This window comes from Phycodurus eques, chromosome 7, assembly GCF_024500275.1.
Source record: "Phycodurus eques isolate BA_2022a chromosome 7, UOR_Pequ_1.1, whole genome shotgun sequence".
NCBI classification, from domain to species: Eukaryota; Metazoa; Chordata; class Actinopteri; order Syngnathiformes; family Syngnathidae; genus Phycodurus; species Phycodurus eques.
The window spans coordinates 6949325-7069895 of record NC_084531.1 but is presented as its reverse complement, the minus strand read 5'-3'; the positions used below and the strand labels follow the sequence as shown (position 1 = coordinate 7069895).

Genomic DNA, 120571 nt, shown 5'->3' with positions numbered 1-120571 from the left:
AAGTTTTAAATGTATTCATCTGTAAAATATGTGTTGGAAGGAGGAGTTACCGTAAATAGAAGAAACTAAGAAAAAAAAGAAGGGATCACTGCAGCAGACAGTGTGTCTAGAACTATGCGAGAACATGGTGACTGTATGGAAAAAAAAGACTACAGAAGGAGAAATGACCAGGAGCTAAAAAGAAAGACCATGTTTGCGCTATAAAAGAGTAAAGAAGAAATACGAAAACAAAAGTCTACCAAACAGTACAATATTATACAATGTGTAATTTCCTGTTTCTCATTGTTAATAGTTGTGAAGTGTACCAAAATAACTGATCTGTACCATATTGCTTTTTAACACATTGACTTTGGCACTGTTTGAGTATCCTACTTTTTTGTTGAATTGATTTGTGAGTTACATTGTGTCACACGGCTATGATGTTTCACTATTTATGTAGATGGTGCATCATCATCCTGCCCACACACTCTGCAGTGGTTTACCATACCAACTGTAAGATAGAGAACTGGACTGAACTGTACTACATGAGTGGAATACAGGTTTAGACTGTTATCTTGTATTTTGATGAAAATCCCGCAGTAAGTATTCCATTTTGGAGCTTCCAGTTCTGAGAACCTTTAAGAATAGAACAAAATGTGATGGTGAATTATTGTGATGACCACGAATAAACAACTGAGGTGAAGACCTTTGAGCAGACTGGGTCATGCATTACCAGAGAGGAAAACAGAGAAGCGAGACAAGGGGAGCAGTGTCTTGGCATGTTGCTAGAAAACACAGACACACAACTCAACCAGAGTCACTTTTGACAAACACAAAAAGGGAGGGGGGTGAAGAGGAGGCTTGAAGTCACTTTCTATCATACAATTGGCTCACTCTAACCTCATCATACTTCTTAGTGAATCCTCACAGCACAAAAGAAGATGTCACAAGCAAAGTCAAACTCCGTCACTAGCATTGTTTCCCAAGTTTAGTGTGGCAAAACAAAAAAGAGTTCATTTTGCACACTAAATTAGTGTGCGCGCATATGTGCAGTCACTAGAGGTTACAGACACGCACCACAGATGGTCAGCGCGTCTCATCTTTTCACTGCCACCACCATCGTGAAGAATGGCCAGCGTTGGGCCCTCCTCCTCCTCTTTCCCCTCTCTCTTTTATCAGCACGTGTGTCTGTCAAATAGGAACGCGTGTCTGGGACAATGGCCGCCAGACAAAGAACCCGCCTACCCCCCACCAGGAGGCTGAATAGGGGGGCACGTGGGCCTTGTCAACGATGGAACAATAGCACTGGAAGAGAGAGGGAGTGAGGAAGGGTGCTGCCCACCAGCACCTGGTTGGTGGCCCCAAGTTTTTTAACTTGTAAGTTCACTTTTTGACTCCAACCATCAAAAGCTTGCAAGCAACTGGAAAAAGGGTCTCAGAAGTGCAAGATTCTGAAAATGACGTCATCACTACCAAAACTACATTGGTGCACCACCAGCATTGCTTTGTGTTTGTACTTCTCCTTCATACATTCTATACACTTCTTCTGTAAAGTGTACATTTATGCCCAAAGGGGATGCATTACATGTATCAAATCTGCTATACTGTGAGGCAAAAAAGTATTTAGTCAGCCACCAATTGTCCAAGTTCTCCCACTTAAAAAGATGAGAGAGGCCTGTAATACCTCACCCATGAGAGACAAAATGAGAATAAGAAAAAAATCCAGAAAATCACATTGATTTTTAATGAATTAATTGGTAAATTCCTTGGTAAAATAAGTATTTGGTCACCTACAAACAAGCAAGATTTCTGGCTCTCACAGACTTGTAACTTCTTTAAGAGCTGTCCTCCACTTGTTACTTTTATTAATGGCCCCTGTTTGAACTCGTTATCAGTATAAAAGACACAACGTCAAACAGTCACACTCCAAACTCCCCTATGGCCAAGACCAAAGTGCTGTAAAAGGGCACCGAAAACAAAATTGTAGACCTGCACCAGGCTGGGAAGACTGAATCTGCAACAGGTAAGCAGCTTGGAAGAAGAAATCAACTGTGGGAGCAATTATTAGAAAATGGAAGACATACAAGACCACTCAAAATCTCCCTCGATCTGGGGCTCCACGCAAGATCTCACACTGTGGGGTCAAAATGATCACAAGAACGGTGAACAAAAATCACAGAACCACAAGGAGGGACCAAGTGAATGACCTGTAGAGAGCTGGGACCAAAGTAACAAAAGCTACCATCAGTACAAACTACGCCGCCAGGGACTCAAATCCTGCAGTGCCAGACAAGTCCCCCTGCTTAAGACAGTACATGTCCAGGCCCGTCTGAAGTTTGCAAGAGAGCATTTGGATGATCCAGAAGAGGATTGGGAGAAAGTCAGATGGTCAGATGAAACCAAAATAGAACTTTTGGTAAAAACCTAACTTGTCGTGTTTGGAGGAGAAAGAATGCAGAGTTGCATCCAAAGAACACCATACCTACTGTGAAGTATAGGGGTGGAAACATCATGCTTTCGGGCCGTTTTTCTGCAAAGCAACCAGGACAATTGATTCGTGTAAAGGAAAGAAATAATGGGGCCATGTGTCGTGAGATTTTCAGTGAAAACCTCCTTCCACCAGCAATGGCTTTGTAAGAAGCATTTCAAGGTCCTGGAGTTGCCTAGCTATTCTCCAGATCTCAACCCCAAAGAAAATCTTTGGAGGGAGTTGAAAGTCTGTGTTGCCCAGCGACAGCCCCAAAACATCACTGCTCTAGAGGAGATCTCCATGGAGGAATGGGCCAAAATACCAGCAACAGTGTGTGAAAGCCTTCTAAAGACTTACAGAAAATGTTTGACCTCTGTCATTGCCAACAAAGGATATATAACAAAGTATTGAGATGAACTTTTGTTAGACCAAATACTTATTTTCCACCATAATTTGCTAATAAATTATTTAAAAATCAGACAATGTGATTTTCTGGGGTTTATTTTTCTCATTTTGTCAATTACAGCCCTCTCTCATCTTTTTAAGTGGGAGAACTTGCACAATTGGTGGCTGACTAAATACCTTTTTCCCCACTATATGCAGAACATGAAGTGACCAATGCAGAACACAGGATAGCTGACTCCCTGCGCATACTATGCAAAGGAACATACTGTATTTTTACTGACCATAAGGCGCACTTAAAAGTTTTAAATTTTCGACAAAATGGACAGGGCGCCTTATAATGCGGCGCGCCTTATGCGTGACTTTGATGAGCACTCCGCTTGACTGACTGGGAGCATTTCTTGCTGACACTCTCCTTATATAGAGGAAAGGCGGACGTGACTGAGTAGAGCATGCATACAGAAAATGGCACCTACAACAAGACACGCTTACGAAGCACAGTTTGAACTGCAAGCTATCAGTTACGCGGAGGAACATGTGAATCGAGCAGCCGTGAGAGAATTCAAGATCAACGAATCGATGGTTCGCAATTGGAGGAAGCAGGAAAACGAGTTTTCCTGCTTCCAAGTCAAGAAGACGAAGCTGAGTTTCCGCGGAAACAAGGCGAGATGGCCCGAGTTGGAAGACCAACTCGAGCAATGGATTAATGAGCAAAGAACAGCCGGGAGAAGCGTCTCCACAGTCACCATTCAACTGAGGGCAATAACGCTTGCAGAAGAAATGAAAATCGAACATTTTCAAGGAGGTCCGTCTTGGTGCTTTCGTTTTATGAAACAGCGCCATCTATCCATCCAGGCAAGGACTACCGTGGCGCAGTAATTTCCGACAGATTACAAGGAAAAACTGGCCATCTTCTGCTCCTTCTGCAGTAAAAAGATTGCCGACAAATAAATCCAGCCAAACCACATCACCAACATGGACGAGGTGCCGCTAACTTTCGCTCACTATCGACATCCCGGTGAACCAAACTGTAGAGAAGAAGGGGACCACCATGGTAGCGATACGCACAACGGGGCACGAGAAGTCGGCTTTTACTGTTGTGCTTGGTTGTCATGGTAATGGACAGAAACTGCCACCTATGGTGATTTTGACGCTGCCTAAAGAAAAGTTTCCATCCAATGTCATCGTTAAGGGGAATCAAAAAAGCTGGCTAGATGAGGAGAAAATGAAAGAGTGCCTGAGTGAGGTGTACGTAAAGAGACCGGATGTTTTTTTTCACAAGTCCCCGTCCCTGTTAATCTGTGACTCCATGCGTGCCCATCTCACAGCCGCTGTGAAAAACCAAGTGCATCTAAGACTGGGAGGCAACGCCAAGCGAGTTACGCCACCATATGTGAATGGATTGTGGATGCTTGGGTTAAGGTATCTGCTTTGACTGAATCTGAGTGTGAATGGTTGTTTGTTTGTATGTGCCCTGCGATTGGCTGGCAACCAGTTCAGGGTGTACCCCGCCTCCTGCCCGATGATGGCTGGGATAGGCTCCAGCACGCCCGCGATCCTAGTGAGGAGAAGCGGCTCGGAAAATGGATGGATTGATGACATGAGTTTTTTTTTTAAGATGAACTTGATAAAAAAAAAATTTCTTTATGGCTGGTGTCTTCGGACAAAAGATAAGTACCGTAATTTCTCGTGTATAATGCACTTCCATGTCTAATAGTCACCCCCAAATTTTAATTCTGGAAAACCCTTCAACCTATGTATAATACATTTTTACAATGCATGATTTTGCTTCTACCCATATGATCAAAACATGAAGAATTATCTGTAGTTTGTTAGTTTTTTCAAATAATTCTGATGTTAAGCACTTTATTTGAAGACATAATACTTTATTTTTCTTTACTTGCTCTTATTTTGAAATTCACAGCCCTACTTTTATTTATCCATCAATCCATCTTCTACCGCCGAAACTCATTTCGGCCGCTTGTATCCGGGATCTCGTTCTTTCAGTCACGACCCACAGCTCGTGACCATAGGTGCGTGTAGGAACGTAGATCGAGCCGGTAAATCGAGAGCTTCGCCTTTCGGCTTAGCTCCTTCTTTACCACAACGGATCGATACAAAGTCCGCATCACTGCAGACGCTGCACCGATCCGCCTGTCGATCTCCCGTTCCATTCTTCCCTCACTTGTGAACAAGACCCCAAGATACTTGAACTCCTCCAGTTGGGGCAGGATTTCATCCCCGACCTGGAGAGGGCACGCCACCCTTTTCCGACTGAGGACCATGGTCTCAAATTTGGAGGTGCTGATTCTCATGCCAGCCGCTTCACACTTGGCTGCAAACTGCTCCAATGAGAGTTGGAGGTCATGGCTTGATGAAGCCAACAGAACCACATCATCTGCAAAAAGCAGAGATGCAATACTGAGGCCACCAAACCGGACCCCCTCTATGCCTCGGCTGTGCTTAGAAATTCTGTCCATAAAAGTTATAAACAGAATCGGTGGCAAAGGGCAGCCTTGGCGGAGTCCAACCCTCACCGGAAACGAGTCCGACTTACCGCCGGATATGCGGACCAAACTCTGACTCCGGTCGTACAGGGACCGAACAGCCCGTATCAGGGGGTTCAGTATCCCATACTCCCGAAGCACCCCCCCCCCCCCGACTGGACCACCCGAGGGACACGGTCGAACGCCTCCTCCAAGTCCACAAAACACATGTAGACTGGTTGGGCGAAAACCCATGAACACTCGAGGACCCTGCCAAGGGTGTAGAGCTGGTCCACTGTTCCAGGGCCAGGACGAAAACCACACTGCTCCTCCTGAATCTGGGATTCAACTTCCCGACGGACCCTCCTCTCCAGCACCCCTAAATAGACCTTACCAGGGAGGCTGAGGAGTGTGATCCTACTTTTATTTAGTAAATGAGAAAACACACTGTTGTGCTCATGTTTGATTACCCAGGCAGAATTTGTAAGATTGTAAGTTACATGAAGGACCAGGCGAAACACATTTTATTTTATTTTAACGGGATTCAAATTAAACTGTCAAGCATTTCAGAAAAGCATCATTATTAATCAAAACATTACCATAAATAAATTAATGATGGTTGTTGTTTAGTCATCAGTCGTATTAAAAAAAAAACAATATTTCACAAATTCTGCCCGTGTATGTAAACTTATGAGCACAATTGTACATATATGCAGTCATATGTGCCCCTGTAATATTGGAATTAAAGTATAGGCTACACCTTTTTATAACCACTAGGTGGCGGTGGTATATTAGAATGAAAGTGTACAGCTTTTTCATAACCTCTAGATGGTGGCATACATTTATAAAATGGGAAAATCCTTTTCATTTTCCCCTATACCTATGTATAATGTGCACTATTGACTTTTGACAATATTTGGGGGAAGAAAATGCGCATTATACACGAGAAATTACGGTACATGTACATCCTTTATTAACACAAATTTGTTATGCTACGGCGGACTGTGTTATGCTACGGCGGACTGCGTGGAGTTTGCATGTTCTCCCTGTGCCTGCGTGGGTTTTCTCCGGGTAGTCCGGTTTCCACCCACATCCCAAAAACATGCATGGTAGGTCAATTTAAGACTCTAAATTGTCCGTAGGTGTGAATGTGAGTGCGAATGGTTGTTTGTTTATATGTGCCGTGCGATTGGCTGGTGACCAGTTCAGGGTGTACCCCGCCTCTCGCCCGAAGATAGCTTGGATAGGCTCCAGCACGCCCGTGATCCTAGTGAGGATAAGCGGTATAGAAGATGGATGGATGGATGGATGTCATGATACATGTAAACACGAACAAAGCCTAAACACCGCCTTTTGTCAGCTTTGGTGGCTCTTGTGTTTCGGGAAAAAAAACATTGTCGACATTTAAAGTTTCTACGGCTGCTTTGAAACGGTCCCTTTCCCCTGAGCAAGGAGGAAGTGTTTTTACCCGTTTTGCCGAATGTGTAAGTAGGTTGCGCATATTCCGGATTCTAAACCCATACACCATGTACGCTGATAAAGGGTATTGAAAAAGACACCTTTGGACGTGCCAGAAGGCAGAGCACATAGTGTTTTGCTCATGCAGACATTGCCAAATGCTGGCGTGGCATGAATATTACAGCTTTTTAGTTGTTTTTGCAGGGTCTGCAAGTACGTATGTGGATTGTTTTGACAATTCGTCATTTATGCATAAAACTTTTCAATAAAACCAAAGGCCAAAACCCTCCCCTTTTTTTTCAATCATTATGGCAATGAATGTTAACAGATGTAATAGGTGTATGGTAATAACTTTGTGTAAAGTTCTTTCAAACGAATATACAAAATCTTTGGCAAGTGACACGTTTCCAGTCACTGTCTAAAGTTGGGGACCATTGACAATGGATGATTTTTACAGAATGAATAAAATTCTTCCTGATAGAACATGCCAACTGCATTTTGAAGCCTAAAAATTATAACATTGGCCAGGAAATCTCAGATGAAAGCCCTCTTCTTTTTTATGAATTTATTTTTTATAAATGGCTGTGTCCAACTACAGTTTTCAGTTGTTTTTTGCTGATCCATGTGAATGGAGATTATTTTTACAGCTGACAAAAAAATTATAATCTTTGTTTAATTTGTTGCTGCATGAATGCAGAGTACTGAACTGACTGGTGTGGTACTTGAATAGAATGTAGTTTGATCATTTTGGTCATCCATATGTATAAATACCATTTTCTTTACCGCTTCTCCTCACTAGGGTCGCGGGCTTGCTGGATCCTATCCCAGCTATCTTTGGGCGGGAGACGGGGTGCACCCTGAACCGGTCGCCAGCCAATCGCAGGGCACTTAGAAAAAAAACAACCAATAGCACTCACATTACATAGCACAAAATCGAAAATACATCCACATTATTTTATTTATTTATTTATTTATTTTTTTTTAAACCTGTCCTGTTCAGCTGCATGGCCTCCCAGAATGGTGGATCTGAATGCCTTTGTGCTGGAACGGTTTTGCTGTGCAACAGGGGAATTTGAAATACTCCCTCTGCTTATTTTTTAAAAATGTTATGATTCTGATGTTTCTTGAAAATGCAGCAGGGCAGAAAAGGGTTTTATGGGACAGACAGAGGGATAGAGCGGACAAAGAGACGAGGGGTGAGAACCACAGCAGAACAATCGTGAGACAGTATTGATATCTGAACACAAGTAACACACGCATGTCCTCACCAGGGGACACCAGGTGAGGACAGGCAATAACTAACCAAGAGAACAAGAGAGGACAGAAAAGGGCAGGACAGGATTTGGGAAAACGAGCAAGGCAGTGCTACTGACGAGTGGTGCACTGGGATTCTTCTTTAGTGTCTAAACGCCTGTAAGAACCTGTGAGTTGATACAGTGGGTACGGACAGTATTCAGACCCTCTTAAAGTTTTCACTCTTTGTTATATTGCAGCCATTTCCTAAAATCCATCCCATCCATCCATTTTCAACACCGCTCATCCTGCTTAGGGTCGCGGGGCACTCGAGCCTATCCCAGCGGACTTTGGGCGAAAGGCGGACTACACCCTGAACTGGTCGCCAGTCAGTAACAGGGCACATATAGACACGGACAACCATTCGCACAACCACACCGTCATTGAGTGGGAACTGAACCCACGCTGCCCGCACCAAAGTCAGGCGAGTGTACCACTACACCATCAGTGACGGTTTGCTAAAATCATTTAAGTTAATTTTTTTCCTTCATTAATGTACACACAGCACCCCATATTGACCGAAAAAAACGGAATTGTTGAAATTTTTGCAGATTTATTAAAAAAGAAAACCTGAAATATCACACAGCCACAAGTATTCAGAGACGGGAAAGGAAGGCGGGGTACAAAGGGGAGGGTAGTGGTGGGGGTGTGGCGGCCCAACAACCGGAGGGGGCTGGGGGCAGACCTCAGGAGTCAAGGCAAGAGAAATGTGAAAACCCACCACCCACCTGATTACTATGGTTACCAGGTCCCCAACTGGCAACCATTATCCCTGTACAGTGATTGTGTGTGGTGGGGTTTAGTGCATTAAAATTGGAGAAACTGGTGGAGGTGAGGCGAAACAGTCACAGGGCAATACTGACCCGCAACCATCACCCACCCAGGTCAACCAACACCCCAAAGGATGTGCGAATGTATGTAGTGCATTAAGAATTTGCGGGAGAAAGGTATGGCGTGCCAGAGAGCAGGCCGGAGTGCCGAGACACCTGGCCGAGTGTCCTCCCCAACCCGACCCTGCCCTCCTCCCACAGACGGGTGTATGATGCGTTAAAACAGGAGGACCGGCAGAGCAGGGAAAGGGGAAGAGGGCGACCAGACCGGAACTCAGCACAGATGTTCCAGCACCCAGCCCGGCGCCCCCACCACCATACCTGGTGCCAGTCCCCTAGGTGACCCTGAATGAGATATGAGTGTGCCCACTGTGCGGAGTATGTACAGTGTGAGTACTAAAAATGTGCAGTGTGTGTGAAGTAGGAGGCTAGACTCCTGCAGCCGGCCGGGCGACCACAGAGAATAGGGGGGAAGCCCCTCCCCACCCTACAGCTAATTCCGACCCTCCCCACCAACAATAGCCCAGTGACCAGAGTAGGCCCAGAAGGCGGCCCCGACCGAGGCGGGAGGCGCTGACACCCACCATGAGCCCCAAGTTAGCCATATAAATCCACATTATTAATAAAAAACGTAAGAATTAGCAAGCATATCTCAAAGTAATGCAGGATCGATTCCATTACAATGTCTGCAAGGAAAACAACTAAAAGCTCTGTCAAACCTGTGACTAGTCGAACAGGCACCCAACAGACAAGACCACCTCCTGAGACGCTCTTGATTTGACCAATTGGGTTTCTGCCAACAAGGAAGCCAAGAAAGCTATGATTTTTTCCCCTCTCTTTTACTGTTGAGGTCAAGGTGCATAGTAGCAGATATTTTGGAACAGCTGGGCTGAGTCTGGAGGGTAACAGAGGGGGAACAGGGGAGCAGAAAGGAGGACATAGAGAAAGAGAAGACATGTAAACCCAGGCCGCCAAGCAGGCTGCTGACAGACTCTTTTGAGGCAGCAGCTGGTTGGAGAGAGGATCTCACCAGCTGTGCCTCCGCTGACCTCTACCCACACCTCTCTTCCCCCTTTCACCCACTCCCCACAAACTCCCATCCCCCAATTCTTTAACCAAATGTGGGCAAACACGCGCCACACTCGACCATCTGTCAATAGGAGCAGAACTGTGCTTCACAATCGTGCCATAATGTGTAAAAAAAAAAAAAAAAACATAATCCTGCACCGTGTCCCAACCAAAATCCCTGGAGACAGAATTATTCTTACACTGACTTTTCTGATACCTCAAGCCTGAAGACGTGTTCCCTGGATAGATCACTGTTCAAATCTTATGACGAATCTATATTTGTAAGGCAAAACAAAGCAAAGGTATATTCAGCAGAAGTAAGAAAGGGGCACAAACAGACAGTGCAGTCTCCCCCGCCACATAGGTAAGACTGTGAGAGTGAATAGTTTTCTTTGTCTATATGTGCCCTGTGATTGGCTGGTAACCAGTCCAAGTTTTGCCCAAAATTAGCTGGGAGTGGCACCATTTCCTCCACAATGCTAATGAGGACGAGCAGTATAGAAACTTGATGCAAAGGGCGGCAGCAGTTCCTCAATAATGACTTGGGATTTGGAACAAAAGAAACTGTAGACTGTTAGCTAGTCTGCATCATGACTACTGTCGAAGGGCCCTTGAGATCATGGGCAGAAGAGTAGGACTGTTGCAATGATGTCTTGGTATTGTCTCAAATTTCTTACGAAGCATCCCACAAGATTGCTCTGTCATCCCTACATTGCTGACAAATATCCACTCTATCTGGGGATTGTTACAGTACATTATACTGTGATGTTTTAACAATGGTTATAGCACTCAATGCATTTCTTTAGCATTTCAGTTTAGCGGCAATCTCTAATTTACATGACATTTTCAATTAGCAACTCTTTGATGACTTTAGGATGATCATCAGTTCCTGCAGGTTATGTTTCAGGTGGCTCATGTTATTAAAGTTTTTCACTAAAGAGCCGAGTCGCTAGCCTATAGATGTCAAACTCAAGGCCCGGGGGCCAGATCCGGCCCGCCACATCATTTTATGTGGCCCTCAAAAGCGAATCACAAATGCCAACTCCCAGTTTTTTTTTTAAACTGTACCAAAATTTCAAATTGTCATATCTAATAAATACGCTGAGATATTTTAAGCATTTCTTGTTTCCAAAACCCTTTTTGCAATAACTTCAGCAATAGTTGAACAAACTATTATCCTTGACTTCTGATGTGAAACCCATCAATTTGTTGTGTATTGTAAATATAATGATTTGATGAGGTGATTATACAATTATGTGGTTTCACATTCATAACGGCCCACTGGGGGAAACCATAACTATAATGTGGCCTGTGACAAAAATGAGTTTGACACCCCTGCTCTTGACCCTGACAAAAATTATGAATCGATATTAGTTTGTTGGATATTTGCACAGTGTAAAAGTGACTGATTTACTTAACCAGACCTGTAGTAAATATTTCCTAATTTCTGTTCAGTTCAAAACTGGTTTAAGGTACAGTAATTCATACAGTGTACTGTTGTCAAGTTTAATAGTGTGTGTGTGTGTTTGTGTGTGTGTGTGTGTGTGCGTGTATTAAAGCACAATGTGAAGTTTACATAGAGTGCCAATCAATTGTCTAAATCTGTGTTGTATAAATTTCCCTTTGACAAACGTCCAGCAAGCAATGATGATCATATGCCCTCTTTTCAATCCTACAACTCTGCTACTCCAAGTCCTCCTTTCCTCCAATTCTTTACCCCCAAGGGTTAGCCATGTGAATATTAAATAAGGACAGATTGTATGGCACGGCACAAGACCTACATACACAAACATACAAAGGCAAAAGACTGATGAAGGGTGAAATTAGGCTCTAACGCTATTTATTTGGCACAAAATCTTAAGGCCATTGCTATTTTCAGATTAATATAGGATCAACTGATTATTTTTGAGGTTGGTTTTTTTTGTGTTGTTGTTGCCTTTTAACAGTCACTCATATAACCTTGCTATTTTGATATGGACCATTTCTGCTTTTGTGTTGTAGGTTGAGGTTTCTTCGTACTCATTAATGTAAATGCAGTACGGCTCTTTTGTCTGTCCAGGCTTAGCAGAAGCACACATTTCATAAAGACCTACCTATTACCCACCTTTGCAAAATAAATTATCATCCACAACAAGGCCATTTACCAGCCACAATACTGTATTAGAAAAAACTGTGCACCAAGGATATGAAAGAAAGAAATAATATATTTTTTTAATTGTGCTGTGCGTCTTTATTATTATTCTCTCTTTTAAAAAAATATAGCTGGACAGAGGATCAGTAAGTGAGCATACATTATGTATATCCTCCAGAAGCATCATAAGCCTGTGTCTGAATTATGTATTTATGGAAGTTGGCTGTCGGGATGTAAATATGATGTTAGGAAAGAGGACATGGAAATGTGTTACGTGCGGATGTAAGAGGGGAAAATCGACAAAGCTGCCGAGTGTGCGGCTGAGACAGTGGGTCAAAAGGGGTTAAAATTTTCAAGGGTCTTGAGAATGTAGAGCAAGAACAAGTTCCCTATGTGGCGCATACTGAGCGACATAGGAGGCAAAATACACACACACACACACACACACACACACACACAATCAAGAGTCTTCCAATATTCTGCACATGCACATTGAGTCAGAAGCCAGCCGGTGATCAAGAAGCATCACCACCCTCTGCATTCTTGAGCCCACCACACCCACTTGACCTCCCTCTGTTAACCTCACACAAGTGAAGACAGGAGCCAAGGGGTGACAAGACGGAGGCATGCTACTCACCCACTGAGAATGACATGTGCTAGAGGGATGAAGGGAGACAGGCAACACTAATCAGGCCATGGGGTTCGAATTAAATCACACAACCTCCTTGCTGTGTCACACTGCCATCTCCACTATCCTGCTATGATTCTAGGAGCAGGGAGTCAGTCTGCACACTTCGTTTTGATTACTCTCTTAAGGCTTTCTGGGACACACGGCAATTAAAACGAATGAATTTAAATCACTCTAGATTCCATTATGGGAAGTAGAGTCGTTTTAGCACAGCTCAGTCAAAACTGGGAAAATGATATCAGAAATATCATGTTGTGAATAATGATGTCAAGTACTTTCCGCCTTGAAACATAATAGAAAGTCAATGTTACTGGAGTTTTCAGGTCTGTCAAAGCTGTGGCTGTGATGGCGCTAATAAGAACTAATCTAAAAGGAGGATCCCATCGTTTCACAGTGATGGGAGTGGCAACCAGCTAACAATAAATCCGTGCAATTTAGCTGTCTGTAATAGTTTTTTTAATCACCACTGGATCACTTGATTAATCTGCAATATCTCTGATGGTTTTAATCACATTGTGTGTAGGAAATTACATTGGGCATAGTGAAGTTATATAGTCACTGCAGGTCTTGATGCCTCTTTTACTGTAATAAAAAAAAAAAGCAGAATAGAGTACCTGTTATACTGTTAGCAGACTAAAGTTGAGATTGGTTGTTGGAAGGATTCCAGCTTGCTTCCTGAGCATTACCACGGTGTTCTTGTTCTTGCACACATGGCTTTAGCCACATTTGCACAATCCCTTCCACTTTGATGTAATGCTGTGTGTGAGACTTTGATGATGTGTGTCCATAGGTTGGAATCTGTCATATGTGATTTCAGCATGTAACGTCCCATTTGGAGTAGCAATGGGGGGAGTTTTTTCTTTGAGTGAGCAAACCTTCTAATGACATGACAATGACATTTGATCACACACACACACCGAAACATTTCATGGCAAAAGGTGTAAAAGTCTCATAGGAAAACTACTTAAACCGTATACAGTCGAGCAGCACTCCATCAATGCTGCATTTCTGCTATCTTATAATGATGTGGGCCAAAATGTGATCGTCATTAGAAGATGATGACATTTGTGACGCTTAGTCTGGTAGTTTTGATTATATTATGTTGATAGTTGGACGGTCAGATAAACACGTAAACAGAGGTAATAGATTTACATTTTGAAAAAGGTAGTAAAGTAAGGTGTCTTAAAAATCAACAGAGTCATGCAGTCTGTCTCGTGAAATCAATTCATATTATACGGGTAAAAGTACTGGAACACCTGGCCATTATTATATCTAAAGGAAAATGAAGATCGAAGAAAATATGGAATTTGTCCAGACTTTCCAGCTATAAACGCTTCCATTATTCTGGGACCGGGAGTGCGTGTGTGAGAAAGCGTTGTGAAAGGGCCTACTCCAAACAGCTCCCACAAGTTGGAAGCAAAGTATTGTCCAAGATGTATTGAAAAGATAATCAATTGAAATCCAAGGGAACTCATCTTTTATTTTTATTTGTTTTACTCTGGGCGGCACGGTGGCCGACTGGTTAGAGCGTCAGCCTCACAGTTCTGAGGACCCGGGTTCAATCCCTGGCCCCGCCTGTGTGGAGTTTGCATGTTCTCCCCGTGCCTGCGTGGGTTTTCTCCGGGCTCTCCGGTTTCCTCCCACATCCCAAAAACATGCATGAATTGGAGACTCTAAATTGCCCGTAGGCATGACTGTGAGTGCAAATGGTTGTTTGTTCCTATGTGCCCTGCGATTGGCTGGCAACCAGTTCAGGGTGTACCCCGCCTCCTGCCCGATGACAGCTGGGATAGGCTCCAGCACCCCCGCGACCCTAGTGAGGAGAAGCGGTTCAGAAAATGGATGGATGGATGTTTTACTCTGCTGTCTGTGGCCAAGGTTGGTATTGCAAATGAGGATCTGTTCTCAATTCCCTTACCTAGGTTAAAAAAAAAAAAAATGAAATAAATAAATAATGTGTCTAGCCTAACTCCTGGCTGGCCAACGAAGAGGTGTTTTCATCATGTACTAGTCTAAATTCCCAATGTTCTGGCTTCCCATTCAGAGCACAAGATGGTTTGAGTGGCTGGCTAATTTACAACCTTTCTGAGTGGCTGCCTCAGCACTGACAAACTCCAAATCTTTCTGCAAGGATTGCTTGTTGGACAGACTACTCATCTTCCAGTGGAGACAAACAATGGGAGGTTTGTTCCACTGGGAGCCTGCAGGCAGTGAAAGCTACTTCCCTTCTCTGAGAGAGAAAAAAAGCAGACAGAAGAGAGCGCAAGGGGCCAAAGAGAGACAGTTGAAGAAACCGATGACTTGAGAGGAAAGGGAGGCAAGTTTAAAAAAAAAAAAAAAAAAAAAAGCGGGGAGGGAAGACAGAGGGGGAAAAAGACAAAAAGGAGATGGCTTACAGCAGTGGTTTTCAAACTGCTACATCAAGTACAATCTCAGATAATACTTAGGTCTCCAAATGCCACCATCATGACCAACATTAAAATGAAGAAGTGCAATAGGCCCAATTATTTATCAAAAACAAGCCAGAGGTTTCATTCCTAAAATGTATATTTGTTATTATTGTATGCCGCTATAAAATTATGCACATTTTGAACCTTAACGCTGCACTTAAATATGTTTCACCTGACATCATGCATGATGGTGGCGGTGCTTCTGTGAAATAAGTGTCACAGTAACCCTCCAAAAACTAAAGCAAAAAGGCACCAAGAACACAACAACAATGAATCCTGATTTTGTACGACTTAAGCGGCATTTGACTTTAAAGCTACCACTGTATGTGATTTCAAATTACAGTTGAAACAAATATTTAGATAAAAAAACACAATTAAAAGTTATACAAATACCATTACTTTGCCAACTTCTACTTGTAAATCAATTGTTGGTTTTAGTATCTAGTATTTAGTGATATAGGTAGTCTTAGGGCCAATCCCAATTGTACCCCTTAGACCTTCCCCTTTGCCTTGAAGTGTAGTCGCTTTATGTAAATAACTTACAAACAACACTGACAAGATTATTTTTTTGACTATATGTTTGTGTATGATCAGCGTATTTAAAAGATTTGTGACTAGGGTTGGGCATCGAGAATCGAGAACCGACTGGAACCGCGACTAACGTCCCGGAATCATTAATATTGAGCTAAAACTTCACCGGAGCAACTTTACATCACTATGAATTGGGACAAAATCCACATAAATGTTACTTTTTGTGCCAAAATGCTGAGTTCCGGTGCATACCCTTCAGAATAAAAGGCTACTAGCTTAAAACAGGAAGTCAAATTCAAACTTGCACATGTAAACCATTTGATGTGATTAAAACAGTCCCAAATAACTATTTCAACAATGCTATATTTAACCTTTAGCTGAAACAATTAAAAAATTAATGAATATTAAGTCAATTGGGTTAGTTCCACACACATTGCGTTTTAGTTCATAGATTTGATATTGATACTGGTAATAAAGAACCCCCGTCAAATGTTCATTTTAGTCTATGCTGCAGGCTGCTAAGAAAATGGATGTTCATAATTTGGACACCCTTTATTGAAACCATGCAAACCTTTTTTGACACAGCCCTCTAAAAGAATCAGAATCCAGAATCGTTTGGAACCGGAATCATAATAAGGAACCGGAATCGTTCAAATTAAAACAATGCCCAACCCTATTTGTGACAGAAGCAAAAATTGTCATTGTGTCAAACACTACTGTATACTCTACTAACACTGATAGTTATGCCAACTCTCAACCCACCTCTAAAATTTGGAAATCCATAGAACAACATAACAGCATGTGTTGTAACCCATATGGACTAGTTTGTGGTGTGCTATTCTTGTAAAAACGCAAAGTGATGTCACAGCTAATCTTCCAGTCAGCCTTTTGGTTCAGAAAACATTCCCTCTGTTTACCGATGCTATGACTCATTGTTGCTATGGTGAGGAGCTCTGACAGCATAGCTGCTGATGAGGAGTAACTGACTCCACATGACTCTTCTGCCTCCTCTCTCTGTCTCCATCAGTCGACCTGCCTCTTCCAACAGAATCTCTTTTTATTCTGTCCTCGCTCTCGTCCTTGTATCATAGACAGCGGCATTTCTTTTCGACTGCTTCCTTTCTGTTACCATCCTTTGCTTAGGAGCCTTTACTAAACTTTAATGCTGCTCATGTATCACACAAGCATTTTTACCTCTGCATTCTTCCTGAGCCCTTATACTCTTAAATTTAGTCTTGCACATAATACAGAGGAACATTTTGCAGGAAAAACTGTGTCAAAGTTAGAAGGATGTAGTTCTATTCAGAGTAGTGACAAGGTTTGTTGTCCTTATGGAAATCAGGAGCTTCTGAGGTGAAATAATAGTTAAATGGTTAACTTGGCAATCTCAAACATCCATTTCCTTCTTAATAAAAACGTAGAAGCAATAAAATACTTAGAATAAATAAAAGATCAAAGCTCCACGCTTCCATTTTTATTCTTTGCAGCTGGGTACCAGATGTGGCTGTTTGTACCATAATTACAAAAACAGAAATGAGTTAAGTGATCCCTCACCAAGCACACAGCAACAAAATAACTTCCATGCATACAGACTTACGTGTGAGACGGTAATCTAAGCAGAATCGTGTACGATTCTGCTGTATATATATATATATATATATATATATATATATATACATATACATTTTCTTGCCTCATGCGAGTATAAACACAATAGTATTTATAGAAATACCTGTAATTATCTTCATTATCAGACATTTCCATTCCTTTTCCACAACATTAAGGAAAACAAACGTAGATAGACTATCTATTCAAGTTGTAGTTTGTAGTGGTGTAGGACTGCACAGCATCATACCGAGAGGTGGTTGTAATATTTTGGAAACCATTTACTGATAGATGATCATAATTACGTTGGTAAAGGAACCATTTTTGGGCAACGCTTGTGCTCACATCATTGGATTGAATAGGTATACCTAATGTCGTGGATGCTGAGTAATGAGCCAAACACTTGATTTGGTTTGGAATAAATACCATTACCTCTCCTTGAGCCCTTTATGAACACATTGTTTTTCAGAGACGTCAATTAAACCCCATTTTACTAGCAAATAACCCCCAGTCATCCTACCCCTCACCACCCTTGAGTCGAGTTGGTCTGTCACTCTCCTCAATCACATATCCACGTCAGCAAAAATATGACGACTTTCAACTGCACAGTACCCACTTGGCTGGGCACTGATCAACGTTTACACTGCCAACACCAAGTACTACAAGGTACTATTTCTAGTACATGGGCATCCGACTTTGCCATATGGACGATGTAAACCACTGGTGGCTCCCCCATTGGTCGAATGGATTTGTAATTGCCACAACGGTGTAAATGTCGAGAATACATGGCAAAAAAATGATTTTCAAAAACTTTGTACTGTTGTCTGTGCCTTCAATTCTATACTATATAATAAAACACTACACTACACTATTTAGTGGTTGTTTTTATTGTACATTTTTCAAATGATCCAGTTTTTTTTGCAGATTCCCACACTACTATCCTGATGTGACAATCCGACAGCCCAAAACCGTGGCAAGTAGAGCTGAGAGCTGAGCCAAGTTTTGACGGTACTATGCATTATAGGGCAATGAAACATTTGAGGATACATTGAATTGATATGATAAAAAATACATTTTTAAAATGCTATGATTTGTCCTCATTTTTCCTCACTTTATTTCAAAAGTGAGATTAAGCAGACCTCTCAAAAATGAGAATTTGCATCCAGTTGTGCTGCAATTAGTAACTGAGTATCCTACTGACATTTCTATCAAATAATCAAGTCCCCTGTATTTGGATAAAATGTATTTTTGCTTAATACACATGAATACAGAACTGAGACATTTCACTTAATGAACGACCAATTGGTTTCCTCTTTTAGATAATCAACAGTGTTTTTCTTAAATTCACATTGTGCATATAGCAGGAAAGTGCATTGTCATGTCTCCAAACATTTCTAGTGAGGCAATTTCAAACACAGATAAAAATAAATAAACACAAACATAAATAGATTTTAGATTCAACTTGGCATTTATTGTGCGTATCAAAAACATATGGCATCCATTAAAAACAGAGCAACATATGTTTATTATCTTGTTATGAAGGCACAATTTTATCCAACTACAGTGGTGAACTCTGCGATGGTAAAAACGAGGATAACGTTAGACAACCCACCCGCGTGCGTATTTACGGCTATGCTTTTCATACATTGACTGAAGTGCCTACCTGTAAAGTGACAGAAATATTGGCACTCAAACACTCCCCGTCCAACCTGGTAAATTGAATTCATTTGTATTAATCCAGAAGTGAAAACGTTATCATGAGATTGTTTAGGTATATGGTAAATGTGATAGCCAGGCTAATGTGGGCTAGCTAACGACACCCATTAGCCAACACGCGGATCTCTTAACTATACCCCTGATGTAGATTAAATAGTTTTTAAAAAAAATAAAAAAAACTTGGGAATAAATAGAAACATAGTATAACTCTAACCACTCACTTTTAAAAAATACTTTTCCTTCCAATACTGAAGTAAATGTATGTGAAAAAATAACTTTTGATACTTAAGTACATGCAAGATACTTTTCTCAAGTCATATCCTATAACGATCTTTTCTGGAGTGACTCATTCTTTCTTCAGCCAGGTGTAAGCTCACTCTGTACCTTCCTCCAACAGTTAGGTGATGCCACATATGTGCATGCTACACTGAACAGAAGGAATATCGCGTGCATGCACCCCATCGCCTTGCTGTTGAGTTGTCACTGCCGCCTCACTTTACTATCACAACTCTTCTCCCTTGAATAGTCTCTGTGCCCCGATAGCCTTTGGTTCTGTCTACTCTGTTGTTAACAATCGCTTTGTCTACATCAGTTCAAGCAGCGGAGACATTTATTCAATGCTACTGTATATTCGGTAGTCTGTTCCCCCCACTCTTGGAAAGCTTAACTCTACACGGCTGACATCACATCAAGAGAGTAGGAGAAAGCCTTTGGAATTTTAAAATAACTCAATCTTATAAAACATTACATTACAGTCTGAATTTTGGGAGAAACTGGATAAAAAGCAAAGCAGCAGCTGAGAGAGCGCTCATCGAAACAGGGAGAAATGGGTCACAACAAAAATAAATAAGACAACAGTAGAACAAGTGTGCTTTAAAGTGACCGTTATTCGTTGCAATGATTCGAATTCTGTTTGGTGAGAGAAGAGAAAGATCAATTTGCACCTTTCTTGTTATTTAGAGAGGAAAAACGGCCAACTAAAGCGAGGGAATAAACTGCTAATGGAAAAGAAAACAGGCGTGCACATGCACTTACACGCAAGTCATCAGCATTTTAGTGCAACCAATTTGTGTCTGCACCCATGACTGTTCACTAGACAGGCAGTCGAAATCATTGCCCCAATCATTTACTGTATAAATCCGTAGGAATACAATGCATGAGTGCTTGAGTCCAGCATGTGCTCAAAGATGTCTACGTCTTTTTACTGTAAGCATATTATTGTTTGTGTGTGCGTGCGTGCGTGTAGGAATTTAACTATGGGGAAGCAGAAATTAGATCACTTGAATGCATATACTGGAGGGAGACCCTGAAAGCAGTGATCCAAACGTGTGTTAAAATGTGTCAAATTAAGATGAGTGGTGATGTAAGTATACAGTATGTTAGCGAGAAGTACATCCTGTATGTCGTTGGTATGATTACATGGTATGAGGAGAGGAGATACTGCCACGAAACGACACAAGTGGTCTACTCCGTCTACTACGTCTTTTGTTTTAAAAGGGTCTCTTATCTGTTCTTCAAAATCCATTATTGCACTCTGGCTATTATGCCATATCCCATATTCATATTGTTGTCAGATAACCTCCCATGGCTAACATTTGCCCATCCCCTCTTGAACAAAATTCAAGTACCCATCATCCCATTATCGAATTGTGTTGCTTTTTGATTCATCCCACCAGCAGAAATGTAATTCTCTGTTCAGTTGAACAGTTGTTAATTACATGCGTTCATTCATCGACTTAATGAATAAATGCAGACACAAATCTCAGTATAGTTGCTAGAGCATACTGCTTCATGCTCAAATTGCCTACAATGTTTCTCAGCGATTCAAACCTGTCAATTCCAAGCGTACAGGCTATAGGAACCAATACAGCGTTCAGATTTGGAGGAAGTGCAATGTGGCCACCGGCAGTAGCAGGACCGGGGATGGAAGTGGAGCTGCTTGTTTAGCGGACCCGCCCTGACCGGCACAAAGGGGGGGCGACACCCTCTCCCGCTACCAGTCAACGCAGACAGCACTATGATTGGCCAGCTGGATGACCTTCGACCCCAGTCGTATTGTGCTCTCAGCTGAGCCAAACCTTGCCCCCTTGTAATGTGGGTGCATGCGGTTGAACAACAAAAGACAACCAAGTGTGAAAGTAGCAATAAGAGCTATATGACGGGAAATGTTCTCAGCGGATGTGGAACGTGTGCGTACGTGGAATGCATGCACGTGGTGGATTAGCGGTTGGGTATATTCATGACAGTGTTCCATCATTTAGCTTCTTCAGACCAAATTGTCCTAGAAAGTGCGCACAAGCCTTCACGTTTTCAAACTTTAAACCCTCACCTCAATTCCAGACAAAACCCAGTTGTAATCTAGCCCAAAATTTAAACAAAGCCAAAAGCGATGATTCCAGAACTTAATCTTGGACCAATCTTAGTTATGTTTCTACAAACACAACAATTATTATTTTTTAATACTCTGGTCAAAGAGACTTACAAATATGCTGTAATATGTATGCCAGGCCAGTACTTGGCAGTGACACTAAAAAAAACATTTTGCACTTGTAACACGTAGCGCACAGTAAATTGTGCACCTTGCTGGAGAAGCGTCATAAGCACAAATTCTACGACAGCGCTGTCTGTCACTATTACTGTTTTGACTCTAACTGTATGGCCAGACTCAACACCTACTAGATCCGCACCTCCTTCATTTTCAAATGTTTGGAGCGATCACGTGATCGTTTTCAAAAACCTCTGCTTTGAGACATGTTTTAAAAAGTACTTTTCAGTATACAAAACGCCGTTGCTATATGAACAAGCATCCACAACGAGAGTTTTTAGTTTTCTGAAAACATTTGCCTTTACCTTGCTGAAAATACTGACGAGGACGATCCTAAAGCGAGCCTCGCTTCTAGACCAAATTTGGTCTATGCACCAAAGAGTATCTGGCCATCATTACACCCAATAATGACCAACACTAAATCAACGTCACACCTTCTTTCATTTTATGCCCGGCTCCTGTCAGATCCAGAAGCCGCCTTCACAGGTGGTCTACGATTTGTGTGGGCTAGGGTGGCCTGAATCCTGCACCTACTCTCTTAATGCACAACATGTGATTCTCTCTTGTCCTCTGAGGCAATGGGTCAGACCCCCCCGCCGCCCCCCATAACAGCAGTACTCGCTACAGAATGTCATGTCATGGAACAGATGGAGGTCTACAGACAATGGAACCGCACATGGACGCACACTGACTTACCACCATCCTTTGCCTCAATAATACTACTACTACTAATAATAAGGATAATAATAATAAGGATAAGAGGTTCAGAAAATGGATGGATGGATAATTAAAAGAATAATAATCCTTGAGATCGTGTTGCATCACAATTTGATAAAGCAAGCTTTTCTTCAAAGACAAACTCCATGAAATTCGAGATGACTGAAAAACACGAGTTGGTGAGAGGATGCACTTATGGTCCTTAGAAAAGGAGGCTACACACCTCACCAATAAAACAACACTCATAACCACATCATTAATTTGATTCTGTCGAAACTCATAGAAAGAAAAGATATGATAGAAGTGTAAAGAACTATGGGCTTTCATTTACCATACATGAACTGTTTGTCATATTAGCATGGATTTAAGCGCAGACCAAAGTTCCACTAGGAGATAGTTCTTGTGGTTTTTTTTTTTTTATTTTTTTTTATGTTGGGTTATGGACGTGATCTGTTATCAAATTCAGGGTCACGTGTCATTCATTTCACTTACCTGATAGCAAAATGGGAAAGATGCTACTCGACCATCCAATTACAATCTCTCCTCTCCTCCGCCACAATCTCTTAAGTGCATCGTGCTATTGTTACATATACCTGCAAGCCCATTCATCGTCAGGCAATAACCGTGCAAAGTACACCACAAAGGGATGCCCCATCGGACTGTATTCAGCCAACTCACCCAGAAGAACGACGGATGATCGGCACCACTCTGTAAGTCCAGCGCGAGAATGTATCAAAAAGGGGAATTCTGTGGTATTTCCGAGGATGCCGATGATCTGCTCTATGACGGCAATGTCTGGTGTCGGCAGGCGGCACTCAAGCGGGGCACTCACACACGCACACGCACACGCACACGCACACGCACACACACACACACACGGCGTTACAACAACACGACGACCTTACTCGTGCATCGAAGAGAAAAGGCCGAAAAAGTCAGCGTTTGTCTGCGCGGCTCTTCTTAGCACAGCTCGGATGCTTTGCTTGCCTGTTCACTGTGCACTTACTTACTGGGCTGCGCCCACCCGCTAAGACGGCCTTCCCGGTGCGCCCATTGGCACACACGGCCGGACATGCAAATCCACACTTCCCATTGATGTTTTCCAGAAAGGACAGGGAGAAGAGTGGAAAAGCATGAAAAGGGGCAGGCGTGTTTCCATCGCTCCACTGCGCCACTGTGCGGTAAGACACCCGCCGTGGCTTGTCTCCACTTGACGTCACCTCCTCCATGGAAAGTGGGAAAAGATCACATCAAATTAAAGCTTTACAGGCAACAGCAGAAATAAGAACAGTGACACTGTGCGCACACCTCCTGCATTGTCATACCGGTCTGCTTTTGTAGGAGGTATTAACTGGGATAAGGTTTGGCCTCTTGCCACATCCATTTTTTATCACCAACAAAATTAAAGAGTTTTCCAACAAAACGATACAAGAATTTAGCCCACCAATTTCTACCTGCAAAGATTTAAGAACCGTAAGAGAAACTGTGGTCCATTTATTATGGACATGGCCACACACTAAGCAGCTTGTGGTAACTTGTCACGATTCATTATAGACCATACTAGTCCCCGCTTCTCCTTACTTTGAAGTATGTGTTACTTGGTATTATTGAATAGGAAAAGACTGCCTGCTCACAATTTGATTTAATCAACCTGCTTATTATTCGAGCACATTTCTATATCCATACATCTAAATGTATCCACAAGAAACCAAACTCAATGCAGCTTTTTGTATATATATATATATATATATATATATATATATTTCTCCTCCATATCTAACTGTACGAACCAAAAGCTGTAAAATCCTATAATTATTGTAAACTCTACAACATATTTGTTTAGTTATATATGATCTTTCATTCTATTTAATATTTGTTTCATTTGTCTCTTTTTTTATCTTCTGTAACCTCCCTGGCATGTTTTGATAGAAAGTTGTTGATTTGCAGAAGTTTTATACTATTTTCAAAAAATCTAAATGCCCCATACCCTGGGGTTTAAAGATGAGATCGTAGCCGCACTCGCTGCCGACAACTCCTCTACAGCTTAGCTATTTGTTTAATTTATTTTACAACGCCCGCTGTGCTTTATCTGTTGATTAGACTTAATGTTGAACGTGTGTGTGCATGTTTGTGTGTGTGTATTATTGGTTGTTAACAGAAAACTAAAATGATCAAACATTGATTGAACACCCCGCACTGACCTAATGCCCCCTTAGTAAGATGTTGTTTGATGCAAACTCTAGAGGTGAAGAGGAGTTTCAATCAAGTCTGCCATGGCCACAACCTGCTCTAAAGCTCCTGGGTGTCCAGGTTTTATAAGTAGAAAGCCTTGATAGAATGTGAAAAACGTGTCAGATCTTGATCAGAGCGTGAAAAACTCCCAGGAGGCAATGTACTGGAATTCGTGGTAGACCATGAGCCGAACCATGGTGCGCCCTTGAGCCTCCGGGACTCAGCAACAGCAGCAGCAGCAGCAGCAGCAGCACCCCCCACACACACACACCCACACAGCCCGTCACAGGTACCGTGACAGAGTGTGAGAAAATGTATTAAGACTTGAATACAGAGAAGAAAATGGCCCAGATTCCACGACACACTACGTCCCAGACAAATGGGAATGCCATGGCCGTCGGGAACACATCTTTTGAAAATGGTTTGTTTCCACAACTGTGCATGCAAGTGAAATATACTGTACTGCATAAACTGTACAAATGGTTCTATTAAAGAGACAGCTGGGGGGCCTACATGCAAATTGGCGAATTCAAGCAGGGCAATTTTTGTGGGATATACAAATCATCCATCCATTTTCAGTACCACTTATCCTCACAAGGGTCACGGGCATGCTGGAGCCTATCCCAGCTATCTTTGGGTGAGAGGCGGGGTACACCCTGAACTGGTCGCCAGCCAATCACAGGGAACATGTAAACAAACAACCACTCACACTCACATTCACATTCACACCTATGGGCAATTTAGAGTCTTCAATCAACTTGCCATGCATGTTTTTGGAATGTGGGAGGAAACCAGACTGCCCGGAGAAAACCCACACAGGGACGAGGAGAACATGCAAACTCCACACATGCGGGGCCAGGATTTGAACCCCGGTCCTCAGAACTGTGAGGCAGATATACAAATCAATCATTCAAAGTATTTCCAAAAAACATGCAGATTGCTTATATTCCTATCTCAGTTTAAATTACCAAGATTATCCATCCATCCAGTTTCTACCATTTATTCCATTCAGGATTACAGGAGCCTATCCCATCCAAATACGGGCAAGAGTAGCGGTACACCCTAGACTGGTTGGCTATTCACACTCATGTTCACAACTACAACAGCAAAAAGGATGAAATCGCCACTCCTGGAGGATGATTATTAAAAAGTAAATTAATAAAAATAAAAATTTAATTTTAAAAAAAGGCAAGACACTGATGTTATTCAAAATATCACCCTTCTGGCTTTAAGAAACACTTTATTACAAAATAATAATAATAATAATAATTATTGAAGTCAATCACAATTTTTTTTAGAGCATGATTTAAATGATTATGGTCCGGGAGCGGTGAGTACATAATTTTTGCCAGGAGTTGTATTTAATTTCGAGTCCTTCATTAATTTACCATACGGTAAATGTTTTTGCAGTGTTGGAGGAAAACAGAAACCCCACACAAGCACCAGGAGAATGTAAACTCCACACAAAGCGATCACAGATTTGAACCTTTGACTGTGAGACAAATATGCTAACCACAGGTTTTTCTGGGCAGCCACACCAACATTATTTTTTTACTATTTCATGTCCATGCAATTGTTGACAATATGATGGCATATACATACAGTCATGAGAGCTTAGTGGAACCTTGAGAAGTCATGGAGTGACATTAATACTATACTACCATACAAAGAGCAGTTAGCAGCCAAACTGAGACAAAAAGAGAAATTGAATACAGTACTCATAAGAGAACAACAGCAGAGTCAGAGAGATTGTAATCCATCACATCATCCAAGCGTTCTGGACTGGAAATCTCCTGGGAGTTGTCTAAGCAATGGCCTGGGCTGCCTGCTCAGCCTGCCTCCTCTGGTTGTAGGCGTTGTACACATCCAGAAACATGTCCTTGCACGGTATTCGTGCTTTCAGTTTGGAGCAGATGAGGAAGGAGCCGGCCATCTTGCGGTGGAGGGAGTAGGTCTCCTCTGGTGGAGGAGTGAGGCGGTGGCGCAGCATGACGGGGACAAGGCTCTGGATGCGTTGGGTAGTGCTCTGGGTGCCAAATTCGAATGGCTCAGAGGATGCAAAAGCTTCACCGAGAATCATCACAGCCTCCACATGAGCTTCTTTGAAGGCCTGGGGGAAAACATGGGGACAGAATGAACTCTGCGTGCATCCTAAAATGCACCACCACTCCAAACTCAAACAAATATATGATGCGCAATAAAACCCTTGGGCCCCCGGAAAGAAAATATGGACTTGAACATCCACTCCTCTGAGAAGATTTTTATTTTTTTTTTGCATACTGAATGTCTAATGGAAATTGTTGTCCAGTCATCCATTTGGACATTTGTGTGGTCAGGCGTTGACATTGGCTGAGGGATCTGGTTCACATGACACATACAGTGCACACACCTCACCATCAAGCTCTCCAAGATGACATGGGCAAATAAATCTGTAACATTGATCTTTCGCAAAAAATGTGCACAACAGATATGGGATTGTGTTGGAGAATATGAGATCCACATCAAGCAGAGGAAGGGTCCTATATGTCGTAAAAATAGAGACAGTTGGAGCCTAAGCCTTATGAAAAATAAATGAGCAGAACTGCTGAGAAACTATTTTATCTTACCTTGGTCTCGAAACCTGTCAGAAACTTCAAGTCTTTGGATTTGGAGAGAACAGTGGCTTGATCACCTACAGAAGCTGCATGCACTACCTGTATACAATTGCGGTCACACAAAGACACACCAAATTTTAAACCTACAGTTAAGTCAACTGAAACCCAATTATACAGTGGGTCCAGAAAGTATTCAGACTCCCTTAAATTGTTCACGCTTTGTTATATTGCAGCCATTTGCTAAAATCATTTCAGTTCATTTTTTCCTCATTAATGTACACTCAGCATCCCATATTGACAGAAAAAAAACTGATATATCAGACAGCCATAATTATTCAGACCCTTTGTTGTGGCACTCATATTTAACTCAGGTGCTGCCCATTTCTTCTGATCATACTTAAAATGGTTCTACACCTTAATCTGAGTCCAGCTGTGTTTGATTATACTGACTGAACTTGATTAGGAAAGCCACACCTCTGTCTATCTAAGACATTACAACTCACAGTGCATGTCAGCGCAAATGAGACTCATGAGGTCAAAGGAACTGCCTGAAGAGCTCAGAGACAGAATTGTGGCAAGGCACAGATCTGGCCATGGTTACAAAATCATTTCTGCTGCACTTAAGGTTCCTAAGAGCACAGTGGCCTCCATAATCCTTAAATGGAAGACGTTTGGGACAACCAGAACCCTTCCTAGAGCTAGCCCTCTGACCAAACAGCAATCGGGGGAGAGGAGCCTTGCTGAGAGAGGTAAAGAAGAACCCAAATATCACTGTGGCTGAGCTCCAGAGATGCAGTCGGGAGATGGGAGAAAGTTCCAGAAAGTCAACCATCACTGCAGCCCTCCACCAGTAGGGGCTTTATGGCAGAGTGGCCCGACGGAAGCCTATCGTCAGTGCAAGACACACGAAAGCCCGCATGGAGTTTGCTTAAAAAACACCTGAAGGAATCAAAGATGGTGAGAAATTAGATTCTCTGGTCTGATAAGACCAAGATAGAACTTTTTGGCCTTATTTCTAAGCGGTATGTGTGGAGAAAACCAGGCACTACTCATAACCTGTCCAATACAGTCCCAACAGTGAAGCATGGTGGTGGCAGCATCATGCTGTGGGGGTGTTTTTCAGCTGCAGGGACAGGACGACAGGTTGCAATCGAAGGAAAGATGAATGCGGCCAAGTACAGGGATATCCTGGAAGAAAACATTCTCCAGAGTGCTCAGGACCTCAGACTGGGCCGAAGGTTCACCTTCCAACAAGACAATGATCCTAAACACACAGCTAAAATAATGAAGCAGTGGCTTCAGAACAACTCCATGACTGTTTTTGACTGGCCCAGCCAGATCCCTGACTTAAACCCAATTGAGCATCTCTGGAGAGACCTGAAAATGGCTGTCCACCAATGTTGACCATCCAACCTGACAGAACTGGAGAGGATCTGTGAGGAGGAATGGCAGAGGAGCCACAATTCCAGGTGTGAAAAAGTTGTTGCATCATTCCCAAAAAGACTCATGGCTGTATTAGCTCAAAAGGGTGCTTCTACTATATACTGAGCAAAGGGTCTGAATACTTATGGCTGTGTGATATTGCAGTTTTTGCTTTTTAATAAATCTGCAAAAATGTCAACAATTCTGTTTTTTTCTGTCAATATGGGGTGCTGTGAGTACATTAATGAGGAAAACAATTCACTTAAATGATTTTAGCAAATGGCTGTAATATAACAAAGAGTGAAAATTCCAAGTTGGTTTGAATACTTTCCGTACCCACTGTATATTTGGATCCAGCTTACCTCTATATAGTCATTTGTAAATGATTCCGGGTAACTTCTGCATGCTCCAAAATCCAACAGAACCACCTGGAGACATTATTATTATTTTTTGTCTGCATATGTTGAGTGCTTTTCATACGAGTCAGCCTTTAGTATGTGTGTGACGTATCAGGCTTTCTTACCTTGTTTGTTTCAGAGTTGTAAAAGAAGTTGGCCCAGTTTGGGTCTGTCTGCATGAACCTGAACTCAAAAAGCTCCCTGAGACACAACTGGAGGATGTTGAAGCAGATCTGGAAATTTGGGAAAGAGATGCGTGTTTGATAATTAATACCACAAGAGTGATGTCTTTTTCTTGTCTGATGGGTCTCGCTAATACTACACAAATCTAAAATGACAGTGTTTTTAACATGAGAAGTCCCTTTTGTGAGATCAGCCCATCTGCCTTTTATCTAAAACGGGTTGCATTGAGTCACACCTGGTTCCTGGTCTCCTGGTCCAAGTCCACACAGCAGTCTAGCGGAACCCCCTGCACCAGTTCCATCGCCAACACTCTGCGGGTTGACATTTCATCGATCACCTCAGGAACCTGGAAAAATGAGTCTCCCTCTAGCAGTGATCTGGAGGACATAGATACAAATATAAATACAATAACTCTCAGTAAAGTGCAATTCTAAACTGACTCCTGACTCTGGTGTGTGAAATATCATGGCAGTAATGTGCATTGCCAAGTGGTTGCCGACTGACACACCTAACAATTTTTTTTGGGGGGAATAATCTGATGCATAACAGCCCCACATGGTCAAACGGAAAATTTATTCCATAGTATGCACCTTTGTTGGGATTTGCACCAAATTTAAATGAGTTCTTCTGAGATCAGTGATGCTGCATCTCCTGTGTCCTCCCAAATGGAGGTTCAGTATCTTGCTCAAGGACACATCGAGATGATCACAACGGCTCAGGATTGAACCCACAACAGTCAGGTTGCGAGACGTATGTTTTTCTTGTTCATAAGTACTCATGTTGTTATATCGGGCAGTAAATAAGTGACACCTTGAACAAATTACATGCCCATTTTAATAGATTTTGGCTTTGACTCAACATCCTGACAAATTAGAAACTCAGAATGGACTTCAGTGGAAACCAATGTACCTGAATTTCTTGGCACACTCAGCTTCCCTCTCATAGTCGCACTCCCATGCAAGTTCTCTCTGAAGAACCTCCAAGCTGCTGTCTGCAAAGAGGCCTGGAAGAGAAGAAATATGTGCAAAACTAAGGATTGGAACGCAAAGAAAAGTTGTCATGATTGTCTTCAAATGCAACCATGTAGTTTCTGTAACTAAACAAACAACGAAACACTCTGAAAGAATGATTGTGAATGTTAAGAATAAGCAAACTGGGGCCGATTCAACAAAAGTATCCGCATTCCTGTTTTTAATAATGAGTATCTGTCCAACAATTACTTCTTAAGAATGTAACAATAATGTGCAAGCATTGGAGTTGCAACCATAGCACCACCCCGTGGAGTAAACTAAAAATGCTCAGAAACTTGTTTGCCTATACCCTAGATTTGTACTGATTCAGTCAGAAATCGGCCAATCATGTAATTTTCAGATGATCGGTATTGAGTGAAAAAGAGCTGACTTTTTTCGTTTCCCCAATTTTTAAAGGAAATAAAGCGACAAAATAATTCCGAGGTACAAATGAAGAAGAAGAATCACCTTTATTGTCATGAACATGCACGCATGCACACAAAATTTGCTCTCTGCATTTTACCCATCGCCAAATGGAGCAGCAATAGCTTAGTCTTAGCTTACATAATGAAACTTTTCGGGTTTATGTGATGGTGTGAAAAAGACAAAAGCCACAAAGACTGTGTCCACACAAGTGCAACCTTTTAAGACTTGTTGTACAGCACCTATTTTGTTTGTACATGAACCAAAAGAGGAAGACCACGTATTACTGATCATTCCAGGGTAAGTTAATTGACAAAAAAAAAAAAAAAAAGAGGAGCTACAGTATATAAAATGCATCCATCTACTAGAAGGTGTGCTCATCAAGTGCCACCTGATACAAAGGCACTGCCAGATGACACACATTTAGGAAGCTACATTACCCTAGTAACGACTGTTACAACTCTGTTGATGTTCATTGCTTGAAGTGGAGTTAAGCACTCAGTTTTACCTCTAAAATATTGCAATGTATGAAATGTATTTATTTATAATTCCTACTTACTGCACTGTGTGGAATTTCTGGTATTTTATTTTTTAGAATAGTGTTTGTTTGTTTATTTAAGATGGGGTATTTAAATGCAATTTGTTTGAACCATTATTTTGTGCAGCGCGACTGATATGCATAAAAAAGATTTTGTTTACTTGGTTCGAACGACTGCTGCACTAGATTATAGCCATATAAAAAGGTACCATTTTGGGGTACATTTATTCAAATAACTAAAAATTAAAATTGGATTTGCTCTCTTTTTTCTTAATGCATTGCTGAGGTATCACATTGGGACTCAATATAGTCAGATACTAAAAATCAAGTGACTCAGATGCAGACTCTGGGTGCAAAAAACTGTGATCGGGACATCATTACTATAGACCAAAACCGTATGCAGTCCACTCACAGTTTAATAAATAAAACAAATCTGGTATACTGTAGTTTACAACAAATATTGAGGCACTGAGCCTGTAAAAAAAAATAAAAAAAAATAATCCAATTTACATTTAAAACTGGGAAAAAAAAAAGGTGTTACCTTCGGGTAGTACCACACTCAATTTCAGTACTGACATGAGGTTGTTTATGTCACTATGGATACTTTCTGCCACTCCAGGGTACTGGGGGAAAAAAAACAAAAAGATCATCAGCATTGATTAAGACGAGAAAGTCAGAGGCTAAGTCATAACACTTCAAACCTACCTGGATCTTCATTGCGATTTCTCTGCCATCTTTTAAAACCCCGTGATGCACCTGGCCAATGGAAGCTGCGGCAAAGGGTTTGTCCTCAAAGGATGACAGCTTCTCTCTCCAACCTGGACCCAGCTCTTTCTCTAAAGCATTCTAAAAGTATGGTGAACAAGGAAATAAAAAAAATAAAAATAAAAAATGACATGTACAGCACATAAGTATTAATGACCTTTGCCATGAAGTTCAAAACTAAGTTCGGCTGCACGCTGTTTCACCCTTATGGACCTAGGTTTTTCAATTATGCAATTCACTTTGCATTGACGCTCTGCATGTGTGCCTGTTGCGCATTTACCCACTCACAGTTGTGACTTCAAAGTGCAGCTCACGAACGCGTTAAAACTAAAACCAATGGCACGAGCGGAGTATTTGAGAGACGAAAATTAGAAGACCACCATCTTTATTCAAATCTCCGGTGTGGATTAATTTCAGTTTTAACATTGAACCCGATGACGAGGGATTAAAAACCGTTGACAGACACAAGCAACGTGACCAAGGTTCTCCTATTATGTTCTTAACCTGATATAACGCTTTCTGGACACACAACAGTCGAGCGACTTGAAATGGTTAACACCAGCAAAAAGACGTGTCAATTGAGAATGCTTTTGAACACACCTGCCATTCTACTGAAGGTAAACACGAGAAATTAACCTGTGCCGTGGGACCATTTATTGTTAAAGATTTGCCGCCATTTTCTGACACTGAAGATGTGCGGTTCGGTTGAATGACCCACAATATGTTGTGCCCATGTACAATTCAATGACGTTTTAATTCCCAACCTAAGCGTAACAGTTGGATTAAGCACTGGCAGAGTGAGGTGGAGGCATGACTAATTGACCGACACAGGCCTGTACGGTAGAGCTGCCAGAGGGAAGCCACTCCTTAGTAAAAGGCACATGGCAGTCCGCCTGGAGTTTGGTGAAAGGCAACTGAAGGACTCAAGTCATTTTGAAATAAGGCTACAACAACAAAATGTGTGGAAAAAGTGAAGCGCTGTGTTACAGATACACTGTGTGCCTGTGCAACAAAGATGTTGACAGTTGAAAATTTTGCATCATTCTTGCTTACATTCATTTGCCAGGTTGGCATGAAGTCTGCACTCTGTCGGACCCTTTCAAAGATCTTTTGAAGCTGGGGGTTGATGAATGAGTTGTCTGGGGAGTAAAAAATATGCAAAGCCTGTTGGATAAATATTTGAACACTCACTTTTATTAAAGTATCAAGTACCACTATCCAGTAATTACACAAGTGTGGTATGTACCTTGTATGCTTAGCATCTGTCCTATCTTAAGCGCAGCTCCACGTACTTTACAGAGTGTGTTGACAATTCTCTCCACATTGGCTTCTGACAGGAGGGGGGAGTCTAGCAAGGCATTCATATCTACAAAAAGAGAGTGAACAACGTGTGTGTATGAAAAGTAGGACAATGAAACATTAAACACACTTTAAAAGGTTTGATTTAATGTAAAGGTTAAACCTGTCTCCAAGCAACTTATCGGTACCTTTCTGCTGGCCTAAAACCCATTTTCATTGAATGTTAGCACAGAAGGAAATTACCTTTTCTTTTGCCTCCCAGTGACTGCTTTGCTAATTCTGCAATGGCACCAATCCCCAGACCCACTGCCAGTCCTGTGGCGGAGATGTGTTTGATGATGTGTGTATTGCCAAATTTCACAAGTACAAACACACAATGTATTCTTTTTACCTCCAAAATTGGCCAGCCTGCTGATTCTTGTTGCAGGCACCTTCCTCTCTCTGGCACGGTCATTAAGCTAAAGAAAGACAAACCCCAACATAGTGTAAACATGAAATTACCTGTTATATGCACATCATACAGAATGTTAATTATAGTGCCTCTACTGAAAACATATTTAGAATCATGACCACAAATACAACAACAGTAAACCGAATTATATGCTATAACAGTGTTTACAAATAAGGAAACAATACAAGCATTGGCAGCACTTAAAAAGCCCAAAGATAACAGTGAACTATAACCGTAGTCATGGAATTTACTCACCTATGTATTTCTTGTGGAGGGTCAGTGGGACAATAACCCATTAAATTAAAAAACATGACTTGACAATAACCTTAAAATTTACAGTGTAGTGAGTAACTTGACCCACCCTCTGTCGAGCAGGTTTAACCAAACCCTGCTTGGCCTCCCTGGCCTTCTTGATATCTTCTGGTGTGAGTCTGGTCACCACTGTATCATGGACACATCTGGTCTGGTGATAGAATCTGTGCGAGGCAAGAGTTGTGTGGAGGAAGCGGGTGTTCTGGCCTGACCAACCTGGACCCCCCGAAGCCTCTCCTGGGCCAGGATGCATACCTATGATAGAGGATAGCTGGATTAATCACAGGCAGGGTGAGGTGCAGGGATGACATACATCTACCGTCTAAATCAATTGAGTCAACTATAATACCTTTAGTTCAACCAAACAGACAATACCTGGAGCACTGTCATCAGTATGTGGTTTGTCATTAACATCAGGAGGGAACTCTGAGCCCGTAGCCCATTTGGTAGCTTCATCAGGGTCCACATTTTCCCAGCCCTCCATGTCAGGAAAGACATCCTCCTTGACTGACTGTTGCTGAGGAGGACATGGTTGGAAAAGTAATTAAGCTACAAAACTACATCTACAATTTATCCATATAATTTGATTCATCAGTAGTTGTTTTCAGACATTTTTATGAATGGAGCTCATTACAAAATTCACAAATCCCAAGTGATGGATGCATTGTAAATAATATGCAGAAAACTATAGTAGAAGGTAAATTGATTTCTTAAAGGAGACATTCATTTTTTTCATAATTTAAAACAATTTTCAGGTGTCTTAATAACACGTGACTGTGAGACACGTTCATCAAATTACCCCAATGCCCTAGCAGTAAACTTTACACACCATTTTTTTTTTTTTTTTAATCTATTTGAAATCAGCCCGGGGCGGCACGGTGACCGACTGGTTAGCATGTCTGCTTCACAGTTCTGAGGACCCGGGTTTAAATATGGCCTCTCCTGTGTAAAGTTAGCATGTTCTCCCCGTGCCTGTGTGGATTTTCTCTGGGTACTCCGGTTTCCTCCTACATCCCAAAAACGTGTGGTAGATTGACTGAAAATTCTAAATTGCCCATAGGTCTGAATGAGAGTGCGAATGGTTGTTTGTCTATATGTGCCCTGTGATTGGCTGGCGACCAGTTCAGGGTCTACCCCGCCTCTCGCCCAGAGTTACCCGAGATAGGCTCCAGCACCCCCGCAATCCTTGTGAGGATAAGCAGTACGGAAAATGGATGGCTGGATGAAATTAGCTTGTTTTGAGGTACATCTGCGCCCAGGCTAGCTGTTCATATCATGGGTGGAGAAACTCTGTGTGGGACAACTATTAAGTACATTAGTAAGTATAACAGTTTTAAATGATTTATGCCCCACTGTTACAGCTCTCTCACAGACATTTTCAGAAATAGGTTGTTTAAAGGGATCCATATTTTACCAGATGAACTTTTTCTAGTATTTGGGACGTAATATTGACTCTATGGTGCCTCAGTAAACATTTTGAAATATGAATTAAAAGTATCCATGCATTCCTGAGTTCCAGACGTTTTTCTGCCGAGAGGCCTTAAATATAATCATTAAAATTTCTCTAGCTTATCTACGTCACTAGATAAGAGCTCCGCCTACGTCGCCGCTCCTGAGCCAGCGTGGCCAACATAACAAACACGTCACACGCGTCTCACATGTGGGTCTTCTCCACGGAGGCAACAAATCAGAGGAAAGCGTGGGGTCTTAGCCAAATATGGACAAAGCGGATACAAAACTGGGTCAAACAGAAGTAGCTGTTAGAGGGGCCTTTTCTGGACACTCATATGACAAAACGTGGGTGTTTTCCCATCCATTTTCCAAGCCGCTTATCCTCACAAGGGTCGCAGGAGTGCTGGAGCGATCTTCGGGCAGGAGGCGGGGTACACCCTGAACTGGTCGCCAGCCAATTGCAGGGCACACATAAACAAACAACCATTCGAACTCACATTCACACCTTGGGGCAATTTAGAGACTTCAATTAACCTACCATGCATGTTTTTGAGATGTGGGAGGAAACCGGAGTACCCAGAGAAAATCCACGCAGGCACGGGGAGAACATGCAAACTCCACACAGGCGGGGCCGGGGATTGAACCCCGGTCCTCAGAACTGTGACGCTCTAACCAGTCGGCCACCGTGCCGCCAACGTAGGTGTTTTTAAGATAAAATTGACACTTTTATACTAAGTCCATGTTAGAGAGTCACTAAGTCGCCAAAATATGGGACCGTTAATTTCACACTTATTGGGTGGGCAGGCACTCCAGAGATCTATCTTGAAGCAATTAAAAAGTCAATTCTTCATAAAATGTCCCTTTAAAACAATTACAATTGTTTTTAAAATACACATACTTTTCTCATATAGTATAGTACTTAAAATACTGACAATTGTACAAGGAAAATACAGTATAAAGAATTCTTACTGGGTTGCTGCCACCCATGAAGGTGCCCACCAGGCCTTCCGTCACATCCTGAGCAACTTTAACCAAAGCTCCCAGTGAGGAGTTACAGGCCATTAATCTGAGGTGTTCCCCCTGGGTGGTGATCAGGGCACATCCCACTTTATTTGCCCCGCGTAGTACCTGTAGGACTTCTGACATCATCACTGTGGACAGAGAGGTGGATAAGTTATACAATGAGAATGACAAAACACACACACACACACACACACAGACAGACAGACAGACAGACAGAGAGAGACAGACAGACAGACAGACAGACAGAGAGAGAGAGAGAGAGAGAGAGAGAGAGAGAGAGAGAGAGAGAGAGAGAGAGAAACATTAAGAACCAGGATTTCGTTTTATGGAAAAAAGCACACCCTAACATTGTTTACTTTATCAACGTTTTTCACGTTGATAAAGTAAACAATATTATCCTGTGCTTTGTTTCTTAGTCTCCTGGATGGTTTAACCTGTCTTCTTAATGTTTTAATGGTTATAATGTCACGTGTCCGCACCCCCGGCCTAATGTAGCAAGCATTCGAGTACTGTGTACAGTACCTGCATAGGCACAAGTGACAACACTAAACTAAAACCTCGGCTACTATAGCTAGCTCAAACAATGACCGCCTTTTCATGCCAAGCATGTTGTCTAACGCGAAGGTAACAGGATGGACACGAGCGAAATTGACACAAGTACAACTATTCCTCCAAGCGTATTAACGAATAAACTAATAACAAATGTATATACCTACTTTTTCAGAAGGGGGCAGTTCACCTTATATATTGCAATCGACCCTTGAGGTCGTGGTCTTTCTGTACCGCAGGTAAACTGTATGCTTTTCAACGTTACGGAAACCCGGAAGTGAAAGTTTGACTAACATCATAACGAGCCAATCACATCTCCCAAGAATAATCATTGCAAGCCCGAAGAGAAGGGTCGTAATTATTGGACCAATTAAAAAAAATAAATGTGAACGTAGGGTGGCTATCCCAGACGGTCTGTCCAATAGTATATATAGAAGGCGGGGCTACAATATAACACGAACCAATAGAAATTAAGGGGATGTTGCAGTTGGACGCCAACCTTGCACGTGCTCGGGGCACGTCGATCAAGATGAGAGGTCGCTGTTGAGGTCTTTTGGATAATTTACCGAAATGATATTCTTTTCACTTATGTTACATGAAGTAAACATTGTTTAGTATACAAACATCTAAATCATCCATAGATCTAGCTAGATAGATAGATAGATAGATAGATAGATAGATAGATAGATAGATAGATAGATAAAGATAGATAGATTGTTAATCCTGTGAGGGAAATGAAAGGTTTATCTGTTATTAATTATGCTCTTGTTAATTATTTACATGACACCTAATCAGATTATACGACAAAACTTAGTTTGTGTACATTGTGTGAGCTTCAACGCGTTATTTTAAGTACACGTTTAATTTTGCTCCCCAAATGTTGTAGTTTTCTTTGCAACTCAATTCAACCCATTGCTGCAAACTTTGCATTTTTGATTTGTGTGAGAGTTAGGGTTAGTATATGGAGTGTGTGAGTGACAACACTCCATATTAGGAGTGTTGTCACACAACACTCCTGGCGCTACAAATCTATCACATCAATTATAAATATAATATCAAATAACAATTTACTGTACATTAGCCTTCCTGTGCAGGGAATTTTATTCATGAAATATACCATAAGTATTGTAATGAGAGCTAATATTATTAGTATTATTGCTCAGCAATAAACGCGGGCAAGTGCATATTAATAGGACATTGTGTGTGTGTTAATAACATTTGATGCAACTGTCATTAGAAAGTCAGGGTGATGTTGTTCGTGAGCTGTTCAGCTGTGTGTATACGTGTAACCTTGTTCTGTTAAGACTGGACAGTGTTGTCCAGTGAGTGAGGGGGGGAGAGAAGGGAGGAGGGCAATGGGGGGGGCAGACGCCATATATGGGCACACCATCGACTCTAGTTTGCTATTGGCTGGCCGCCTTATGCAGCTGCTTGTCAACAAGATGGCCTTCCTCCCTTCTGTCGTTTTGACACTGATTATTTTGGTATCCCAACGCACATACCGTAAAAGCTTGTGTCACTTCTAAATAGATAGAAGGAGAGGGGCTGTCGAGAGTCCTAACAAGGTAAACAGTCAGCTCGGCTGTGTTCAGAGAACTGACAAGCCTCGATAGAAGACGCGGCCGCTTAAGAAGGTTGATAATAGAAAGTAGCTGCTGTCGATGTTAGCCTGAGCGTGTGCTAGCTTAGCTACGTGGACGCGGATCGTGAAGTCGTGTCACCTGCAATTCTCCACACAAACTGGTTTGGCCAGAAGAAATACTATGATACTATGAGGAAAGTAGTTCCATCGACAGTGTAAGAGCCAAGATTGTTGCTTGTGAACTTTGAAGACCAGCGTTGTTGAGGTAAGACGCTATGTTTAATTTTTGTAAAAAAAAAATTAAAACCTTGTTAGCTTGCTAGCCACTTTGTAGGTATATCAAGTTGGCAATAATGTAGTGAGTCGTCAATTTACTTATTACTTACTAACCTCCCGTATGCTAACTTGCTTAAGTAGACATCTATCGTAGTATCATACTTCGTCCTTAAATCCGATTTCTAGCACACACGGAACTGAAAACACAGTTTGTCGTGTGCAATTAACAAAATAAATTCGTGGTCCTGTGACGCTACATAAGATTTTTAGACTTTTTAAATTGGGTTGAAATGCTACTGTTTGTTTTTTAGGGCTCTTAAACTAGTACGATTATAAAAACCATCCAATTAACAATCTGTTATTGTTATAATGTTGGGTTGACGTTGTTGTATATCTGTGACCCGTATATTGCGTGGTTTAAAACACACTATAGATGGATCACACGGCCTTCGACTATGGACAACGAGATATTCACTGTCATCTATTACGGAATACAATAGTAGTTCGTATCATAACATTAAAACCAGCACCTGGAAAATGCCGAGGATTTAAAACTATTCTTGAAAATCTATGAGCCTTACAAAAGAGAGATGAGTTTCTGCAATGCTATATTGAATGGTCAACTAGTAGGGCATATTGTTTGGGAAGGCTGATTGGATTTAAACAGATAAGTGTATGATTTGCTGTCCGCCTTTTAAGTAATCGAGTGTGGTTTGGTACAGTGATTGACAAATCAAAGTCTAACTTGTAATTGTGTCACTGAGGCGTATAACCTTTCCAAGACACGGAGGAACTGCCCTGCAGACCTTTCAACTTGTCTGTTGTCTATGTTGGCTGGGCTGATGACTACTCTGAACAATGCACTCAGCTATATATCCTGGTTGACACCTTGCAACAGTGGCACGATTGACTACAGTGGAATCTCGAGAGAACGGACTAATAGGGGCAGGGGGGGTCGACCGATATAGCCGATCGTCCGTTACAGTGAAGCACCTAAAACGCCCAGTACAGTACAAAGTTATTGTAAATAAATATAAAAAGATGAGAAAATGTTTGAAAGTTTCATCTTTTATCCAAACTTACCATGTCAGTCTGCTTGGTCATGGTGACCAATTATATAATTGTTGATGTACAGTACTCATCATAGGCAAGTCACTTTCATGAATCACGAGGAATTGGTGTCCTTCCTAGTTCTAAATCTGTTGCCAAAGGTGAATGGCATGACAAAAAAAACTGTTACTCTACCAAAAATAGCATGGTCCAGACTCCAGAGGTGTGTGTGTGTGTGTTCTTCAGCGTTAACACTGCCTCCATGCCGCTTTCTCTCGCTGCGAGTCTATGTACAGTAGGCAGGTCTTTTGGTCTTTGCTCTTTTTTGTATATCTGTGACCCGGAAATACCCCTTCTCCCATTCTCTGCCTGCATTGCGCGCCAGTAAACAACAGCGGCCAATTCTGGAACTAACAGACTTTGTCAATGGCAGATAAAGTGACAAACTATTTTTGGACACATTCTTCAATCTCGACGGTCCATTTTATCCTATATCTTTTTTTATAGGGGTCAGTTATATCAAGGTTGTACATGAACATATGTAGACCTTAGTGCAGCTTTACATTGAGGTATACTCATCATTAAACATTTTCTGTCTTCATATTCATATATTCACAATATAAAATAATATGGAGGAGCAAGAGGCAAACCTGGTGTGGCAAGCGCTGCAACTAAACTACGATAATGATCTATTGCCCTGGTGAAAGCAAAGCACTGCTATTTGTTGGTATGCAAAGATATTTTTTTAAATGCACATTTTTCAAAACAGAAGGGAGTCAGAATTTGCACACAGTTCATTACTGTGTATTGGGTTGTATTCATAAAACTGTGTGCATTAAATGTCCATGTTTGGTAACGAACAATTCAAAGCTGCTTCAGGAGGATGTTCTTGTAAACAATATTCTACACGTCCTTAAATTTAAGCCCACGTTTTACATTTGTGTATTTCAGGTCACCAAACTATTTTCCAGATAGTACATGTACAGTTTTAATGTCCCCAAGCTCCCAGTTCTGAAGTGTTGCTGGCTGCTTCTGAGCTTGGCCAGGATTTGGAGGATTAGTTCGATGCAGAAAGCTTAAACCCAAACCTTCTTTTTCAGGAAGTGTTTCAAATGAAGCAATGAAGTTTAATGTAGCTTGGTACTCAGGCTGCTGTGGTTAATCAGTTTATGGTGTGCTGAACATTGATGGCAATAGTGAATAGACCATGCGATTTATCTCCACTTTATGATGATACTGACTTTTTAACATCATGAGATTGTTTGTTGTCTCGTGTTCTGTTAAAGTTGTGTAGTTAAACGGCAAATAAAAAAACATTTTACGAAGCTATGTTTCTTTATCGATCTATTCATTTTATATACGGCTTATCCACATTACGGTCACGGGTGAGCTGAAGCCTTTCCCAGCTGATTTGGGGCAAGAGGCGGGGTACACCTTAAACTGGTCTCCAGCCAGTTGCAGATCACATAGACAAACAACCATTTACACTCATATTTCATACATGCAAATCTGTCTGTCGCCTTTTGGCGAAATTCGGCGTTTTGAAATCAAAATAGGCCATTTATGTGAATCGTATAGATCCGATTGAGTTTTTTTTTCCTTTCGACGTTGCTGTCGTCATAGGCCGTTTCGTACTCCTTGAACGCTGGTATCTAGATCCAGTCCACACATTCACCAGCCAGACACGGATGTAATTTCTGAATATTAGTCCGTGGCGGCCTGAGGTTCCGCCTGTGCGTTCGGTCGGGACCTGCATTGGATAAGTCACAGGAGTTGACGAGACCAGAAAAAAAACACTTCAGCCACTTCCGCTGTTAAGAAGTAAGGGTACTTTTACGCCGTTACAATGATCTAAATGTTGCTCGCTACTTTTATTTATCAATTATTGCTTATCAACTTTTTCATGCGCGAGACTGTGACTTCAACTTACTCATTGGGTGCGGTTTGCTCCAATCCAATTTAAGCACTAGTGACGTAGAAGTCTAATTCACCAATCAAATGACACAAGAAAGTCACATGACAGCACACGTCGCCTTCTATTGGGCTTCCCGGGCATAGGTATTAGCACTAGATACGGCAGCCCGGCTGATCGTCGTGACCGTGTGGCCACCATGTTGGGAAAGTCGTCATTACCATGAAGGCAACTGGTTTTAAAATTTAGACGAACAAAAACAACAGCTTTCATGTATTGTCGTGTATGTCTGGTAGTGTCTGCCCAAACGTAGATATTTCAGCCCACGTATAACTTGAGAAAACACATTGCAGTAAATTTCAGATGTAGTTTTGGCTGTGCACACGGGCACGCACACACAGCAGTATCAGAATTTGCACATTCAGATTTTATTTTTTTATTTTATTGATGTTCATGCTGTGGTTAAAAAGAAATCAAAGATACTATTTTCTCAGTATTTGAGTAATTGTTTCACAGTGTACCTTTTATCTTAAGTAATTTTTTGGAGGACTATTTTTTACTTTTACTTGAGTCACATTATTTTCTAGTAACGGTACTCTTACTTGAGTACAATATTTGGCTACTCTACCCACCTCTGGAGCGGACATCCTCTATTGCTACTCTTACATTTAAGCAACATTTATGCTCATCAGATCAGCCAATGTCGTATATGTGGCACTGTTTTTTTTGTATTTTCGCTTTGAGGTGCTGCGGGTCGTGGTCCTGGTTGTGGTCCCAGCGGAAGCACAAAATACATTGGCGACAAGAGTTGATCTGCTAGTACATCTTGTATTAATTAGGAAACGCACCTACAATTATGTAATAAGTTTACGAATGTTAATGTTAAATGTCTTAAGCGACGGAGCGATGTTAGCGATTATGTCACAACACAGATTGAACTAACTTCAAATTCAGAAATGGCCAATAAAAACAGAAAAATACTGTACGTAATATTTTCCTGGAGAATACATTTGGGATTAGCGTTTGAAGTTGGTAATAGTGAAAAATTGAGTGAAACAGACATATTTTAGTCAATTCAGGTGGAGATGGGCCTGGCTCAAGTTGGATTACAAAATAAAAAAGCTAAGAAATGAGGCAAATTAAAAAAAAATTTATTTGTACATCAACATGTACTTGAGCAGTGTAACTAAATGTTTTTCTGTATGAAGAAAAAAAAAAAAAAAAACTGAAATCTTCAGGGGTAAAAAAATAATAACATGGCTGCATAAATATGCACACACTCAAACTAATACTTTTGTTGCGGCACCTTTGGCTTTTATTACAGCACTGTCTTTTTGTGTAGGAGTCTATCAGTGTGGCACATCTTCATGTGGCAATATTTGCGCACGCTTCTTTGCTAAAACACTCCGAATATGTCAGTGCGAATAAATCTCCTGGACACAGACTGTTTTCTATCAATGCGCCCACCTAGCGGATTGAGGGACGGGCCTCCCCACAAGTGTGAATATTCTCAACTTGTCTGTGTGAATATCTTGAAAACTGCGTTATGTTGGTCTCAAACATAAATGTGGGTGCCTGCTGATCCAGAAACTCACCAACAATTCGCAAGCAGAACTGACTATTTACAAATAAGTCATGATGAATGCACACACATTAATAACACGTGTGTAAATCATGGATATGGTTGTGGATCTGAATAACTAAGTAAATCGTGGATGTATTTAGATCTGAACGTGTAAATCACGAATGTATTTGTGTATCTTAAAAACACGTAAATCGTGTGTAAATAATAATAATTTTGAGACAAATCTCTCCCCATAGTTCTAAAGCATCTTCATTTCGCCACTGACTGTATTCTGCTCCTTTATCTGCGGTTTTCTTTTGTCACATGTCTGTTTTGTCAAACAATTGACGTTTGTTGCCGAAGGATGACATAGGTCGGAGCGTCCATGTTGCACTCATGTCGGATATACAGTGGGTATGGAAAGCCCTCTAGGGAGGGTTCTGGTCATCCCAAACGTCTTCCATTTAAGGATTATGGAGGCTACTGTGCTCTTAGGAACCTTAAATGCAGCAGAATATTTTTTGTAACCTTGGCCAGATCTGTGCCTTGCTACAATTCTGTCTCTGAGCTCTTCAGGCAGTTCCTTTGACGTCATGATTCTCATTTGCTCTGACATGCACTGTGAGCTGTAAGGTCTTATATAGACAGGTGTGTGGCTTTCCTAATCAAGTCTAATCAGTATAATCAAACACAGCTGGACTCCAATGAAGGTGTAGAACCATCTCAAAGATGATTGGAAGAAATGGACAGCACCCCGAGTTAAATATAGGAGTGTCACAGCAAAGGGTCTGAATACTTATGCCGGTGTGATATTTCAGTTTTTCTTTTTTATCTTTTACTTATAAATCTGCAAAAAATTCAACAATTCCGTTTTTTTCTGTCAATATGGGGTTCTCTGTGTACATTGAGGAAAAAAATTACTTAAATGATTTTAATAAATGGCTGCATTATCACAGTAAAAAATTTAAGGGGGTCTGAATACTTTCCGTACCCACTGTACTGAGGGGGTGATAGCTTATCTGATGTAAAATCACGTTAGGAGGTTCAACTTCAAAATTGAATGGTTATTGTGGACTATAATTAGAAAAAAATAAGCACACAAATCAACTTACCCTCGTTGTTGGTGGCATAATGTCACAGCCGAACACGGCACCTGACGACAGCGGGATGGTAGGAGGAAGCCCAGGTTGTTAGACAGTAGGCACTGTCCCTTTCACTCATATCAAGTCACCCACAAAGCCATGTCTCTGGTGAAAGTTTACAAAAATATCCATCGTAAAATGGGCACTGGTGTTGGGGTTGATGTTCAGCTCAATATCTGCGTGTCTTCAAGAAGTCAGTCCATCGCTTTTATATTTCCTCATTTTTTGGGAGCTTAAATAACATCACCGAGCTGTTCTGTAAATTGAGGTGTCCAGGGAAGACACTTTTTCGGGGTGTAGCCATCGTTAGCTTGCTAACTGCACGCTGGAGTGGTAAATGGGCCTTGTTATGGAAGCTTACTCAACTGAGCAGCATAGCCAAACGAAACAACATCACTTTTTCCTTATAGTGGGGGATGGGAATTTGCGCTAGAAAGTATAGGCCCCAGCACCGTGACGACACGTGGATGTGTTTTAGCCCCACCTACAAAGTCAGGAAAATTCAAATGGTGAAAAAGATGCTTACCTATATGCTATATCTCAACAATTCATCTTGTTGTCTGCATATGTTTTCAGCACTTCAAACATATTTAATGTATTTAGAAACACAACACTGGTTTCTGGTTAGTGCCACTTCAATACTGTGATAAAACCGAAGCTTGAGATATAGATATTGTTCCATCGCTAGTGCACAGATCACATGCAACCCTGCCGGGCCCTGCTTCTTGTACATGCATGTACAGAGACACTACAATACATAGTAATTTCAATATTTTATGCTTGCAATTTGTTTGTCAAATATGTTTACAATGTTTTGATAAGTTTAAATGTGTTAAAAGCATGTGGGAGGCGTAAAACCTGAAGAAAAAAACTTGTGGGTTTGGAACATATCCCCTGCGATAAAGGGAAGTTTAGTGTATATTCAGTTGATGATTTGTACTGATATAATGGACCTTTTGAGATTTATAGTACAACAAAGGTGTTTGACTGACTGACAGAGTCAGGTTTTTGCGAGCGCTACGACTTGACAGCTCACACCATGCATTAGGGTCATCACTGTTCCACTAAAGTGCTGGAGATGTTGGTAGCTTGTGTTTCAAACTGTTGCTGACTGAAATGAATCAGGATGAAGACTCTTCTGCCATGTGGGGACTCGTATCAGCAAAGCAAACAACAAAGCAGTATATATCTCTTAACTATGTTCAGTACATTCATCTGTGCCGATAACTGAAAGAGACAGAAGAACACATGCAGCAACAATCTTCATAACACGGGTTTAGTCAAACTGTACATGCGCAGCTTTAGAGAATGTGAAAATACATTTTGAATACAGTATATTTGTGAATTTCAGGAGCTCTAGAACAATCATTGATTCCAATTTCAGGGATGGGCACTTCGGTTTCAGGGATGGGCACTTCGGTTAATGCTAAACATTAATACTTACACTGCAATTTTAAATGCAGACTTGAACATTGAAATAAATTTTAAGAGGACAAGCTTATGAAAGGAACACAATCGGTCTTTTATGACATTCTCACTGAAGTCGTTACATGTTTGGACCTGCACACGTGTAGAACACTGTACAGACAAAAGTTAAATTGGTATAAAAAAAATTTCACCCAGTTCTCAACCTCCTTAGTCTTCTTTTAAATGCCACTAAGCATCTTTGACTCACACGTCTGTCCGCTCAATTTCAAGGGTTAAGTCAGTGTTCTAGTAGAGTTGTTTATTTTTTCATCAAGTGTAGCTGTGGTTGTTGCATGATCTGTACAGTAAATGTGGCTTTAAGCTGTTTTTTTTAGCAGCAGAGAGTCTTTTGCAGTGAGCCAAACTCATTGCCATAAGTCTCCTGTGTTCTTTTAAGTGTGCGTGAGCATGCTTGACCGCCCCAAAAACTGCCATTGCTGTGGAAGGAAAGCATTTTGGGTGCACTTGGCCAGGAGCATTGTTAGAATCAAGGGGATAGGATAAAGAGACTGTAGCAGTTTCACTACTGTCCTACCCCCATTGAATCTTTTCTAAAAATAGGTCTAGCATATGCCTGCATGATCCCAGTGTTGCAGTCTATTAAGCAAGTCCTATTTGAACCACAGAGATTCAGGAAAGGAGAGTCCATTTTGTTTCTCTTGGTTGCATCTCATCTGCTGGATGCAGACACCAAACCTGAAGTGGAATCCCTTTTGATTTGATTAAGAGGGCTAGATACTGGGATGGAATGTGATTGCTAATTGAGTTTCACTGAACATGAAAAATGCCCTGTCTGAATTGTTTTTTTATATGAATGAGCTTTCTATCTGTTGAAATATTGATCTTTATGGCTTTAATCATTATGCTCTTATTCTCTTTCCTCTCAACCTCATTCTCCCTGCTTGTACTATTCCCTTTGAACCTCTGACTGTCCTTTTAATGCAGGTTGCATGCCTGATCATAGGGTAGCTCTGCGGCTACGGTGCCCTATAGGTCGGCACTGGGATAGGAATCTGACCATGAGTGCACTGGTTGTGGGTGCCTGCAGGCCGGCATAGCTGCTGGAATGTTCCAGAGGTACGCATCCTGATGGACCGAGACACGTTCTCCCACATCCGTTTGTGGTGCCCACGCCCCTTTGGCACCTACTCACAGAACAAAGCTAGGAGTCCTGGCTTAGGGGGCAATGTTATAGCCGTAGGCGGGGCAGGGTCTTCCTCCCTCTGCAAGGGTGAGCCCCCTCCTGGTACCAGGAGGGCGGGAGATGGAGCAGAAGATGGAGGGGTTCTAGTGGGTGTGCAGGAGGACAATGTAAAGGTGGAGGATGTGGGCTCTGAGAACACACCACCTGAACCTGAACTTAACTCTAGTTCCCTGATGCAAAGCCAGCCCACTGTGCCCACATCATCCACTTCACCCCTCCCGTCATCTGGGACCCAAATGGAAGATGGTCGAGTGCTGTTGGATACCTGGTATGTCATTAAACCAGGAAACACGAAAGAGAAGATTGCCTTTTTTGTGGCACACCAGTTTAGTGGGGCAGGCCAATCCAGACCAAGCGCCATGAAGGTAAGCTGTAAAACTAAATTTTGCGTGCTTTTATTTCAAGATATTTTGTAGTTTTCTCAGAAGTATGTTTTTTTCTCATTACAGGTTAAAGGTAATTGGGCAACTGACTGTAGTAAAGCAAAGAGGCGAAGAAGATGCTCATCCTATGACCCACCGAACCGTGTGCATGCCTCGGAAACGCACCTCAGCCATGGTTCCTCTGAAGCACCTAATGCACCTCCTAGCCTTGGTCATCCAGCAGTCGATGGGGCGAATGAGACCGACCTGCTGTCAGTGGCTCAGATGGTCGCCTTGGTTGAGCAGAGGACAGCAATGGCCCTCCGGAATATTGTGGCTGTTCATGGAAACCAGTACCAGCCCTCTGATACCAGTCATGAGCAGGTCCTTACGCCTCACCAGCACACACTACTTCCGGGAACAGAATCAGACCCCGCTCATGTGGCCTTTGTGTCTGACAGTTCGAAAGGCCAACCTTCCAAAGAAGTCAAGGAATTACCATCTCCCATTCACACGGACCAGGAGCTGGAGGAGCAGCAAGAGTCATGCCGAGTTGCACAGGCCATCGCACACTTTGAGTCTCAGAATCTGGAGAATCGCCTCCATGTGGGCGCTGGTTCATCTATAGGATTTTCTAACCGAGACAGAGATCTGCGAAGAGGAGCAGAATCCACTCACGTAGCACCTTCACCACCACCCAACCACAGCCACGGTGAGGTGAGAATAGCTTTCAGAGTATCAAATCTGGACCCATGTTCTCAGCTGGAGCCAGCAGGCCGGTCACGCTGTATGTTTATGAGTTGTGGAGGTGGGAGTAGTCAAGCGGCAGCCAGATCTAAAGAAAAAATTACCTGTGACCTCTACCAGCTTGTCAGCCCCTCTTCGAGAGACCCCAGTAGCCTGCTGCTTGCTGCCACGACTGCTGCCCCCAAACCAGACGGAGACCTTCATCACTCTGACAGGCAGACCTGTGGCAGCCCAGAAACAACCCAGGAGCCTTCTTCTGGGGAGAAAATATCTGTGGGTGTGGGTAGGGAGCGAGTGACGGGATTTCATGTGGAGGTTGTGGTGACAGGTGCTGTGGACCAATGTGTGTTTTATGGCAAGGACAGTACAGAGAATGTTCAGGAGGAGACTGTGTGTTTTGCCATGCCTGGTGGGGGAGGAAGTGTTGGGGGTGTACCCAGCTCTACTGACCACTCATCAGAGGATCCTCCTCCAGGACAGCTCTTTTTCTTTCCACCCCCACGAGTGGCAGAGGAGGAATCAAACCCAACAAGTACTGGCAGAGGATCAGGATTATGCTCTCTGGACTGTGCCAACAGCAGCAGCCCAGGAGCAGGGGTTATGTGCTCAGGAGAGCATGCACCTCGACCAGACTCTCCCCTAGCCAATGTTGGGGAAGACTGTTCAGACCCATCGCTGTGTCGCCTCTACCGCCACGTTTCCCATGATTTTCTAGAAATCCGCTTTCAGATTCAGCGCTTGCTTGAACCTCGCCAGTACATGCTGCTGCTCCCCGACCACATAATGGTCAATATCTTTAGTTACCTGCCTACACGCTCCTTGGCAGCCCTCAAGTGCACCTGCCACTACTTTAAGGTGCTGATCGAGACCTACGGAGTGCGAGCTGTCGACTCTCGTTGGAATCAAGACCCTCTTTATCGAGATGACCCCTGTAAGCAGTGTAAACGCCAGTATGAGCGTGGGGATGTTTCGTTGTGCCGATGGCACCCTAAACCTTACCACCATGACCTGCCTTATGGACGTTCCTACTGGATGTGTTGCCGACGTACAGACAAGGACACACCGGGATGCCGTGTTGGGCTTCATGATAATAACTGGGTCCAGCAGCCTGCTGATGGGTCTCAGACCATCCGATCCAAGAGGGAGATCCGACGGGAAGAGGCCAGGTAGAAGAGGAAAAATATTGCCTCTCATCTCTTCTACTTGTCTTGCATCATTTCTACTCAAAGGATGAGCATGGAAAAGGATGAAAAAAATAAATCACTCCATGACATTCTTTATTCCACCTCGTCGAGTAGTTGCTCTCAACGTTAAGTTGAGCAGTAAAGGAGGAAAGAGGTGTCACTTCATGCCTTTTTTTTTGTCAAGTCCTACAGAATTTTTCTCCTTCCACTGTACTCCAGAGAGGCACTTTTTCAAGTGTGCCTACCAGCGCTGGGGTCTCGTCTCGCTGCTGTCTGTTTGCCCTGTTCTCATGCCTCTTGCGTGTCTGGATACTAGTCAACTCCATACATCGGAGGTTGTCAGACATTTCCTGTGACAACTTTGCAGTGTATTTGATTGAGATTAGCATTAAGTGACAAATAGAAATGTAATGCCCTAGAGCCTGGTTATATTCTCAAGACTTGGTCTACGTTCTGTGTTACACCACAAACTTCCATACGCTCATTGGGCTCAGTGCAGTTGATTCAATAAGTGAACTGTACTGAATCCAACATGCCAAACTATTCAGTGTGGAATGTTCAGTTTCGATCGAGATGTGATTGTATGAGGCAAACTTGATATTCCAAACTTTAAGATCTGTCCTGTACCATGCATTTCTGTTTCTCTGAATGTGCTGTATTTATTATGTCGGTCCCCTGATAATGCTGCTGAAACCATTGGCTGTGTCACTGACGTTATTTCTGAAATAGCCATACCATTGGTTGATACAGTCTCGCATACTTTGGTCGTCCCCCCCACTCCTCCTCTCCATATTGGACCCTACTTTAGTTGACCTTAAACAGGTGAAACAAATTACTACTTCTGGGAGATATCATGTATAGATTAAGATCAATGGGATAAAAAAAGAGAAATATTTTTGATTTGACTGACTTGCTTGTTTGCCTTTTTTATGGGGGATGGCTTGTTGGGGTGTCTAAGAATGTTTGGTGTTCTATTGTATTAAACTGTGCTCCCCTTTATAAACTGGTCCCACTTCCTACGTCACAAAGAATGCTTTCGTGTTTTACCTAATCATTGTTTAACTTGCCCATTTTTTACATTTTGTTTTTCCTCCTCCGTCCTCCAACTCAGTAGATGGTAGTGTTGGCCAACGCCACCAATGCTCTGATTGTTAAAGCAACTATCACAGACCGCAGAAACTCTACACCAGCCTCCAGCCTTAAATTCCCCCTACCTCTATTCCCCTGCAGGAAATTGAGGCATGAGATACCTCACAGACGGTCAAGAGTATTGGGTGTTGCACCGTACACTTTTTTTAAGAGGCCTGATAGACTCTTCAAATGAAAATAGTACTCTGCTCTTCCTTCAGCTTCTCCCCCCCCCTGCTTTTTGACCACCCCATCCCAACAAGCTGACTGACTGGACATTATAGTGATGCTGAAACTGCATGAAGGTGGGACAATGGTTGGGTAGACATGGGAGAGACCTGTCGTTTCCAGATATGTACAACTCTACTGGGAAATATTGGCTTAAATATAAAAGAAGTGATGATTAAAACTGGAAATCAAACATTTACCTGGGTTCTGTTGTATTTAATGTATACACAGACGTGGAACTAATGACTACAGACATACAATTGGATAAAATTTGTTGCAATGTCAGAACTGTAATGTACTATGAAGTAAATAGCTGACAAAGAATGTCACTGAATCAATGTAATGCAGTGCTGTACTGTAAATGGAATAATATATAAATACCTTTTATATATGTTACTGCTTGGTTGGTGTGGCCTCGAGAACTGGCTTAATGCTTCGTGCAACTATTTAACAAGTTACTTGAATTGTATTTCAGATTTAGTTAGGACATGGTTTTAAAGATTATATTGGAGTATGACGCTCCAATCATCAGAACATCAGAATCATCTTTATTTGCCAAGTATGTCCAAAAAACGCAAAGAATTTGTCTCCGGTAGTTGGAGCCGCTCTTGTATGACAACAGACTTGTCAATTGACAGAACACTTTTGAGATTGTTTTTGTCAACACATTGACAAAAACAGTCACTGAGCAATAAAGGGTTGCTAGTTATCTGGTAATGCTGGAACAATTTAGAATTTTTTTTTTTTTTTTTTTTTTTTTTTAAACACAATTGTGCAAAAAGATGCAGAGTCCTCTAGCACTTAGAGCAGTTTGAATGACTAATATAGCAATAGTCCGGTCCAATGACCATTGTGCAAAGGGCGCTGAGACTTCAAGGAATGTATGCAGTTTAAAGTGACTAGTGTGATAATCTGGGACAATGTTGATTGTGCAAATGTTGCAGATACTCCTCAGTCAGTGTGCAAGTGGTGCAGATGCTATGGCATTAGTGGCCAGTATTGGTCAACAACAGATAGGCAAATAGTGCAGCGTAGTGGCAAAGGATGATTCCTGAACTCCACGATCACTTCTCTACAGTCTTTAGCGTGTTCAGCTCCAGGTTGTGTCGGCCGCACCACAGCTCCAGCCGCTCCACTTCCTGCCGATATGCAGACTCGTCACCGCCCTCGATGAGGCCGATGACAGTGGCGTCATCTGCAAATTTCAGGAGTTTGACAGCCGGGTGCGTTGAGGTGCAGTCGTTCGTGTAGAGAGAAGAGCAGCGGAGAGAGGACACAACCTTGGGGCGCCCCAGTGCTGATGCTGCGTGGAGATGAGGTGGTCTCCCCCAGCCTCACCTGCTGTGTCCTGCCTGTCAGGAAGCTGTAAATCCACTTGCAGATGGCAGGTGAGACGCTGAGCTGGAGAAGCTTGGAGGAAAGGAGTTCAGGGATGATGGTGTGAAACGCTGAGCTGAAGTCCACGAACACGATCCTTGCGTAGGTCCCTGCACTGTCGAGGTGTTCTCGGATGAAGTGCAGTCCCATGTTGACTGCGTCATCCACAGACCTGTTCACTCGGTAGGCAAACTATAGGGGGTCCAGCAGGGGACCTGTGACGCTCTTGAGGTGGTCCAGCATGAGATGTTCAACAGTTCTAGATCTGTCAGAGGACACTGGAGATTTTAGTAGAGTTTACGTAATTATATTGGAGACCCATTTGAGACAATCGAAAATACATTTTGTGCATTTTCTTATAAAATGTACGCTGCTTTAAAAATAAATAAATAAATAAGCCTACTGTTATCAGTTAGTTTGGTGACAGTTTTTTTGTTGGCTTCATACACCACTATAATGGACTTAAACTAAAACAAGCATGATTAATGTAAAGTGAAGCTGAAATTAGGGCATTATTTAGGTCTTGCAGCTAGGACAGAGGTAGGTAGAGGCTGATCAGTTTTTACGGTGGGATAATTGTGCGGCAATAACAAGCTTCCTTACCATTCAGCATGAATGTGTGAACCAGACAGAAACACAGTTTCGAACCCCAAACCTCTGAACTGTGAGACAGTAAGAATGTCACTAGGGGATGTTTTTGTAACAAGAAGACAAAGACCTGGCTAATAGGATAGCAGTAATTGGTATAAAGGAAGTATTGTTGAAGCGATACAGCGCAACTGAGCTACAGCTAACATATTTGCATGTCAGGGAGAAGCTACGTTTAGCTGGGGTGTTGGTTGAGGTTACGGTGAGTCTTTGCTGCATGTGCATGTAGGCCTACTCATACCACTGTATTTGTTTGAAATGAATAAAATCTGTTAGCCATGTCTTTTAGGCTACTGCTGTAAAATGAGTTTGAAATGATAAACTGTTTTGGGATCATAGGTTGGGGTTTATTTATAACTTAACATTTTATATATATATATATGTATATATATATATATATATATATATATATATATATATATATATATATGTATATGTATATATATATATATACATATATGTGTATATATATATATATATATATATATATATATATATATATATATGTATATGTATATATATATATATACATATATGTGTATATATATATATATATATGTATATATATATATATACATATATGTGTATATATATATATACATATATATATGTATATATATGTATATGTATATATATATATATATATATATATATATATATATATATATATATATATGTATATGTATATATATATATATATATATATGTATGTATATGTGTGTGTATATATATATATATATGTATGTATGTATATGTATATATATGTATGTATGTATATGTATGTATGTATATATATATGTATGTATATGTATGTATATATATGTATATGTATGTATATATATATATATGTATGTTTATGTATATATATATATATATATATATATATGTATGTGTATGTATATATATATGTATGTGTATATATATGTGTATGTATATATATATGTATGTGTATGTATATATATGTATATGTATATATATATATACATGTGCATATATATGTGTGTGTGTGTATATATATATATATATATGTATATATATACGAAATCCCTCAGGAGGCTGAAGGAATCCTGCCTGCGGTTGTAACATTTCCGTGAGATGTAGCAATTGGGGTCTGAGGGGATGGGTTTCCCCAGGTGGCAGAGCTCAGATTTGACTGTTTTCATTCCATCCATATCAGTAATTACACTAGACACAACCCTGGTGAGTATAATCACACACTGTGTTTTGTCTCAATACTTAATCAATAATGCACTTCATCCTCACTCGGGTTGCGGGTGTGCTGGAGCCTATCCCAGCTATCTTCGGGCAAGCGGTGGGGTACACCCACACTGAACTGGTCGCCAGTCAATCGCAGTGCAATTAACAATCAATTCAAAACATACCAGCAACAAAGTCATATAATTTGTATTGCACTTTACAAAACTTATTGATGGTAGAAAAATAATAAAAAATCTACTTTACGGATACAGGGTGCAATTGCAGTGCAAAGGGCTTGTGTTTAGCAGATTTACACCTCAGCACAGAAACCCCCTCATTTTCACACACAGCAACAGCACACTGAAACAGACAATTTCAATTCAAAAACCTCAGTGTGCTGTTTCAAAGATTTGTTTAAACAAGCCTATCCTCTTTAATTTTGTTGAAAGAGGGTCACTGCAACTCAGAAAATACAGTACAAGCCAAAATCTCCCCAGAAGTTGAGTACATTTAAGAGCATAAATCCAAATCTCTGCTCAAACAAGTGCACTCGTTTCAATAACTAACTTGTTCGAGAGACTTCCTTTGGCACGCCTCTATCAGAGTAAACAGTGGCCACTATATTACGTACTGGCACAATGCACGACAAGCTCGATCCCCCAAAAATCTGTCCATAAAAAACATGATGCTGTTTGAAGAGACATCAGAGAAGTATTACAATTTTTATTTGTTGAATGGTTATCTTCTGGCTAGGACACAGTGACAGATGACTGTAGTTACATATATTTATTTTTCCATTTTCAATGTATATTTTTTTAGATTTTAAAATACATTTTGAGCAAATTTAATATTTTGCACCATTCGGTCACCCCTGGTAACTTCGAACATTCTAATGGTCTTTCTAGAGTCCTATCCAGCTAAGAGAACCTTTCAACAAATCACTCAAAATCCTGCCAATGTATGTATAATTTTGTGCTTAACTGATATTCACATTTAATAACTGCAATTTGCAAATAGTCTGTGTAACCTTATTCAGATTTACTGTATGACGGCTTCAAAGAAAACCAACAAAGAAAACCTCTAAATAAGGTTTATTGCCGCATACATTTGAACAGGTTATATGTAACCTTTTATTTACATTCAAAAGTCCAGTTCCTTCAGCCGTGAAATCAAACAAACACATACAATTATATGCCTTTAGTTGTTCTTAAGTGGTACCCAACTGTGATTGCCAAATAAATCAGAACATCTACATAAACCGAGAGTGTAACATGGGTTCACACATAAATAAAAAAAGCCATTTGTGGAAATTGATGTTGATATTTTGGGTTTTCTTCATATTGTTAATCAGGCTCTATTTAGGTGATGCGAAAGCTTAACTGGCGGTAATCAAGTCAGGTAATGTGATTAGTCTATTTGAACGAAATGACCACATCTTTAGCCAATTTGTTGTACCTGACCAGTTGCTGTTAAATTCACTATTCATGGCATATAAAGGAAATACTTCACATGATTCACATAATCATCACAGTTATTGCCATCCTATGGAGTGACTGGTTGTACCATGAACAGGAAGAATTTCGCACTGTGGAGGACAGAAATTGTTTAATAAATATATCTATAAACAATTGTGTACACATCATTTGCTTGTGGAGCCCTTTACGTGCAGGACTTGCTTAGCTCAGATGAACCACAAAAATGTGGTTAAAACAAAACACTAATTTATATTTGTGTCAAAAGTAAATATTGAGCAGATAAAAGTAGCAACAGCAGCAGCTACAATGGCTTGAAAAAGTATCCATACCCCTTGAACATTTTGTGACCTTACAATTCCAAACTTGAATGTAGACTATCAAAAGGTAGCACATAATTGTTAAGTGGAACTTAAATGATGTATGGTTTTCACAATTTTAAGCGACCAATCTGAAAAGTGTGGTGTGCATTTGTACTCAGGCCCCTCTATAATCCAGCTCAATGAATTGCCTTCAGATGTCACCCGATTAGGAGAGTCCATCTGTGTGTAATTTACTCTCAGTATAAATGCACTTGTTCTGTGAAGGCCTCAGTCAACAGCATCATGAAGACAAAGGAAGGCCCCAGACGGGTTAGGGATGAAGTTGTGGAGACGTTTAAAGCAGGGTTGGTTATAAATAGATGTTGATCTTTTGAACATCTCAGGGAGCACTGTTCAATCCATCTTCCAAAAAGTGAAAAAGTATGGCACAACTGCAAATCTACCAAGACATGGCCATCACCTAAACCACCGGTCTCAAACTCAAGGCCTGGGGACCAGATCCGGCCCGCCACATTTTATTCGGCCCACGAAAGAAAAGCATGATTTTATTTTTGTTTTGCTAAAAATACCAAAATTGCAAATTGTCTTCGCTTATAATAATGTTGAGATATTGCAGGCATTTTTGTTCCCAAGGCCCCTTTTAAAATAAATTGAACAATTGAACAAGTTTTTATTGGCTTCTGATTTCAAAACTGGTTATTTGTTGTGTACATGTAATAAAGAGATGACCATACGTGTATATGGGTTCAGTCATCACGCCCTCCTGAGGGAAACCATAACTACGATGTGGCCGGTGACAAAAATAAGTTTGCACCAGTGACCTAACCTGACAGAGTGTGCGAGAGCACTAGTCAGAGAAGCAGCCAAGAGGCCAATGATCACTCTGGAGGGGCTGCAGAAATCCACAGCTCAGGTGGGAGAATTCCTTCACAGGAATGCATGCCAGAAATCTGTGCTTCATGGAAGAGTGGCAAGAAAGTCATTGTTCAACGGAAGGCCGAAGAAGCGCCGTTTGCAGTTTGCCACAAGCCATGTAGGGAACACAAGCAAACGTGGAAGGTGCTTTGGTAAAATGAGGCCAAAGTTGAATTTTCTTGGCCTAAATGCAAACTGCTATGTGTGATGGAAAACTAACACTGCTCATCACCCTAAACAAACCATTCTCACTGTGAAACATGATGGTGGCAACAACATGCTGTGTGGATGCTCTTCGGGAAGCTGGTCTGAGTTGATGGGAACAGTGGCGGTTTCTGATGCGCAATTGACCATCGGTGCACATGGCACCTACAATTGTAAAGTGGTCTTTAAAATAAACAGCAAATGCGTGAAAAACTTTGCCAGCACCCTCGTTGACGATCGCTGTTCCAAGAGGCACGGTCGTCCAGGGGAGCGCACGCAACGGGCGTCGCATAGGACGCCTCAACTATGACATTTCTGGAAGTGTCCGCCACCAGTGGAATAGCTTGGATCAAAGAACATTCATGTGTTAGAATAGCGCTGTCAAAGTAAAGACCTTAATCCCATTAAAGATCTATGGCAAGACTTTAAAATTGTTGTCCATATACTCTCCATAAAATCTGGCTGGGCTTGAGCTATTTTGCAAATAATAGGCAAACATTTCAGTCTAGATGTGCAAAGCTGGTAGAAACATTCACCAAAAGACTACAAAGTATTAATGCAGGGGTGCTGAATACAAATGCACAACACATTTTTCAGATTTTTATTTAAAATTTTCCGTTCTGTTCCAATTTACAATAACGGGCTACTTTGTGTTGGTCAATCACATAAAATCTCAATTTAAAAAAATTAAGGTTGTGGTTGTAAAGTGGTAAAAGGAAAAGGGGTATGAATAAAAATGATAGAAACCATCTGTTCAGGTTTCTTAAAAATGGCTTAGAAGTACAGAACACAGTTCAAGTAATTTTAACTTAAATGAAAAACTTTCTTAATGTCAAACCTAGATACAGTTAAATAAAACCTCTTTGAAACATTTCAGTGTGAGATGATGAAAGTACATTCAGGTGCATTTAAACCTAATTTAGTCCTGCCATTTGTTTCTAGGATCTATGGTGTGGTTGCAATCTAGACTCTTGTGAAAGTGCAACCAAGTTGAAGCTCCCCCATCCTGGAGCTCACCTGTAGTTGTACTGCTTTAGCTTCATTTCGACAGGGTCCTGTCAAGCTACTCATGCACGACGCAGTTTTCTTTGGCTCGTCTCAGTCTGGAGAGAATGTGTTTCTTGGGGAACTTTAGAGTGGTGCAACCAAACTGACTGACGCCTCCCGTGTCTCCAGGGAGTTTCTCACGTCGCTGGACCCAGCTGCGCCAGCCAGGCTTCCAACAGTAGACACTGTCATAGAACCGGGAACCGTTTTCTCCGCCCAAAACATAAATCCTCCGTTTCCACCTGGCCACACCCCCGGCTGCAATCCGCCGTGGCAGACCGGGAAAAACTACAGGGCTTGGTGCTCTGTCGCTGCCCCCTCCTGCGGCCACGCGTTGCCCTGCAGAGACACCTCCTCCGGTCACCTCTCGCTCTACACCAAATGCCCTGCGCTCCCTGAAAAACAGTACACGGCCGGTGGCGTCTAAAGTCTCCAGATTGGTGTAGTTTCCATCTAGAAACTTGGTGGTATCCCTGATGTATCCGCCAATGGCACAGACTCCTCCTCGCACTGCTACACCACCAGCAAGGCAGGTGGCACCAGAGTCCAGAGCCACTCGAGTCCAGCAGTCTGTCAGAGTGTGATAAATAAGTACTCCTGAGTGGATGACGGCCCGGTTCTGTTCAAGTGTTGTTCCACCTAAAAGGTAGAGTCGTCCCCGCAGCGCTGCACAGGCGAAGGCACGCAGGGGGAGGGGTAACTGAGGACCCGGTGCCCACTTCAATGTAGCTAGTTCCAGGGTCTCACTTGAGTCCAGCAGTGCCGAGCGATTGCTTCCCCCCAAGGCATACAGCGACTCACCACAGCCAAGAAGGCCCAGCATACATCGAGGTAGACCCATTGAAGAGCGTTCTGTCCAGCGGTCCAGAACAGAGTCATATTCGTGCACAGCTGAAGACACTGAGCCAGTGCCCAGAATCCCTCCTGCAACAAACAGCCTTTCGCCCACAGCCGTGCAGCCGGGACTCACCAGTGAGCCCAACGCCGCCAGCTTCTCCCACTTACCCGTCCGTGGGTCAAAGCAGTCCACGGTGTAGTCTCGTGCAGCTAAATTCTCATCTTCCCTCGGTGTCAGGTCCACACACACAATTTTCTTCTCAAACATTCCCTCCCTTGGTCGAAGGGGCCCTCCAAGGCCTTCACCAGCTGCAGCAGGCCCTAACTCCTGGCTCAGTCTTCGACTCTCCTCCTGGGACAACAGTCCTGGCCGCAGGTGGTGAAGCAGGGCTGGCATGTGGGCGTAGCGATCCAACGGTTGGTGCTCGGCCCAGCGCCTCGCGGCATCATACACCTCTGCCTCAGAGTCTACTCCCAAGCGGTCTGAACTCAAGAGGCTACCTAGGGTGCCGTGATCTAGAAGGAGGAAGTCTTTATGGCGGGACACGCGCGGAAAATGCTGGGCCACCAGCCGGAGGGAGGCACGGAGCAACAGCTGGTCATGGTGAGATCGAGCTAGGGAGTACATCCCCAGACAGTTGTCCAGCGACAGGTGCTCAAACAGAAATCTGCAGAGGATAAATTGAGCACAGAAAAATAACATTTAAATGCAACTAAAAAGAACGAGAACATTAAACCGCAAGCATGACTTCACCTGGAGCACAGGTCCTGAAGAGGCATGACCTGAAGGCGGTTGGCAGCCACAAATAGATCCTCAGCGGTTTCCAGAGAGAGACCCGCCTCTCCAGTGTACACAAACTGGATGACCGTCTCCATGACAGATGGTGTCACTTCCTCCAGTCGGATCTCGGTGAGGCGTGACTCCACCAGAGGACTGGTGAACATGGCCCTGAAGTACGGGCTCACGGCTGCTAGGAGCACCCTGAACAGTCGAGAGTGAAGTTTTGCGTACATATGACAAGGTTTTTAAAACACTCGGCATTCACATGGAGCTCCAAAAACATCTGAAGCCATTGAAATTTGCATACCATACCATTTCCTCCCACATCCCAAAAACATGTGTGGTAGGTTGTTGAAGACTCTAATTGCCTGTAGGTGTGAATGTGAGTGCGAATGGTTGTTTGCTTATGTGTGCCCTGCGATTGGCTGGTGACCAGTTCAGGGTGTACCCTGCCTCTCGCCCGAAGATAGCTGGGATAGGCTCCAGCACGCCTGCGACCCGAGTGCGGATAAGCGGTATCGAAAATGGAGGGATGGATGGAAGAAAACTTGGAACAATTCTAAATGTCAACACTTAGCCTTCCATTCCTTGACCACACTTGTAACTCAAAATACTAATCTCAAATCATCTTTCTCCATTGAAATGAATAGAAACGCCCTTAATCCGGTTTAGCCCCCCTAAAAAAAAAAAAAAAAGATGTTTCTAATGTGTTTTAATGAGAAAAATAGCATTACGCATGCTAATATTATACTTTATAAAAACACAGTTATGAAAATTAAATACAATTGAAAATAATTAAACCATTTTTGTCACACTTTCTCCTTCAGTGCACATTGTGCTGCTCATACTGGTGTACACCCCTTAGCCACCTGGCAGAAGTGCAGTATAAGACAGAAATAAATAAGAACACAGTTCAAGTTTAAATACACAAATTCAATTTTCTTTGTTTTAAATTTAGTTTGACAATAAATTTAAGATGAGCGTGGCAATAAACATTATGAGGCCTCTTATTTGAAGAATGTTTTCTAATTATATGTGCCAAACTGCCGCTTGTTGTGATGTGGTTTGTAAAGGCGTTCTAGTTATTAAGAATTGTTTTTAACATATTTGTCCTCTGACCTTTAAAAAGCTCATGGGCGCTTAAGTTGCCCCTGCTCCAGTGTGTTCACTGTGATGGGTAAAATGCAGAGAACAAATTTCGTGTGCATGCATGCATGCATTCGTGTTCATGACAATAAAGATGATTCTTCGTCTTCTTCACGTGTATCCCAAGACACCACTGTATGAGACAACTATGGACTTAATTGCCAAATGACATAAAATACTGCCGGTTGTTGTGAAGTGAGTTGAGTTACCTGCCACCATACAGCACTCTTATCTCAAGGTTGAGCTCGCAAGTCAAAGCAAAAAAAAAAAAAAAAAAATCAGCCGATCGACAGCTCATGTTTTAAAAAACTCATAAGTTGATTCACGTGTATCCCAAGACACCACTGTGTGAGGCAACTATGGGATTAATTGCCAAATGACATAAAATATTAAGTGTTGCCTTCAATCAAATAAGAGTTGTCCCCATTTTAGGTAGAACGTATGCTGTGATATCGTTCCTCCATAAATTATACACAATTTACCCTCAATATAGTCCCGGAACCTATCCCAGTTGACTATGGGCGAGAATCGTGGTACACCCTCGATTGGTCACCAGCCAATTACAGAGCTTTATTTATATATATATATATATATATATATATATATGTATTTTACATATAAAAGCCTAACTTGGGACTGGAGTTCACATTGGTCTTGGAACTACATTATTCAGAATAGCATTGTTATTTTAGCGTACATATCAGTAAATAACATCTAATGAGTCGTGGGTGAGTTGTAGAATGTGCTAGGTGTACCTGTGACACAGGAACTTTCTCCCCTCAACAAGCAGGGTCACATCACACAGTTGCTGAGCATCCAGGAGCTGCTTCAGTCCTAAGAATGCATGAAGAGAAAGGACATAGGGACGTAAGAGCCACACTGAGCCGTCGAGAAGGTCATGGGAGGAAAGGAAAGGAAATCAACTGACTCGTCTGCAAGTCATGTCCTTGAAGGGGACCCCCTCATTATTTGAGGCTGCCTCACCGAGAGTGACGTAGTCTCCCAGCGGAGTGGTGCTGTCATCGGGGAAGTCCTCCTCTTCTGAGTCACTGTCTGACAGAGGCTCTCCTCCTCCTCCATCCCCGTCCTGCCATGGCTGAGGGCGCCATGTGACTGTGCCCCCACGCACAGCATTCATCTGAAGAGCAGTACACACACGCACAGCATGTATTATTGGAGTAGTGCAGCTTAATGTTAACGTTGTGGGTTTAGGGGTTGTTGTTGGTTGGGGTTGTCAAATAACACCAACACTGTATTCATTCATAAAATACTTTACATGGCAAGCTGTTTTCATGTCAACACTACCTTTGCTCTTCTTCTCGTTTCCACCGTGAAGGCGGTTGTGTCTCACTCTTAACAGAAATGTGTGAGGAAGGTCGTTTGCGCCCGAACCCCCGCTTTTATTCACAGACAGTAGTACTGTGCTGCTCCGGGCACAGCCGATAGGTTTTGTCTGGCCTGCGGTGAAGACGAGTCAGGCTACACGCTGTCCATCCAGCCACACGCACAAAACCAACGTACACACAGAAAATTAGCGCACACGGGAACGATTCCCCTCCTGTTCATGACGCGTCCCGCGGTGACCAGGTATATACTCCACTGTGGCAATGAGCCCCATGAATGCGGCTGAATAACGAGGACGTGTAGAGGTTGTTTTGGGAATACGGAGAAAGAAATATAAAGTGAGTTGAGCTCCAGCCGGCCGCACTTGTCACGTCAGACTGGATCACCGCAGCGCTTAGTTTCCGCTCACCTGATTGGCTGACCTTTGGCTCGTGACAATAGCTCTGCTTTTCGTCCACACTTGTTATAATGTTAATATTCCTACCCCCAGTCTTTAAGTATGCAAAACAACAACACCGGACAGCTGTACACGCTGTAAATACATAGCTTTCGTACAAATAAATTGCCAAGGAACCGTTGATGTTCTTTTTCTGCTTCCGGAGTCGTGCTGCCTTTTCGTACAGCTTCGGTGTAGTTGCAAAGAGTGCTTTTGGCTTTTCATAAGAGCGGGGATTACCTACGGATTACTTTTATATTATTACAACGAATTATTATGTCATAACCTTTATTACGTATGATTTCAAATGGGCAGTTTCAATCCAATGTATATTGCACGGTAAAGCGTGGTCATCAGCGCTCATCGCGTGTGTATAAATAAATTCCTATAGTTATGAATGCAACAGCCATCATATGTCCAACATGGCGACATACGTGGTCGCCTGTTCATCTACAAGAAGCCTTACTAAGTTTGTTTTGACGCCGGTGGTGCGAAATTACTCAAAGCAGAATGTGTGTTTAATAGGTCTCCGTCGCTTTTCTCATCGGAGCAGCTTGTATGAGCATGTTCGTGAAGGATATAGTGACAAGCCGCAGCTGGACATGAGAGCAGTGTGCGACGAGACCGACAAAGTCATCGCCGATGTAGAGAGCAGGAAGGGCGAGCTGTGCGGCGAAGATGTCAGGGAAATTGTAAGTGGAGCTAGCAAAAAGTTATATTTTGTTGTCGTTCTCTCCAATTCAGTTTTCTAGAATTGTTGGCATGCGTGTGTGTTGCTTTCAGGTGTGTGTGTGGCAGCAGCTCCAGGCAGTACGAACGGAAATCTCGGAGCTGGAGCAGCAGAAGCAGTACATAAGCGGAACCGTCAGAGCCTTAGTGGTCAGTAAAGAATAAAGGTCATTGAAGTGTTCCATTTTTTTTAATTTTTTTTTGTTCTTGCTTTTATTTATTTATTTTTTTAAATCCATTGTTCTGTCTTCTTACATGGATTGGAAATGTGCATTTGATTGATCAATTCATAGATATGTAAGAAGTATATTTTTGGAGGCAAAAATACATTCTTGATCAATATCTTTATTTGCACAAATACAGTGGGTCCTTAGTTTTCAACCAAATTCCATTCCTACGGCTTTAACCGGACTTTGTACGCAAGTCGGAATGCTAATGTAGTAAAGTCGGAATTAGAGTAAATATTTATATGAAGAACACTTAAAGGGTATAATTAATAAATACTGGAATAATAATAATAATAAAAAAGATTGGGCAAATAAAACAAAATTACAGAGTAGACTGGCCATAAACACTTGAGCGTCATAGTCTCTCATTACCCCAAAATGGGACCAGTTTGTTGAATAAAAACAAGCACAAGGCTCCCACTAATTACAGCAGAATAATGGTGAGTTGCATTTAAAAAAAATAAAAAATAAAAAATGTATGGTTTCTGTGCCGGTTTATTTAAATTGCTCTTTGTGAAACCTGTCCATGGTGTAAAAAAGGTTGACATTATACCTCAAATTAGTTTAAACTGAATCAACAGTAACCTCAGCTGGTTGTGGACAAGTAGTACAGTTCAATTTGCCCTAATGTTTTCAATAATCACACAAACTAATTATTTTTTATTCTCAATTAAGTGACAAATCTCTATGCTCACCCCTGACTTGGATACAAGAATAGTTCTGCATTCTTAACTTGTATATTTGTGCGTGCATCTGTGTAATGAATTTGGCAAAAATCATCTCTTCTCAGGCAAAACACAGAAAGAAAGCTCTCGCCAATGTAAGTCAAAAATTGGCAATTGCTAATCATTTTGTAAATATTGACTGGATCAATACATCAGACTTTTGGTCTTGATATACATGCATCTGTTGACGACACAGCTTCCAGAGTACAACCAGGCACTGCTGAAAGGTCGAGAGGTCCGTAAAAGACTCAACAATCTCTATCCCAGAGAGACTCAGTTGGATCAGGAACACTATAGCCGAGCACTTCGTCTGCCCAACTCCACACACCCAGATGTTGTGAGAATTCACTTAAAGTCATATGTGACAGGCTTTTTTTTTAATCTTTATGTAAAGTATGATATTGTTGACATTTCAAAACTGTTCTTCTCAGCCCATTGGAGATGAGAGCCAAGCGAGGGTAGTGGAGCTGGTTGGTCAGAAACCTGGTGAGTGTTGTGAGCTGCAGTGAGGCTTGAATTCACTCTATACTTACATGTATATTGAAAGCAAGGTTTTTCTTTGTTGAAGAATTTGACTTTAAGCCCAGAGGCCATGTCGAACTGGGGGAGCAGTTGGGTGGTCTCATCAGACAGAGGTGATGTTGTGCTGCTTATCGATCAGATTTCTTCTTGTTGATTCGACATATGAGCTGGCAGCAATGACATTGAAATTTGGAATGAATATGGTTGTACCTTTTCAAATGCCTCCCCAAGTATATACATTCTTATATATATGTATCTTTGCGTTCCTTCAGGCATCTTGCTCATGTCTCAGGTCATAGATCTTACTATCTGAGAGGAGCAGGGGCCAGACTTCAGACTGCGCTCCAAAACTATGCACTTGACACACTGCAACGCCATGTAAGCAGCTGAAAGATTAGATATTGATAAAGAAAATTTGTAGGGTATAAACCTTTTTATAAATGGTAATGTGTTTTTTTTGCTCCAACAGAGCTTCATTCCCATGGTTGTACCTGACATGCTCAAGGGTGTTGTGTTTGTAAGTAGCATATTTTCTTTTTGGGTCTGTGATATTTGGACTGCATGATCAAGTTAATTATCTTTAAAAAAAAAAAAAAAAAAATGCTCACAATTGAGGCAAATGTAGAACATGAGGCAAAAACAATTCCATGATAATAATTAGCAGGAAGCTGCCTCTGTTAAACCAAAATTGAATGGAGCCCAAGTTAATGGCATTCATGATATGTACCTTTTTCTGCGAGTTACGGATTGGCAATGTCAAGCTAACTTCTGTTAAAAGGGTCTCTCATTCGTTGTCTTATCGTCAGGAGGGATGTGGCATGCAGCCTAATGCCCATCGCTCTCAGGTCTACTCACTGGACCCAGCTCGTTTCCCGGACCTAAACCTGGCTGGGACTGGAGAAGTTGGAGTGGCAGGTCAACCCTACTGTTTTTATTTTTTCCTCCTATAAATAACTGACCGTTTTGATTGTTTGTCAGTGCCACTGCATAGATGCTTATTCCAGTTTTTTATTTGTTTATGATACTTTCGTATACAGAGGTTCCTTGGTCCTCAGTGAGTGACATATGGCATTTCAAGGTTAGAAGTGTCACGCAGTGAACTAGTTTGCGCAGTGGTGTGAGAATACATAGTCACGTGGCGCAAAAGACGCGCTCAGTTACTGCTTGTACTTACTGGTTTTAATTTGACTCTTTAATATTTATGGTCAAGAACTGTTTGTTTTTTTTCATACAAATGGTTACTGTAATTTTGACTTTACTACTGCGTTAGTGATAGACTATGCCCATTCTGACTGCCATTGGAAATAAGAGGCCATATAAAGTTAAAATCAGGTGATCCAAGTTTCAAGGTTTTTTTTTTTTTTTTTTTTTTTTTTTTTGGAAGACTAGACTTTTCATGTTGACTTAAAATGTCCATTTGAGATAGAAACAACTTTTTCACATTCAGTATGATACCTCTCCTCCCCAGGTTATTTCATGGATCATGCAGTTAATTTTAAGGATCTACCTGTCAGGTATGAAGTCCCCACTCACTCCCAGTGACATTTTGTGTGAAATAGTTTTAGCTGACATGTTTTGCCGCCTCCTGCTGTAGGACAGTGTGCAGCAGTACATGTTACAGAGCAGAGACAGACACGGGGAGAGAGACCTGGGGCCTCTATAGAGTTCATCACTTTAATAAGGTTAGTATAGACTCAGTTGACAACTAAAGTAGTAGTGAGTTACTTTACATCCAATGCCGAAGCTGTAGCAAAAATCACACCATTACTAAAGTAAATTCAGTTTTGATCAACACTGTTGGTTTTGAAAGCCTATAGACAAGCATTACCACAAAGCTTTTACCAGATTTAATAGCAGCACGATTGCTCAACAGATTATAATTCAAACACATTCCATTTGATCTCTCTGATGTCAGGCCTGTGCTGCTGACTTGCTTAGATGAGATGGGTCGATGCAGTAGATAAACACTTAATCCTGCAAGTGATTTTTGTCTGTGGGAGCATAGAACTAAAGTATAATGAAGTACAGCCTTTGCTTTGTAATTGTTCAAATAAGCTTGAAATAGTGCTGTTGGTGTGTCTAGGTAGAGATGTTTGGAGTGACGGCAAACGAGACAGGGGAGGAGAGCGCGCAGCTCTTAGAGGAGTTTGTTTCCATGCAAAAAGAAATATTTTCTGCACTCGAGCTACACTACCGGTCAGAAAAGGCACACAATACAATCTTGCTTGCATCATATCGCTGAGCTCTGATTGCATTTTGTAATTTGGGTATTTTTTTCCCCTAGTGTGTTGGACATGCCAACACAGGAGTTGGGTCCTCCAGCATATAGAAAGTATGACATTGAAGCATGGATGCCTGGGAGGAACAGTTATGGCGAGGTCAGCAGCATTATGTTATTAATGTCATTATTATTATACATATATTATTACTGTTCTGCTTGTTTCTACAAGAAGACGATCACCTGATTTGAAATTAGGCAATGTACCATGTCCACTTTCCCCCCATTTAATAGACTTCATAGTGTTGCAAGCAAACTGATGTGCCAGATGCATTCCTAATTTCCTCCTGTCTTTCAGATTTCTAGTGGGTCAAACTGTACTGACTACCAGAGCAGACGCCTCAACATCCTGTACGAGAGAGCGGATGGCAGCCTGCAGTACGCCCACACAGTATGACTGCGGAGGAGACTGTTTTGTTTTCCCCCCCCCCTGCTGTTTCAGCATACAGCAAACCTACTTGTTTTGTTTTTAGGTGAATGCTACAGCATGCGCCATACCCAGAACAATCATTGCCATCCTGGAGACTCACCAAACCAAAGTAAGATTCCAGTGTGAAGAAAGGCTTTATTTTTTGGGGCCTCCTGAAATCTCTGCATGTCGAATGTCCTTTCTATGCAAAGTAAAATCTAATTACATGTAAGTCAGAAAGTTATTTACAAAATCCAGCCCAAACTGAAAGTCACTAAATGCCATAGAATACTCTAATATAGTGCATTCAAATGACTTCCCATTGTCTCTTTTTCAAGCAAGATACAGTATATTACAAATTGCGTTCCAAATGACAGTCTTATGTTGTCTGTCCTTGCTGATAAGAATTACATATACAGAGTCCAATTTATAACTGATTTTTATTTTTTATTTTTTTTGGGAGAGGGGCATTCATGAGACTTTTAAACATATTCATTAATCCTGTAAAGACATCACAAGATGGCACACTCAGGTCAATATGAATCCATATCATCTTCAACTTGTTAACAATCAGATGAATCTGTAGCCCTAATAATATGTGGATAAACAGTTTAGATATGTTACCACATTATTTTCTACATTTCTGTACCCGCAGGAAGGATCAGTGCGTGTCCCCAGAGCCTTGCAACCATATTTGGGTCTCGAAGTGATTGAGAAGCCAAAGTGCACTCCTCTGAAATACATTGGTCCCAACCAACCGAGTCGCCCACCCAGGCCTACTCCCACAATTAAGTGACATCAGCGTTGAGAAAACCAAGAAACGGTGTTACAAAAACGAGGAATGTATAATATCCAACACTGAATGACTCTAAGAGCTGGTTCACATTTATGATAAATGCTTTGGATTTACTGTATGCAGTGGTAGGCCCTTAGTGGAGTTTTACCCAACTAAAGCCACCATTTAATACCACCGCTATCATGTCGAAACAAACCATCAATAGGATACAAAAATGCAATATAACAGCATGCAACTGCCTTTGCATCGTCTGGAGCAGTTCAAAGTCAATATTTTAGCTAAGCTTTTAAAAAAAATATTTCAATAAAACATAATCATTAGAGATGTAGATTTATTTATTTTTTTGGGTATGTATTGTGGGCCGAAGGCTGCAGATGTGATTTGGTGTTTAAAGTTGGCTGGAACATGTTTTGCTCTGACCAGACAATCCGGACAGAAAAATGCTGATGGCATCGTCGACCTCGGCTGGCCCTGCGAGGATGAATTTGAGACACCCATGGAAAAATATGAGAATAGAGGTTGTAAATGTAAGTCAGTGATATACCACTGACTACGTCTTGGATTGAGTATGGAATACGTCAACATTAATCACTGCCATTGACGAATGTTGACTTCAAAATATCCATGTTAACATGGAGGACTGGCAGCGAATGAGTTTCAAGCGCTGTACTGCATCACGTTTTAGTCGAGCATCGCTGTGTGCCTCTAGGAGGCACTAGCGCTCAACACAGCACGCAACTGGCTTTGTAAATACTATATTTACGTCCACTTAATCCAATCAACCCCCAAAAAATGAACAAAATATATGCAGGAGAACTATTTTAATGCAAGTCTGATTATTATTTGTATTTGATTATTTTAACGATTAATGGTGAAGATTCAATGAGCGTGCATTCGAATTTGAATGGAGGGACGCTCGCCATCTTCCATTTTATTGCTTTACAGAGTACAGGTGACATAGTTGAGGTTTCGGCTCGAGCTGGGCTACGTCACCTGACCCAACAAATGCTCGCGCACGCGTACGCAACTACACGGCTCAATGCGGGTGTGCGTGCGTGTGCGTGTATGATGACTGGCATCCACATCCAACCCGCGGTGGTTTGAAGAATATCCTGGACGAAACCTTTGTTTTTTAATCTTATGGGAGTCCTGACAGCCGCAGTTTGTCTGTTGGCAGCCGTGGGAGGTCAGTGATGGTCATTTCACTTCTTGCCTGCGTCGGTCACAACGTAAATTAATGGGAAAATGTCTCAATATCGAAGAAACCTTTTGTGTCATTTGTTAAACGTCTTTTAGCCGCTCACTGTAAGTGTTCTGTATTTTGAGACGGAATCCCATATTTTGATCAAATAAAACTGCTTACATGCGCAGTTGGGCATTAAGCAGGTGACAAGAGCGACCCCACGTGCGGCCGATTGTGAATTCGTCCAAGTGTTTGCGGCCTTTATTTGGGGGTATATTGCAAGCCGTTTGAGCATTTATCCGATATCCCTGATAGGCAGTGAATAAGGTCCAAGCAGTGGCGGTCCGAGCTTGGATGGCACCGCGTGCGAGGCCCCCCCCCCCCCCCCCCCAATAAACGCAGACATACACACACCTTAACCACCATCTCACAAACACGCCAATGAAAAACAGGTGAGGACCTTATATTGGAAATTTGAAACAAGTGCAGCAACAGCAAATAAATAATTACAACTCAGGAAACTGAATTTAAAAAAATTTAGGGAACCAAAACATGCTCCGTTTCATAAATTTGGCTTTGTTTCTCAGCATGCTCGCTGTCTTTTATTTTTAGCATTAGATTGTTTTGATTTCCAAAGAGTCGCCCTTCGCCTTCCTCGATACAGAATCGTCCAGGATGTATTTTTAGGATAATGTATCTGCTCCCCAGCTGTGTGGTTGATGCCTATGATGCCTCGGCCAGTTAAAGTCCCTCTAAAGTAATATATAAATAAATAAAATGAGGCTTCAAAATGGTGAAAAATTAAGCTATTGTCTCCACTGTCAAATGTTGTGGGCATGTCTGCTGAATGTGTGAAAATCAACTGTCAAAAAAATAGCACTACCAAGATCCTACTAAACATGAATGCTACTTCATTTAGCTACTTTCTTATACCTATACATTCCTACATGTGAAAATATATCTGCCGGTGGCTGTACTATATCCTACCGGATTGTCGCGGGGCCTTTCCACAATGCAATAAGTAGGCCATGCCAGCGCAAAGGCACGGTCAACACGCTGGCTGTCACGGCTGGACTTTTTTTTTTCTTTTTGACCGACAAGGTGCTCCGAAGTGGCCATGCCAGCGGACTACTCGAAGGGAAGATCAATTTTCTGGGTGTAGGTATCGCTAGCTAACTAACTAGCTAACTGCAAATTGCAATTGCGCTGGATAACCACTGATGCAAACAAAAGCGCTGAAGTTCTTATAAAGTGAGGGAGGCACAACTCAGTGTGTCAGGGCCCTGGCCAAAAATGTTGATGCTATATCTCCACAATTCAGTACTACATAGACATGTTTACAGCAATTATCTTCAAACATGTACAACCCCAATTCCAATGAAGTTGGGGTTAGCAAATAATCATTAACTTAGAATTTTATGGCTGCAACACGTTCCAAAAAAGCTGGGACAGGGTCATGTTTACCACTGTGTTACATCACCTTTTCTTTTAACAACATTCAATACACATTTGGGAACTGAGGACACTAATTGTTGAAGCTTTGTAGGTGGAATTATTTCCCATTCTTGCTTGATGTACAGCTTCAGCTGTTCAACAGTCCGGGGTCTCCGTTGTCGTATTTTACGCTTCCCTAGTGGGGATAAGCGGCTCAGAAAATGGATGGATGGATGGATAATGCGCCACACACTTTCAATGGGAGACTGGTCTGGATTTCAGGCAGGCCAGTCTAGTACCCGCACTCTTTTACTACGAAGCCACGCTGTTGTTACGTGCAGGATGTGGTTTGGCATTGTCTTGCTGAAATAAGCATGGGCGTTCGTGAAAAATACGTTGCTTGGATGGCAGCATATGTTTCTCCAAAACCTGTATGTACCTTTCAGCATTAATGGTGCCTTCACAGATGTGTAAGTTACCCATGCCATTGGCACTAACACAGCCCCATACCATCACAGACGCTGGCTTTTGAACTTTGTGTCCATAACAGTCTGGATGGTTCTTTTCCTCTTTGGCCCGGAGGACACGACGTCCACAATTGCTAAAAACAATTTGAAATGTGGACTCGTCAGACCACAGAACACTTTTCCACTTTGCAGCAGTCCATCTTAGATGAGCTCGGGCCCAGAGAAGCCGGCGGCGTTTCTGGGTGTTGTTGATAAATAGCTTTTGCTTTGCATAGTAGAGTTTCAAGTTGCACTTATGGATGTAGCGCCGAACTGTATTTACTGACAATGGTTTTCTGAAGTGTTCCTGAGCCCATGTGGTGATATCCTTTACACATTAATGTCGGTTTTTGATGCAGTGCCGCCTGAGGGATCAAAGGTCACGGGCATTCAATGTTGGTTTTCGGCCTTGCCGCTTCCATGCAATGATTTCTCCAGATTCTCTGAACCTTTTGATGATATTATGGACCGTAGATGATGAAATCCCTAAATTCCTTGCAATTGTACGTTGAGGAGCATTGTCCTTAAACTACTTTTTCAGACACTTGTTCACAAAGAGGTGAACCTCAACTTTCTCAGTCTTTTTTTGCCACCTGTCCCAGCTGTTCTGGAACATGTTGCAGCCATAAAATTCTAAGTTAATGATTATTTGCTAAAAACAATCAAGTTTATTGGTTTGAAGATTAAATATCTTATCTTTATAGTGTAGTCAATTAAATATAGGTTGAACATGATTTTCAAATCATTGTATTCTGTTTTTATTTATGTTTAACACAACGTCCCAACTTAATTGGAATTGGGGTTGTATAATGTATTCAAAAACAATCTTTGACTTCACTATACAGGGTCGACCTCAAGTGGGTTTTTATTAACACTAACAGAAAGCGTGAAAGCAATTCTGAAAATGCCAATGATTGACATTGTAATGTACTGTATTGTGGATTTGTCTTTTGTTTCCATAGCCCCTTTTGCAGGGCTGTCCCGCCTCGCTTGCCTTACTGTGAGTGGACGAGGGTCGGCATAATAACAACATTGCAGTCTACCGCAGTGTACTCGTTCGACTTGTTATTTTCCTTCACCAATGCATATTTTAACAGACACGACATGCTGTTTCACAAAAGAAAACCATTTCATGTAGTATTTTTTTTTTAAAGTCGCACCAGTTTTTCATTTGACTGATGAGTGAAGTATATTGTCCACTCGATTAAACATGTTATATGGAGTCGAGAATGAGTGAACGATTCCGAACTCAACCTAAATTGTCCACAAGTGTGAATGTGAGTGTGATGGCTTGTTTGTCAATATGTTCCCTGTGACTGACTAGTGACCAGTCCAGAGTGTACCTGCCTCTCACCCAAATTCAGCTGAGATTCGCTTTGTGATCCAATTGCAAAGTTAATGTGTACTATATAGAGCAGTTCGTATAGTGCTGTTTTTGTTATACACAGCATCAGACTTCCTGTTGTTTTCACCAAACTCTAGTTTACGATTCAGACGGCCTAGTGAGTGTGACTGTTATTCCTGTTACACCCCTATTCATGACAGTGTGAACATCAATACATATAAATATACTTATAGTGTTAAGGGCTCATTTTCAATTTCAAATATCAACCAAAACTAAGTAGGTATGTGAATCTAATATAATACACCATATGTATTGTTCAAAAAGCATATCTACACAAAAATATGTTTGGAAACATTTGAATTCTCACCCCTGGAACATAATCAGATTTTAAGTAGACTATTTGTATGTGGTAAATTATGAGTGAAAAGTGTGTTTTTCATAAATAATATTAGTTTTCATATTAAAGATACATTTCTTGCACTATATTGATGAGTCAGTGTATCATGATATTATCATTAACGTTGGTGTAATATTGTGATAATATTATGAGTATCTCTGTCATTCCCCCTCTGCATGGCCTTTCCACGGGTTTAATACATACAGAAATTATTAATTTCTGCCATATAGTGTTGTGGTTTGATGTTTCTACAGCTTTGGGCCATAGAATTAATGCTGTCTGCAACCGCTACTTATTGAACCTGTAACAAACCAAATAAATGCCATTGTTCACATCGTATTCATTGACATCAGACTCTCTTTTTTCTTATTTACAAATTGATGAATAGTTTTGCTTAGTTTTTTTCTTTTTTAATTTGTCTGTATAGATAGAAACACAATGTTCAACCGCCTATAGACTGACAGCAGGGTAGTGCTGCACTGCTTAGGTTTCCTTTAATGATATAGTATAATGGCAGTAAGGGATTTGAGACAGATTTAGCCCTGGATGGAAACTACAGTGCCTGCAGCCTTATGCCCCTGGGAATCGTGTGTGTGTGCATGTGAGTGTGTGAGAGATGTAAGCTTCTTTGCGCTGTCACTTCAAGGGAACTGTGCTTACCTGATAACTAGTCCTCCCTCTCTGACGCAGCATAAAACACTGCTTGTTTTTGTTTTTCTTTTATTAGTTTGCGAATTGGCAGAAATTTAAAATATGATTACACTAATTCTCCTTTTATTTGCTCCAGTGGGATGTCGGCCAGTAATTTCACCCCTCAATGATGCAAAGGTCAGGATTGAGTCTGTTATTGCATTCTTTTTCTTCGCTGTGATATGTACAGTATATTCCAAATTTTCATCAGCAATTACTTTTGTGTTTTGTCTGAAGGTTGAATGTATTGTTCAAGAAACGCTGAATGGAGATGGGTCACAACATGAGTGCAACCCTCAGCTAGCAGGTAATATTTCCAGATATTCACACAGCATATGATCACAAATATTTGTGTACTATATCATATTCAGTCCCTGATGGTGTAGTGGTACACTTGCCTGACTTTGGTGCGGGCAGCGTGGGATTCGGTTCCCACTCAGTGACGGTGCAAATGTGAGTGCGAATGGTTGTCCGTGTCTGTATGTGCCCTGCGACTGACTGGCGACCAGTTCAGGGTGTAGTCTGCCTTTCGCACGAAGTCAGCTGGGATAGGCTCTAGCGCCCCGTGACCCTAACCAGGATAAGCGGTGTTGAAAATGGATGGATGGAAATGGATATCATATTCATACTACGATGTTATTATTTTATAATTGTCAAAAACTGTTCTACAGGCATTAAGCAACATGTGACATCCTTAACAGCCACAGAAGTATAAAATAATATATTAATATTACAGTCATTAATATATTACGGCAATACATTAATGCATACTTTCAATGACAAATGACGAAGGTGATGTAATAATCTGTCACACATACACCTGATGTTTCTTACTTAACAGTAAGTGTCATCAACTCTCCTTCCCATTTTTTTCCCTCTATTCAGGGTGGCAGTAAAAAAATAAAAATCAAATCATATCAAAATTTTAACTCTGAAAGACAAAAAACACTCTTCCATAACTCTCAACTTTAGAAGCTAACATTAGCAGTGGACTCACTGCTCATTCAACTCCTGGCTCTATGTCACACAATGTCTGGCTGACAAAGCATGGAAACATTTGTTAACACTGCACATTCCTTTGGAACATGTATTATATGATATGTATTATAGGAACATACGACGGCCATATATTCCTGAACATTTTGGTCTGCTTATTAATTGTATGAATCTTAGAGGTTCCAACGGCGGCGATATAACCCAAATTTGTACCTATAGTGCCGTGAAAAAGTATTGGCCCCCTTCTTTAATTATTATATTATTGCAGAGTTTCTCCCCTTTTAATGTTCAAGATCATCAAACAAGTGTAAATATCAGACAAATATAACCCAAGTAAACTTAAAATGCTGCTTTTAAATGGTGATTTAATTTATTAAGGAAAACAAACTAATCAATGTTACCTGGCCCTGTGTGAAAAAGTAATTAGCCCCTTTGTTAAATCATGAATTAATTGTGGCTAATCACAATTTTTGGTTAATTTTCACTGATCACACCCAAGCCTGATTACCTCCAGACCTGTTCAATCAACAAATCACTGAAACAGAATCTGTCCCGACAAAAGGAAGTCGGACAAAAGATCTAAACAACTGTAAAAAAAAAGACACAATCCAAAGAGAATCCAAAACAGTGGATAACTAAAGTAATTGACATCTATCAGTCTGGAAAGGGTTTACAAAAGACATTTCTAAAGCTTTAGGATTCGAGCAAACCATATGGAGAGCCATTATCCTCACGTGGTGATAACATAGAACGGTGCTGAAGCTTTCCAGAAGTGGCCGGCCTAAGATTACTCCAAGAGAACAGCAATGACTCATCCAGGAGGCCACAAAGCAACTCATGACAACTTCCAAAAAACTGCAGTCCCTCCCTTGCCTCATTTAAGGTCAGTACACAACAATAAGGAAGAGACTGGGCAAAAATGGCATCCATGACAGAGTTCCAAGGCGAAAAGCACTGCTGACCAAAAAGAACATAAAAGTTTGTCTTAGTTTTGCAAAAAAAAAATTCTGAATAATTCCCAAGACTTTTGGAAGAATATTCTATAGACTGACTGACAAGATTGTTGAGAAAAAATTGAGCTTTTTGGAAGATATGTGTCTCGTTACATCTGTGGTAAATGTAGCACAGCATTTCAGAAAAGGAACATCATACAAACATGATGACGATAGTGTCTTGGGCTGCTTTTCCCCTTCAGGACCTGGACAACTTGCTGTTAATGAAGGAACCATGAATTCTGCTCCGTAACGGAAAATCCTGAAGGAGAATGTTCAGCCATCGGTTTGTGACCTCAAGGTGAACCGCACTTGGGTTCTACAACAGGATAATGATCCAAAACAAACCAGCATGTCAACTTCTGAATGGCTTAAAAAAACAAAATGAAGGTCACTCCAAAACCTTCATTTTGTTTTTTAGTCAAAGTCCAGACTTGAATCCGTTTGAAATGCAGTGGCATGACCTTAAAAAAGTCCGTTCATGCTCGAAAACCCTCCTTTTGCTGAATTCAAACAATTCTGTAAGGAAGAGTGGGCCAAAATATCACCACACAGATGTGAAAGACGCATTGGCAGTTATAGAAAACGCTTGATTTCAGTTGTTGCTCCTGAGGATGGCACAACCAGTTTAGGGGGCCATTACATTTTCACACAAGGCCAGATAACTTAAAAAAAAAATTCTCTTCATAAATGAAATCACCATTAAAAAAACAGCATTTCAAGTTCACTTGGATTATATTTGTCTGATATCTACATTTATTTGATAATCTTAACCATTAAAGTGGGGAAACTATGCAAAACTATGCATTTTGAAGGGAGCCTATACTTTTTCACGGCACTATAAGTAGGAAAACATCGTAGTCTTAAAACTAAATCGAGTTTGTAGGTAACTCAGTGTAGTCTATCACTAACCTACGCTAACACAGTAGTAAACTCATAATAACTACATTTTTGTATAAAAAACACTTTAAGGCCATAAATATACTGTAAAACAATAAAATCAAAAACATTATTAGTATAGTATGGCAGTACCTGAGCTTCTTGTGCTGCGTGACAATATATTTTTACACCTCTTCACAAACTAGTTCATTGTTCGACGTTCGTAACCTCGAATCCTCTTATGTCGAGACCATCATAAACAGAGCACCCCCTGCATTTACATTTGTAGGCTGCAGTGAAGTGAATTACATGCAGCTACTTAGTTTGGTGTAAGGCTGTAGTGTTGATTATGTGGAGTGCATGTCAAGTTTCTAATTTTCTGCAGCGGAACTTGATGAAGTACAAAGACACCAGAGTCTGCTCGGGGAGCTGCAGAGGCTGGCTGATGATGGTAGGCACTCACTCACTCATTCCTCGTGTGATATGATATACAGTGAACACCCATATTTTGGGAGAATATGTTCCATACCGCGGCATGATGAACGACTGGTTAGCACATCCGCCTCACAGTTTTGAGGACCTGGGTTCAAATCCGGCCTCGCCTCTGTGGAGTTTGCATGTTCTCCTCGTGCCGACATGGGTTTTCTCCAAGTACTCCGGTTTCCTCCCACACCCCAAAAACATTAATGGTAGGTTGATTGAAGACTCTAAATTGTCTGTAGGTGTGAATGTGAGTGCGAATGGTTGTTTGTTGATATGTGCCCTGCGATTGGCTGGTGACCAGTTCTGGGTATATCCCGCCTCTTGCCTAAAGATAGCTGGGATAGACTCTAGCACGCCCACGACCCATGTTTGGATAAGCGGAAAATTAATGAATGTTCCATACCCATCTGCGATAGAACAAGACCATATAAAAAATATAGTTGTCATAGTTTTACCTCTTCCACACTCTATATACACATTTGAACTTATTAAAATTTTTCTTCTTTCCCTTTCGGCTTGTCCCTGTTTGGGTCGCCACAGCGCGTCATCCTTTTCCATGTAAACCAATCTCCTGCTTCCTCCTCTCTAACACCAACTGCCCTCATGTCTTCCCTCACGACATCCATCAACCTTCTCTTTGGTCTTCCTCTGGTTCTCTTGCCTGGCAGCTCCATGCTGATCACCCTTTATCAATATACTGACTCTCTCTCCTCTGGACGTGTCCAAACCATCAAAGTCTGCTCTCTCTAACTTTGTCTCCAACACATCTAACCTTTGCCGTCCCTCTGATGAACTCATTTCTGATTTTATCCAACCTGGTCACTCCTAGTGAGAACCTCAACATCTTCATTTCCGCCACCTCCAGCTCTGCTTCCTGTTGTTGCTTCAGTGCCACTGTCTCTAATCCGTACATCATGGCTGGTATTACCACTGTCTTATAAACTTTGCCCTTCATCCTAGCAGAGACTCCTCTGCAACACAACACACCTGACACCTTCCTCCACCCGTTCCAACCTGCTTGGACCCCTATCTTTTATGCACCTATATTCTGTTTTACTTGGGCTAATCCTCATTCCTCTGCTTTCCACTGCATGCCTCCATCTTTCTAACCTTTCCTCCACCTGCTCCCTGCTTTCACTGCAGATCACAATGTCATCTGCAAACATAATGGTCCACAGGGATTCCAGTCTAACTTCATCTGTCAGCCTATCCATCCCCACTGCAAACAGGAAGGGGCTCAGGGCTGATCCCTGATGCAGTCCCACCTCCACCTTAAACTCCTCTGTCACACCTACAGCACACCTCACCACTGTTCTCCTGCCCTCGTACATGTCCTGTAATATTCGAACATACTTCTCTGCCACTCCAGATTTCCGCATGCAGTACCACAGTTCCTCTCTGGGTACTCTGTCATAGGCTTTCTCTAGATCTACAAAGACATAAAGTAGCTCGTTTTGACCTTCTCTGTACTTTTCCATCAACATCCTCAAGGCAAATAATGCGTCTGCGGAACTCTTTCCAGGCATGAAACCATAGTGTTGCTCGCAAATACTCACTTCTGTCCTGAGTCTAGCCTCCACTACTCTTTGGGGTTTAGATCCGGAGACTGGCTAGGACACTCCAGGACCTTGAAATTCTTCTTACGAAGCCACTCCTTTGTTGCCCGGGCGGTGTGTTTGGGATCATTGTCATGCTGAAAGACCCAGCCACATTTGATCTTCAATGCCCTTGCTGATGAAAGGAGGTTTTCACTCAAAATCTCAACGATACATGGCCCCATTCATTCTTTCCTTAACACAGATCAGTCGAGTCCCTGGCGGAGTAGTATGTTACTGATGGTAGCCTTTGTTACTTTGGCCCCAGCTCTTTGCAGGTCATTCGCTCGGTCCCCCCGTGTGGTTCTAGGATTTTTGCTTACCGTTCTTGTGATCATTTTGACCCCACGGGGTGAGATCTTGGGTGGAGTCCCATCTCGAGGGAGACTATCAGTGGTCTTGTATGTCTTCCATTTTATAATAATTGCTCTCACAGTTGATTTCTTCACACCAAGCTGCTTACCAATTGCAGATTCAGTCTTCCCATCTTGGTGCAGGTCTACTATTTTGTTTCTGATGTCCTTTGACAGGTCTTTGGTGTTGGCCGTAGTGGAGTTTGGAGTGTGACTGTTTGAGATTGTGGACAGGTGTCTTTTATACTGATAATGAGTTCAAACAGGTGCCATTAATACAGATATCGACTAGAAGACAGAGGAGCCTCCTAAAGAATAAATTACAGTTCTGTGAGAGCCAGAAATCTTGCTTGTTTGCAGATGACCAAATACTTATTTTCCACCATAATTTGCTCATAAATTCTTTAAAAATCGGTGATTTTCTGGATTTGTTTTCTCATTTTGTCTTTCCTTGGTGAGTTATACCTATGATGAAAATTACAGGCCTCTCTCATCTTTTTAAGTGGGAGAACCTGCACAATTGGTGGCAGACTAAATACTTTTTTGCCCCACTGTACCTGTATACTGTCAAAAATAGAAATATTCGCCACCATTTTGACTGACTGCACATGCACATATGCGCAGTTGTAGCTATTGGAGCCTGTAGCCGTTCAAATGAATCACAGGGCACACCAGAGACGATAATCTCTGCGGAACTAAGCATCCTATGGCCGTGCCTGGGGTGCTGCACTGATGCTCGTGGCAGACCACGGCACAGGAATTGGATAAAGTTGTGTAAGATTCACTAAAGAAGCAGATGTACTCAGCCAGTATTGAACGGCACCAGGACCGGCTCGAACGTGACCATGACCACGATACTGCAAGAAATCCTGGTTAAAGTAAACAATTTTAAATGAAAAATAAGTGTTTTGGCAAGATCTTATTCCTGAGGGAAAACTGGTTGCTGTAGCGTGTCAGTGAAAATGTGTCTTTTCTGGTGTTATGACAAAATCTCTGACCAAAAAAAAAAAAAGATGTGTCCAGGGCACTAGCTAGTTTTCAAATAATCAAATTGGATTTTTCATTTTTTGGAGAATTCTTTTCCTGAATATTACAAGGACTAATGATTCGGTTGTGATTCGCTAGTCATTCGTTACCGTCAATAGTGATTGATTTCCACGGCGAGTCCTAGCTGTCGTAAAAACCTATACAAACGATTGGTTAAAAGTATGAAAGATGAACAGCGATATAGCTGGGGTTCACTGTTATATTTGTTCAGCTATTGTGCGCAAATTGAAATGAGTTATGATGTTGCTGACCATTGCAGAGAGAGAGCGGTATGAATACAATCTAGCTGATGAAGAGAGCGATTTGGAGCCGAAGGATGAGGGGAGCGATGCGGCCAAAACAACAGTGGAAGGTGAGCCCAAGAAGAGGGAGATGGATGAGCCAAGGATTGACGATACAGGGATCCATGATGAAGAGGAGAAAGCTAAGGAGCTTGAGGAGCTGCTAGCTGAGGAGATCAGCAAGAAGGAAAAGGAGGAGAGAAATGATGAGGAGCTCAAAGAGCTGCTGAGAGAGTTGAAAAAAAAGCGTTACGAGATGAAGGAAAGAGGAAGTCAAAATAGCCCCGAAAAAGGTCAGGAAGAAGATGACACAAAGCCAAAGATGGCAAGAGACAAAAAGGAAGTTCAGCAGCAGAGTGTTGCCGATCAGAGGAAGGATGAGGTCGAGCTGAGTGTGGAGAAGGAGAAGGTGGAGAAGGAGCTGATGGAGTTGAAGAACAAGAATAAGCCAGAGGAGGAGCGGACGAGGAAGGAGAAGCAGGAGGAGCTGGATGAGCTGGTCAAGAAGATGCAACGAGTGCAGGAAGAGACGCAAACAGAGAAGAAAGACGACGACGTGGACCACAGTAAGCATGAGGAAGAGGACGAGGATGACAAAAGAAAAGATGACAATGGTGGAGGAAAGGGAGGCCAAAAGGAAGTGAGGAGCAAAGAAGGAGCAGTGGAGGTGAAGGAGCCACAGCAGAAGAGAGTGATGGAGAAAGCCAGCGACGAGGCCACTCGCCAGTTTGAGAGGGAGAGGTTTAAGGATGATGAAGAGGACGATCAAAATGGGGAGGATGAGGAAGATGAGAACGAGTACATCAGAGAGGATGAAGACGATGAGGAAGGCGGCTTGGAAGAGGACGATGGGGAGGTATGTCAAAGAAACAATATGTTGTCACGTTATCGTAAAAAGAGTTTTCTCATAATTTATGTTTGGCACCTTGACAAGTCGCCGTGATGAGCTTATGAATTTATGAATTGTTCAAGTTATGAGCCATTGATTGGTAGAATTTATTTATTTATTTATTTGCTTTGTGTTGTGAGCTTCAGATACGCCATCGCTCGAGCAAACTGAAAAATAAAGAAGGACCACAATCGCAGATGCACTTTCAGCCATTTGCTGAACAGGACAAACAGGCAAAACATTTGACTGTTTTACAATACTTTGTCCTTTTGTACTGTATTTGTTTAACTTTCACCGATTTCTTGTTTGTTTGTTTGATTGTCATTATCTTTGTCTTTTGTTGCAATGTGTTGAAATGTAACAAAAAAAATCTGCTGATATTTGCCTATTTGAAAACGGCTAATATCGACCGATTAATCGGTCATGCCCAAGCAGTTATACTTTATAAAAACATTTTTTATTTACCTTTTCTTTTATTAGGAAAGTAGAACTATATCGTATCAGTGCTAGTTTTCTTTGTTAAAAATACGTAACTAAAACAACGTGGCGGTGGTTTTTGGGGGCTGGAACAGATTATTGGCATTTCACTTCATTATATATATATATATATATATATATACTGTAATATATATATATACTGTACTACAAAATAAGTAAGCTTGGTCACTGAACGAATGAAAGTCAGAAGTTAGGGTATTGCCTCTCTGCCCCCGTCAGACCCTAAATACTAAGTTAATTATTCACGGACAAAGCGCGAAATTGATCATCCTTCCACGAGAGCAAAACAACAAAATTGATCAACTAATTTCAGCATATTTTGGCAGTTTGGGCGACTGCCCTCAACTAAGATGCTATACAAGTAAAAAATAATAGTATCAAACACAAAGAGCCTTGTCTGGCCCCCATATTACAGTCGTACAGTATATTCTCATCATTTAGTTGTCAAGTATGTTATTATCTAAAACTGTGTGCAAAATGTTTCCACTGTGTGTCATGTGAAAAGGTACACTGTTGTCTGCATAAAATAGGTCACGTTTTCTCTCCTTTACGTCTGCAGGAGCTGCTGGAGATTGAAGCACAGTTACGTGAAGTTGCCGCAGAGCTGAGAGAGCTGCGGAGAGGATGAACACCCTCGCGCACAGTAGCGCTCGGTTTCATTCTCGTTCACACATCCAGCTGCCCCTGTTCCTATTAGCAGCCTCTGTATCCCTTTTTTTGATGCAAAATGAGTTTATTGCGAATGGTTCCCGCTGTTTTTTTTTCTCCATCTGTGTCAATGCTATGCTCATTTTAGTTTAGGAGTCCTATCGACTCTCTGAATTCATGCTTTTTGCATAGTTGACGTGAACTCAGCATTCAGTACTTTTATTTAAATGCCTTTTCTAACGAGAAACTTGGCACAGCATCTTTGAGTGCTGAGTCATGAAAATGGGCACGCAGTGCTTCTTGTCTCAGATGTTGCAACAGATTCTCAATAAGCAATTTCTGTGTATTAATATCCGTTTTGTGCAATAATCGATAGCTATATGTTAAGTGTTATGACTGTTACGTATAACCGATATTTCTACCCAAGGGTGAGTCATTTATTCTTTGAAGAAATAAGGGTGGTTTCATTAGGCTCGTGTACTGTTAAAATCAGACTGTTTGTGATGAACACGGGTGACACTAACAAAACACGAATGGATTTGGTACGCTGATCCGTATGTCAGGTGTTGAGTTACACAGTGTGAGTAGATGGGACGTGATGTACTTAAAGCTTACAAGGTCTCAACGTGTCACTTGAGGTTCAGACAGATTTGCACTCTTAACAAGCCAAGGACGAGGCAGGGATGAGGAAGACACTCAAGCCATTTTCTTGTCTTTTGGTAACACAAAACAAAATAACCGTTATAATCGCTCAGTGGTGTTACATCACATTTGCAGTGGTTGCCGTCTTGACTTCTTTGTGCTCGTGTAAATATCATTGCGCCAAGGTCATAGGGAATAAAAGGCAAAAGCGCCCCCAAGAGGACACTGCGTCAAATTGCACAAGTTACAGAATTAACAGGGTTACCAAGAGGCTCACTTAACTGCAATAACGCATTGTACACTGCAGCACACATGAATGCAATAACGAATATTAAATAAGTAAGCCAATATAGCAGGTATTTTAATACTTCATTAAAGTGCAAATATAGAACTCTATATTCTCTTTTCTATACTGCCAAGCATTGCAATCTTGTGTGAAGTTTGAACACACACACTAACACAAATAATAGTTAGCACGAATAATCTTAGTACCATCCATTCCAAAGATGAGATGTTTATTTATTTCACAATTAAAGAACTTGTTTTTGTACATATGTGTAAGTTGCATCAACCAGCAAGGTAGATGAAAGATACGTGTGAAGATGTTTAAAAAAACAAAAAAACTTGGAAGAATTGAAACAAAATATTTGTAATATTACTGGCCAATAGAGTGCTGTATTTTGTGCCTGTTGTCTTCTCTGCTACCCATTAATCAATAAAAGAGTATGAAACACATTTTCTGCCAATTGTTTATCTTGTGACGAAGAATCACTTCACAACACAATTAAAAAAAACAGTTTGAGTCATTTCAGCTGTTAGGTTAAGCTTTTAAAAAATGACTGATGCTTTACATGGTCTTTTCCGACCCAGAGGTGTCTCAGAGCCCACTTGCCACAGTGGAAGTCGCCCCTTTGTGATTAGTTGTCTCCGGAGAGCCAACAGAAGAAGCTTGTGCGTCCAACACTGACTCAATGTGGCTGAGCAGAGAAGAGAAAAACTGGGGCACACCTTCGTAACCTGACAAGAGAAAAGAACACTTCCGACTATCTGTCTGTGTCTTGTGTGAGAAGGTCATCGTGTTCGCTTCACCTGGAAAGATGTTGATGTCAATGACGGTGAGCGTGTACAGTGTGAGCATTGATGATGACATCCACACCAAACAGGGCCATGCCGAGCTGAAGGCGCAGCTCTCGGACCAAGGCGGCCACAGCCTCCGTGCTGGGAGGAGGCCGGCAGGGCATTTGCTCATCCAGCTTGGGCAAGAGAGACACATTTCCAAATGGATTTCAGACAGCTGCTTGATTTTCCCAAATATTGTGTAATGTTGGAAATACACACGCATCGATACAATGCCTAGAAAATCCTTGACACTTATGTATCGATACTGTACACAGAAAATCATATAATACATTGCGATATCAATATTTTTTAATACGCTAGTCCAGACAGTGATTATCAATGAGTTTCAAAGCTGAGAATCAGCTTTCCTAATTGAGGAGTACCCGGCATTTCATGTGAACTAACAGAGTGAAAACACATGGATAGGTCATCACCCCAAAAATCATTGCACACACGCATGATGGCAGCCCCGCTTTTGAAAGCAACTGGAAATCTTCTAACATCCATTCATTTGCAACGAAGCTCATCCTGTTCAGAATCACAGCAGGGCCTGGAGCCTACCTCGCCGGACTTACAGTAGGGCGGAAGGCCTGGTTGCCGTTCAATCACAGGGAGATCGTGAATAGCCCATGGAGCAGGAATTGACACTACACCAGTTGTATGAAAGTCAGTAATTGCCACCTCACCAATGGCGCCCTCTAGATTATCAGTTAGCAATACTGGAGGAGACTTTTAAATCATAGCTTTTAATTTAAAAAAATAGGCTACCATACAATACCCACAGCAGTAAGATCAGAGGTTGACTCCAGTTTGGACACTTGCTGACTGTTGAAGAAGATGGTCTTTCTGTCTGCAGGCAGAGAGAAAGAAACCACAGCTGGAGTGTACACAGGGAACAAACCGAAGAAGAAAACGTGAGATAGCATAAGCAGATCAGGAGAACAGGATCTGGAGGGAAAACCAAGGGTTGGATGAGACTGAGGATAGAAACATGAAAGACTGGCAGGGGCATATTGCATATTCTGACTGACCACATGGCCCAGTGGGGAAGTTCTTGAGTGAGGGCCTCTCCACACAGAAGTGTCTTTCTCCGACCACAAACACCTTGTGCAGAACGGCTCCGTGGTTGACAAAACTCTGGAGGACACACGGAGGTCGGATCTCCACCAGATTTGCCGCACTGAAGATCAGCGACATCTACACACACGGCCCATGAAACAAGCGCAATAAGAAAAACCACAGGATCTATAAATAAAACCATTACGCTTACCTCATGGGAAAGAGAACCATGTGCCACTCTTGTTTTACAAACTGTCCAACAGAGAGAACGATGTGTTAGGTGTTGTTGCACAGCAAAACAGAAAGTAGCATCACTTGTCTCAACTGAGTTATGAGTATAACTCCCTGAGCTACATAATGCTTTTTTTCTTTCCATTATGCATATTTTAAACGTTATTAGAGGGACACTATTTCAAAATCTATGCATATAAACTTGTCCCATATCATTGTAGTACTATATTTTATTCGATCTTTCTTTTTCTGTCCGTGTTTTGTGGTTCTGCCGATTTCTCCCTGTCCTTTTCTTGTTGTGTAGGGCAGCTTATCCCTCAGTTTCAAGTTGCGAAGGAACTTTTCAGGGCGAGTTAGCAAACTAACTGAGAGGGAAGCTCAGGTTCTGAGTCATCACTTTCTGCTGAATGGAAGGCATGTCACTGGCACTGTGGACCTCAAGGTATGGAGGACTGCAAATGTGCCACTCTGTCAAACATAAGAGATGAAAAGAACACTAGTCTTCATATCGACAACATGGCAGTTTTACTGTATTATTGCAGTATGATTATGATTCAACATGAGACCTCGGAGTGATTTGTGCAGGTTGCTCATGATCCGGTAAGAAGCAAAGCGGTCTAGAATTTGGGTCATGGCAGGCAGGGGATCCAGAAGAACTGTACTGCTGTGAGCTGACACATAACTCTGGAACACAATAACAGAGCAGGACATTTCACTTTCATGACCAATAGACTAAGTACAAGGGCTAAATTGCTGATTGTGTGCCACCATAATCAATGCTGTACTTTAGAAAGTTATACAAATTGTTAACCGTGTGACTGTATTGTACAAATTGACAATTGTTTTTTTTCCCCCGAGTGCATAAACATTCAAATCAAAAGTATTACACAATTATCTAAACCTTTCACTCAAGGAGTAAAACATCAGCCCAGATTTGCACCACGACAAGCACAATGTCAGGCTATCACATTTTTCAAAACAGCACACGCAGTGATTTGCAAAAGACTAAACACACTTGCATAGCCTACATACATTAGACACAGAAGCACAGTATAACATGATGTCACTTCTTTGCAATTCCAAAGCACTGAGTGTCAAAATAGCACACTGATGAGCCATTTGGTTAAACACAGCCAGCAGGTGCACAAACACGTCATTGCTTAATTGTAGACACACCAGTAAGGTTTAAACACTATAGAAATGCAGCAGGTAAACTCGCCTGTCTTTAACTAAAATGGAAGGCGTCTAATTATGGACTGTATTTTAAAAAGAAAATCCTGATTTTTTTTCTTTTGACTTTAATTGTAACCTGTGCTGCATACAGTATTTTATATTTGTTTGACACAGCTTATTTTTACAATTCCTTAAACACCAATTTGAAAACAAGGCACATTTTGTCAATACTCTACACGCAATTCACACAACCACACACACAAGTAGCAGAACACCTCAGATCTCTCTCTTGTAAAAACGATACCGGTACACGCATTTATGTACAACCCCAATGCCGATGAAGTTGGGAAGTTGTGTTAAACATAAATAAAAACAGAATACAATGATTTACAAATCATGTTCAACCTATATTTAATTGAATACACTATAAAGACAGGGTATTTAATGTTCAAACTGATCAACTGTATTGTTTTTAGCAAATAATCATGAACTTAGAATTTTATGGCTGCAACACATTCCAAAAAAGCTGTGACAGGTGGCAAAAAAGACTGAGAAAGTTGAGGAATGCTCATCAAACACCTGTTCGGAAGATCCCACAGGTGAACAGGCTAATTGGGAACAGGTGGGTGCCATGATTGGGTAGAAAAGGAGCTTCCCTGTATTGTGCAGGAAAATAGTCGAACAGTTTAAGGACATGACCCTGTCCCAGCTTTTTTGGAACGTGTTGCAGCCATAAAATTCTAAGTTAATGATTATTTGCTAAAAACAATAAAGTTTATCAGTTTGAACATTAAATATCTTGTCTTTGTAGTGTATTCAATTAAATATAGGTTGAACATGATTTGCAAATCATTGTATTCTGTTTTTATTTATGTTTAACAAAACGTCCCAACTTCATTGGAATTGGGATTGTATATATATATATATATATATATATATATATGTTTTTGTTACCATATGAGACACTTTTCATATGACTTCATTTTGTTTGAATCATTTACACACCGCTGTTGCTAAAGCACTTTTAGCAATTCCACTTACCAGTGATTAGAGTACTGTAGAGAGAAAGTGCAAATACTGTATACAAGTCATAAATTCACCAAACACTAGACAAGGCCAACGCTCCAGACTGATGAAAATATACTTTATTTCTCCATATATCCCACATCAGTCAACATGGAGAATCACACCAAACCAGATCCCAGTTTACATGCTGCTACAGTAGTATGCATAAAACACTGTAAGCTCCGAAAATATCAGACAAACATAAAATCGTGTCCAGCACAGGTTACAATTACAGTAGAAAGAAAAAAAAATAGAAATAGAAAATACTAGACATTATCTCTTCGCGTAACTCGATCTTGCCACAGAATTCCAATGTTTATCGTATTTATGATTTCTGTCTCTTGTTCTTGCGTGAATATGGGCCCCCTACCGCCTTGTTGTTCACAAAGCTCAATCCTATGTAGAAAAAAATACATGCAACCCACTGTAAAATGTCATGAGAAGGGGTATCAAAAGTGCTGATATGGTGCATGCAATACTGTAAGCAGCTGATTCCTGTAACTGTCGGCAGATTTATTTTTAAATGTTGATTTTTTTTTTCTACCTGTTTTCTTGGGGAAGTGTCCTAATGACAGATCTCACTGTAAATCTGCTAAGATTTGTCTGAACTCCTACTCCAGCATCCCTCAGCTTTAGTCTTTGGTTCACGACATGGTCAACAAGTGTTGTGCGAATTTCATTTGATAAATTTGGTCCTCTTCTTTGTTCTCCTTCTGTGTCAGGTCTTCCTCTTCCTCCTTCTCCTCTGTGGATTCCCCCTCTCACCCTCACTCTTCTTCTGACTCCGTTTTGTTTGAAGACAAGAAAACTCACCTGCTGCATGTTTGTGGTACTTAAACCTGATTTGTGTGTCTACAATTGCAGTTTTTTTTGGGGATTGCTTAACCACGATTTTGAAAATGGCTCCTTTTGTCAAAACACTACGCTAATCGGGTGCTATGCCCCTGTGCATAACACAGCAAGCTAAACCTTATCTCTTCTTCTATTTTAATTGAGGACAAATTAACTCACCTGCTGCCTTTTTATATTGCTTAAGTCTTATTGGTGTGTCTACAACTAAGCAATCATGTGTTTGCGCACCTGATCGCTGTCAATTGGCTGATGGGTGTGCGAATTTGACAGTCAGTGCTTTGGAATTGCAAGGAAGTGACATCATGATAAACTTGTGTCTAATGCGCACAAGTGTACACAAGGCTTTTTCATATCACTGTGTGTATTGTTTTGCAAAAAGTATGAGGCTGATATTGTGTTTATAGTAGTGTAAATCTGTGCTGATGTTTTTCTCCTTGAGTGTAAGGTTCTGATAACAGGTTAATACTTTTGATTTTAGTGTTATTGCAATCATCAAATAAATAAATAAAAAACGTAAGACTGTCCTTAATATTTAAGTGTACAACCGATGACGCTGTATTGCAGATTTCCTATTTGTTTCACATTGAAAACAACAATGTTGTGTGATGTGGTTTTTCAAGCTCCACCTGGAAGTTGACCAGGAGCTGCCTTGATCGGCTGTCATGCTCTGCCTCGACGATGACATCAGACAGCTTGTGTACAATAACATCGAAGGGTCCTTGGGGCCCAAGTGGCTGAGTAAGATCAAGCTGCACAAGAAAAACAAAACATCTGATGGTCTATCCATCGTTTGCCTTGAATCTGACGTCGTACCAGGTTATCATTGGTCACAGGACATTGTATTTATTACACACAAAAAAACATCAATCCATCCATTTTCCGTATCTTTTAAGCTCACTAGGGTCGCGGGTGTGCTGGCGCCTATCGCAGCTGACTTCAGGTGAGAAGTGGGGTACACCCTGAACTGGTCGCCAGCCAATCTCAGGCCTCAGGACATCAGACAAACGATCCTTTGCACTCACATTCACACCTACGGGCAATGTAGACTCTTCAATTAAAGCTTGTTTTTGGGATGTAGGAGGAAACCGGATGGAGAACATGCAAACTCCACACAGGCTGGGATTGAACCCCAGACCTCAGAACTGTGAGGCAGTTGTCCACCGTGACGCCCACATAAAACATTAAATGAAATTAGAAAACACCATTGACTCTCATAATGCCTACACTAACTGTTTTGTACCTCAGTTAAAGAGCCTTTTTTCATGACACCTAATCTAGGAAAATGGACAGAAAGAAGGTGGCTGCAGGTGGCCGTGACATGGATTGCTAAAGTTGCGGACATGTGTATATGACACCTGTGGCCATGGGTGCACTGGAGTAAACTCAACCTAATGCAATGCCAGCTTGTGTTGCTTAGGAAATCATGTGATGAAAGACAAACCTACCCATCTACACACACACACACACACACACACAGACACACACACACACACACACACACACACGCACGCAATAACTAGGAAAACAAATGCAGACAATTCACAAATCCTACATGATCACAAATCCTCAAGGTGAGAAATTGTGCCCCCACCATTCTATGTACATAAGACAAAAACATTTACCTCCACCACCTCCACTCCATGATCCCTGGATGAACAAAACGAATTGGTTCACATTCTATTTGAGAGTAGCTTTATTGTTACATGGCAAACAACCTTCATCAGTCCTCCAATTCAAATACTTTCATATCCTTTCAATAATTACAATCAGCACCTAATTACATTTCACTGTCTCCGTTATTAGGGCACGTTTCCGAGTGGAACAACTTTGTGATCCTAATTTACAGTATATCCATTTTTAAATAATAGTATAACATGATTATGATAACAAAATAACAAAAGTCATCAAACTTACGCACAGAGCTCTGCAAAGGCGTCCAAATTCATCCTCCTGCGTTTCTTATCACTGAGGCAGAAGCCCACTCTGTGGCGCGACATTTGGCTTGCTTCGCTTGTGACCCACTGACAGCAGATATAGACAGTAAGGGTGGAATGCCCACGTAATTAACCAACACCCCTATCCCACCGCCGCCAACACCCACCCACACACGCTGCATCTCAAGTCAAGTCAAGTTTATTTGTATAGCCCTTGAACAGGCGGAGGGGGGGGGGGGAATCCCCCTTCCAGGATGACTGGGCTGCAATGAATGTTGAATGGACAACATTTATCACATAGTATTGTCATGAACGGAACAAAGGACAGGACCCAAAATGCACGACTCCAATTCAAATGGACAATTTCAAAAGGAGAGGTTTAATAAACGGGTACAGGTCGGTACACAGGCAGGCAACCTGCAAAGGCAACAGTATCTGAAAAACGTGAGGCAAAAAGGCAAGATCAATAATCAGAACAGGGTCTAGTCTTACTATCAGTCGGTGACGTGGAAACAAGGAATGCTGAAACGTGACAACAAGGTACAACGAACTGGCGACCAGAAAAAATGAGACACGAGGTTAAATGCATGGGGTAATTCGGGTAAACGAAGCACAGGTGGGGAAGATGCTCTCAGGAGCAGGTGAGTGCGAGACAGGGGGAAGACAACAACCAGAACACACACCCATGCCAAGTGTGGTGCTGTACAATGTTAATTAAGATGGCATTCCATTATTAAGAGTCAATTTAAAGAGATGAAGCGCTGCAGGTAGACGCCTTCAGGAAAGTGGTTCTGCCTCAGGACCTGGCCCGGTCGATCGTAACAGAATCATCCACATCCAGGCCCCCAGGGAAATGGTCCACCTCAGATCTTGTGCCAGGTGGTTAGTGCAGAATCCAGACAGCAACAGCCTCCGAGCAGGAGAGGAGGGGGACGAGGGAGGAGAAGCGTCAGTAAAACAGGCCTATATGTACTTTAACTAAATGCCAAAGTGTAAAAATAAGTCTTAAAACGAGATCAAAACATTTCCACTGAGGTAGCAGATTTAATATCCGTGAGTAGGGCATTCCAGAGTAGGCCTACTGTAGCCCAAATAGAAAGTAGTCTAGATCCTGCTGACTTATTTCTGGCTCTCGGAGTCACCAAAATACCAATGTGCTGCTTTTGTAGGTTTTGGTTTTGGGACGGAACACACAGTACCACTAGGTCAGCGAGACAGGAGGGTTCTAATCAGTGTAGCATTTTATGACTAAGTGACAAAACCTTAAACTTGCTTCTCAAGTGAACCGGGAGCCAATGCAAGTTGGCCAGTATCGGATTGATATGATCAAACTTTCTTCTCCTCATCAAAATCAGTGTTTTTTTGGGAAGACCAGAAAGCAGCACGTTACAATAGTCAAGGTGAGACGTAACAAATGCATGGACTATGAATCTGTGCATCACAAGCAGATGGGCTATATCTTAGCAATATTGCAGTGATGGTAAAACGCAGTTTTGATAAAACAGTATTCTTAATGTGTATTTGAAAGCAAAGAGTTGAGTCAAATGTAACGCCGAGATATTTTTCTGAGTCACTTTGGAAAATGGTACTTTTTGTGTCCTTAAACAAGTGCCTGTGTCTAGCAGTTCCAATAATCAACAGCTTAGTTTTGTCAGGGTTAAGAGGCAAACATTTACAGGACAGCCATTGTTTAATCGAAATGAGAAACGCCTCCAGATTATAGCAATCGTGTGGGTTAGTTACTTTTAAATGCATGCATAGCTGGGTATCATCTGCTTGATAGGCTTTACACGATCAGGATTTTTGGGGCTGATCGCCGATAAAAAACGATAGCCAATCAGGATCCGATCACAAGATGATGCAATGTGTCTTTTTAAATGACTTGTTTATTTTCTGTATATACTTGTGTACTGTACACTGAGTATCGTCAAAAGTATTCTCTAGTCAGGTCATGTATTCTAATCAGTCAGGTCAAACCAACATTACAACATGACAGAAATAATGGGGGCTAATTTATTGCAATTAAATGACTTTCTTGTAATTAAATTACTTCACACACACCGAAATTTTAGAGCATGATTCGACAGAACGCTGGCATGTTTACGTACAACCGTTAGTGCTAGCACTCGCTTGCTGGGCTAAATAACGTTTTGTTGCCTGCTTGCTAGCCGTATCGTATTAAAAGTACTTGAACATACCTCAAGCAATCCTTAAATGAAAGTCCTCTCCCGAGCACCGGTGAACACCACCACACATTTTCCCCCAGTTTGTTCTTATAATACAATACGCTATCAAATACGCAATCCATTGTTGTTGTCGTTGTCATGGGAATGAGTGTATCCGGTCGCGTTTGAGTTGACAAGATAAAGCCCAGTAATCGTACAATACGGGATGCGGTGGTATTGGAATACAAGATTTTATTGCGGTAGTATGACATAATGCAATCGTGAAAGAACAAATTTGTCTTGTAGTCTGATCTAGGCATTACGTGTTGTCTTGTCTCAGGCGTGTTGCCTGTCCCACACCGCTGACATGTTTTAAACAAAACAAAAAACAACTTTATTGGTGGTCAGATAGTTACAATACTACGACAAAAGACATGCGACAAGGCTAAAAATAAACTAGCTTTTGGGTTAAAATATTCTGTACACAATGGCGACGTGGAGTAAATGTCTTTTGCGGAGCCGATCAATGACAGATTATGGCATTAAAGCCGATCAGCATAAAATGCTAATTATCAGCCGATACCGATCAAGCCGATCAGATCGTTGTAAAGTCTACTGCATAGCAGTGAAAGCTAATCTTATATTTTATATGAACTCGAACATTTTCAGTTTCATTGCAGACCTTTTGGCGACTCCTCTATATGCTCACTGAAGTGCAATCCATTTACCATTTCACTTAAACTTCTAAAAATATCAAAATGATTGCCCCAATATTTTGGATTTTACACATGAAAGCATTTTCATCATCAAGGACCCGTGACCCAACACACACACTCATGCACACACACACACACTCTCTCTCTCACACACACACACACAACATACACACACACACACATACACGCACATAATATATAATATGTCATATATTTATTTCAATAATTTATATCCTCTATAGCGACACAGTGGACGACTGGTTAGAGCGTCTTTGAATGTGAGTGTGAATGGTTGTTTGTTTGTATGTGCCCTGCGATTGGCTGTCAACCAGTTCAGGGTCTACCCCGCCTCCTGCCCGATGATAGCTGGGATAGGCTCCAGCACGCCCGCGACCCTAGTGAGGAGAAGCGGCTCAGAAAATGGATGGATTGATGGATGTACTTCCAGGTGAATTGGTTGTCGCGTTGTATGGAGACATCTCCCCGATATCTTCACGGTGAGAGCGCAAGAAATATTTTGGTCTCCTGGGTCCCAGAGTCTCCACGACTGATTAACCTGTGCAATCCCGGCAACTTCTCCACCAGTGAATCAGAATCAGATCCTCTTTATTGCCAAGTATGTCAAAAACACAAGGAATTTGTCTCGTGTAGTTGGAGCCGCTCTAGTATGAAAATAGACAAGCAAAACCAAAAAAATATTGGAAAAAAAATACTCCCTCCGTTGATGTTGTTGGTTCCAAGAAAGATTATTCGCAAAATGCCTTTTGTCAGCATTTTGTTTAGTCAGTACACATGTTAGCAAAGCTATGGGAACACGTTTTGATAGCATACCTGTACAGTATATGCCTGAGACAACGCTAGTCAGCTCTTGGTTAAAAAAAACAAACAAAAGAAAAGTTTGTTAATTTTCTTTGTTCCAAGTTAACATAAATGGGAATTGTCCAAAATCGACACAAAAAAATATTGTTTTCCTTTTTTTCAGTTTGTACATTTTTACTTTTAAGGGAGTGAAATTAGTATTTCTACTTTCACCAGTTTCCCCCCACACAAGTAATTGTAGTTCTGCTCAAGTACTGAGTGTGAGCACTTGTGCCAACAGTCTTGTTGAAGCATGTTCAGTTTCATTTCGTTAAACAGCAGCAGATAGTTTGACCTGAGGTCCGTCCATTCTGTCCAGTGGAGCAGATTAACTGCAGACGTCTCATATGGCCAGTAGATAGCGTGGTTGTGTACTGGTTGCGATATCCTGAGTAATCCAGTGATTCCCAACCACTTTAGCCATGAGAGATCATAAGAGGTGAAGCAGTAAATCATACAATGTCATTTAATTTGTCCAAAGATTAATATTGATGAACTACCAATATATCTTTGTTCATCAATCTATGTCGGCGACCCATAGCAACAGGCAGAACAATTACATGTTTTTTACATTAAATGATAACAATACACCTGTTGCCATTCATACAACACAATAACTCATGGCTTCTGCGAGTATAAAAGCCACTTAGGCTGTTCAATTAAAAAGGCCCAGATTTCACACTGAGTCAATTGAGATGAGATCATCATTATTTCAGTATTCATACTTCCTTGTGACATTTTTGTTTGGTGGTGTGCCCTGAGATTTTTTGAATAGAAAATGTGTGTCTTGGCACATAAAGGTTAGGAAACAATATGTGTACTGTAATCCAGTTTTTCTGCGCTTTGTAGAGCACAAACAAACTGTACAGCTATTTTGACTTTCGAGATAATTACACCTATAGCTATGGTGACTGTGGCACTGTTTTCGTGGGTGGGTGTTAGCCTGAACATGACCTATTATGTTTGCCTGTGTGCGTGTCCTCTTTTCAGTTTCCACAGTGACCCGTCAGGATTTGGGGTTGTGGATCACTGTCCTTCTCAATTAATGTGGACCACCAACATGTTGTCTATTTCTGGACACAAACCAATATAACCCAATCATTACAATATATATATATATATATATATATATATATATATATATATATATATATATATATATATATATATATATATCAAAAATTGACATACTGCACCAAATTGTGTTTCGTTTTGTTCTTTATTTATAAAAGTAACTCAGTTTCTTAAATAGAGTACAATACATGCATATGGGCATTTGAAAAAGTGATCTATTGAGCATTAATTTACTCACCTGGAACATAAACAATTAGTCATGCACGCAAAATGTTGTTAGAAATGTCTCAAAATCTTCATCCACACAATGTACTGTATGTATCACATTGCCTAACAGGAGCAGATCCGATTGATTCCTCCATATCCTTCGCATTATAAATAAATGATTCTAAAATTCAGTGCTGTCAAATCACACACATGTATTCATTAACAATACCTAAATACCTCATACTATGAAAGTAACTTTTCATCACCGATAGAACTTAGTGGTAGTTATTTGTTTCACATTCATGAGAAAATGCACTATTGTTAGAATTCCTGTGCGCTACCTTTGGGCGTGTGGAGCCTTTCAGACACAATGAGGATTTAGACTGAGAGATCTCTTTCAGTAAGAGAGTGAGAGCAGAAAAAAAAAAAAAAAAGACTGCTAGTCTTCTTAAAGCTAGTAGTGCGAGATGCTCTAAATTACATTGATAGACCTGCAAAGGTAATGCTCCACTGAATCCCCGTTATGCTTACAGGGTAATTGGGTTACAGGGTGTAGAGATACATACTCCATTTTTAAAATGTATATATAATTCACACAAATTCAACTCAACGTTGTATACCTTACAACTTTACAGTAATTACTGGTAGTACCACAAATATACTGTCAATAGTGGGCATTTAAGTAAGCTGAGAGGATTTGTAAAGACATTTACTAGTGCTGTCTGTGGTCTCCCATTCTCGTCTCGCTCTGCATGGAAAGGATTACCTGTGGAAAAAAAACAAAAACATTCGTGTTTGAGTACAGATGATCAGAGGACAGAAGTTGAACAACCTTCCCACTCATTTACGGTGGTTTGCTGCAGTTCTGCCAAATCTAGGATTTTCTAAAATGGATTCATTGTTTTTACACATACTGCGCTGGGTTTGCTTGTCCACTCTGGAAACATCTCAATATGTAATAGCAAACATTTCCAATAATGTAACCTGTTCATGCATTCTGTTTGGGGTATTATCCTGACTGTGAGTTTGACCCTGATACAAATAAATAGAAATATCCCAGCTATATTTTTAAGTATTACTTGAGTGATACGCACATACACAAACCAACCACAACATTACGTACCCCTTCACAATCTGATTACATTAAAAAAATGATGAAAACAAATCTGCTATACTGCAATTTGTCCTTTTTCACACATTCAAACATTACAAGATAAAAAAGATAGACTTTCAAAGAAATATAACCACAAAAAAAATTAAAAGAGGTTGATAAGTTCCCATTTTTTGCCGATGAAACAAATACTAAAGGACAAAGTTTTGTAAAACAGTCAAATGTTTGCCCATAATTCAATCTTTATTGTTGTTAGGATAAGGGACCAAAAAAAACTTTTTTTATTCATTAAATTACATTTTATAATTAATCTGCAGATTAATCGGTTATCAGAATTTTCTTCTGCCAAATATTGGAATCGGCCTAAAAAATAATCCATATCAGTCGGGCCCTAAATGATACAGCTCTTGCACTGTAGCTCATCAGATGGTACCTAATGCTTTGGCAAGTGACTACATGTGTTGAACGACAAGATGCACTTATGGAAGGCCATTTGAACATTTAATTGATATCCTACGAGTGCACTGAATTGTGAGTGTACTCGTATGCTCTTTGTCCTCACGAGTGAGACACTTCACTGGACTTGTAGAATGACGAGTGCAATAGTGATGGTTTTTTTCCCAATACTGCCTTCCACTACTGTATGACAAATGTCATACTATTACATACTAACTCAAATAGTGCGCAGAAATTTCATATTATTATGGAAGCCAGAAGTGCCACCTCGCCAAAACTCACTTGTAAGACAGTTATTCTACTAGTGTGCTGACTTGTCTACTAGTGAGGACAAAGAACATTCTAGTACACGGAAATCAGCGCGTCAGTAGATTATCAAATATTTGTTTTAACAGCTTTCCCTATGCACTTGTGCTGGCCGTGGTTGCAACATAATAATACACGTTTAGCTTCAAATGTATTTAAAGCATCCACATATTTGTAATAAAATATGCTGTTCACAATATGACTGCGGGGTAATGTGAATCTTTTCTTCAAAAAAAAAAAAAATCTCCCACTTCCACATTCTCTCATATTTGCACCGAGTACATTTGCATTGGTGGAACAAACTTTAGAATGCAACTGTGATCAATTGAGCAATCACTTGATTAAGGCTCATTATTACAGTTTAGTTGACGTTCAGTCTTTTTTTTAGAATCGACGTCACACACTGACTGACATCAACAAGTTTTTCCTACGCACGACCCATCCATTGGTTTTGTCCAACATCTCAACTCTCAAGCAGCCCTTCCTCTTCTGTTGGCTTGTCACCCCAAACTCCTCCACCTCACTCTGCAAAATGTTCCTTCCTCACACCCCTCCTTCCTTCCTTCCCCCAGTATGAAAAGTCGACCCTGTGGCTGGTATTGCCTGGTACCGAGACTGCCTACCAAGCTGAATAGGTCCAGACCATCGGGCAATCAGGCTGTGTTGTTTGTGTGTGTGTGTACATGAGTGTGTGTGTTGGGTCACGGCGTGGGGATTAGGTGTGTGTGAGTGATTGAGGGTGACAGCGGCCCTAGCATTAGGGGCCCTGTGGCAGATTTCGAAGACCTGTTTTAGACACACTAAGCTGGATTTGCCCGCTGCAGTGTGTCACCAGTGATGCAGCCTGCCCGGACCTCCTACAGAACACACATGCACACACGTCGTTCTTTGTCACCTGTGACCCAAGCTATTTCTGTGTCTTGACTTGTTTCAATCCATCTTTTTTTTTCTATCCTACGCTAAATTTGTTTTCATGTATTCCCAAAAATACACAAGAAACCTATTGTGACTGCTGCGGCCAAACCAAAACTCTATGTAAATTCTAAAAAATGATGATTTTTTGTGATTCCCAACCACCGCAGTGACACATTAGTGTGCTGTGGAAAATTATCCAATTTCACCCAATTGGTCAGAAAAAATATTAATTATTTACTGTGAATAATGTATCTTTGGTCTTCTCTCTATGCCAGCGACATATACTGCCACGCAGAACAATTGAATTGTCTTCCACTAGATGGAAGAAGTGGCACGGTGAACGACTGGTTAGCACATCTGCCTCATAGTTCTGGGGGCCGGGGTTCAAATCCCGGCCCCACCTTTGTGGAGTTTCCATGTTCTCCCCGTGCCTGCGTGGGTTTTCTCCGGGTACTCCGGTTTCGTCCCACATCCCAAAAACATGCGTGGTAGGTTGATTGAAGATTCTAAATTGCCCGTAGGAGTGAATGTGTGTGCGAGTGGTTGTTTTTTTTCTATGTGCCCTGCGATTGGCTGGCGACCAGTTTAGGGTGTACCCCGCCTCCTGCCCGAAGATAGCTGGGATAGGCTCCAGCAGCCCACGAACCTAGTGAGGATAAGCGGTAAAGAAAATGGATGGATGGATGGATGGATGGATAGATGGCAGAAGGTACATGATTAGCATGCGTACCCACTTATGATGACATTTTTGTTTGGTGGTGTGCAGGAGATTTTTCCGATGCAAAATTTGTACCTTCAAGTTACTATAAAAAGGGCAGCCAAAAAATGCAATATCTCAACATCATTGCTTATTACATACGACAATTAGAAATTTTAGTACAGATTTTAGCAACAATCATGGAAGTCAACGCACGTGAGTTGCATTCGCGGGCCACATAAAATTATGTGGCGGGCTGGATCTGGCACCCGGGCCTTGGGTTTGTCTCTGGGGGGGGTTGTCAGTTATCATCTGCCTCGTCGCACGAGGCAGATGATAACTGCCTGTACATGTGTGTATATATCTTACCTCGCTTAAGGAAAAATAGGCAGGCACTTCTTCAAAAGCAGCCATCAGTTTGTATTTTAACTGTCTCCTCTCAGTGTCTCTTGTCTATTCAAGATGACCATTTTTCAGTGTGACTGATGATTTGTCTAAATGTGCCCAACAATTGACTGCGGCCAGATCGGATGTATCCCCCTCTCGTCAAAAGTTAGCTGGGATAGCCTCCAGCTCACCTGCAACCATAATGAGAACAAGCTGTATAGAAAATGGAAAGATGGATGACAAAACAATTCATATTGAAAATGTTTGTACTGTCTCAAAACAGGCATAGTCAGTGTTCAAAATGTATAGACGAGATCGTTTAGTACTCTCTGCCTGGATTATGCTAAATTACCAGGATCCATTACAAGGATCTGTGTGAAAGATTGTTTCCTCCAAATTGTCCAACAAGATATATTAATAACTTTCATAATGTAAAAAAGAATGAAAATGTCTGACATTTTTCATGAATGTATCCCACTAAGCTTCAACTGTCATTTTATGATGTAATTAACAGACAAACTATACTGGGGGTTGCACCATTTAATCGACTAGTCGATGAGCCAACTTTACCACTCTGCATTGACTTTTAATGTTTGACGTTGACCAGCCCCTAATAATGTGTTTTTTGGCATCTTGTCTTCTAATTGGCCAATTTACAGAGGAATTTTGACTCTTCCGTCCGCTTCCGTCAGCGGACTATAAGTCTTCATACCGCTGCGAGGGTCTGAGAGTACAAACATTAGCTGGTGGTGGATGAGAATAGCTGTTAGCCTCTCTACATTCGGCGATTCCGATTGCCGCTAGTCTAAAAATAGTCATACAAGCAGGACCACGGGACAGGCGGCGGGAAATGTGGATAGCGGCGTGAAGTGAAGCTCCAGCGTCATCGGCAAAATGTTATGTCCAATAACGTGTAAGCAACAACTGTGTGATAACCAGAAGTTTATTCATGTCACAAAACGCACCGACATCACAAGACTGCGTCATAACAATTGTTGCGGTACAGCATACGACCGTATGACACAATGCTACAAGAGTGTGAAAATATTTTACCAAAAATGAGCACGGTCACTTGCAAAATATGTAAGTCTATCCTCAAATACAATAAAAGCACAAGTGAAATAGCAACAATGAAACAGAGAATTCCCCATTTTTGGGAGTCGTCCTCGTCTTACAGCATGCTATACTACACTGTAAGTAGAGTTTACCCAGGTAACCCGGTCTTAAAATTTCTAAGTAATCACAATCATTGCCCGGCCATTGATTTAACTTAGCTTGTTGAGTACACTGTAAATCTAAAAAAAAGTAGAGTATACTTATATACGACTTTTATAACTCATTTAACCCTAACTACATTGTCAACCCTGGATAAGTACAAAAACAACAACAACACTGTCAAAGCAATGTTTTTATTCACTGTATTACATACACGCTTGTATGTAATGCAGCTCAGAAGTCACCAGGTGACGCTCATCTTCGCTTCTCTTAGCATTGAGCAGACCTGATCCGGATGTCACTTGCTGCACCCAACCCACAATATAGTAACTGTGTGTGACGTCAACCGTGATGCAGTGGAAACTGTAATTAATTACTGTATTTTCACTTTAAAGTTATGTGGTAAATAACTGTAGAATTTACAGGAATGCGGAACTGTGTACTTTGTCTCAGAAAGTTCAAAACCAGATCTCTTCAATCCTTGCCCCTCTGTCAAAAGTGGCTCAAACTAGATTTTTGGCGGACCTGCATATGGTAGGTGGTGGGGCCAATGTCCCTGCATCGTTTGACCTCAAACACATAATTACAATAAGATAAGCAATGAAAAAGTACAATTTACCCAAATTTCATCAGGAAAATTGACAAATTAGTAAAACAAAATCAGTTGGTTTGTGTACAAAAAACAAAATTTCAAAAGAACATGAAAAGGTTCAGTGGAAACAGAATAAACAAGTCATGTCGACAAATTGGATGAATTCAAATTATATAATACTGGTCTCTTTGAGTTCAATACAAATCAAATACAAAACATGCGCAAGACTCCTATTAATACAACAACCACATTCAGCATAATGGTGAGTTGTATTTTGTTTACATATTGGTCCATTTTAAAATGTCTTCATGTTAACCCGATCTGTGAGGCAAAAAAGGTTGGGAATCACTATACTGTGCTGATTAACTGACTTTGACTTGCCGTTCATCACAGTATAGTCAACTACAGAAACTCTTTGGTCGTTCAACCCCAACAATATACCTGTATACCATCTATGCATCCAATTTCGACACCGCTTATTCTCATTTGGTGAGCTGGAGCCTATCCCAGCTGACTTTGGGCGAGAGGTGGCGTGCACCCTAGAATGACCGCCAGCCAATCGGAGCCAGACTATATGCATACAAGAAATTTAAAAAATGAAAACTTTCACTCAATATTTGGCCAGGGAGTTTATTTTGTTCTGAAAGATGCTTTTCTGACATACCAAATCAGAACCTTTGAGGGTGCCGACCCCCAAAAGGTACAGCTCTCTGAGACTGTTGCATTTATGACAAACTTGCTGAAGATGCGATAATATCACTCTGTTGATTTGTGGGTGCTCCTCTTTGCCTTATGCTGATATGATTTGTTTCCTTTGGGTGCTTAATTTTCAAAATGGTCATAATTCTCTAAAGATCATGCTCAACTCAACCTTTTATGCAGTGGTAAATCATGTTTTTTAGACCACCTTGTCCAAACGCATACTGATGCTCACTTGCGTGTTTCTTTATGTATTTTTGCACCTTGGTGCGTGTGTGGCATATGGCACCGCGTGTGTGAGTGCCTGCTCCCAGATTTCTTCTTACAGCCCATCCATTGTGAAGTGATTGTGAGTGTTGTGCAAGACCCCGACCCACCGGCGGGTACTAATCAGACGCATTCCTCGGGATTAAACAGCCAATTAACAATAAGAGAGCCATTGTTGCCTTGTCTCCTTTTGCGTCACACTTAAAGGGTTTTGTGTGTATGGCCTACGTGTCGCAGTCAGTGTGTGTTTTTGGTGTGCAAGGTGCTTTTCATAAAATGCTGCAATTATTATACGAATGTTGTATTTCATATGATCAATATTGCCTTATAAAAGAGATTGCCGATGTGGATGAAACAGACTCACACACGTACTGCTGTATTGTGGGTGTAACACACCAAAGAATGGCGGCAAGTCAGTGAGTGTGTGTCACAGCGTTCTTAACAATGCATACTAATCCTGCAGGCCCCAGTGACGAGTTAACCGGCCCTTTTATGCATGAGCAAGTCATGCAAATAATAAGATGAACATTGTTCATAATGTTTTGTGTTTGCATGTGTGTGGTGCTTTGTCTGTTATGTGTCTATGCAGTGTGTGTGTGCGTGCGTGCGTGTGCGTGCGTTTGTGTATGTGTGCACTTTGCGTATATGCATCAATGTGGCACGTGTCGGAGTGAGGCAGGGGATTAGTGAAGCTCAAGGCCTGTTGCTCCACTTCCATGATTACTACTGCTGTTCTGCTGCCATATGGGCCGATGGGGGTGCAGGTGGAGGTGTGTGTGTGTGTGTGTGTGTGTGCGTGTGTGCGTGCGTGTGTGTGTGTGTGTGTGATTGGTGAGCACTATGCTACACTCACACGCTCTGTACCCAACTCTACTCGTATCTACAATATTGTTTTGCAGTCACACTCACACACCAGCAGATAATTACAGCCCTAACACGTGTGTGTGTGTGTGTGTGTGTGTGTGTGTGTGTGTGTGTGTGTGTGTGTGTGTGTGTGTGTGTGTGTGTGTTTACCAGATGCCTACTTCTGTCAATTGTAGCACATAATTTATGGTCACGTACAAACAATATTCTTACCTAATATGGCAACCTTCACATTCACTAAAAAATAACTTGAAAACGTTACATCCATAATAAGACATATTGTTGAATACATGGCTCTCTGACAGTTTCAATCAAAATTGAGCATCATTATCTTTGAAAAGTGCTATATAACTTTTTGACTGTATTATTATTAATGCTGTGCGATTGGCTGGCGACCAGTTCAGGGTGTACCCCGTCTCTCGCCCGAAGATAGCTGGGATAGGCTCCAGCACCCCCCGCGACCCACGTGAGGAGAAGCGGTACGGAAGATGAATGAATGAATGAATATTATTACTATTATTATTGTCGTCGTAATGGCATGGATTTTTGTATACAGTTCTTGAATTGGATGTGTACTTCGTGCTGTGGCCAGTGGCTGTTTATCTCATCTCACGTTTTTAAATGAAAGAAGTGGTCAATTACTCATCATACTGCACGTGTATGAGTATGAAGACATGAACAGGTGTTGCTTGCTAAAGCAGCAGACTCTGGTCAGGAGGGGGCTAAATGATGTAGTCACACACACACACACACACACACACACACACACTGACCCCACCTGCTGCTCTCGGCAGTGGATTAGAGGTCTGTCTAACCCCCAGCAGGCATCAGGACACGCACATGCACACAACGGGGGGGCTGCAGTCTGTGAAACTGATCAAAATGCTGCGTTCAAACTCACGCGGACATCAGAAGCCTATCAGACAGGCAAGTGTGTCTGTGTGCGGGCAAACATCTGCCTGTTCAGACTGATGGAACTCGAACGTGATGATTATTCATTGCTAATAAATAAATGAATACATACAGTAAATCAAGGTATTCGCCCTACATTTCACAAACACACCTCAACTCTAATTCGTGAGCCAATAAATTCAATTCATACAAACCAATATACAACCGTCTATCTACACTATGTGCTATATGCTGTACTGTATAGTTTACTCTTAAGTGATCAGTTCATGCTTAGCTATGACCCATGATGGTTCACCACGCTAATCCTTGTTTTATGGACTGAAACACATGCTCTCGACATATATATATATATATATATATATATATATATATATATATATATATATATATATGTCGAGAGCATGTATATATATATATATATATATATATACATATATATATATATATATACATATATATATATATATATATATATATATATATATAATTATTAGATTCATTTACACAGCCTGCAGGATCTTCGATAGAATACAAAACATGCACACACACACAAAAGCAAGCCGGTGCCGTCCTTTATCATCTACGACCCTTATGGCATAAAAATGGTTCATATTATTATTATTTGACTCAAATACATTGAAATTAGGTTGTTTTTTGACATATATCAGGAGCGAGAGACACCAAAGACTCTGTGACACATGCTCACTCCTGAAGCAAACGCTGAGCTTTACCGAAGAGCAAACAACTAATCGACTCTGTTGCATGCATCAGAAAATATCCGACAAGAGGAGTCAATTTGTATCTCATCGAGAGTCGGCTGTAGTTAAATATACTGAAAATAACACTGGAGAAAGTAGAGATTTTTGGGTCGCGGGTAAGCTGGAGCCTATCCCAGCTGACTATGGGCGAGAAATAGCGACAAGCAAATATTTATGTATGCAACTGTTGTTTCATTTATGTTGGGAAGAGATTTTGTGAAAAGAAATATAATATGTAATATCTGTAAAACTTTGGAAGAGAAATTCTGCCAAGAACAAATTAATTCATCAAGAAACCTGAAGTAGGCACTTTATATGCTTGAGTGGGCCACAAACGATGCAAAGTGCCAAATCTGGCCTCGAGGTTGACACGTGCGCTTGAGAGTCTTCAAATAGCCTAAAGCCCCACGCAAGCGCACGGAAAACATACAAACTCCACACAGGAAGGCCCGAGCTGAGATTCAACCCCCGGAATCTCAAAGCCTGAGACAAACGTGCTTTGTATTATCACATGTATAACATTTTCTTTTTTTTAAAATGCACTTTTAATTGGGCAGCAATGCACACACACATTATCACCCATTTCATGTAACCTATTGGTCACCATTCACAGATGTCAAAGTCAAGGCCCAGGTTTATGTGCTCCATGAAAGCAAATCACGTCCGTCAGCTTCCATGACCAAAATCTTTTTGTAAAAGAAAAAAAAAAAAAAAAATCATTTGTGCCAAAATCATAAATTGTAATATTGAATAAATAATAACATTGAGATATTGCAAGCCTTATTTGTTACCAACCCCCTTTTTACAGTAATACTACTACTATTAGTATTACTGTATTCCTTGACCTCTGATTTCAAAAGCAGTTATCCGTCAGTTATGTATATGTAATAATGTGATGAGGCGATTCAACATTTTTATGATTTTTACAGTCATGACGGCCCACTAAGGGAAACCATAAGTACATTGTGGCCTGCGACAAAAATGAGTTTGGCTCGCCTGCTGTAGGTGCATTGCTCTTTTGCTCCAATGCATTGCGGTGGGAGAGCACAAAACACGCTCAAGCGGTTGGGCCGCACCCGGTTGTCATCCTCCCATCACCGTCATGACAAGTCGATGCACACTGACTTCGACTGTACATGACACTCACCATTTCAAACCGCTCAAACACGCAAAGGCGGAAGGCGTAACATAGATTAGAAAACACAAGACGGCAAATGTTCCATTGTAGAAAAGCAGTATTATCATACCAAAGAAAACTCCACTTATGCCCCTCCCATAAGCCCCTTCCTCTTCCCCCTCTCTTATTTCAGCCATGTTTTATCACACTCTTCTCACTTGCACCCATCCTTCCAATCACATCTATTCTTCACCACGCAGTTTGTCACGACGACAATTGCAACCAGTCCCAAAAAATGTGTACAACATGCCTTGCAAGCCGGTGTCTGTTTCTCTTTCACACACACCAAGTCTCACCCTGCAGTGGCCCTCCCCTCTCATAACACTGCACTACAGCGGTTACCTTACCAAAAGTGATCGATCGCGCCCAAAAAGGGCTCGTTCCGCTCCTTGTGCCTGCATGTGTGGCCAGTGCTGCCTCCATTCTGTCCATCCACCCTTCCTCTGTCAATCTGGCCACAAACCCCTCTTTCCTCCCTTTATCCCGAGATAAGATACTTACTTTTCAGATAAAGCATATTATGATAAATCGGCTGAACTCTGTGCATGCGTGTGTGTGTTTATGTGTGGGTGTGCGACTGTCTCACACACACACTATAATCACACAGTGGACGCACAGACATCCAAATATGCTGTGAACACTATCGAACGACGTGATGTGAGAGGTAACAGCTGGGAAAGTGTGTGGAAAGGTTTGTGGAAGCGGGACGGGACTTGGGCCTGTGATGTCAGGCGGGATGAAATCCATGTAAATGACAATACCTTACACATTCAATACGGGCTTCAAATCGAAAATACATTGGAAGAAATTACTATTTTCAGTGAAATGTCGCAACTTTTTAACCTGAAAATTCCTGAAATAGCAATCAAAATGAACTCTTGGCTGTAAATAAAAGGGAAGCCTGCAGTTGCAATTTGTCTTTCTCTTCAATGGACAGAGAAAGACACTCTTAGTTCACTGGAGGACACGTTTTTACCCGCCTGCTAATGAAATTGCATGAGAGAAGTCGTGGAACATATTCAACGGCAAAGTGGAAGGGGCGGTAAGGTCAAATCGGTAAATGAAAGAGTTGGGGAAAAAATGAAAACTAAATGAAAATACAATGGCGGTGGTCGCCTGTGGGACGTGCTTGTTTGAAAATGGGATGTTTATGAAATACTGTATGTGTGTGCGTGTGTGTGTGTGTGTGTGTGTGTGTGTGTGTGTAAGTATAGATTAGATGTGCTAAGCCTCTTATGCGGTGGCTGTCCTTAATTTGTTTGAGCTCTGCAAGGTCCTAGTGCGTCCCGCTGTCCTCAAAGTATGACATTGGACAGAGCAAATTGCAACACTAACAAAAAAGCTCACCATGTCATCATGAAATCTGATCGTACAAGTTTGACATTTTAACCAAATAAGATAAGGAGAACAAACAAGATAACCCCACTAAGATTGTAGTACGTGTGCTATATTTTAATGAATGCATTCGACTAGTCTCCTCAAAATGTATGAACCAATATTATTTTGAATAAATCTAATTAATCTAGGAACGTTCTAAGAAGTAAAACGGCTAATACTTTTTTTTATTATGAAAGGCAATTAAAACATAAATGCAACAGCTGCATATAAACTGACTTACAGAAATTAAGTATCCTTTAGATCTTTCTGTACACTGACGTTGACACGAACACAAATCTACATTTTATATTCGTAAGCGCATGAAATCGTTTCAGAAAAGTGATGCTGAGCTGTTACGTGGGCAAGCCCTCTACGACGGCCTTCTTTTAAATCGAATTTTGTGTTTCTTTCTGTTTCTTTCACTCACCGATCTATTAGTTCAATAAAAAAAAAAAAAAAATCAACAACAACAAGTCAACAAACCAAGAATAACAATACCTCTGTCTGGAGCAACTAAAGCGCGCACTCGCAGCAGGTACACGCGCGCGCGAACCCCCCCCCCCCCCCCCCCCCTCCCCTACACACACACACACACACAGTCAAGCAGTCGCAGGCCTATACAAAGCACACACACTCACCTCATTGAGCGGGTGAAGATATTTCACTTCAGATTTGGAATCATTGAAAGACGCCGGTCAAATTGTGCCCGCAGCTCTGTGTGTGTCTTTATATCTCCGCTTTGGCTTTACACAGCTAGATAAACCCCTTATACACTTTGGGCCGCAGCTACATGGGCTTGTGCGCTTGTCTTTCACGTGTGTGTGTGTGTATGTGTGTGTGTGGATTGTAAACTATAAGAAAGCCGATTCAATTAACAAGCGAAGAGAATCGGCTTTGGACGCTGTGAAATTGTCTCGGCGCGAAGGATGGCGCACGCGGAGCCTGAGAGGACGCACGGCCATGCGGTGACAAATGTAAGCAAAAACCAAAACAAGGAAACCGCAAAAAACAGAAGACAAACATAACATTTGCCTAAAAAAGCAGGGCTCATGTCACACCCAATTTAGTCTTCAATTGACCTACCACGCATGTTTTTTTGGGGGGGGGGGGGGGGGGGGGCGGAGTACGGGGAGAACATGCAAACTTCACACAGTTGGGGCCGGGATTTGAACCCCAGTCCTCAGACCTGTGAGGCTGATTGTCCATCACCAACCACTAAATAATTCATTTATTAAAAAAAATAAAAAATAAAAAAAAAGAACCTTTGCCTTTAAAAATAGTACAAATTGCACTTTATATCGGCTTTATTTTGCAATTGTATAGTGATCGAACCAGCATCACGTATAAAGGCATATGTATGTTTAAAATATATTCACTTAACATTATTGAGTGTGCGTGGCACGTTGTAAGTGGTAACTTTATTTGCACATGTTAAATGCTAATAATAATAATAATTATTATTATTATTATTATTATTATTATTTCAAAAGACGAGCTGGTGGGACCATGCATGTTGGGCTTCTAAAGCGGCTTTAATTGCAGAACAAGCGCGCTTTTGTGCAGCCTTTAATCCGACCCGCAGCTCTCCTCCACACTCGACCAAGTTCCACACCAATTTGTCGACGCATAAATGTCAATACACAGAACAACACGATGAAATCATATGTACTTCTTTTTGATGCGTGATCTTCCATTATTATGTCTGTTTATATTTCCCACGAGACAATCAAATGAGTACACACATGCCGCTTTACTTTTAATAGAAGGTAACCATGAAGACTAATATATGCTTTATAAATTTGCTAGTTTGTTAACATCACAACAACAACCAAAAACTATTGTGAATAGCAACAGCAAAAGTGACCTCGTGCTCGCCATTTATTGTTCCTGCTTCAAGCTTCGAATTGTTCGTATAAAATGGTTGTCGCACATGAGGGCTTACAACTGCACAAGCGGCCAGTAGCTGCACTTGCCAAATAATAGAAACAGTGTCGACTCCATAAAAATGCATGATTAACCAATTTCTCAGCACTTCATTTATCCGTAATAAGGACAAAAGTGTTTAAAGTGGTACGCTGCGGACAATTGATAATCGATCAAATATTAGTTCACTTAGATGTTTTGTTTTGTTTTTGTGGAAAACTGTAGGTGTACATGCGAGATGTATATATAAAAAAAACATTTCGTGAATTAACATCGAAACAATTCCATGATAATAAATATTCAGTGTGGGTATTGTATGTACGCATGCAGGGAGAGAGAGGGAGAGAGAGAGAGAGAGAGAGAGAGAGATGGAGGGAGGTAGGGAGGGAGGGAATGTGGGTGTCTACTTGAGTAAGTTCTAATTAGCCAAGCACTTCTTCTCTCGCCTCACTTGTCCACTCTGCTTGCAAGCGCATCTTCTCCATTGTGCAGCGATCGAGGGACCACCCGGAGACCTTCTCGGCTTCTCGCCCGAGCGCGCACTCCTTTGGAACTTCACCTTTTGCCACTTTCTAGCCGGAGGGACGACGCGGACGGCGCAAAAAGACGTCGTAGGGTGTCGTACAATTATTGCGGAGCTTTCTTTTAGTGTGGCGTTCCTATTCTTTTAATTTTTAGCGGTGTGCCGAGCTCTTTTTTTTTTTTTTTTGTCCTTCCTAACAGCCAAAAAAGGGACACCTAAAAATATACAAACGGGTTGCGCATCAGTTTTGCAGGTGTCGAGAGAGAGAGAGAGAGAGAGAGAGAGAGAGAGAGAGAGAGAGATCACGTCGAGGGAGGAGGAGGCCTCTGTTGTGAGAGGAGAGCAAAGAGTGAGCGAGTGAGGGAGCTTTTTAAAGGCCACTGCAGGAGGCATGATGTCCTACATTAAGCAACCCCATTACGCCGTGAACGGGTTAACTCTGGCCGGCCCGGGCATGGATCTGCTGCACACCACCGCCGTTGGATACCCCAGTGAGTACCACACTTGATCGTTTGGGTTTTTTTTTGTTTTTGTTTTGGTTTGGTTTTGTGTGTTTTTAACAGGACACTTTGAAATCTGCCATTCTCGACGTGAAAACAAAATAAAAATAAATGTAAAAAAAAAAGTGATAGAGGGGAACTCAGCGAGTCAAACAGGGTTAGGTGAAACATCTGTGACTTTTTTTTTTTTTTTTTTTTTTTGCTGTGATTCCGCATCCATGTGTTCACTTGACCTAGAAGTTTAGCGGATTACAGAGTCAAAAAACAAACAAACAAACAATGCAAAAAAGTGTGTGAATAGAAAGAGAGTTTGTTCTCACAAGGATTTAACATTCAAACAAATCTCAATCTGTTGCATTTGCCACTTAACCTATATTTGATCAAGGATGCTCTTTGTATTGGCTCTTGTGCCAGCCATGCTTTCCAACATCTGTTCTGTATGATGAAGACATGACAGAAGGCGTGTTGCTTGGCCTCTATGTACACGCTTTCAAATGCAGACTGAAAATCAAAGTGTTCACTTGTACGATTTTTCTTTCTTCGCTTTGTTACACTATAGGCATTTTATTGATTTTGATCGAAAAAAATAAAGTAGGCTGTTGATTTAATTCAACAGCTCCATTGTTTGTGTTCCTTCATCTATGAATAATGGCGAAACAAAACGAATAAGAACAGAAACTATTCGGCATTATTATTTCACAGTACAGTATGAATAATACCGAGAGTGAATGATTGGAATACATTCTGTGAATTGAATGTTTCTTCCCACGCGCACAGGTACCCCGCGCAAGCAGCGTCGGGAGCGCACCACCTTCACGCGCGCGCAGCTGGACATCCTGGAGGCGCTGTTTGCCAAAACACGTTACCCGGACATCTTCATGAGGGAAGAGGTGGCCCTCAAAATCAATTTGCCCGAGTCCAGAGTCCAGGTAACCATGTCACCACTTTATTGTAGACGCTTATTCAAGAGACTGCATTTATCGAATGACTGTCATCAATTATTCAAAGGTTTATTGCCACAACGAAAATACTTTTTGATCCCCGGGGGAGCAAAATCTCCAAACAATATTTAAAATTAGGGGAGTTGAAAAAAGCTTCCAAATCAACATGTGTCATCCATCCATTTTGTGCATGTCCCTCATTCACCCTGGATTGGTCGCCAGCCGATCGCAGGGCGCATACCAACGAGCATTCGCACTTTCATTCACACCTGAGGACAATTTTGACCGAACGCGAATGTTTTTGGAATGTGGAAGGAGAACATGCAAATATGCTCGGATTTGAACCCCAAACCTCAGAACAGTGAGATGGATATGCCGTACAATAGAATATATATATGTGTATATATATATATATATATATATATATATATATATATATATATATATATATACTGTAATACAGCAATGTACAATTAGCAGATTGTGTTCTACGAAAACGGACTTCATTTGACCATGTACATTGGTTGCACCTGATCAAAATGTGGTGAACTGACATGATTTTCCCATCTTCTCCTCGACAATAAGAAAGAAGAATATATGATAGTTTAACACATTTTAATCATGTTCAAATTAAATAAATTCCAAGTATTTCTCAGTATAGGTTACATATTGAAAAGTCAACTGATGTATAATTTCCATGTTGACTGTTACGGAAATCATGTAGCTTGACACATTAAATATACCTTAATAAATACAGATAAGATAGAGACAAACAAATAAAATAAATAAACAAATAAACAAACACAACTGTGGAAGGAGTGAATGCTTGCATGTCCAAAATAAAGGTACACAAACAGTACAATACTAAAAATAAACAGGTTAATACATATGGTTGGTTCAAATGGTTGGTTGGTGCTCAGGCCTTCCTGTGTAGAGTTTTCTCCAGGTGCTCCACTTTCCTCCCACCATTACAAAAACATGCAGGGTAAATTAATTGAAGACTCAAAATGTTTGATTTTGGCTGTATTTTATAAAGATGAGTTTGACCAACTCAATTATATCGTGCAGCTGCAAAAATAAAATGGATGCGTAAAACCTGCCCAAATTTTGTGCTCATCCAATGAGTCACGTTGTTGGAGTGAATACTGACACTAAAACGAAATATTATGTGATCTCGCCATCATCCAGGTATGGTTCAAGAACCGTCGTGCCAAGTGCCGGCAACAGCAGCAGCAGAGCACAGGCCAGTCCAAACCGCGACCTCCCAAAAAGAAGGCCTCACCCATTCGTGAGGCCAGCGCTGAGGCCAGTGCCAACCCCACCAATGGTCCCTACAGCCCGCCGCCGCCTCCCCCGGGGACCGCCATCACACCCAGTTCCAGCTCTGCCAGCGCCACAGTGTCCATTTGGAGTCCGGCCTCCATCTCTCCCCTGCCGGACCCCCTGTCCGCCTCCACCACCCCCTGCATGCAGCGTACCACCGCCTACCCCATGACCTACACCCAGGCTCCGGCCTACAGCCAGAGCTACGCAGGCTCCTCCTCCTACTTCACCGGCCTGGACTGTAGTTCCTACTTGTCACCCATGCACCCGCAGCTGTCGGGCACAGGTGGCGCCCTGAGCCCCATTACCGCCTCCTCCATGGGCGGGCCCCTAAGCCAGTCCCCTGCCTCACTCTCCTCCCAAGGCTACACGGCCGCTTCGCTGGGCTTCGGAGCTGTCGACTGTCTGGACTACAAGGACCAAGCTGCCTGGAAACTTAATTTCAATGCCACTGACTGTCTGGACTACAAAGACCAGAACTCGTGGAAGTTCCAGGTCTTGTAAATATCATCGCGGGTGGGTTTGGGAAGGGAGGGGATATGGGAACAAGTTTTGAATCAGAGTCAAATTACTGATGTTGATTTTACAAGCTGGACAAAGAAACCAATCCAAATGTGGCTGCAACAATCTCTCTTGTGTTTGTTGATGCTTGCCTGGTCTATCTATTTTGAGCAAAGTAAATAAAGCAATAACACAGAGAGCTGCTAATTTGTTTTCCCCTTTTATGAAGGCTCACTCAACAAGCACTGAGCCCAACAGATCAGCGCTCCCAACCTTTAAGAGGTGCAGATCAATACCCCATCAAAGCCGACGATTCCTCAGTAGCCTTGTTTGATGCTGACCCTCTTCAGCCGGCGTGTGATCCAAGTCAAGAGGGTTGATCGAGTCCCAGAAGTGACTGCAGTACAAACTTGTTGCCTTTGAGCATGCTTGTAATCAATCGTTAGGAGAACGGCTCATGCTTTGTTAGTTTAATAGGATCAACTCTTGGGCAACAATGGCCGCATTGTGGCAATTGGCACTCGACAAATACCCTCCTCCCGCTCCTTTTCACAGGAAGCTCGAAGAATTTCAGCACTTCTGCTCCAATCTAGAAATGACTGTTTTGTTACATTTGTTTGTGAGACATCTGATGGGCAAAAAGACTGCACCAGGGAAAGGGAAAGGAGGTGCCAGGGCACCACTCCACCCTTAGCACAGAGAGTTTGGTGTCTCTCTCAATATGTCCATGTCCATCCAACATGTAAAAATGGGATGGGTACCAGTATATGTATTTCATGTATCTTTTTTTGTATTAGAATTAAATATCGTTGTTTCTTTAAAGATTTGTGGATTTGTCAAAGTAAAAGTAAAAATTGTTGTAATTTTTTTTTTCAAGTTGATATTATCAGTATATCGACTGTCATCATATTATTGATATCACAGCATTTCTTTTGATGGCACGGCCATTGCTAAAATACTTTTGTTGATTTTTTTTTTTGTACATATTTAACCCTGGAAATGCAACCACGTCTCCTGTATGCACGTCATGCAACAGCATCTCTCGTTCTTAAATCTTAGAAAACTGCCAACTTTGTATTATTTTCTCTTGTTTATATTTTTCCGGTATCTGCTTTATCCAACTCAGGGTTTCATCTGATAAAAGTAGCGGTAATAGGAACAATGCTGTTAATGCTTCTTCATCTAATTTACTGGACTTTTATCTTTTGCATAATTATATCATCTTTGCTTTATTTTTCTGACATGAATGATTTTTTTTCATTTGTCATTTCATCATTTGTCTCGTGTGTTTGTTTGACCAGTGTGCACCACTACCATGCTAGATAGCGTTCATGTTTCTGAGACATTAAATAACCTTGTATAAACTTTGTGTCTGGCTTGGGCTCTTCTTCCAGCATGCTGCTGCTGCTGCTGCTTTATCTACCAAATGAGAGCACGAATGAAGACCTCTGTCTCTCTTTTTACTGCGTACAGTTCCGTAGGGGTGGCAGTAGCTCATTCGTATAGGAACTTGAGGCTTTTAACCAGAGGGTCACAGTTCAAATCCTGCTGCGACAAAAAAGAGCAACTAGATGTCGGGAAAATGTTAGTCTTCTTCCGGGCTACTGTCATGGTGCCATTAAGCAATGCACTGAGTGGCTTTTGAAGTGGCCCGCCAGACCGACTCTACCCATGTCAAGCGACATCATTTTGTTGTATCCTTCATCATCACATTGCATCACAGACACTCGAGGTCTGGGACTAGATCACACAAGAGACCTCCTGAGAACCATGTTGTAGAGCAGTTGTGTCAAACTCAAATTCACGGTGGGTCAAAAAAAAAATTTGGGACAACGTCGCGGGCCAAGCTCAATATTTAATGAAAAATCACTGCGATGTGCATGTTTCCCTTCTCTGCAGAAATGTAGCGTTAAAGTTTATCATATGACAACAAACTTAAATTTTGCTGAAACATTGAATCTGGTATAAACAAACTTTAATATTATAAACACATGACAAATCAAATTTGCGATAAAAGACATCCGTGGTATTTGTTTGTTGTTTCGTATTTAAAATAGATAACATGAATTATTCTGTCTCTCTATCTTCTATTTATCGATCTCCAACTACCTTTCTTTTTTATTTAAATCTTTTTTTCAAAGGCCAACAACAAAACAACCCACAAAAAATGCCCTTCAATAAAAAGACAAACTTCAGTCCCTGCCTAGGAGCTGATAAAGGGCATTAAAAAACATTAATTAAATTATGTTATATTCTTTGTTACAGCTACGTTGCTCCGCACACGACAAACAGGTCTGTCTTTTTTTTTAGTGAACAGATAATCCGCCTCCTACCTGTCTTGGAAGTTAACTGTTTTCCATCTTTCGTTTGGCCATTTTTGGGAAGGGGAAGTGTAAATTTGCCAGAGGAGACATAGCATAGTTGCTAACGACAGCAACAGAAAGGGAAGGGGCGCTCGCCGGTCGAGACTGATGGGCCAACACACGAGCAAAGCATTTTGGGATTTGTAATATTAGTGGTGCATGTGCTATATACTGGCGGGCCAGCTCTAATACACATTTGATATGGTCTTTTGGGCCAAATATAATTACATCTTGGGCCAAATTTGGCCCCCGGGCCTGAGCTTGACATATATGTTGTAGAGAGTGCATACAGGTAGATGGAGCCCACACAGACTTCTGAGCCACATTGGGAGTTGTCTTCAAGAGATTCACAGAAGTTGGTTTGTGATTGTACCACTTTTTTGAGGATTGATTGACTGTTACTTTATTAAAACAAATTACACAACACAATCAATAAATACTCAAAACCAGAATATACAGTATATTCTATCAAAATGGTGTTTAAGATAAAATTTTCACGTCTATGGGCTTGTGCACATTTCAGCTACCCGCATTCTACTGTCCAGACTTCTCATACACCCACAGTGTGTAACCTGGAAATTTGTTCACAACCACCAAAGCAGCGTGACTCATCGAAGTCTGAGGCTGGCTGTAAATCATGAAGCATGGAGTTTTTCTGAGACTTGTGAATGTCATAGAAATCCATTTGAAAAATATAGAACCCTTCATCGCATCGCTCTGTCTGTAACACGCAGCACTTGGAAGGAGAGCATGTATTTTTTTTCTTTCTGTATGAAATAAATCCAATAAACATAATTCAATTAGAACACTGTGCTTGTGACTAAATGCATGTTTCGAAATCCATCAGTAAAAAAGGGTTTGTGCCTGCCATTCTATAGATCAGCAGTGCCCAACCTTCTTTGCGCCGCAGACCGGGTGAGTGACTTTAATGTATTTGACGATAGACATTTAAGCAAATAATAATAATAAAAAAAGAATATGTAACTCAACATTACATTACAACGACTGTAGTTGTTTTAATAATGGGAGCCCTGCGTTTAAAAAAAAACAATTCCAAGCTGGCAGCAGAATGTTTGAAGGAGAAAAGCTCCTTGTCGCAGAGGTGAAACAAAGTCTTGGCAGCGCTGATATTTTTTGCCAATTAATTATGATATGATACAGTCATGGAAAAAAATTATTAGCCCACCTGTGTTTCTACAGTTTATTGTTTATTTTTAATTCCTGTTAATACTAAAGGTACATTTGTTTGGACAAATATAATGATGATTACAAAAAAAAACCTCATAAGTTTAATTTAAGAGCTGATATTTTGCTATTTTCCATGATTTTCTTGACAATAACCAAAATCACTGAGAATACAATTAAGCTTAGACATGTCAAATAGGACATAAGGTATTATGGAATTTTTGTTGTGTATATTGCGTTCTTCAGGTAATATACATTAAGTGGTACCAGGTATTAAAATGGACAAGAAATTGAAGAAACAAGAGTGGTGTAATCATTTCTTCCATGACTCCATGTTGTCATTCGGCCGTCGGCGTAATGTGGTAGGGATACATCATGGCCGTTGGGCAGTCAGTGACCATAGGTGAGAGTTAGGGGTCAGGTATGTTCCCGCACCGTCAACACGAGTCATGTTCATGAAAATGTGCAACATAATGCGCACAGCCAGAAAAGCGCCCAGCTGCGGGCCTTTTCCAACTTACACACATGTAAATATGGCCCATTATGAGCACCAACCATTTACTCCTATTAGCCATTCCGAGTTGGGACCACCAAATCATTATCAGGTTTAATTCCCCTCTTCCCTCCACCGTGCAAGAAATAGGAATGTTGCTGACACGACGACTAGTGTTGTTACTGAAGACTACAAGTTGTTCCGCTTACTCACTTGTTCTCCCCCCACACATGCACATTTTATTTTGACTTTATAAAGACTGTGAGTGCCAATCAGAGATTGTGAGATTTTTCCAGGTCTTCACTGGCCAATCTATACCATGCTCAAGCATGCTTAACCATGCAGTCCCTGCACATGGTACATGGCCTTGACTCTTCCACACTTGGACAAAGTGTATTTTGTCACACTACATTTGTTCATTCCAAAGTAGATACTGTATGTCCAAGAGTATAGTTGAGCAGGACGTGATGCTCGGCAACATAATCATGCTTTGTCCCGGTTAAGTTTAACGCTGTTGAGTGGATGGATAGATAGATAGATAGATAGATAGATAGATAGATAGATAGATAGATAGATAGATAGATAGATAGATAGATAGATAGATAGATAGATAGATAGATAGATAGATAGATAGATAGATAGATAGATAGATAAATAGATAGAGGCAAGGGGTCCTGTAATCCCCCCATAGCAGCATATGGACAGGGGAGTGCAGAGACAGACACAGATACACTCTGGACTTAGAAATATGATTCATTTCTTTCCGAGCTCTAATCCTCTAGAAACAAGCTGGCGGCCAGTCTGCTCTGAAGGCACGCTGTAATCATGGCTCAGGCTGAGGGAGATGACCAGCCTATCTATCATCCCGCCTCCCCCCTCCCCCTCTCTATCCCCACCATTTTCTCCCTCCTGTTGGCCCGCAGTCCAATTTCATCTTAATCGATTTCTAATCCCGATGCTGCCAGACATTACACACGCCAAGCATGCGGCAGAGCACTCGTCCATATACATGCAAATACTGTTCGTACATACAGTATGTGGATGGAGACTGACACAATTCATTACACACACGCACACACCCACGCACACAAATTCACAAGTCATTTTGATGAAGTGTAAATATGAATTGACTTACAAAGACATAAATGGTAAAATTCTATTCACTTTAAATGTACTTAGATTGAAGTAAGATGAACAACAAATCAAGAATATGTCTTTAGTATTGATGACCAAAGATCATGTGAAAGTACAGAGGTAACATTTTGCTTTCTGGAAACAGGACACAATTACCACATGCGCTGTTACTGTCACTTAAATGCCATTTAATGATAGACATGTAGAGATGCTTAGAGTCAATGTAATTCCTGTTACGGTATCTGTAGCCAGTGGGGTGGTCAAGAAATTCATAGGGGCGGCGGTGGCCACCCCGGCGACCCCTTAATGGCAACGCTGACCTTGATATCTGTTTCATAATCAAAACCATAAGTCATGAAAGAAGATTTGTAATCGTGCAGTAATGCTGCTAAATCACACCTACAGCAGTGTAAGTAGGTTTGAATGAGCTGCAGCTAGCAGTGCTAACAAGATCAGCATTATACTATGAATGGATCAACCGGAGAGTGTCGGCCCGCAGCATATTCGGCTGCTGAGGGCTTTGCTACAGATTACAATTTAACACCTAGTTAATATCACTCATAGTAAAAGTCAGATGTTGCCCCAAACCAGTTGGATTGACCTCTGTACAAAGAAGGCCACTAACAATGGCAATTCTGTATAACGTTTTGCTACTGCATTTTTACATATTTTACATTTGTACGGTTTTCCCGATTTTGTCACATGTCTTGATGCAGAAAACCAAAGTGGAGCAATCATGTCATTGACCCTTCCGTTAGTTTCTTCTTCTGCTTTGCACCTTCTTCTTTTTTTTTTTTTTTTTTTCCCACACTCACGTCACATGTTGCCTCCTTCATGCCAGCTTCCTTCAGTTCGGTCATGCCACCTTCTCGCAGTGTGCCCTCAAGCCCTCTGCTCCACCTCTCCTTGCAGTTTGTTATTCTTGCTGATCTAATTTAGAGAATGTCCCAAATCCTCTTAGTGTCCTGCTCCCTCAGCGCAACCCTAAGTGAATTAGACAGGATTACTGTCTACCTCTTCCTCCTCTTCCCCATCCTTCTCTTGCTATTTCTTATCATGACGCTGTCACTCTTCACTTCATCGCTATGACCACCTCTCTGGAAATATATCTCATTTAATCGGCGGCAACAAGATCATCTCCGTGATGATGATGATATCGGTCCCATTGCTCTCCCACTGACATATGCTGTCACATCATGGAGTGTACTCATTGAAATGATTTTGCCATTTGTCACAGGAATAGTGGGTTAAAGACAGAAGTAGCCATTGAATTTCAACATCTTCCTTCAAAACAAAAACATGTTTATTTTCTTGATGGTGTGGTGTACTAGCAGTTAACACATCTGCCTCACAGTTGTAAAGTTCATGGTTTGAATCCAAGCTGTGGACTTGTGTGAAGTTTGCTTTTTCTTCCAGTGCTTACGTGGGTTTACTACGGCTATTCCAGAGCTCTCCCACATTCCGAAAACATGCATGTAAGGTTCAGTGAAGATTCCAAAATTGTCCATAGGTGTGACTATGAGTGTGAATGGTTATTTGTCTAGATGAGCCCTGGCAACCAGTCCAGGGTCGGGGTCACCTGTTTTCCATGCTGTCATGTGGTCCAATGATCTCTGGTGGTCAGATCAGTCTCATGTACTTGCCTGCACCAATCATGTGACACAATCCAGCCAATCAAATAGTTTCAGAGCAGCTGTGTGAGAGGAACAAGTGGGTGTGCGAGGGAGGCAAGCGGCGAGGATGAAAGTTGAGGGTACACAGATACTGTTGCGCTTCAAAGAGGCCGTTTTCAGTCTGGACACAGTGGGGAGAACCTGCCCGGGGAACTATGGAGGGATCCCAGAGTCCCCAGAAGTCTCCAATAACACCCAAAACAAGTTGGTACATTTGTTGCTCAAAGTTTTTGGGAAAATAATTGTGCTGCAGGACTTGGAAAAATCACTAAATAAGTTAGCAATACTGAACTTCCACTTTCTTGTTATCGTGCCCCAGAGCTGCACCCGTTCGTCTGCCTTGTACCTGAACGATTTCAACAAACGAAGGTCCATGAACTAGTTCATAATTTCAAACTCCTGTTTCACAGTAATGCTGTTCCAGCACAAAAGCATAAAGATCCACCATTTCGCTAGGCCATGCAGCTGAACAGGACAGGTTAAAAATCAATCAATCAATCAATCAATCAATAAATAAATAAATACCAAATAAAAAAGGAGGGAGCACATAAGCCCAATTCGGACCTCCCTTCACTGGCTTCTTGTGCATTTTAGAGTCAATTTTAAGATTATTTTATTCACTCGTACGTTCCCACCAGTCAGCCGACCAGACGCTCCTGGGAGTGCTGAGGACTAAACGGAGGTCCAGA

At 41.5% G+C, this 120571-nt stretch overlaps 7 protein-coding genes across 11 annotated transcripts; 4 read left to right on the top strand and 3 right to left on the bottom strand.

Annotated features, from left to right (window-relative positions):
* Positions 1-25821: 25821 nt before the first annotated feature.
* Positions 25822-37285, bottom strand: coq8b (coenzyme Q8B). The gene is made up of 16 exons (XM_061681472.1): positions 37188-37285; positions 36418-36599; positions 34372-34513; positions 34046-34251; positions 33625-33691; positions 33477-33548; positions 33181-33300; positions 32988-33073; positions 31875-32015; positions 31711-31792; positions 30108-30201; positions 29434-29575; positions 29141-29248; positions 28980-29045; positions 27208-27294; positions 25822-26711 (listed from the first exon to the last, which is right to left on the bottom strand). Coding segments are annotated over exons 1-16 (1902 nt in total). The 5' UTR covers positions 37189-37285; the 3' UTR covers positions 25822-26405.
* A 1176-nt stretch (positions 37286-38461) lies between these two features.
* Positions 38462-51238, top strand: fbxo46 (F-box protein 46). The gene is made up of 3 exons (XM_061682277.1): positions 38462-38867; positions 46959-47582; positions 47667-51238. Exons 2-3 carry the CDS (start codon positions 47103-47105, stop codon positions 49494-49496), a joined length of 2310 nt encoding a protein of 769 aa, XP_061538261.1. The 5' UTR covers positions 38462-38867; positions 46959-47102; the 3' UTR covers positions 49497-51238.
* A 3983-nt stretch (positions 51239-55221) lies between these two features.
* Positions 55222-62698, bottom strand: si:dkey-260j18.2 (uncharacterized protein LOC325231 homolog). Of its 2 annotated transcripts, none has more exons than XM_061682278.1 (5): positions 62119-62698; positions 61798-61951; positions 61569-61692; positions 59641-59868; positions 55222-59554 (listed from the first exon to the last, which is right to left on the bottom strand). In XM_061682278.1, the coding sequence occupies exons 2-5, from the start codon at positions 61949-61951 to the stop codon at positions 58066-58068; spliced, it is 1995 nt and encodes a 664-aa protein (XP_061538262.1). In that variant the 5' UTR covers positions 62119-62698; the 3' UTR covers positions 55222-58065. The 2 variants fall into 2 exon arrangements, with proteins under 2 accessions (XP_061538262.1, XP_061538263.1); XM_061682279.1 differs by having other exon boundaries at positions 61569-61647.
* An 87-nt stretch (positions 62699-62785) lies between these two features.
* Positions 62786-69184, top strand: sars2 (seryl-tRNA synthetase 2, mitochondrial). Of its 2 annotated transcripts, none has more exons than XR_009768944.1 (16): positions 62786-63285; positions 63377-63472; positions 64340-64369; positions 64471-64611; positions 64706-64760; positions 64843-64909; positions 65069-65174; positions 65266-65313; positions 65603-65711; positions 66265-66310; positions 66391-66478; positions 66880-66992; positions 67081-67174; positions 67373-67452; positions 67548-67613; positions 68139-68163. XR_009768944.1 is itself a non-coding variant. In XM_061682280.1 (16 exons), exons 1-16 carry the CDS (start codon positions 63007-63009, stop codon positions 68277-68279), a joined length of 1572 nt encoding a protein of 523 aa, XP_061538264.1. In that variant the 5' UTR covers positions 62786-63006; the 3' UTR covers positions 68280-69184. The 2 variants fall into 2 exon arrangements, 1 of the variants encoding a protein (XP_061538264.1); XM_061682280.1 differs by having other exon boundaries at positions 67373-67465; positions 68139-69184.
* Positions 69185-69331: 147 nt separating this feature from the next.
* Positions 69332-83872, top strand: LOC133405396 (trichohyalin). Of its 3 annotated transcripts, none has more exons than XM_061682282.1 (7): positions 69332-69465; positions 73932-73972; positions 74072-74141; positions 77087-77152; positions 80439-81316; positions 81496-81582; positions 82407-83872. In XM_061682282.1, the coding sequence occupies exons 1-7, from the start codon at positions 69420-69422 to the stop codon at positions 82473-82475; spliced, it is 1257 nt and encodes a 418-aa protein (XP_061538266.1). In that variant the 5' UTR covers positions 69332-69419; the 3' UTR covers positions 82476-83872. The 3 variants fall into 3 exon arrangements, with proteins under 3 accessions (XP_061538266.1, XP_061538265.1, XP_061538267.1); XM_061682281.1 differs by having other exon boundaries at positions 81490-81582; XM_061682283.1 differs by lacking the exon at positions 81496-81582.
* Positions 83342-107294, bottom strand: LOC133405397 (inositol-tetrakisphosphate 1-kinase-like). Its single transcript, XM_061682284.1, is given in 13 exon segments — positions 83342-84154; positions 84227-84263; positions 84265-84390; positions 85039-85106; positions 85288-85453; positions 85527-85567; positions 85913-86014; positions 86113-86230; positions 89263-89385; positions 90259-90283; positions 90551-91480; positions 96304-96356; positions 106294-107294. Coding segments are annotated over 11 exon segments (1029 nt in total). The 5' UTR covers positions 90634-91480; positions 96304-96356; positions 106294-107294; the 3' UTR covers positions 83342-84014.
* A 2388-nt stretch (positions 107295-109682) lies between these two features.
* Positions 109683-114403, top strand: LOC133405485 (homeobox protein otx5-like). Its single transcript, XM_061682477.1, has 3 exons — positions 109683-110260; positions 111047-111198; positions 112399-114403. Exons 1-3 carry the CDS (start codon positions 110161-110163, stop codon positions 113035-113037), a joined length of 891 nt encoding a protein of 296 aa, XP_061538461.1. The 5' UTR covers positions 109683-110160; the 3' UTR covers positions 113038-114403.
* The last annotated feature ends 6168 nt before the right edge of the window (positions 114404-120571 follow it).

Excerpts from the sequence above, each read along its gene's own strand:
- coq8b (XM_061681472.1), bottom strand. Across the intron at positions 33,692-34,045 it reads TTAAACCTGCTCGACAGAGG|CTTAATGACCGTGCCAGAGA; the intron begins GTGGGTCAAGTT and ends GTCTTTCTTTAG. Across the intron at positions 29,046-29,140 it reads ACAACTCTGAAACAAACAAG|GTGGTTCTGTTGGATTTTGG; the intron begins GTAAGAAAGCCT and ends TAATGTCTCCAG.
- fbxo46 (XM_061682277.1), top strand. The coding sequence starts at position 47,103 with ATGGACCGAGACACGTTCTCCCACATCCGTTTGTGGTGCCCACGCCCC. Across the intron at positions 47,583-47,666 it reads CCAGACCAAGCGCCATGAAG|GTTAAAGGTAATTGGGCAAC; the intron begins GTAAGCTGTAAA and ends TTCTCATTACAG.
- si:dkey-260j18.2 (XM_061682278.1), bottom strand. The coding sequence starts at position 61,951 with ATGAATGCTGTGCGTGGGGGCACAGTCACATGGCGCCCTCAGCCATGG. Across the intron at positions 61,693-61,797 it reads GGGAGACTACGTCACTCTCG|TGTGGCTCTTACGTCCCTAT; the intron begins GTGAGGCAGCCT and ends TCGACGGCTCAG. Across the intron at positions 59,869-61,568 it reads AGAAAGTTCCTGTGTCACAG|GGTGCTCCTAGCAGCCGTGA; the intron begins GTACACCTAGCA and ends TCGACTGTTCAG.
- sars2 (XM_061682280.1), top strand. The coding sequence starts at position 63,007 with ATGTCCAACATGGCGACATACGTGGTCGCCTGTTCATCTACAAGAAGC. Across the intron at positions 63,286-63,376 it reads GCGAAGATGTCAGGGAAATT|GTGTGTGTGTGGCAGCAGCT; the intron begins GTAAGTGGAGCT and ends TGTTGCTTTCAG. Across the intron at positions 64,910-65,068 it reads GGTGGTCTCATCAGACAGAG|GCATCTTGCTCATGTCTCAG; the intron begins GTGATGTTGTGC and ends GCGTTCCTTCAG.
- LOC133405396 (XM_061682281.1), top strand. The coding sequence starts at position 69,420 with ATGGGAGTCCTGACAGCCGCAGTTTGTCTGTTGGCAGCCGTGGGAG. Across the intron at positions 73,973-74,071 it reads CACCCCTCAATGATGCAAAG|GTTGAATGTATTGTTCAAGA; the intron begins GTCAGGATTGAG and ends TTTTGTCTGAAG. Across the intron at positions 74,142-77,086 it reads GTGCAACCCTCAGCTAGCAG|CGGAACTTGATGAAGTACAA; the intron begins GTAATATTTCCA and ends AATTTTCTGCAG.
- LOC133405485 (XM_061682477.1), top strand. The coding sequence starts at position 110,161 with ATGATGTCCTACATTAAGCAACCCCATTACGCCGTGAACGGGTTAACT. Across the intron at positions 110,261-111,046 it reads CACCGCCGTTGGATACCCCA|GTACCCCGCGCAAGCAGCGT; the intron begins GTGAGTACCACA and ends CCACGCGCACAG. Across the intron at positions 111,199-112,398 it reads TGCCCGAGTCCAGAGTCCAG|GTATGGTTCAAGAACCGTCG; the intron begins GTAACCATGTCA and ends GCCATCATCCAG.